Source organism: Jaculus jaculus, chromosome 5 (genome assembly GCF_020740685.1).
Source record: "Jaculus jaculus isolate mJacJac1 chromosome 5, mJacJac1.mat.Y.cur, whole genome shotgun sequence".
Lineage (NCBI taxonomy): Eukaryota > Metazoa > Chordata > Mammalia > Rodentia > Dipodidae > Jaculus > Jaculus jaculus.
In genome coordinates this window covers 122,394,194-122,538,372 of record NC_059106.1, presented here as the reverse complement: position 1 = coordinate 122,538,372, position 144,179 = coordinate 122,394,194, and the positions used below count along the sequence as shown (strand labels likewise).

Sequence of the window (144,179 nt, the reverse complement as noted above, 5' to 3'; positions counted from 1 at the left end):
GGGTGGAATGTGGTGGTTTGATTCAGGTGTCCCCCATAAACTTAGGTGTTCTGAATGCTAGGTTCCCAACTGATGGATATTTGGGAATTAATGCCTCCTGGAGGGAGTGTATTGTTGGGGGAGGGCTTATGGGTGTTATAGCCATTTTCCCCCTGCCAGTGTTTGGCACACCCTCCTGTTGCTGTGGTCCACCTTCTGTTGGCCAGGAGGTGATGTCCACCCTCTGCTCATGCCATCTTTTTCCCCTGCCATCGTGGAGCTTCCCCTCGAGCCTGTAAGCCAAAATAAATCTCTTTTTCCCAGAAGCTGCTCTTAGTTGGGTGATTTCTACCAGCAATGCAAACCGGACTGCAACTATGATAAATAACTCAATTGCTGTCACATTTAAAACAATAGTGGTAAGGTGTTTTAGTGTACACATCAATGTGTATGCCGTACTGTAGGAAAAGGGTGTGCTGATTACTCTATATTTGTAATGAAGACACTGCAAAGAGCCCACAGAGTTTACAAAGCATTTGGCATGCTGGGAAGCTGCTGACCACCCTAAAACCTTGACCATGTCACTTTTCCACTGAACATGGTGTTTCTTGTTTATAATCTGAGAATTACATATACCTTGCAGTGTTAATGTCTGTGTGTACATGTGTGTGTATTCACATAGCCTGAATTTAAATGAAATCAAATTAGTACGTACATATGAAAAGGTCAAGCATCATAGTAACTCCTGACAAGTCAGGTGAATCTTAATGGCTAGCACTCAGCCTTAGTGAGAAAGACAAGAACATCTTGTGTGTAATTGCTTCTGTCTTCTAAGGTAACTGCTGCTCTTTGGTAGCACAGTGGGGACTCCCTTAGAAGCAGCCTTGCTCTCATTGCATCTGCTCCAGAGAAATCAAGAAATAATTACCTTTTTATTTGGAAGCTTGATTGATGCCAGAGACTTCCCTGTGGCTACGGAGAGATAAACAGGGCCATAGAGAATAACCTGGGCTTTATTCAGCCTTGATTACTCCTGTTGCTGGGATAATTTGAGTTCAGGGCACAGAGTACCACAGCTGATTAAAGAGAAGTCCTTGGGCACATCAACTCTCAGACATCTTGATTGCATAAATTGTGGGCTCCTGTTTCATGCTCATGAATATTGTGCAAACATGACACTTGGCATTGCCAAGACAGCTTTGTGCTTTCTGTGAATGCAGGACAAAGAAAAGTTAATAGTCAGGGGCAGTGTCACAGACAAGAATCATGAATAAGACAAATATTGTTCCCCAGGAGTGACAATTATCCCAATTCTTATTGATCAAAATTTAATATTTTCAAATAGCTTGTATTGTAGGAAAGTATTTTTTTTCACTCCATGTCAATGGTAGATACATGAATATTTCAAATTACATTACTAATTGAGAATTAAGAGTAATTTTTCATCCATATAATTTTGAAAAGAAAATGAATGCCTTGGGCTGGAGAAATGGCTTAGTGGTTAAGTGTTTGCCTGTGAAGCCTAAGGACCCTGGTTCGAGGCTCCATTACCCAGGACCCATGTAAGCCAGATGCACAAGGTGGGGGATGCATCTGGAGTTCATTTGCAGTGGCTGGAAGCCCTGGTGCACCCATTCTCTCTATCTGCCTCTTTCTCTCTCTGTGTGTTGCTCTCAAATAAATAAATAAAAATAAACAAAAAAATTTAAAAGAATGAATGTCTTTGCGATTATATACATTTTTTATCATAGGTTCTTGTTAACTTGGCTAACTTTTATGTTTAAGAATACTTAAACATAAGCTAAAAAGTACCTGTTGTTTTAAAAAACCTTAACCACATAAATAGAGTACTTAAGAAAATAAATGGAAGACTCGAGGCAGAGAAATGATATGTTTAATAAATCAATATCAGTGAACTGTAATGAGAAAAGGGTATTGTTACAATTATGAAACCCAAATCAAGTTAACCATTATGCACTTTCTGAAATCACACAAACCATTTTATTTTGCAAAATTTCAGGTTCTTACTCAAAAGTTGGCATGACAAGTAGATCTTGCCTTTCAAATCATGCATAGTTTTGTACATTTGTACATGTGACATGCTACCAGAACTACTTTAAAGCATTGTCAAAGAGTGTGTCTTGGTTAGCATTGCCTACAATGAAAGTATTTAATCATAGCCTGTGGTCCTATAGTAGTTATTTTTCATTGCTGTGACAAAATATCTCATGGAAACAGCTTAAAGGAGAAAAGATGTATTTGGATCAAAGATTCATAGGGTTTTTTCAGTTCACCATGGTGGTGAAGATAGAGCAGAATTGATAACAGCAGGGGTGTGTGGGGACAGCTGGATGAGCAAGCACAGACTGAGGGCGGAACTAGAGATTGGGTATAACCTTCCAAAGTCCACTCCTAGTTACCTACTTGAACTGGAGAATTCCCACCTAACCATTTCATACTGTGTAGAGCATCTCAGATCCAAATTATACCAGGTCTCTAGCATGGGCAATGTTCCCATAAGAGTATAAGAAGAATGTCTTGAAGTAGAATATGGAGAGTTATATTGAAGTTATTCTTTTTATTTGCCAGTGTCCTGTCTCTGTTTGTTGAACAAAGGTTAATAGTGCAGTATGTGCAAATACCTTTATTTCATTAAACAACCACTCACATGTGAGTTGGCACTGATGCCATTAGCATTTGTTTAACATAGTGGTTATAATACAAACAGTAAAAATACAAGTATTTTTGAAATAGTTTATCAAATGAATGTGTGCTTATATTAACTCAACTCACTGATTAAGAGAACTATAATTGGAAGAAATCTGGAATTATAGCTGTCATGCTATATCACATATTCTTTAAGGTATGTGTGTGTGTGTTCACATTAAGTACTTCTAGGACATATATACTTATATTGAATTGTGTATGTTTGTACATATATTATTTTTACACATATAAGACTAAGACAAAATAAATTTTGATTTTGTTCTCTATGATTTCTTCTGTTTCAAAGATAACATGAGATGTGGATTTTATGTGCACATGTTGCTATGAATTGATCATAATATATAATGTATAAATTTTATAGTAAAGTTAAGCTGAAAGATTAATATAATTTCAAAGTTTTATATGCTTTCAATATTATATATAGTGTGCATATTTATATAAAAGTTTTATTGTATAAAATCTTACAAGTCCAAAGTATTATGAATAATATATATATATATATATATATATATATATATATATATATATATATTTCTTGTTACTATATATATATATATATATATATATATATATATATATATATATACATATTTAGGTTAAAATATAGTTTCAATTATAATTTATATTTTACCTTACCTTGAAAGTTGTAACCTATTAATTATTAATCATCTACCTCCTATAGGAGAGTCTATTTGATACAAGGGTAGATTATGTTCCCTCTTTTCATTACTTTGAGAGCCACCTATTCAAGACACAAGGAGAAGTTGAGAATGTAAATGAACACATACTTTTAGAAAAAGGATATAACCATCCCTCAAAAGTAAAAATGATTGTACCTCATAAACCAGCAATCCCATTATACTGTTTATATCAAAAGGAAAGAGAATCAGTATGACACAAAGACATCTGCACACTTATGCTATTTATTGTAGTACTATTTACAATAGCCAGGACATAGAATCAACACATTTATTCATTGACAGAATAATGCATGAAGAAAATGCGGTGTATTCACACAGTAGTATTTCATTTAGCCCAAGAATGAATGGAGTTGTGTCAGTTGTAGGAACATAGGTGGAATAGGGTGATAATATGATAAATAAGATATGCAGAGAAGAACAAGAAATATATGGTATCACATATATATGGAAACTAAAATGTGGATCTCACTAAGTAGAGAGTACAGTAACATTAGTGGGCTACAAATGGTTTGAGAGTGAGAGCAAAGAAGGAAAAGCATTAGTGAGTACTACCATTCAACAGGACAAAAACTTCTAATATTCCATAGTGTAGATATATAGCTTTGATTGACCACAGTCAATAGTATATTTCAAAATAGCTAGTGGAGAGCATTGTGACTCTTCCTAACATCAGATATGGGGCTCATGATGCTCTGGTCATTAAATAACCAGTACAAATATAGAGATGCTCCACACTCTACTCAAAGCAAATGGATAAAGGAGTTTGCCTGTGTCTGGTATATAATTCAGATTGAGAATGTAGGAGTAAAGTTAAAGTAGGCCAACACAAGTCCAGTGGAAGTTTTGCATGCTGCCTGGGTTCAAATGCATGCATTGTCACTAACTCTCTCCTTGATTCCTGGGTTCACTGCTTCAAGATACAAGGACTGGTTGGGCATGAATATTACTGAGTGATTTGGAAAATAGTAATAATTGCCAATGATTTGTGAGATTCAAAAGAAATTATATATGGATAATGTTCAGTATTTTTCTTAGACTGGCCCAAAGTGAGGTGGGCTAGGTATCATAATAGGAACAATTACAAAAATGTAAACATTGTTTTACCTACATTAGCTTAAGGAAGGTTTTCATTGTCTAAGTTTATAGTTTATAAGAAGTAGCATGAAACAACAGTTGCACATTTGCCCACAATTCTTAGAAATGACAGAGGAGGAGATTAAGAATCTTTCTTCTACAATCTCCAGAAAATGGAATCAGTAATAAGCATATCCTAAAGAAAAGAGTACTATTTGAAAGTGAAACTTTATTGGGAAACAATATTGACTCATCAGTGGATCACAAAGTAGGTGACGGGTAGGTGGCTCTTAAGTGATAGTTACAGGATGCAACAATTGCTAAGAAGGGCGATTTAAAATTCACTTTCAAATTAATTTTTCCATAATCAAGTTATACACAAAGCATGCTGTATAATGATTCAAAAAGAATATATGGATATTAGTGTAACCAGATTTGATAATTTCTCTACTGTTATTTCAATTTTATGCCAGTGTTGCAGTCCAATTTGCATTACTGGTAGAAATCACCCAACCAAGAGCAGCTTCTGGGAAAAAGAGATTTATTTTGGCTTACAGGCTCAAGGGGAAGCTCCACGATGGCAGGGGAAAATGATGGCATGAACAGAGGGTGGACATTACCCTCTGGCCAACATAAGGTGGACCACAACAACAGGAGGTTATGCCAAACACTGGCATTGGGAAACTGGCTATAAAGCCCATAAGCCCGCCCCCACCAATACATTCCCTTCAGGAGGCATTCATTCCCCAATATCCATCAGCTGGGGAGCTAGCATTCACAACACCTAAGTTTATGGGGGACACCTGAATCAAACCACCACAGCCAGATATCAGATTACTCTTACATTTTACTATTAATAAAAATATTTTTTTTTATTTTCCTTGGGGTTACAACTCTACTACAAAAATTATTCTTTACTCTTTATTATTTTGAGTAATTTTGCATTTATGGCTTGACATATGAAACAAATATAATTCATCCCAGGTAATATGACTTTCTGATTTGTTTCTCTCCTTGACTCTCTTTTTTAAAATACCTTCATGCATTGTAGTATTACAACCAAATAGTCAAGAATCCAAAGTTCTAACTTAGGTATGAGATTGCAGAAAATAACAATGATATAGTAAACTACCATTCATGCTATAAGAAAAATGTGGAGGGCTGGAGAGATGGCTTAGCAGTTAAGGCGCTTTTCCGTGAAGCCTAAGGACCCATGTTTGACTCCCCAGATCACATGAAAGCCAGATGCACAAATATGAGGCAAGAGCAAGGTCGTGCATGCCCAAAAGGCTTTCTCTGTCTCAGCCTTGCTCTTCCTAAAAAATAAATCGAAAAATCAAAACAAGAAAAATAAAAAAAGAAAAACATGTAAATACTTTTACAGAATTAGCTAAAATAAAGCAAAAGTTCATAACATTCTAGGCTTAAAATTTGTTTTACAGTCTATTGTTTCTGTGTTTTATGTTTTAAAAATAAATGGATAAATGTGTTGGTTTTTATTTTTGTTTATTTATTTGACAGAGAGAAAGGGAAGGGAGAGAGAGATAGAGAAAGAGAGAAAGATTGGGAATGCCAGGGCCTCTAGCCACTGCGAATGAACTCCAGGTGCATGTGCCACCTTGTGCATCTGGCTAACATGGGTCCTGGGGAATCTAACCTGGGTCCTTTGGCTTTGCAGGCAAGCGTCTTAACTGGTAAGCCATCCCTTCAGCCCTGTATTGGCTTTTATATCTAAGATGTTTATTAGTTATTGAGCAAGCAATAGTTTTATGTCTTCTAATACCATGTATTTTCCTTCTATCTGAGGCAACTTTGTAGAATCAATCTGTATTAGACTGCTGATTTAAGCAAGTGCTTCATCAATGACCTTTTTATGACCTCTATAAGAGTTTTTAATTAGAATAACCTTTCATAGCATTTTTAGTTTGAGAACTGCAAACCTAATATCATATTCATTCCACATAAATATACTTGTCAATATAACCTACAGAGTGATTTAACATGCTATTCACACCTACTGTCCTTCACAATGATATGCATATAATACATTCAGACCTATCTCTACATTACTTCCAAAAAGCCAGATTTATCACTTACAAAAGAAAAGAAAAAAAAAAAAAGCATGGCTTTGCCATCTTGATTTTCAAGTGGAAAATACATTTTTGGCATAGATCTTTATCCTACTTTTTTCAGTTTGTCTATCCAATTTATAACAGCTATATATTTAAAATGGAATTATTGATGTTTTAGCTCCATCTCTAAATGTCACTGATGATGATAAATGAAGTCTTGAGATTTTTATTGTGCTTTCACTTGACTTTACTTATCTAACTAGCATATAAACCTCTGCTTATTTTGTAAAAAAATATTCTCTATTCATTATTGATAATACTCTAAATGGTTATTGTGGTATATATATAATGTCTGTGTAGCCATTTTAAAGTACATACTTAAGCCATACTATGTAACTACCTTTCCAGAATTTTCCCATCACTTCTAATACAAATTATTCACCCACCACACAATAATTTCTCAGCTCCTGCTCATGGCTAAATGGATTCTAAATATTTTATCAAAATCCTACAATATTTCTTCTTTTATGGCAAGTGCCACTCACTTGTCATAACATATTCAAGGAACCTCCATTTTGTAGCATGTAGATATACTTGTTTTTCGTGGATGGGTAGCATTCATTTTTATGAACATAACACATTTTGTTAACCTGATGTCAGATACTAGAGTGACTTCAAATGCCTATATTGTTTAAAATTAGTTATGTATATAGTGTGTATACAGCCATGATGGTACCATCCTTAGCCTTCTGGTACTGGACACGTTAAATGTCTGGGGATTGGCTCTCTTTCAGTTTCTAGCCAGGTTGCTTCTCTTGTGACACCATTTCCTCTAGATGAAAAATTATGATAAATTTGGGCTGGAGAGATGGCTTAGTGGTTAAGCGCTTGCCTGTGAAGCCTAAAGACCCCGGTTCGAGGCTCGGTTCCCCAGGTCCCATGTTAGCCAGATGCACAAGGGGGCGCACGCATCTGGAGTTCGTTTGCAGAGGCTGGAAGCCTCTGTGTCTGTCGCTCATAAATAAAAAAAATTAAATTTTTTTTTTAAATTATGATAAATGATATCTAGAAGGGAAGATAGCCCTTTTGCAGAGTGTGAAAACAGGGATGGTACTGTCATCCTTTGGAGGTTAAGGAGTGGACATTCACCAAAGCTCCTGCAAACTATTCATCATATCTCACTGGTCTGACATAGGTTGCATGCTTGGTTCAAATATAAAATTGAAGTTACTGTTTTTGGTTTTCCACACTATTCTCTGGAGCTATGAATAGGCCTGTAGCTCTATGATTCAGCAATTTGAGTGCTGGAACAAGGAATATTAGGATGATGTGCATAGAAAACTAACAATATCCAGCATACACAATGCAATATGTATGACTGAGAACATATGCATAAAATGGTTTAAAATGTCATTTCTATTTGAAATGTTGATAGCATTGAAAAAATACCCTTATGTGCCAATTTAGACATTAAATTGCTTTGAAGAGCAGAGGATTTCCTAAATTTTCCCCATGAAACAGAAAAGATTTTGTTCTTTCATTTTCCATGGCAAAACATAACCCTTTTGAGATGTTTGAAATATTTCCTTGAGAGGCACTCCAAACAGAAGTGCTTTGTGTTTGGCTTCATGGTGGTTATGGATAAGATTTAGTAGTTAGCCACACAAATAAATCCTGCAGGTAGTAAGCAATGGTCCGTGCATGAAGCTAGCATCCCAGATTTCAAAGGCTATCAATTAAATGAGAAGGACTGTCAAGCTGATCTGCTGTTCACCAAATGTTAATTAAAATTGCAATTTTGCCACAGGGCAGCCACACTTACTGCAGCTCATGGACAGTTGTGGTGCAACCTTGCAGAATCCTGAACTCACAGTGATAGATTACAGTGATATCATGATCTGGAAGCATTGTGTTATTCCATTGTATTTCATATTACTCAAACTATGAATTATATACTTATTTCAAAACACATTTATTACTTTTTAATTTGCATGCAGATACTTAAGTTTTATTAGTCCCAGAATTTTCAACTACAATCTGTTTTTATTGACTTCTGTCTCTACCTCCTATCCCCAACCATCCTACCCCCTTACCCAATACTGCTCATCAATATTCTCCCCCTTCTGTTTATGTGGCACACATGTTCTTTTTCCCTTTACTCATCCATCTTCCTGCTCGTCTCATTACAGTAACTTTTGGTGACATGTCCACTTTTATAGATTTTATCCACATTTCCTCCTTTCATGTAAAGCTTATTGATATTACAAGCTAGGATCAGCATATCAGAAATAATATGTGATGGTTTTGCTCTTCTTGACCTTGTGTAACTTCACCTAATATAATTCTTTCCAGGCCCAGCCATTTTCATGTTAAGTTTCATAATTTAATTCTATCTATACTGTTGAATAGAATTTCATTGTATATATGCACCACATTTTCATTATGCACTCATCAATTGATGGGAATCGAGGTTCATACCATTTCTTAGCTCTTGTAAATGGCAACAATAAACATAGATGTGCAAGTGTCTCTGTAGTAGAGTTCATGTAGTGCTTAGTAACACATTTAGGAGTGGTATAAGCTGGGTTGTATGAGAGTTCTATTTCTTTCTCAGATAGGTCCATACTAATTTCTACATTGGTTATTTTTTCAAATTATGCATATATTACTTTCTCTTAATTCATTTGCATTGTACCTGATACATGACTGATATTTTATACTAGATTATTGACAAATATTCTTCCAATATTTGCTTTATGAAAATATATGTGATGTCGCTGGATAGCTGAAAGAGGCCTCCAAACTTGAATCAGCAACATTAGTCTTCTTTTCTTTTGCAGATAGCAGACACTGCTTAGATTTAATTTTATAACTCTTCTTTATACTTTAATTTCAAATGTTTTTTCCTTTTTTCATATGATAGGTATAAATCTTTATATTTCTAATTTTTATTTATTTATTTAAGAGGGGAGAATGAGGCAGATAGATAGAGAAAAGAATGGGACACTAGGTCTTCTATCCATTGCAAATGAGCTTCAGATGCAGGTGTCACCTTGAACATCTGGTTTTAGATGGATACTGGGGAATCAAACCTGTGTCCTTAGGCTTTGAAGGCAAGTGCCTTAGACACTAATCCATATTTTCAACCCAGTTTCAAACTATTTTGTCTTTTAGTTCATTGTTATTAATGTTTTCTAACAGCCTATATGAGCTTGGAAAGAACCTCCATCTCTGACATCATCAGTACCCTCATTTAGAAAATAAAATTCTTGAAGTTATCAGAGGCTTAGAACAGACGTTCTCCTAAATTTGAGTATAGCAGTGCCAGGCACCACGCTCACATTCTGCCTGTCTATCTGTCTGTCTCTTTCTATTCACTTACATTGCCCTCAAAACATTTTGTCTATTCTTAAGGAGGATGATCAGAAGCCCAGCAGGCTTGTCTCAGCCATTGGAGAAAGAACCAAAATTTAAATAAGTAGGACTCTTGCACTAGGGTTCATCTTTGGCAGATCCATCATAATAGCCAGTCTTATCCAATAATCATCACACTTCTTAAGTCAGCTAACACACAAACACAAAACTAAATGACTGTTACCTGGCTCAGGACAGGCTGGTTCACCAAGTGATGACATGCAATAGCAAGTTTTCTCATTATATTAGTGGGCTAAGAATTTTGGTGGAAATGCATACTCATAAAATCAAGTTGTCATGGAAAGTCGACAATATTTTATTCTCATATTTTAAAGATGAAAGAATATAAAGTATATAATCTAAATGAGAGAGCAAGACTGAGGTATTCAATAAAATGAGTTTGGCTCTTGCATGGTAGGAAGTCTAACTGGGTACAATAAGCCATGGAAGTTCAGATAGGAAAAAGATGTTTGTCAATATGATATTTCATTTGAAAAACATTGATTGGCACAATCTCTCTGCTTCCACATTGCCGCCACAGTAACATGCCACTGTGGAATGTCAGATACATCATGTGTATTCAAGGATGCGATGTGTTGCTGATTGTTTGATTTGTCTTTTGATGCAGGTTCTGCCCACTTTTCCCACTCATGTGCTAGGATTTCAGGCTTGGGCCACCATAACCAGATTCAGGTACTTTTTCTTTTTTTTTTTGGGGGGGGGGCTTTTATTTGTCTTTTTGAGGTAGTGTCTCTTGTGTCCAGGCTGACCTAGAATTCACTCTGTATTCTCAAGGTGGTCCTGAACTCACAGCGATCCTCCTACCTCGGCCTCCCAGAGTGCTGGGATTAAAGGCATGTGCTACCGGGGCTGCAGAGATGGCTTAGCAGTTAAGCGCTTGCCTGTGAAGCCTAATGACCCGGGTTCGAGGCTTGGTTCCCCAGGTCCCATGTTAGCCAGATGCACAAGGGGGCGCATGCGTCTGGAGTTCGTTTGCAGAGGCTGGAAGCCCTGGCGCACCCATTCTCTCTCTTTCCCTCTATCTGTCTTTCTCTCTGTGTCTGTCGCTCTCAAGTAAATAAATAAAAATTAAAAGGCATGTGCTACCATATCCATCACTACTTTTTGAATTATACATTTCAGGCTCTATTGAAATGAGTTTAAGTAAGTTAAAATCAATAGACTGAGCTAGTTTCTATGTAGTATCTGAAGATATGACATTAAAGAAATGCTTTAATCTCTATATGTGCACTGTATAACATTTGCAGAACAAAATCTATGTGTACATTGGAATAAATTTTACAACTTAAATCAACTTTAATACTAAAATTAGTATATCTTGATCAAACAAGGTGAATATTTTAGCTTATTGTTGTAAGGCACTACAAAAATTTATTTTCTGAAGTATGATGAAATATGAGTGACAGTGTGGCAATCAGGACCCTTAATCTACACTAATCATTGACACGTAATGTCTGGTAAGGTTGAATACATCTATTAAAATGACTCAGTTTACAATTATCTCTCTTTAATTTGATGGTTTCTTAGATTACTTAAGTTTGGTATTAACTAAATCAAATTTCGAAGGAATGATATACACAAAGTTAATTATTATTCATATTCATCAATTGAGGAGAATAAGGCAAATAATTAAAATATTTTATTAAACAACTCTGAATTCTAATGCCAGACCGTTGATCTTCATCCCATTTTCAGGTTCATTACAGTGTCTTACTTCTAATGGACTTTTCTTTTAATATTAGCTGACCACTAACATCAGGATCTATATTTGAAACAATAACAAGATGGTTATTAAGTCCCTTAAAGTTTAGACCCTCTTGATTAGTTGATTACTGTTAATTAAAGCCTTTCAGTATATGGGTGTAACTCTGCAGGCATTCTGGATCATGATCACAAGGGGATTCGTGAGATATATTTATTTAGCACATCATGTACTATAAACAACTTTTTTCAATATCTCTTAAAGTGAAGCAGTTGAAAACCTGCCTTATATAACATGTTCTTGCTAAACTTTAGGTTTCCCAGAGTCCATGACTCCCTGGAAGGTAGACTAAGGACTATGCACTCATCCATCTCTCTAGAATACTCTAACTCATGCTTAATGTCAAGAAAAAATTCTGTACAGTTAGTAAATTTAGGGAGCAAAAGCTCACAATACAAACACAAGACTGGTTATGGAGATGGCAGGGTTAATAGTATATTAATTCTTTTCATATTCAACCTATAAATGAATGTTGAGTTGAAAAGTAGATTTATGATTTCAATTTCAGTATGAGTGTGTAGTCAAGATGTAAATTTCATGTTTTTTTAAATTAATTTATTAATTCACTTTGGTGGGTCATCAAGTACTCTGACAGAAGTCTGTCATTGTTTTGGGAAACCTTGTAGGTTTCTCTGATCAAAAGCTCATTGTGGATGGTAGGCCCAAGCTGGAAGTAGGGGTTACAGGTCAGTGTCCACTAAGAAATTGAGGAAAAACATAACTAATATACAAGAGTTAGAGAGGAGAGAGATAGAGGGGAGAGGGGGAGAGGGAGGGAGGGAAGATGTAGAAGATTTAGTTTAGTCTTGATCCTACACTCTCCAGTGTCTTGTGGTTCAGGTGTTTCCTGTAAGGGTCTAGTGAAGGTTCAGACATTTGGTCTGTCTTTTAGGAAGTAGAATTTTATGGTACCATTGCTGTTTGGGTCCAGATTACTGTTTTCCACCCTTCGATGCCCTCCCCGCCCTCCTCATCCATCCTATTGTCTAGTCCATGAGGTGCTTGCTGGGTATGTAAGGTATCTTGGGTAGATTCAGGTTAGGTGTTGTAGATAAGTGAGACTATGTGTCGATATTTTTTCTGTGATTGGGTAAGTTCACTGAGAATGATCTGTTCCAGGTTCAACCACTTTTCCTCAAATTTCTTTGTGTTGCTTTTTCTTACTGCTGTATAGAATTCCATTGTGTAGATATACCACATCTTTGTTATCCATTCTTCTAATGATGGACATCTGGGTTGATTCCAGCTTTTAGCTATTAGGAATTGAGCTGCTACAAACATGGTTGAGCAAATCTCTCTGGCCTTTGGTTTGAAGGTTTTAGGGTAGATGCCCAGTAAGGCTATAACTGGGTCTGTTGGTATTTCTATAGTCAGCTTTTTCAGGAGTCTCCATATTGCTTTCCAAAGTGGTTGTACCATCCTGCATTCCCACCAACAGTGAATGAGTGTTCCTGCTTCTCGACATCCTCGCCAGCATTTATTTTCATTTGACTTTTTGATGTTGGCTATCCTTATTGGGTAAGGTGGAATCTCATAGTTGTTTTAACTTGCATTTCTCTGATGATTAGGGATGATGAAGATTTTCTTAAGTGTGTGTTTGCCATTTGTATATCTTCCTCTGTGAATTGCCTGTTAAACTCTGTGCCCCATTTTGTGAGTGGGGTATTTGTCTTCTTATTGTTTAGACTTTTGAGTTCTTTGTAAATTCTAGAGATTTGGCCTCTATCAGTTGGATAACCTGCAAATATTTTCTCCCATTCTGTGGGTATTCTATTGGCTTTGCTTATTATATGCTTGTCTGTAAAGAAACTCTTCAGCTTCATATGATCCCATTGGTTGAGTGACTGTTTAAGAACTTGAGCCACAGGGGTTTTGTTCAGGAAGTCTTTTTCCATTCCTATATCATGGAAAGTACTTCCTAAATTTTCTTCCAGTAGTATTCAAGTTTCTGGTCTTATGTTGAGATCTTTGATCCATTTGGATTTGAGTGTAGTGCATGGTGAAATGTGTGGATCAAGTTTTAGTTTCCTGCATGTGGTTATCCAGTTTGTCCAGCACCATTTGTTGAAGATGCTATCTTTTTTCCCGTCTATATTGTTTGGGCCTTTGTCGAATATCAAGTAGCTATAGTTGCTTGACCCAAAATCCGGGTCCTCAAGTCTATTCCATTGGTCTATACTCCTGTTTTTATGCCAGTAGCATGCTGTTTTTATTACAATGGCTCTGTAATATAGCTTTAGATCAGGTATGGTGATGCCACCAGAGGTATTTCTTTTGCTGAGGATGAGAGAAATGGTGCAGAGGCAGGGAGAGAGACACAGAGAAAAAAAGGAGACAGAAAATATGGGTGGGTCAGAGTCTCCTACCACTGCAAACAAACTCCAGGCAAATGCATCACTTTGTGCATCACATATGGCTTTACATGAGAATTGCAGGATTGAACTTGGGCCATCAGGCTTTTGCTAGCAAGTACCTTTGACACTGAACAATTTCTCCATCCCATGATTTATTTTCTGTGTTGATATAATTTTGGAAGACCTGTAAAATTTTACAGTTCTCTAAAGATGTTCACCAGCTTCCAAATTGTACAATTATCAACCTTAAGAAATTAACATTAGGGCTGGAGTAATGGCTTAGCAGTTAAGGTTCTTGCCTATGAAGCCTAAGGGCCCAGGTTCGATTCCCCAGTACCCATGTAAGACAGATGCATAAGGTGGTCCATGTTTCTAGAGCTAATTTGCAGTGGCTGGGGACCCTGGTTCTCCCATTCTCTCTATCTTCTCCCCTTCCCTCTCAAAGAAATAAATAAAAATAAAGTATTAAAATATAAATTAAGGGATAGATAGTTGTCTCAGTGGTTAAGATCTTTGCCTTTAAGGCCAAAGGACCTTGATTTAGTTCCCCAGAACCCACATAAGCTAGATACACAAGGTGGTGCATGTACCTGACATTTTTGCAGTGGCTGGGGGCCCTGGCATACCCATTCTCTCTTGTCTCTCTATCTGTCTGCCTCTCCTTCTCTATCTCTCTCAAATAAATAAATAAAATATTAAAAATGTATCAATTAATACTGCTTTAGTACAAAACAGTTAGCAAAACAATCAGATTTCGGCAATATTTCCCATAATTATTTTCTGATCTCTGACACCTTGCAGTTAGTAATACTACTTCCTTGTGTCTGCTCCTCTATGGCTTATCATGATTCACCATAATTTATAAGCATTGGTTGGTTACATTGTGAGCGTTCCTTAACTGAATTTGTATGATATTTCCATTAGGTTGAGGCTATGAGTCAATGGGAAAATTGCCACAAATGCAATATTCCTATCTCAGGACATAGAATCAAATTACATGTGAAAAATTTTATTAGTCATTATGTTAATCTTAATCATTTCATTTTACAAGGGTTTTCCAAGTTTCTCAGGTATAAAAATGTATTTGTCTTTGCTAATTAAAGCATATTTTCTAGGAGAAAAATTTTGAGACCGTGTAAATATCCTCTTCTACAACTTGGCCATAAATTTTAGCCCTGGTGGTGAATCTTGTTTCCAACAATTTATACTGGGAAACTCAAATGGTATTTGTCCTTCCCTCCTTCACTTATTAACATACTTAGCAAGTGGAAATTTTCCTCTTTACAAAGACTCCTCTCTCTCTCTCTCTCTCTCACTGTGTGTGTGTGTGTGTGTGTGTGTGTGTGTGTGTGTGTGTGTGTTATGGTCCATTTCTGAAGGTCAAAGGATGATCTTGTCTGTTGATCTTCACCTTCTACTTTGTTGGAGACAGGATCTATCGTTCACTGATGAATATGCCAGGCTAGCTGGATTTCAACTTTCTGGTATTTTCCTGTCTCTGCCACCCACCTAGACATAGGTACCCTGGGATTAGAGAGGTAAGTAGCTTTACATGAGACTGGGGATCTAAACTCAAGCCTTCATCTTCCACAGTTTACACATGCTTACACTTTACCCACTAAGCCATCTACCCAAGCCCTATTTTATTTACACATTTTATTTATTTATTTATTATGTATTTATATTTACATGTACTCAAATATTAAGTTCATTCTTTAGATTATTTCCCAGTAATTTTATCATTTGTTGTTGTTCAAAATTTCATAAAATTTAAGAGGATAAAAGTATTATTTAGATGAAAAAGTATATTTGATAATGACTTTGCTTTCATTAATTTATGTTTCTTGGATATATATATATATGTATATCTATCTATCTATCTATCTATCTATCTATCTATCTATCTATCTATCTATCTATCTATCTATCTGCCTCACAATCACTACTCAACAACCTTCATGATTAAAGTAAGTCCTATATATGTCAAGAGAAGCAGGTTGTTCACTTAGAAAAGTTATTGCTTTACAAGAAACTGTGGTCACCTCCCAGGCAAACAAAGAAACAAATGAAGACATAATAAATATATGTAAATGCATATACATGAATATGTAAATATATATATTTACATATATTTATTTATAATTATACACCTGAAAATTTTTATATGCCTGTTATTGTATTTTATATTATATATGTTTGTGTATAGATTAATGCACCCATAAGCTCAGTTTATGAGCCTCCAGACTTCAAGGCCATCAACAAGCAATGAGATATATCTTATCAATCCTGTGTATCTCTAATGTAATCACATTATGTACAGCTGATAGAAATACAAATCATATGTGAGACAGTTGTTACAGAAACACATGAAAATGGGTGGGGAATGAAAATACAGCATGGAATCTGGGGTACCTAATAGATGCAGCAAACATATATTCCAGCCTTACTCTAGCTAGACTTCCAAAGCCCTCACACAAAAGCTATTGACCTCAGTTCTGATTACCTGATGTATTGCATTTGGTCTTAATGACTATATACATATATATATATATGTACATATATATATATACATATATATATATATGTGTGTGTGTGTGTGTGTGTGTGTGTGTGTGTGTGTGTGTCAAAGATAAGGTTGTGGAAAGAAAGAGACTAATAGGAAACAAAAGAGAAAGGAGAGGAATGTGGTCAAAGTATATGCATGCAATGAAAGACATTATATAAAATCCTATATTAATTCAAAGAAAAAGAAAACAAAATGAGACAATGGAAACTTTCAAATCTGATATAAAATAAGGAAGGCATTGGAAGAAAATTGAAATGAAATACCTACAACCACCAGAAGAGAAAAAGAGCTTATCATTGAAGTAGACTTAAAAGTCACTCAAGATGGTTCAGGGAATTTTGGGGAAAAGGGGGCAAAAAGATTGTAAGAGCCACAGATTGAGACATCATGCCCAGAGGCATTCCTTCCCCACAAGAATATCTGGATGCTGCTCCCACAACACATAACCTACAACCCCATAGGGAATACTTCCAAACCCACTAAGGAGGATCCCTAGAGGAATGGGGACAAGGACAAGGGAAAAGAAGGTATCAACATATGATTTATCCATACAAAATATGTTGTTAAAATAATAATAATTTAAAAAGAAAAGAATAAGTACCAATAACTGAGAAACTTATAAAATAAAAAATACCAAGAAGTAGATACAAAAAGCTGAGAGAATATTAAGTACCAAAATAACTAAAATAATTAATACCTGTGCATGTCATACTCAAACTGTAAAAAAGCAATGATAAAATTTTATAAGAAGCCAGAGAGAAAATACTTTATTTTCATAGAACTAAAGATAAGAGCCACCTTGGACTTCTCATCAGAAACCATTCATGCAAGAAGATAATAGCTAGAGACACTAAAATTGTAACAGAAAAAAAAAAATCATCCCAGCATTCTGTATTGGTGAAACAATCCTCCAGAAGTGAAGGAGTAATAAACACGAATAAGACCTAGGGGAATTCTCTGTCACCGAAGTGCCCTGCTAAAGAATTGCTATTAGAAGTTCTCCCGAGAGAGAAAATGATATAGAGTGGAAAAGTCAATCCTCATTATAAAAAAGAGTTTTAGAGAATGAATAAAGGAAGGTAAAATTCTTTTTCTTGTTTTTATTTGCTAAAATAGATAACTCTATTCACAGTAAAAGAGTAATTGCATTATTGTGTGTCTACAAAATGTAGAAATATTTCACAAATATCATCCAATCACTTTGAATCAAAGTATATGAAGAAAGGAACAATGAACCTGAAAAGAAATGTAAATAAACTGACAATGAGTTTATACTTAGCAGGAAAAGCACAGTTATGACAGAAAGTGGTGTTAAATTGGACTTCATTGACAAAGTATAATTAGCCAAAAATAACATGTATTGTGCTAGATTTTTTTAAAAAAGAATAATCTAAAAATGAACTACAGGCTGGGACAATGGATTTGTATGATACAAAGTTGATAAAGGACCTGTATCAAACAGGTGAAGGGGAACATTTAAAAATCAACATAGGAAAACAAATAATCCAATTAAAAATGAGCAACAGATATGAATAGATACATACTAAAGATAATATTAAAATGACACTATGTATGTAGGAAAATCACTGAATCCAGAAATCTGATAACTGTCCTGAGCTTGTGAAAACTCCAAATCATTTTTTATGAGACCAGGCAATAGATACACCCATTTTAGGGGACAGTTAGTTTCTTAAAAATCATAAAACAGTCTTTCTACTTCATCTAGCATTGAACTCTCAAGTATTTATACAGTTTTAAAATACGTATGTCTACTTCAAATGCTGTACACATTTATTACAGCTTTATTCATAACCACTCTTAACTAGGAATAACCAAAATGGTTTTAGGCAGAATGAATAGTGAGTCAGTCATACAATAATACATAATTCATATTTAGTAAGAAATGAAGCATCTGGTTATGAAAATAGAATAAAATTAAATGCATATAATAAGGGATATAGCCAGGATAAAATCCTTAATAGGATATTCCTATACAATAACATGGAAAAGAAATATTCACAGAGATTCAAGATCAGTGGTTGCCATAGATTTTAAAAGGAATGAGGGAAGAATTGATGTAACACAGTTTTAAGGCTGAGAAACTCCTCAGTATGAATATTAGGAGTGGATACATGAGATTATGCAATTTTCTTTACTCATGGAACTTGATAACACAGAACAGAAACCTTAGTGTATGGAAATGTAAAAGAAAATTTTTTTTAAGAATGGGGAAATTCCACAAAGTACTCCCAATCAAGATGAGGAACCTGAGCTGTAATATTGAGGTATGAGAGAATCTCAGTTAAGGAGATGTGGTACACAGTGAGGGAGCTAATATTTAAAATAATTTCTTGTGTTAAGTTGTGTGAGTTTCTACTATGAACATATACATTGATTTTTCTGTAGGGTTTTAGTGCAAAATTTTTAATATCAAAGAGGAAAGCAAAATCCTGGTATCTTTCTTCAGCTATGAATTTGATAAGAAATAAATATGTTCCTATTGCAGCACTGTAACATTTATTAGAATAAAGGGCAAATATTCTTCGTCTTCAATTTTCATTATCAAAAGGTCTTAGTAATAAGTTTTGAACTCAAATTCTCAAATGATGAGGACTTTACCAAGCAACTCTGTAAACTCAAGAATTCAAAATGCAAGTTACAACCACCATCCAAAGGGAGATCACTGTGTTACAAAGGAGGCATTGTTGTATGCACAAAGTGTGCATGTATTAGAATATAGATGGGAAAAATTAGATGTGATGCACAGAATAGATACTGTTTCTCTGTGAGTTTACTGTGTACAAGATGACATATGTGTTCATGTGAGTGTAGGCAGATGACTTGATGCTTTTGCTTTTACTGATATGGGTACACTAGAAATAAGCAACAAGTTAGTAAACTTTCTCTGAAACAATTGCTCATGAGGTATTAATGAGCAACAAAAGGACAATAAATGGCTGGAGAGATTGCTTGGTGGTTAAGGTACTTGCTTGCAAAGCATAAGGACCCAGGTTCCATTCCCCAGTACCCATGTAAGTCCGATGCATAATGTGGTACATGCTTCTGCAGTTCGTTTGCAGTAGTTGGAGGCCCTGGTATGCCCATTCTCTCTCTCTCAAATAAATCAAATATTGAAAAGAACAATAGTATGAAAGGGTGCAGAAGTTAGCAGAACGTTTCTGATGGGTTTGCAGAAGGAGATAAGATAAAAGTTAAAACATCTGTAAAAGTCAGATTCTGGAAATCCTTTAGTCTTTCTTATGCTCAGTAAAGAGTTAATATCAACCACCAGCTGCAAATTGTTTATATGGAATGATAGTAAGTTAAACTAAACATTTCTATCTAGCAGTAGGCATGCTCAAAATCCTAAGGAAACTGAGTATTCATTTTGTATTACATTTGAAACACTTCCCTACCTCTGTTCTAGTTAATACAATTTTGATATTTTATATTTGCGAGTCTCTGTCACTCAGTATTCGCTAACATCCTGTAGACTGTAACAGTGTCTCTTTTTATATACTGCATTGCCATAGTTCTGGCCAATATAGCATGTATGGAAAATCCTGGACAATTTATATTGGAGTATATTTGAAAAGAATATACAGTGTCCTGCTGAAACATGACAAAAAAGAAAACATTGAACCCACACATCTGGTATTGGTGATATAATTTTACTCTCATCATTTAAGGAAACATACAGGGGTAACAACAGATGCCCCTTAGGATTTTGAATTCTGTATAGACAAAAAAAAAAAAAAGGCAGTAAAGAATTGTAATGAGCTTCATTCAGTACTTTTGTTTCAAATAGATAAATGCTTGTAATGTAGTCTACCAGGATGATAAAATATCATGTAAAATTACTGACTGAACTTCTTTTGCATTTTTACTGGAATGAGTCAGCTCTTGGTTTCTATTTGATGATAATTACATCAACAAGAAGTTGATGTTCCTTCTCCATCTTTAAATAAATCTATTTATAATCAACCTGGCTGTCCTAGACCTTAACATAGAAATTTCTTATCATTTAAGTTCTGTTAATACACCTGTCCTATAGATTTTGTTTCCAGAATTAATATTTGTAGCACACTCTCATATTCCCATTAAAATTTTGGTCATATCCTGAATAAATAAATCATGTCTATATTTCATTGCAACATATTCATGTCTGAATTAGTTGATTATCTATTCCCTTGTTTTGTGAAATAAGAGACAGAATATACTCTATCCTATATCAAGAGTTTTAAAAGAGCACAATATTGGATTTCATGAAATTACAATGTCCATCAAATCCCCATTTAAATGATACAATTGAATGATGCTCACAAACCAGGCTAATAGATTTTAGACAAAGTAACTATAGGTTGCAGGGATGTGGGAAGATTTTTAAAAAGTCCAGTCAAATGTAGCTACAGCAAGGTCAATACTCATCTTATAAACAATGAATATTAAGGGGATAATATGAGATTCCTGAATCCAAATATGCATGATGTTTCTAACATACTTAGACTTGCAAATGTGTGCACTCATGTTTCCCCTGAAATGGGACCTGCAAACCAAATCTCAACCTCACTCTATGCCATCCATCCTACCAGGCACTGGACTCTCCAATCTAGGAAGTCAGTGTCTTTCCTACATATGGCTAACATCTTGTTGAAATGAAAAGACAAATAGGCCCACACACCCACACATTGGTTATGGTACATACTGTTTTTCTTTTTCCAGCCCAACTCAGATATCACCTCATGTCTGCCCCTATTTATCTTTGTGAGTCTACCCACACCACACACACACACATTTACATACCACTTCATGTAAAAATAAATGCAAAGCAAATATTACATATCCACTTTTCTCCGTAGCTACTTCCTCATTAAAAAAAAATCATTTATAAAACTTTGGGGGAAAATGGGCAAAAATAGTAACTTTTGCACTTTCTTTTAAAAAATTTTAAAATATTTATTTATTTAATACAGATAGAAGAAGAAGGGAGGCATATTGTTTAACTTATTGATTTTTTTAATGAAAAGATTACATACATAGGAGCTAGGCATGGTAGCATATAATCCCAGCACTTGGGAGGCAGAGGTAAGAGGAGGATCGCCCTCTTTGAGGTCACCCTGAGACTACATAGTGAATTCAAGGTCAGGCTGGGCTAGAGTAAAACCCTATCTTGAAAAAACGAAAAATAAAAGGGTTACACACATAGACCCCTCCCCCTGCTGCCCCATTTCTGCTAAGGGTCTTTAGTGGAATGATTGGTATTCATTATGGAGACCAAGGGGCCTTGGTCAGTCGACCAAGAAGCACTATTGGCAAGCCAGAGCCTCTTGCTGCTGCAAATGAACTACAAATGAATGTGCCACATTGAGCATGTGACTTTGTGTGGGTACTGGGTAATTGAACCTCAACCCAGCAGTTTTTGACACCAACCACGTTTAACCACTGAGTCAGCTTCCCAGTCCCATATTTTCCTTTTGATCTTTACTTTTCCAAGAGAAAACTTGACGTGAGCTATTAACAGACCATTTATTATATTAAATCATAGTTTCTTTTAAAGAAAAAGATTCATTTGGAAAAGTTTGGAGACGACTTTCTGTATTTCCCCCAGGACTATTCCTAAGCTTCATAGTCTGTGGAATTTACATCTTGACCCTAGAATCTTGATTAAACTTACTTCTTCATGGCTTGGCTAGCACAGGCCTTATCAGTCACCATCAGGTATAGCCTGTGAAAATTATAGCTTTAAATGAGCCAGAACAAACCAAAGTCATCAAATATAATTTCAATAATGAACCTCCATGTTTTACATTTGAATACTTCCACAAATGGTTGTCATTTATTAATGTCAGATTAAAGGAATGCTTTCATTTTTCCTACTCAGTAAGGAGGCAGTTAATGGATGGTGCTAACATGGCCAGGCTTCTAATGAGTGATTCAAATAATGTACAGACTTCCATGTGAAGTGACTCAACTGTTGCCAGCAGACTGCTTTATCTCCATGCAGAATATATGTCTTTATGCAACTTCTGCCTAATGACATAACAATTTTGTCATCAAGATTTAAAATGTCAGAGCCACACGTTGGGTCATGGTACACAGAGACATTTCCTCCTACCCATAACAGAGGGCTACTCCACAATGCGTGACCCATATACCTTAACAAGGAGGGGCTGGGGGAGCGAGGACAGGGAGGAGGCTAACAATGGTACCAACTTGACTGTATTCACTGAGTACAAAATTAATAAACTAAAAAATATAGAAAAGATTTGAATACCAAACACAGAGCTTTATGAAAATCTTCTCTAAGTACTATTCCATGCATTGATATGTGACCTCCTACTTTCCTTCTTGGCTGCTATGTTTCAGGGTGATTGCTGTATTATATGAAAAAAAAAAGGATGCTAAGGGCTAGAGCTTATGAAATATTTTCAAATGAAGAATAGTAGAAAAACAGTTTTTACCACTCATGGTATTACCACAAATACCAGCAAATGCTTTAGTTAGTATATATTTTTGAATTGGATTTATATTAATGTGCATGAACTAATTTCAAAAAGCTGAAATGTGAAGAACTACTAATGTTTTAAACATGAAGGAGTGTTATTTATTTTATGAATGTGAGGTTTGAAAGCTTTTCAGGCAGGGAATATAGTAACATCCAACTGATCCACTGGAATGATCCAGGTATATATTAAAGAGTATAAGAGAGTAACGGTGTCTACAGATTTATTGTTTTAAATACAGATAAAAGTTAAAGATAGTCAATTCAATTTGGTTTACTTTATTGAAAATGTACCCATTACCAAGTGTCATTCTGCTTGAATTTGGAAATTTTGGGTGCTAAACTACTCTCTCAGAGCAATAACAAACAGATCAGACTGATTTTTTAAAATGTATTTCCCTTCCTTTGTAAATGTAATTAATCATTGTTAGCAATGTTATACCTGTAAAACAGGAAACAAATTCTACTTCAATGCTGATAATGAAAATAGAAATAAACAGACCCACCTCTTCCTGGCATTTCTTGCTTTTAGTGATTTTAGCTATTTATCCTGGTATTTACTCTATGTTATAAATAATATTTATATAAATTTATCCTGCTTATTGGACAGAGGATTAAACTAAAACAAACGTTTTCATAGAAATATGAATTCATTTTAATTTTTTTCCTTTTCTCATTCTGGTAGATTTGGTTTTAATTTTTTTCTTGTTACCAAATGCTATTATAATAAAGGTAATAATATTTAATATTTATTAATATAGAATAATTAATATTTCTGAAGTGATTATTCTTTAATTGGGCATTTAACTACATACTTTGTTTACTTTCTCCCTTTACCAAGTTATGTAATTCATAAAATTTATGTCATTGTTTTTGTTGTACAAATGAGGCAAATAGTATCAGAAATAATAACATTGACTGGGTGTAGTAGCACATGCCTTAATCTCAGCACATAGAAGGCATAGGTAGAAGGATTGCTGTGAGTTTGAGGCCAGCCTGAGAATACATGGTAAATTCTAGGTCAGCCTTGGCTAGAAGGCAATCCTACCTAATAAATAAATAAATAAAAATAGAGAAAAAGAAATATTAACTTCCCTCATAATTATTTTACTAGAAACTAGGTAAATTGAGATTCAAAACTATAATTTCCCTCTTCTACAACTACTCTATAAGAATTTGGCATACTCAATTTTCAGTGGACTTTTATATTTGGATCAGTAGTATTTATTAATGTCATTATTAGTTCTCATAACATTGTGTTCTATGCAAAATACTCCCAAAAGAAAATGCTTCAGAGCTTGCTGAGAGAATTTTGTCTTGGTTCCAATTTAATTACTATTATAGATGTGGCTCAGATATATATCTTTGTCTGAAATTTGACATGATATTCTATATTGACTCTGCCTATCCTTTTATAAAAATAACATTCTATTACTGAATGTGCATTTAAAAAAATAAGTCAGGCATACTGGCAAACACCTTTAATCCCAGCACTTGGGAGGCACAGGTAGGAGGATCACTGTGAGTTCAAGGCCACCCTGAAACAACATAGGGAATTCCAGGTCAGCCTGGACTAAAGCAAGACCCTCCCTTGGGGGGAAAAAAAAAAAAAACCTACAGAGACTGGGGAGATGGCTGAGGTGTTATTGTTTCTTTCCTCAATCATGACAGCCTAAGAGGTCCCAAAACACCTGAGTTCAATTCCACAGCACTCACACAAATGGCTGGGTGTGGCCATATACATCTATTACCCAGTATGTGAGGTGCAGAGACTAGAGAAGCTAGTCTAGGGATCAAACAATCCACAACTCTTTGTTGAGAGAGAGACTCCATCTCAAGGAACTATGCATATGAATCATAGAGGAAGTATATTTGACATTGTTCTCTTATGTCCTATGCAGATGTATAAGTACATATGCACATATACATGCAAATAGCACACACACACACACTCAACATATAAAGAAGCTAAGGAAAACATGAGTAATGACCAATAACATTGATACACTGATCCATATTACATAGAAGCAAAACTAAGGTCATAGGTTCTACTGTATACAGATTGCATGAAAAGTGGAAAATAGTTTATCATCAGGAACTATTAATATTAGAGATAGCTGTCGTTAAGCTTCTTATTTGGAGAAGGTAACAAAGGATTTTCCATGCTACAGGAATATTAACTTTGTTATCATAAATTGATTTTAGAAGAACATATAGGGTGTGAGAAAATTCTTATAAGCATTGGATTATGTAATTGCATATTTAATATAGGCAAAACACTATACTACATAGTGTTAGATAGCTTCTTTAATGAATGATATCTGCTAACAGAAGACGGAGGAGTTAATTAGGTCTTTTGAGTCATTTTTTACTGTTCTTTCCACTATTCTAGTTCTGATGAACTATTAGATTCATCACCTTGAGTTTCAAGAAAGAGTGGTTAGTCTTCTGTGCTACAAAATAATGGAAGAGGAGATAAACTGATTAGAATTCTTGTGAAATGCAAAATAGTATATATATATATATACTTCACTGCATCAAAGAATGTTCTGGTCATTGGTCATTTCAGTAATTTTCCCAATAGCTAAGACATGAAAATAATCAGAATAAAGACAAGATAAAGAATGAGATTCTGTCACTTATAAAAACAAAAGATAAATCCCAACTAGAAATGGTACATCAACTGAAGTTAGATAGGTACAAAAAGATTAATAGAAAACTTCATATTAAATCCAAAAGAATGAATTTCATAGTATTTGAGAGGACAGTAGTCAATAACAGAAGCCAGAGAGATTGGTGGAGTGGGGGAAATAGAAAAAAATTGATAAATAGTTGTAAGTTACCATTAGGAGTGAGGAGTTCAAGGGTCCTATGGCACTGTAGGGTCCCTGTACATTTAAATATTGTATTGTACATTTTAAAGGTCAGGAAAAAAATATTTTCAATGTTTTTCTATAAAGAAATCAGTTAGATAAGTTTAACCTGATTTAAACATTTTATAATATATACTTTTACCAAAATATCACATAGTATCACATTAATATGTAGATTTTATATTTTATATGGCAATTAAGTTAAATTTTAACATGTAATTACAACAATGTGATTTAGGATTTCTACTTTTGGTTGTATGCCCCAAATGACTGATAAAGTTTCAAAGACTTAATTACGCATGTACAGAGCCACTTCATAGTAATAGAAAAAAACATCAATGTAAACCAATGTCCATCAACAGATGAATGGATAATTAAAAAGTGTTCTTATTTGCACAATTAAATATCACACCCCCAAGAAATTGTATTTAGTGTAGTTTTAAATTTTAGCTAATAATATCTGCTTTTATATCCTGACATAGTATTTTACAAGTAAAAATAACCACTGCCTTGTTCCAATTTTAGTATATGTGCTCAAATATAATTTTCACATGTTCAGTGTTTTCCATATATATGAGGAAAGTGAACACTAATGACTAGTTAATGAGGTTCTAAGGTCATGATCCCATGATGAGTTTTCCATGTTACAACTAAGGAACTCACAAGGTGTTCATAAAAACTCTACAGTAGAGGTATCTGACCTGAAGCTTCTCATTGGGAGTCACTTATACTTTTCAAGGTTATATTGCATTAAAACATACAGTTTTGGAGTACTTTATAAGTGCACGTTTTAGTACTTAATCAGTACTTAAAATGATAGTAGCTTGTGAAATGTTTTCCACATATGTGATAGAAATGGCAAAAAGGAAAGAATGCATGCTGAATCACAGGTATTTTCATAAAAATAATGGTAAGTTTCTGCAACCCTTCTTTTAAAGACAACCTCATTGTTATACCAGTTGCTTTATTCCCCTGTGAAATATCATAGAACTAGTTTAAAATGTGAGCAATCCCCTGCCCCTTAATTAATTCCATAATATTCTTCCATGACAGGAAAACCATGTTTTCTCCCTTAGCAGTTACTTATATTTTTCTGTAGTTGACCCTAATCTCTGTTGAGGTGTTAGGCCCCTTTATTTGCATAGAGCTATTTGTTTCCTATGTTGACTGTAGTAGACACACACAGGTTATTGACAATTGTCACTCAGAGAAAAGTGAGTCATCAGTTCATTCGTATTAGTATGAAAACAGAGTCTTGTTACCCTGCCTTGCTAGTATGACATAGTAAAGCAACATAAAAAGTGCAGCAATGAAGAAAGGTCAGTGTTTAGTTCTGAAATGTGGTGCTGTGGGTCTATGGATATCCTTTTTTTTTTTTAATTTTTTAAATTTTTTTAATTAGTTTTCTATTCAGCAAATACAGGCAGTTTGGTACCATTAATAGGCTCATCCGTGACCTATCCCCTCCCCAATGGCCCTCCTTGTTGATGTATATGGGTCGTGCATTGTGGAGTTAGCCCAGAGTTATTGGTATGATAAATGTCAATAGAGAAACTTTTTTTAAAATTTAATTTATTAGTTTTCTTTTCAGTAAATACACGCAGTTTGGTACCATTATTTAGGCTCATCTGTGATCTACCCCCTCCCATTAGACCCTCCTTGTTAATGAAAATGGGTCGTGCATTGTGGAGTTAGCCCCCAGTTATTGGTATGATAACTGTCTCTGCAAATCATGACCCAACATGTGACTCTGACATTCTTTCCGCCCCCTCTTCTGCAAAATTTCCCTGAGCCATGTTGGGTTCATTTTTGGTCTGCTTCAGTGCTGAGGTGTTGGGGGTCTCTGAGGCTCTGGCTCTCTGATTTGGTAGGAGTTGATTTTTCTCTGCGTTGATCTCCTTCCCCTTTGTGCTGGTATCTGGTTCACAGGAAAACATCACCCTTGCTTATTTTGCCAGTTGTCCTTAGTTTCAGTTGGGCCCCTTTTGAGGTATGTTGGGGCAGCTCTCTTCTTAGGATCTGCATCTATCTGGAAAAGAGAAGCAGATTCTCCAACGGAGAGTAAGTTAGCACCCGGAAAATTGAGATAACACTTACTTTTTTGATAGACAGTTTGATAGGTGTAGGTCCTCTTATACCCCGTGATTGATGGTAGCTTGATATTGTAGAGTGGGCTTGTGTTTGGGTATGGTTCTGACTTGTTTCCCAGCTCCAGCTATGGGTCTAGTACCACTGAGGGGATCAGTTAACCAAATCAAGAGCAATTGATTCCTCACCATGGCTGTGTACCACTATTGCACTTGTGTGGGCATCACATCCGGTTATTTGTTGCTAATTAGGTTAAACAATGTGTTGCTTGGACAGATCTTGGTCATTTCCCCCAGTCGCCTATGTAGCACCTTCTGGCACTAGACACGCTGACTGTCTGGGGACTGACTCTCTCCTGGCTTCCAGCCATGTCATTCCATTTTGCGTGTCAGCTGGGTATGGAGTCTTCAGCAACAGGGTCTTACCACTGGCCTTTGGTGGGTCATCAAGTACTCTGACAGAAGTCTGTCATTGTTTTGGGAAACCTTGTAGGTTTCTGTGATCAAAAGCTCATTGTGGATGGTAGGCCCAAGCTGGAAGTGGGGGTTACAGGTCAGTGTCCACTAAGAAATTGAGGAAAAAGATAACTAATATACAAGAGTTAGAGAGGAGAGAGATAGAGGGGAGAGGGGGAGAGGGAGGGAGGGAAGATGTAGGAGATTTAGGTCAGTTTTGATCCTACCCTCTCCAGTGCCTTGTGGTTCAGGTATTTCCTGTAAGGGTCTAGTGAAGGTTCAACCTTTTGGTCTGTCTTTTAGGAAGTAGAATTTTATGGTACCATTGCCGTCAGAAACTCGAAAACTACTGGAAGAAAATTTAGGAAGTACTTTCCATGATATAGGTATGGAAAAAGACTTCCTGAATAAAACCCCAGTGGCTCAAGTTCTTGAACAGTCACTCAACCATTGGGATCATATGAAGCTGAAGAGTTTCTTTACAGACAAGCATATAATAAGCAAAGCCAATAGAATACCCACAGAATGGGAGAAAATATTTGCAGATTATCCAACTGATAGAGGCCTTATCTCTAGAATTTACAAAGAACTCAAAAGTCTAAACAATAAGAAGACAAATGCCCCACTCACAAAATGGGGCACAGAGTTAAACAGGCAATTCACAGAGGAAGAGATACAAATGGCAAACACACACCTAAGAAAATGTTCATCATCCCTATGAATATCCTTGAAGCCCAAATCCTAGGCTCATTTCTAGTTCTAATCAAAGAATTGAATAAAAAGACTGAGAAGGAAAATTAAATTATTATATTTATTGAGGGAAGTACAGAGACAAGGAAATGCACCCAAGTAGCTGGAGGTCCCATATTAAGGGCCTAGAAAAACCTTGGAAATAAAAGAGAGAAAAAAAGTTCAAGGAACTCCTACCATGTGGGAAGCTAGAGGGGGTAAAGGAGCCCATGTAGAAAGTTAGGACTAGGGGTTGCCCTCGTCTCAACCCGGCTGGACCGGGGCTGGGCACAGCAAAGGGAAAAACTCACCCATAGGTGGACATTCCCAAGTGTTCAGAGAGCTTGCCCACCCCTTACAAGGGCATTTATAATCTTATTAGTGGTGGGCTGTTTTCCAGCTCAGGTGAACTAGAAAGACAGTTGGTTTGTTAGGGCTAAAGGCTGTCTCAGGAAAAGGCTAGCTCTGACACCAAATCCCAGGGACAAAACTTGACCAACCACAATGTTTAAATCCTATGAAAGACTCCCTCTCATGAAAGATCCTGGCTGTTTGTGGAAAAACAGGTCTAGGAAACTAGGCAAGAGATAATAAATCAGATCATCTTTGATTTATAGCTAGTACAGACATTCCTTTTTTTCTGTGAGTCAGTAAGAGTGAGAGAGACAAAGAGAATAGGTGCCCCAAGCCTCAGCCACTGAAATCCAGCTCCAAATACATGTGCTCTTTTGTGTGCATCAGTGACCTTGAGTGATTGTGTCACTTTGTGTGCCTCCCTTACGTGGGAGTTGAAGAGTCAAACATGAGTCCTTAGGCTTCATAGGCAAGCACCTTAACCATTAAGCCAGTTCTCTAGCCCTTTTCTGTCTTTTTTACATCCAGATGTCCAGTCACCCTAACTTTATTCCCTCTTAGTTCAGTCTACAATTTATGTGAATTTGGAAGCACAGATTATTGTAAAACAAATGCCATTGCCCAGAAATGTAATAGCACAGTTTTGTTCCATTTGCCTCATTTAAGGCACAGTTTCAAGAATGCTGGCAGGATACATGATGCTTTTGGCTGTGACAACACCTTTTATTCCTTGTGGCAGCAGAACAAGCCTCATGTTTCCAATCATAACTTTCAACCGAGCTATAAGACTGGTGCTGAGGTTGAAGGTACAGTGGGTTTGTTATATAGATGAGTAACCCTAACAGGCTACTTGAGAATCTATTGAAATTAAGCTCCCTGATACAGTTAGGTGGGACTCCTTTTATAATTTTTACCTGTACACATATAGCTAAATATCCACATTCTCAGGAAGGTATCCAAAGACAGTTAAATGGTCTGAAGGAGAGCAAAACTAATAATAATTTTAAAAAAATAATAAAAAAATCTCAATAACCAGATGGCTAAGCCCAATGAAGACATTAATCAATGAAAAGATGAATTACAAGTATTAAGAAAATGAGGAAATAACTTGAAAGGGGAACTCAACAAAGGGTTGAAAACTATATAAAAAAGTGGTTGAAAATGCAAACCAAATTGAATAAGCCCAAAACGCTATATAAGCTCTATAGAATAGAGTCAGCCATGTGAAAGATGGAAACTCAGAGCTGGAAGACAAAACAGAAGAAACAGTATATGAGTCCAAAAGATTCAATAAGTTCAAAAACTTTTGTGAACAGAAAATGAATGTCCCAACATTCAAATAATGGGAATCTCAGAATGGGAAGAAATTCAGACCAAGGGCATGAAGAACTTATGCAACAAAATTATAAAAGAAATTTTTTCTCATGCTCTCAAAAGAAAGTCCCATCAAGTTATGAGAAGCTAACAGAACTCCAAACAGACTGGATCAAAGGAGAAATCCTCCAAAACATATTATAATTAATACTCTAAATATCAATAACAGAGAGAAAGTTCTAAAAGCACGTATAAAGGTAATTCCATCACAATCATTAATCTTTATACACAAAACACAGGTGCACCACAATTTATAAAACAAAAGTTACTTGACAACAAAACAGAAACAATGACCAATACCATTATAGTCAGGGAACTTCAAAACTCCACTATCAGCAGTAGATACCTCACCAAACAGAAAATTAACGAGGAAGTAAAAGAGCCCAACAACATCATATATCAATTAGACCTAATGGACATCTAAAGAATATTCTATACAAAATCCACAGATTATACATTCTTCTCAGCAGCCCAGTGAACTTTCTCTAAAATAGATCATAAAGCCAGCCTCCATATATTTAGGAAGATCAAAATAGGTTCCTGCATGATATCAAATCACAATGCTATATTGCTAGAAATTAACAATACAATATGTGCCAAGAATCCCACCAGCTTCTGGAAACTGAACAACACACTTTTAAACAATAAATGGGTAATGGACAAAATAAAAAAAAATTCAAAATTTCTAGAATTTAATGACAATGAGAATAAATCAAACCAAAACTTACAGGATACAATGTAGGAAGTCCTTAGGGGAAAATATGTAGCATTAAATGCCTTCATAACAATAACAGAGAGATGCCAAATCAATAACCTAATCATCCATTTAAAGGCATTGGAAAAACAAGAAAAATCCAACCCAAAAATCTCCATAGAAAAAGAAATAATTAAGATCAGAGCAGAAATCAATGAATTGGAAACTAAGAACACAATTAAGAAAACTAATGAAACAAAGGGCTGGTTCTTTGGAAAAGTAAATAAGATTGAAAATCCCCAGACAATCTGATCAAGCATTAGAAAGAGGTTCTTCAAATTAACAAAATCAGAAATGAATATGGAGAGTTCACAACAGCCATAACTGAAACTTGGAGACTCATTAGGACTTATTTCAGAAACCTTTACTCCATGAAACTGGATAATTTGGAGGAAATGGATGACGTCCTGGACACATCCTACCAAAGCTAAACTCAAAGCAGATTAATCTCCTAAACAAACCTATCACACCCATGGATATTGAAAAGGTAATCAAAAACCTCCTCCAAAAGAAGAGCCCATGACCAGATGCAGCTCAGCTAAATTCTATCAAACCTTCCTGGAAGAACTGAAACCAATTTTTCTCAAACTGTGCCATATAATCAGAGAAGAGGGAAATATAGCCAACACTTTTTATGAAGCCAGTATCACCCTAATATCAAAATCAGGAAGAGATACCACAAGAAAAGAAAATTAGAAGGAGGCCTATTTCCCTGATGAACTTTTACACAAAGATCCTAAACAAAATCTTTGCAAACTAAATTCAACAACACATCACATGCATTATCCACCTTAAAAAGTAAGCTTCAGAAGACACTGAATAGAGCAAAGATGCAAACTACAGACTGGGAGAAAATCATTGCTAGCTATACATCTGATAGAGTATTAATATCTAGGATATACAAAGAACTCAAAAAATTAAATAATAAGAAATCAAACAACCCAATTAAAAAATGGACTATGGAACTATATGGAGAGTTCTCAAATGAAGAAATATAGAGGGCATATAATCATCTAAAAAAATGTTCTACAGCCCTAGTAATCAGGGAAATGCAGATTAAAGATACATTGAAGCTGGGTGTGGTGGTGATACCTTTAATCCCAGCACTCAGGAGACAGAGGTAGGAGGATTACCATGAGTTCAAGGCCACCCTGAGACTCCATAGTGAATTCCAGGTCATCCTGGGCTAGAGTGAGACCCTACCTGAATAAAAACCAAAAAACAACAACAACAACAAAAATACATTGAGATTCCATCTCCCTCCTGTCAGATTGGCTACCATCATGAAAATAAATGACCATAAATGCTGGCGAGGATGTGAAAAAAGAGGAAAACTTCTATACTGTTGGTGGTAATGCAATCTGGTCCAGCCATTGTAGAAATCAGTGTGGAGGTTCCTGAGACAGCTGAAAATAGATCTACCATATGACCCAGCTATACCACTCCTAGGCATATATCCTAAGGACAAGTCTCACTACCTTAGAGATACTTGATCAACCATGTTTATTGCTGCTTTACTCATAATATTTAGGAAATGGAACCAGTTGAAATGTCCTTCAACTGATGAGTGCATAATGAAGATGTGGCACATTTACACAATGGAGTTATACTCAGTGGTAAAGAAAAATGAAGTTATGAAATTTGCAGGAAAATGGATGGATTTGTAATGGATTATAATAAGTGAGGCAACCCAGGTCCAGAAAGCCAAACATCATGTATTCTCTCTCATATGTGGATTCCAGCTACAAATAATTGGACTTCTCTGTGAGTAGGAAGAAAACTCAATGGTAGAGGCCAGCAACCTAGAAAGGAGATCTAAAGGGGATAGAAATGGAGGAGGGGGGACTTAATAGGATGGTATTATATATATGTAAGTAGAAGAGCAGAATAATGGGGGTGAAAAGACCTAAGTGGGATCAGGGAAAGAGGTCTAATAAAGGAAAGGTGGAAGTAGGGCTAAACAAAATCTAAAAGGATATAAATAATTCATATGGAAACCTACTTTTTTGGGCAATATAACATATAGGAGCCATATATTGTTACTAGAAAAATTTCAGTACCAGGAATGGGGTACCTTCCAGTGAGTTGTTGGCCAGGGTGGTCCCTGATGCCCCCAAAACATTACAGGCCATTGCTGAGGCCATTGGTTTCCCACAAGGAATAGATGGTAATACCATATTGCTGAAAACTCCACATACTTGGGCTGTAAGGTCAAAGTAATCCTGCTGGAGTTTAGCTGAAAACCTCTTCCATGTAGACCAGCTGACAGAAAGCTGGAGAAAGCCACAGTCCATACAATTTGATGGGAGAGAGAAAAATCACCATTGAAGATACTCGACAGTGGGCAGTGCAATCCTTATATTTGATCAGTCAGGCCAAATGAGCCAATGGGTGCAATAGTGGCATGTCTGTTATGGGAGAAACTGTCCACCCTCTAATTTGACTAGAGGACTGCTGCATGAAAAGAAATAAATACCTAATACTGAAAAACTACAAAAGGGGTAGTCATGAGCATTAGGGCTATAATGCCTGCTGCTGTCTGGCTAAAGGTATCTACTAGGATCACCAAACTGCCCAGTAAGCACTTTCCTTAATGCCCATATGCATATATTAAGCTACTCTAATTTTTGGTTTGAGAACCTTCTCTTTTCAGAAGGCAGTGACCTTGGGATGACTCAGAAGGCACCGTGGTGCTAAGAAGGTGTGACAGAGGAGTGTTCAACACTGAAATATCTGTATCACACCTTCCATGGCTCAGGGTCCATTCAGCAAGAGGTGGCAGAAAGAATGCAAGAGCCAAAAGAAGGGTAGGACTCCTTACAACATGCTCCTCTAGACACAAAATGGCCTGGATATTCATGACCTCACAGTGCCTTATACTACCTATACAAGACCATCATAATAGGAGGAAAAGATGATGACATCAAACTACAAAGAGAGACTGATTGAGAAGGGGTGGGGATATGATGGAGAGTGTAGTTTCAAATGGGAAAGTAGGGGTGAGTGAGGGAATTACTGTGGGGTATGTTTTTACAATCTTGGAAGTTTTCAATTAAAAACACATTTTTAAGTAGGCTTCATTTCAGAAATGCAAAGTTGGTTTAACATATGGAAATCTGTCAATGAAATGCTGTTGGGCCTTGAAATGCCTGGACACGAGACCTAGTGGAACTTCCTGAGCCTAGCTAAAGTTTGGCAATCTGCCTCTGGCCAGCTATGATTCAGCTAGATGCCTAATGGCCTCTGGCCTGTTACTTCCACATAGGAGTTGGAATTCCTGTGCGCACACTAAGAACCAATCATTTCAAAAGTCACAGTATACTATCAGCTCTTACCTCTCCCCCCATGCTAGAATCCCCACCCTCGTTCTCAACACTATATAGGCAACCACCTTTAACAATAAAGTGAGTTCTTGCTTCAACAATAATCCCTGCTTGGTGGTGTGTTCCTGGCCATTGACACTCATCCTCCTCCTCAACCCCTTGGGAGGAATCAGTGGGCCTGGTCCTTCCTCAGCACTACCTGCTGGGGGAGCCCAGCAAAATGTACCACATAAGTAAGCTTAAATTCAAAAAAAGCATGATCATTTTAATAGATGCAAAAAAGGCCTTTGAAAAAATGCAACATCACTTCATGATCAAAACATTGAAGATAATAGGCAGGGATGGCTTATGTCTCAACATAATAAAGGCTACATATAAAGCTCCTGAAGCCTAAATAATAATTAATGGGGAGAGACTGAAGGAATTCCCACTGAGACCAGTAACAAGACAGGGGTATTTACTCTCACCTCTGCTCTTCAACATAGTACTGTAAGTCCTAGTTCAAGCAATATGACAGGAGAAAGAAATAAAAGAGATACAAATTGGAAAGTTAAGATAGCCTTATTTTCAGATGGCATGACTCTATGCATAAGTGACCTGATGACCCAAGAACCTCCATCTCAAAACTCTTAATGGTGATTAACTTCTTCAGCAAAGTAGCAGGATAGAAAATCCATGCACAAAAATTATCACATTTTCAATAGCAACTAAAACAAAATACCTTGGAATAATACTAATCAAGCATCTGAAATACTTATATAATAAAAACATATTCCAGAAAGAAATTGGGAAGGATTTGAGAAGATGGAAAGATCACCCATGCTCCTGGATAGGAAGAATTAACATTGTGAAAATAGCAATTTTACCAAAAGCAATATACCGATTTAATGCAATACCAATAAAAATCCCAACATTTTTCTTCACAGGGAAAGAATAAATGATCTCAAAATTCATATGGAATGATAGAAGGCCACAGGTATCTGAGCACATCCTCAGCAAAAGAAACACCTCTGGATGCATCACCATAGCTGATCTAAGCTATGTTACAAAGCCATACTAACAAAAACAACATGGTACTGGTGAAAAAACAGGATTATAGTCCAATAGAACAGAATCAAAGACCCTGACTTTGGATCAGACATTAGTTACTTGATATTTGAAAAGGCCCTAACAATATACACTGGATAAAAGATATCATCTTCAACAAATGGTGCTAAACAAACTAGATAGCCATATGCAGGGAAATGAAACTAGATCCATTCATCTCACTGTGCACAAAAATAAGTCCAAATGGCTCAAAGACCTCAATTTAAGACTAGAAACTCTGCTGCTACTGGAAGAAAAAATAGGAGGAACTTTTCATAATATATGAGTGGGAAAGGACTTCATGAACAAAACCACAGTAGCTCAGGAAATTAAACAATCACTCAAACATTGAATTTTATGAAGCTGAAATGTTTTATCACAGAAAAACATACAAAAAGAGAGCCAATAGAATGAATGGGAAAAAATTTCTGTTGGCTATACAATTCACAGAGGGCTATTTTCTAGAATCTACAAAGAACTTAAAAGCCTAAGCAATACAAAATCAAACAACCCACTCACAAAATGGGGCAGAGAACTGAACAGGGAGTTCTCAGAGTAAGAAATACAAATGGTAAACACACTTAAGAAATTTTTCATCTTCCCTAATCATCAGGGGAATGCAAATTAAGACCACTACGAGATTCCATATTACCCCTGTAGAGATAGAAAACATTAAAAAATCTAATAAAAACAAATGATAGTGAGGATATGGAGAAACAGGAACAATCATTCTCTGTTGGTGGGAATATAAGATGGTTCAACCACTATGGAAAGCAATGAGGAGACTTCTAAAAAGGTTTGCTATAGAGTTAACAACAGACCCAGTTATTCCTTTACTGTGCATTTAACCCTAATTCTCCATGTCACAGTTCAGAGAGATTTGCTCAACCATGTTTATAGCTTCTCAACTCATCATAGCTAAGAACTGGAATCAACCCAGATGTCCATTATTAGATGAAGGATAACCAAGATGTAGTATATCTGCATGATTGAATTTTACACAGCAGTAAAGAAAAATGACACAATGAAATTTGAAGAAAACTTCTCAAACTTGGAACAGATCATTCTCAGCAAACTCGCCCAATCACAGAATTGTAGCATGGTCTCACTCATCTGTGGCTCCTAATTTAAATATGCCTGAGATGCTGACATACCTTAATAGGCATCTAGAGGACTTGTCAAGGGGGGTGGAGAGGAGGACAAGGGAGGGGGGAACTAAACTGGACCCAAATGAAAAGGTAGAGACCACCTGTAAAAAAAGTCCCTGGACATGGTATGATGAAGAGTAATGTTTATCTTCTGTTTCTCCCTCTCCGTCCCCCCCCCCTCTCTCTCTGTCTCTCTCTGTCTTTCTTCTTCTTCCTTTTCCTTTCCCTTTTATATTACCTATTTTTTTCTTCCTTCTTTTCCCTTGGCACTGGCCTGTAACTCCTAGTACCAGGATGTGGGTAACATCCACAATGAGCTGTTGACAAGAGATAACTGAAAAGTTTCCCAAAACAAGACAACATGATGCTCACCCAAGTGAAATAGTGGTGCACAGCCATGGTGGGTAACCATCTGCTCTTGAATTGGTGAATGGATCCTTTTAGTGTAATGGAACTCATAGCTGCAACTGAGAAACAAGTCAGAACCATATCCCAAAATCAAAGCTGCTCTCCAATATCAAGGTCCCATAAATCTTGGGATTCGAGAGGGCCTACACCTATTAAATTCCCTCTAATACCACAATGGTTATCCCATTTATCTGCTGCTGACTTCACTATCCATTGGATAATCCGCTTCTTTTTCAGATACATGCAGATCATGAGGAGAGATTCAGCCCATTGCACCTCACCAGGGCCCCAATTGAAACAGTAGAGAAATTAGGGAAATGAACAAGTGTGCTGCTTTATTGGTGAACCTGGTACCCACACAAGGTTGAAGAAGACAGACACAGAGAACACTCAACTCCTGCCAAACCAGATATCCAGAGACACAGAGGTTCCCAAGACCTCACGTTTGAAGTAGACCTAAAACACCCAACATGGCTCAGGAAAATTCATGGAAGAGGGGGCAGAAAGATTGTTAGAGCTACATGTTAGGACATTATGTGCAGAGCCATTACCTCTTCCCCATAACTGACGACTACCCCCATAATGTATGACTCACAATCCCCAACAAGGATGGTCCTTTCAGAGGAGAAAGGACAGGGAAGAGGTTAAGGATAGTACCAACATAGCTGTTTACACACTGAATATGTACATGACTAAAAACATAAATAAATAGAATAAAACAAAGTTGGTTGTTAACCTAGAGATTTCTCTTAGTATACTTATACAAGCATTGTTTATTTTCTTCTGTATTAAGCATATAACTTTGCTGACACTCATGGGCACACAGACAATGAACCACATGACACACAAACATCCCAGGACTGTCCAGAAAATACTACTATAGTAGGCTTTTAAACATAAGGGCTATCAAGTCACATCAATCTTGGGCTGAAGTCTTAAAGACAAAACAATTTAAAACCTAACTCAAAGGAACTGTATGGATGTCCACTATCATTAAGCACAAGTAGACACAATAAACATGAAACAGGAGAAGGGGAAGGAAAGCAGTGTTCTTTGAGTACATGTAAGAATCTGTACATATACTTCTGGATATTAAGTATGCAGTGCTGGCTATGTGGTGTGAAGGATAACAATAGAAACAAAGATTTCAATATACATTATCATGATGCTCAAAGGGATGTCCAGTGATACTGAAAGTCTCATTTTTTTAAAATCTGAAATAGAGAGGTGGTAATTAATTTTTCATTACTTTTATATTTATGTATCTATCCTATCTGGGTGACTATTTTTCTGCCAGATAATGTCATTGCTGCCTATCAACAGGAGGAGTCAAGTACCTCTGCCTTCTGTGTTTTGGTATCAATCTTGCCATGAGAATCATTCAAACACCAACTAAACAGGATCTTAGGATGTGTTCAAAACCATCTAATTAAATCCCCACTGCCAGTGCTGGTTTCTGGTACCTGATGCAGGGCCACTGACTTATAGGCACTTATGCCTTTTTTGGCACAGAACAATTAAACTCACCTCTTCCAGGGTGCGTTTTGACAAAAGGGTGGGCCAGGTGCTCCCCAAAATGAAGAAATGCACAAGGAATAGAAACAAAGGAAGGCAATCCCAGGCATGATGGAAATTTCAGCATATAGTGATCACTCTGTCTCTCAGCAAGGTGTTTTCCAGGCCCATGTCCTAGTCCTGTACATCTAGGAGAAAGGGGAAGCTCATATTCAGGAGAGTGCCTTCCAGCTCCATCCACCCACCATTCATATTGTATCACATTGTACCACTACTCGCCATGCCTACTACTTGCCTCTGTCTTACACAATTTGAGCGGAATATATGGTTGTCATCAATACGAATTGCTTGAATGAATATATAATTAGATAAAATGAACTATATCAGCAAAACTTCACCAGCAGTAACATTTTATTTTCCCTTCTAATATACCTATCTCTTTCTATTGCTGACATAACCTTCATGTGTCCTCACGTGGCCATGCTTCTAATATATTCATACCTTGATTAAATGTGAGTGAGAGAAATTATTCAACAAGCCATAGAAATCTTTATCTGAATTATTCAGGTCCATGTGTCATGGAAGCAAATATTTTTCCTCTGTAAAATTATTGGTGTTTTTGGTTAAGAACTTCATGACTGTTGCAGTCAGGTTCAGCATTGCTGTTAAAAATCACCCAACCAAGACCAGCTTTGGAATAAAAGAGGTTTATTTTGACTTACAGGCTTGAGGGGGAAGCTCCATAATGGCAGGGGAAAACGATGGCATGAACATCAACCCCTGGCCCACATAGATGGACCATAGCAACAGGAGACTGTGCCAAACACTGCCATGGGGAAACTGGCTATAACACCGATGATTCCACCCCCAACAATACACTCCCTCCAGGAAGCATTAATTCCAAAATTTCCATCAGCTGGGAACATAGCACTGAGAATACCTAAATTTATATAGGACACATGAATCAACCACCACATTCCACCCCTGGGGCCCATAAACTGAATCCATACATGATGTAAAATACAATGCATTCACTTCAACTTTAAAAGTCCCCATAGTTCTTTTTCTTCTATATTTTCTTCTATATTAAGCATATAATGATGTTCAAACAACCCCATAATCCAAGATCTCTTAACCGAGCCATAATACCAAAAATTGACCTCATAAAACCCATAATGGCACAGAATAAACAATCACACTGCAGAAGATTGCATTGGTCATAGCAAAGAAACCTTCATCCAATACAAGATTTAAAACAACCAGGGCAAGCGTCAATCTCTGTAGCTTCAAGTCCAACAACTCTAGCCAGTGACAAATCTCTAAGTCTGATAATTCTAACCAGGAACAAGTCTCTGGCACTCCAATTACACCCCTCCAACTAGGCTACTTACAGTCCTGGAAAACTTCTTCGGGGCCAGCAGCTCCTTTGCAGCCATCTTATGGTCCCAGCATCTCCACTGGGTCTCCACTGCAATCCATGGTTCATCCTCATGGCCCCATGGGGTCTCCATGCAGGCATCCAACAAACCTGGTTCACACTGCCCATGGCCAATTCCAAAACACAAGACTGTGTTGCAAACTCAGTGACCCTCTCTTTCCTGCATTTATCATACTCCACAATACCAAGTAGGGTGCCAGTTTGTTAGTCCAGGAGGAAACATAGCAGGCTTTGAAGAATAAGACATTTCTTGAACACTCAGTCCCCTTCAAAAGAGTCTATATTATTTCTGTTGCCCCAGTGCAAAACAGCTGGCCCAAACTCAAAGGCTGTAATTTTGCAATTAATTGCAGCTGAATGGGCAGCAATTCACCCTAAGAGTTTTTTTTTTTTTTCTTTTGTTTTCATATCCCTCTGCTCACACCAGTTCATTTCTATGCAAAGCAACCGTGCACAACTTCTCAGGTCCCAGGCATAACAGCAAGCTTCCCACAAACTGCTAGGCCAGTCCAAGCAAAGCTCTTTCTGACCCTCATAAGCCAAACCTCACAGCCCATAGATAGATAGTTCTTACTGCATTCAGGTATTTCAACTCTGACCAGAATAGCATATCAAGCTGTACTTACAGCACTTCAAAGCATTTCTTAGGCCAAGGTTTCAAATCCTTCCACATTCCTCTTGAAAATCAAAAAGCCAAAGTTTCAAATCTTTGCACATTCCTCTTGAAAATCAGCTCCAAAAGGCCAAAGCAACACAGTCAGGTGTCTAGCAGAAATCCCACTCCTCGGTACCACTTTACTGTTGCAGTCTGGTTTGCATTGCTGGTAGAAATCACCCAACCAAGAGCAGCTTCTGGGAAAAAAAAAAAAAAAAAAAAAAAAAAAAAAAAAAAAAAAAAGTTTATTTTGGCTTACAGGCTCAAGGGGAAGCTCCATGATGGCAGGGAAAATGATTGCATGAACAGAAGGTGGGCATCACCTCCTGGCCCACATAAGTGGACCATACCAACAGGAGAGTGTGCCAAACACTGGCATGGGGAAACTGGCCATAATACTGATAAGCCCACCCCCAACAATACACTCCCTTCAGAAAGCATTAATTCCTAATCTCCATTAGCTTGGAACCTAGCATTCAGAACACCTAAGTTTATGGGGGACACCTGAATCAAACCATTACAATGCACTTCAATGCAAACCCTGTATGACTGTTCCTTTCTGTCACCACTAGTTCTTTCTGAAAGAGATCACACGATTTTCATCCTCCTAGACCCAAGCCAAACACAGTTCAGGCTTGAGTGATTCCAATAACATTACAGTGATGTGTGGAAACCAATGTCCCTTGCTTTGGTAAAATTAGTAAAAACAGGATCAGTGAAAAGACTATTGTCCTCAGTCAATGACTAGTTCAGGTGCCTATAAATTATGTTTAAAATTAATTCTCACAAGATTACAGTGTATTTTGGATGTGTGCACTCAAAAAGGAAATAATTATTGAATAGAAATTGCATGGGATGAATTGAATGACATCATTGCTTTGTTGTGTTACCTTTTGGTACATTATAATTTCTATTTCACTTCATTATTATTACTGCATGGTTGATATTTCTGGGTTCCGAGTGGGCTAAGAACTCTCCACACCACTTTCTCTCTCAAACTCTAGTTCTTTTTTATGATTTGAAAAGAATTTAAAAGTGCAGGCATGAAGAAGGGTAAATGTGGTAGTTTGAATAGATGGTCTTCAATATATTCAGTGTTTTATTAGTTTGTAGTTTGGATCTGCAGCCACTGGGTTGGAGGAGGTGTCACTGGCTGCTTCTTAAGGTGTGGTGTGTGATGTGAAATTCCAATCTGAAGATTTATCAAGTACCTAGTTCCACCTGGAGTTCCTGAAGTGTGCTGTGTGGCTTTTGGTTTGTGGCTTCTTTCTCTCTGCTTGGACCTACAAAAGCAGGCTAGCTTCTTCTGCCATTATGGAACTTCCCTTAGATTTGGAAGCTTTAATAAATCCTCTTCTCCATAACTGTGCCTTGTCTGGAAGTTCATCTCAGCAAACCTGAAGCTGTCTGCTACAATACATTATAAATGATTTATTTTAAGAGAAAGTAAAAATAGCAAAGAAGACATGCAGAAAACTGCCCAAGCTAAGGACAGAATGGTTCTTCTAGCTGGTGAGGTGGTCTCCAGAGGGAAAGGGAAAACAAAACAAAACAAAAAGACCCAGGAAATACACACATCAACCTAGATCAAAGCTTTTTATAATTTAGGCATCCAATTAGGATGAACCTCACTGCCATGTTTAAGTGATTATGAAGAAACTTTATTGCCTGGTTGGCCCAAGATGAGAGTGATAACTCAGGAAGGTGCTACCAGTGGGGGTGCAAGCCCAGAAAATGTTAAAAGGAAAGAAGCAAGAAAAGCTTTTCTTTATTGCCATGCCATCTTGGATGCCAGGGGAGTGTCATCCATATTCTTTTCTGCCTGTGACCCTTGCTGACTATGTACATAAGAAAGTCACTGTGATAGTTTGAATAAATGCCCCCCCACCATAGGAAGTACCACTGAGTCCATGTTACAGTCCAGTCCTAATGTGTGATGATGGACTTTGAATTCCTATCTAAAGATGAACAAAGTGCCCGGAGTTTGCTTATGGCATGTTTTTTAGGCTTTTACCTTGTGGATTTTCAATCTCTCTCTCTCTCTCTCTCTCTCTCTCTCTCTCTCTCTCTCTCTCTCTCTCTTCTTGGGTCTGTGAAGGCAGGCCACTTTCTTCTGTCATTATGGAACTTCCCCTGGATCTGTAAGCTTCAAAAATATCCCTTCTTCCATAACTACCTGGTTTGGAAGTTCATCTCAGTGACCTGAAACTGTTTACTACAGTTACTTTGTTCCTAATCTGTATCAGTATTTTATTTTTTAAGTACCTCATCAGATGAGTAATAAAGGTGTGACTTAAACATGGACAGTGACACAAAATATCATTTAAGAGAACAGAGAGGCTACTCTGGAAATCACTCAAGAACAATCAAGTCATTGTGACATACTGAAAACCTGGGATAACACATTATGTGTGAAAAGAAACAATCCTGTATGATTCTCACCAAACACATTTATTTTTCATTTTTACTTTAGTTTATGTGTGGTCATATGTGCATGTGTGTATGCATGTTTGTGTGTATGAATGTTATTTCATTCCGTGTGTGTGTGGTCAGAGGATACCTTTCGGGCCAGTCTTTACCCGTCTACCTCCTTTGAAGCAGTGTTTCCTCCTCATCTCACTCTGCTGTTGAGATTTTACCATGGTGTGTTTTTTGTAGTTCTCACTGCAAGCTTCTGGGGAGTGTCCTTGAAGCCTCCTATTTCATAGTCAGCATGCTGGAATTAAAAAAATCCTGCTGCTAGCTTCTGTTTTTTGTTAAAAAATATTTTATTTATTTACTTTATTTTAAGAGAGAGAGAGAAGGAAAGAGAGACAGAAATGGTGCACCAGGGATTCTAGAGACTGCAAACTCCAGATGCATGTGCCACCTTTTGCATCTGGCTGACATGGGTACTGGGGAGTCGAACCTGGGTCCTTAGGTTTCAAAGGCAAGTATCTTAACCACTAAGCCACCTCTCCAACCTGTTATGGGAGGTCTATGGATCAAATTCAGGTATCAAGCATGAGAAGTGAGTGTTTTATTCACTAACCCATTGACCTAGACCCCACGTGTATTATCCCACTGATTTCTAATGCATAACCAAAGAAATATGGAGATCATAGGTACTTTTCCATTTGGGGCCCAACATAAGTAGTTGGAATTAAGAATACTAAACAGTCAAATACAGCATTAAAGTACTGGGGAATTTTCAAGATCTTGTTTTTATCCCATTGGTTGCCAGAGAGAGAAAGAGATGTCCTGTAGCATAGCATGGCTCTTTAAAACTAATGGTTATGGGGCTGGAGAGATGGCTTACCGGTTAAGCGCTTGCCTGTGAAGCCTAAGGACCCCGGTTCGAGGCTCGGTTCCCCAGGTCCCACGTTAGCCAGATGCCCAAGGGGGCACACGTGTCTGGAGTTCATTTGCAGTGGCTGGAGGCCCTGGCGCGCCCATTCTCTCTCTCTCCCTCTATCTGTCTTTCTCTCTGTGTCTGTCGCTCTCAAATAAATAAATAAATAAAATTAAAAAAAAAAACTAATGGTTATGATAAACACAGTGACTGTATCTGCTATGGAAAAATAGACCCCCAGGAGATTTCCACAATATACACCCCTTCAGCTAGAAAACTGATGCATAGTATGCACTATTTTCTCTAATTTTGCAGAAGGTAGGACTTAAATTGTTCATAAGGGAAAATCAGGAGTCAAGTGCAATCTCTCCTATTTAATTTATAAAGAATTGGAGGAGTAAGAATGCTAAATATTTTATAGCCCGGCAGAAAATAGTTTCCCGACAGTGGGAAATGACTGAGCCCTGATACCACCACTTTAATTGTGCTCTGCAAAATGAGCTCTGGATATGTGGCCTTTGAAGATACTGGTCAAGTCTATGCATTGTCTGCGAAGTCTTTTCATTCCCACTCTCCTTAAAATACATTGTATGCAATGTGCTTGAGGGCTGCAGCACACAGAACAAGCTACCTTATGCTTACAACACATTCCCAGCTGTGGGATGTGGTGCAAACCTTAGACCTTGTTCTTCATGGGAGATAAAAGATGGGGTTTTCTATTGTAGCATCAACAATTTGCAGTATTCATTAAGAAGGATTCCATTATTAACAAAATTTTAAGACTTCTGACCTTGAAAATATTAAACTTTGTTTCACGGATGGTAGAGACAAATATTTCCTGCAAATGTTACAGTACACTGAATGTCAATGTCCATGGCACCTTGGAGAGTATGGCACAGAATATATTAATTTCAAATATAAAGAGGGCAGAGATTAAAGGGGTGGCATGGCTTGTTCACATTACTACACCTAGCTGGAAAAAAAAAAAAAATAGTCCTTGATTCACTCACACCCTTGTGAGTTCCTCCAATAAGTATTTACTGAGTAGGTCTCACGTACCTGGAAAGTGCTGTGCACTTTAGAGACTGAAAACAATGGAAGAGAACACAGGGTTAGATAGGCTATAAAATTGTCATTGGTTTAAAAGGAAAATTCCACTGGGCATGATGGTGCATACTAGCACTTGGGAAGCTAAGCCAAGGGAATCTCAAGCTTGATGTTAGTCTGAGATACATGGTTAGTACTATTTAAAAAATGTTAAATTTAATAAAATGCAAATTGCAAGTTCTAGACACATTAATATATAATGAAGCCTGGTTTACAAATATGCTACTTGGGCTCTATTGCAGTCAGCTTCACATTGATGGACAAACAGCTGACCATAAACAGCATATGGGAAGAAAAGGGTTTCATTCAGGCTTGCAGAGTTTAGGAAAACAGCATTAATAGAAAAATAATCTGGCTTACCTTCCTAAATCCAAGCAGAGAGACACCATTAAAGAGGCACCAAAATGTCCAGCATGAGCTCCAACTACTTTCCACACACCTTAGTTATGGACTTAGGATTTGCCCCCCAAACATGGCTTAGAGTTGAACTCCAGTATCTACCCCAGTGACATACCTCTTCCCCACTAGGGCTACGCCCACTGGAGACTCAAGATTCAAGCCTGAGTGTATAAGCCACTATAGGCTCTCTGATGAGGTAAACTGTCATCCTACTGCATGATTGACTGCTCATAATCTTTACTATTGTGGAATATATTTACAAAGTAAATTACTCTGTCATCAATTTTCTGAGGGACATGCATTGTGATATGTATTATATGTTAGCATTACAGTAGATGCTACAGTGATTAAAAAACATACTAATATATCAAATATAAAAACAGAAAACAAAAACTTATAAACCCAGTATGTTTTTGTCAAGACAAAGACTATTATTATACCATTAAATCTCTGTTTCTTCCTAACCACTCTTCCTACGTCCAGACTACCTGATCAGGCTGAACTTGTAAAATCAACTCTGTGACTTTATTTTATTTTTTAACATTGGATATTTTATTTTGTTTATTGCTGAAATAGTATGTGAAAAAACAAAATCAGCACCAAAAAATACTTATAAAATATCATTCACAACATATTTATCAAACTTATGCCACTCTCTGCATGCTAATGTAGGGAGTGAAAAATTATGCCAAACTTTCAGTATTGGTTTACATACACACAGTATGAAACAGAAAAAAGTATTGTTACATTTTCCATAAATTTACTTGAGAAAAAAGGTTAAATTATTTAACCAAATAAGCTGTGAAAACAAACTTGAAAGAATCTGGCTAAGTTCAAACACGATGAGAATTATTCAGTGTCTTAACATTTAGCTTTCTTCACCAATTGTGTTGTCCACTCAGACCACCCAAAGGGACAACTCTGGTGAAGGCTGATAAAGAAAGGTCTCAAGGCTGGAAGGATAGCATAGCAGTTAGGGCAATTGCCCACAAAGCCAAGGGACCCAGGGTTGATTCCTCAGGACCCACATGAGCTAGATGCAGCAGGTGGCACTGGAGTTTGTAGTGGCTGGAGGTCCTGGCACACCATTCTCTCTCTTTCTCTGTCTCTCTCTAACTCTATCATTCTCCATTAAATAAATAAATTAATTAAATAAAACAAAAGAAGAAAGACCCAAAGGTTTCCACCTCTAGGACAACCCTGCAATTTTAGTTGCAGATTGACTAAGCCTGCATGTGGCACTAAAATGCTTATGTTTATGTACATAGTTTACATGGTTTACTCTTCAGAAAGAGAACAGATACAATCTGTCAGTTCTACTGCAATGTATTTATTTGCTTTGAGCTATATCTATGTCTTCCTACATTGATATAATCAATGATCCTCAATGGGCACACATTTATGTTAGCTTCAGGATTTATACATTACAAAATATATACTTATAAGCTTCTTAAAAATTTATGTGTGTATATGTGCACATATTACTTAGGAATACACTTAGTAATAAAGAGGTAGCCCTCATAGGAATGTTATATAAATGTAATTTTCAACACATATAAGCATGCATGTCTTCATATTTCTGTGTATATTTCTCTCTCTCACTCTCTGCTTCTCAGTGTCATATATATATATATTCTCCAGGCATATTCAACCCAATAATATAGGGATTTATTCTTACTCTAAAAATGAGAACAACAGTCTTAGTAATTAGAAGGGTTTCATAGGTAACAAATAAGTAATCAGGCCTTGTGCTCAAGCCTCTTCATGCATATCCCTGCCCTTTACTCCCAAGGATGTATGACACAGGCATAGACAGACATTTCATGGGTGTGTACACTTATAAGGCTTGTTAAAAGAGATTTGGTATCCTTTAATTTTTTTATTTATTTATTTGAGAAATGGTGAGAGAAATAGGCAGGTGGAGACACACAGAGAGAAAATGGGCACACCAGGGCCTCCAGCAATGGAAAATGAATGCCAGATTCTTGCACCCACTTGTGAATCTGGCTTACATGGGTCCTGTGAAATCAAACCTGGGTCCTTCGGCTTTGCAGGCAAGCACCCTAACTGCTAAGCCATCTCTCTAGCCCCAAGATTTGGTATCTTTTATATATCATTTCCCCATCCAAAATGCCATGTTTTCCCAACATCTTATATATCTCATTTACTTCTTTGTTTTTAAAATATTCTAGTAAATTAAGAGGATTTTTTCTCAAGGTTTATGTGGAAACTATATTTCTAGTCAATATGATTGCTAATTATAACAATCTGTATTAAACACTCATTTGTACATGGGTTTGGGTGAATGTGCGCAATAGTAATACCATAAGCATTGAAGAACCACTGACTCAGAGTACACAGTGACTATTAGGTTTTGTGATTATCTAAAAATAGCTGACATTGTATTGTATGTATTTGGATAACTTTATGAAATGTATGTTTAAATTCCAAAAACTAATGAAATTAGTCAAGTTTACAAAGTATAAAGATATGCCTTCATACTGATATTGTAAATCTAGGAAAATTAACCTCCATATGACTGTCTAATTGTGTACAATATTCTCTGTAAAACTGGAAATATGAATATTAAGAACATAAGTCAAATTTATGGCAGTAATTTATAGAAAAAAGAATTTATTCACATAGTTAAATGTGTTGACTAGCTTAGAATCTGCCTAACAATTGGTTGGTAGTTTAAAAATGCTGGCCAGAGACTTCTGGTTAAGATGGCAGCATAGGTACCATGACAAAGCAGCACTGGGGGGAAAAGCCCCACCCTCCAATAAAAACAGCAAAATAAACACTTTTACTGAAAAGTGAGGTGAATAGGAAATTGAAATGACAGTGGATATGTAAGAGAGATCCAGAGCATCCAGAGCCACACAGACCAGCAAAAATGGCCCTAGCAGGTCCACGGTACCGCAGCGGCAACGTACGAGCCATCTTCCAGGTTCTGCTTGAGCCACAGTAAAAGCCAGATGATGGGATTTTCCACTCACATCAGAGTTCTCTGCAAAGAATTCAAGAAATGTGAAGGGAGGACGGCAGTGAGCAACAAAGGAGCAGGTCACAAGGTTGAAGAATATGTGGAACAGCGAGAGAACTAGAGCAGTATCGTCAGCCTCCTCTCCCCCAACACACTTGCCTAGCTCTAGCAAAGAGAGCAGTGGTCAAGGTAACTGGCCATGCCTACATGAACCAACAGTGGACCTCAAGCAGGAACAGCATAAACGAGACCAAAATTATCCCAAAAGATAACTGGCATTACACCAGGTCAGTACCTGCCTAATAAACCTGCTATATAGGCCTGAAACAGAAGTGCTAATTGCACCTTCCATATCAGGATAAATTATATGTTAAATCTGATGGATGGTCAGATTTGCCATTCTTAAATAAGCTGTATTTTGGGCTTGTTTTTTGTTGTTCTTTGAATTATAGTTGCTTAGTTTGCTATTCTGTTATACATTATGAAAGGGTCTCCCACCTGCACACAAGCTGACTTGGAACCCTCTACAGACCAGAAATCTTAACCACCTTGTTGTCAGGATTAAGGGAGTGGGTGAGGCACCACACAGCCTAAGGGACAGACAGAGGATCTGGTTGTCATAATACCTAATCTTGGATAAATACTCTTTTCTATTTTTCATTAAAAGTGTCCATTGTTTAGTTAAGTTTTAGAAACTATGTGTATTTGGTTCCACTCAGCATATTGAATATTCTCAGAGCAGACAAACCCAACACATAGAGTCACTTTTGTAGATACTCTGAAAGTCTTGAGAGCCACACCTAGCACCTTAAGCTCCTAACCTGAAGATATATAACAAAAGATTGATTTATATATCTAATAATACTCAGCTAACTAGAAAATCCAATCATTAAATATTCCACTATGCAAAAAAATACACATAATAACACAAGAAACACCAAAAATCAGGACAATATAAATCCACCAAAAAGTATTAATGCATCAGAAATGACCTCATGAGAACGAGTTGGAGGAAATGCCTGAGAAAGATTTCAAAAGAGTGATTATAAATATGTTCGAAGAAATCAAAGGAAGCAAAGAAGAAACAGGACATCAATTTCATAAAATAAAGAGGTCAATTCTACACATAAATAAGGAAATAAAAGTAATAAAGAAAAGCCAGTTAGATTTACTAGCAATAAAGAACACAGTTAATGAAATTAAAAAAAAAAAAAACTCTGTAGAAAATCTCATCAGTAGAATGGATGAAGGAGAGGATAGAATATCTAAGCTAGAAGACCAGGTGGCAGATCTAACACAGCCCAACAAAGAGAAAGGCAAACTAATAGAAAATTATGAGTGGGAATTTCAGATATTTGGGACACTATGAAAAGATCAAACCTAAGAATTCAGGGCATAGTACAAGGAGAAGAATTTCACTGCAAAGTCATAGATGGCATCTTCAACAAAATCATAGAAGAAAACTTCCCCAAATTGGGAAAGAGTTTCCAATGCAGATACAGGAATCCTTTAGAACACCAGCCAGAGAAAACCTGGAAAAAACCTCTCCTTGCCATATTATAATAAAGCTATCAAACACACAAACCAAAGAAAAAAATATTGAAAACAGTCAGAGAAAAGTCAAGTTACCTACAAAGGCAAGCCTATCAGGATTACAGCAGATTACTCAACACAAACTTTAAAAGCCAGAAGGTCATGGAGTGATGTATTACAAGTTCTGAAAGATAACAACTGTCAACCAAGGCTACTTTATCCTGCAAAGCTATTCATTCAAGTAGACAGAGAAATAAGGACATTCTATGACAAAAACAAAACAAAGGAGTATTTGAAGACAAAACCAGCTCTACAGAAAATACTTGAAAGAATCATCCATGCTGAAGAAAAGGAAAAGCACACTTATAAGGAACTGGGAAAAAATAAACAATACTCAAATACTAGTTAACACAAGAGAGCAAAGATAAAACCAGAAGAACTACCAAAAAAATGGCAAAAATGAGCACACACCTTTCAATAATACCTCTTAAATATCAATGACCTCAATGTCCCAACCAAAAGACATAGGTTTGCAGACTGGGTTAAAGGCAGGATCCTTCAATTTGTTTCCTCCAAGAAATCCACCTTTCTACAAAGGTTGGATACTATCTTAGGGTGAAAGGTGGGAAAACAGTGTTTCAAGCAAATGGACCTAGAAAACAAAAAGGGGTTGCTATCCTAATATCTGACAAGGTAGATTTCAGTCCAACATTAGTTAAGAAAGATAAGGAAGGCCACTTTATAATGATTGAAGGCACAACAGGAGGATATTACAATCCTAAACATATATGCACCTAACATGGGGGCTCCCAAATTCATCAAACAAACACTATTAGAACTAAGGTCACAGATAACACCAAACAAAGTGGTAGTGAGTGACTTCAACACCACACTCTCAACAATTGACAGGTCATCCCAGGAAAAAAATAAACAGAGAGGCATGTGGACTAAATGAGGTCATAGAAGGAATGAATCTAATAGATATATACTGGTCATTTCATCCAAATGCTGCAGAATATACATTCTTGTCAGCAGCACATGTAACATTCTCTAAAATAGACCATATATTAGGACACAAAGCAAATCTTCACAAATACAGAAAAATTGAAATAATTCCTTGCATTCTATCTGACCACAATGGAATCAAACTACAAGTCAATAGCAAGAAAGGCTATAGAGCATACCCAATATCATGGAAATTAAACAACACATTACTAAATGATGAATGGGTCAATGAAGAAATCAAGAAGGAAATCAAAAACCTTATAGAATCAAATGATAATGAGAGCACAACTTATCAAAATCTCTGGGATACAATGAAGGCAGTCCTAAGAGGTAAATTTATAGCTTTAAGTGCCTATATTAAGAAATTAGAAAGGTTGCAAGTAAACCACCTAATAATTCACTTTAAAGCCTTGGAAAAAGAAGACCAAGGCAAACCAAAAATCAGTAGATGGCAAGAAATAATAAAGAATAGTGCAGAAGTTAAGGAAATAGAAACAAACAACAACAACAAAATCCAAAGGATCAGTGAAACAATGAGTTGGTTCTTTGAAAGGATAAACAAGATTGATAAACCCTCAGCAAAGGTGACCAAAAGAAAGAGACAAGAGACACAAGTTAATAAAATTAGAGATGAAAAAGGTAACATCACAACAGATGCCAGAGAAATTCAAAAAATTATAGGGACATACTATAAAAGTATATATTCCACAAAGTATGAAAATCTGAAAGAAATGGAGAATTTCATTGATTTATATGACCTACCTATATAAAATGAAGAGAAATGAAGGGAGCAGGTTACTTAATAGGTTGGTATTTTATATACGTAAATAGAAGAATAGATTAATGGAAGTGAAAAGGCCCAAAGTGAGATCAGGGGAAGAGATTGTGTAAAGGAAACTTGGAGGGAAGGCCAATCAAAATCTAAGAGGATATAAATAAATCATATGGAATTCTCTGGTTTTGGACAATGGAACACTCAGGATCTGTAGATCATTGCTAGGCAATTTTCAGTGCCAGGAATGTGATACCTTCTAGTGAGTTGTTGGCCAGGGAGGTCCCTGATGCCCCCAAAACATTACAGGCCATTGCCGAGGTCCTTGGTTTTCCACCAGGAATAGATGGTAAGACCCTATTGCTGAAGACTCAATGTACTTTGGCTGCAAGGCCACTGAAAAATCCTGCTGGAACTGAACTGATAACCTCCTCCATATAGACTAGCTGACAGAAAGCTGGAAGAAGCCATTCTATATGCAGTTCAATGGGAGAAAGAGATACCACCACCGAAGATACTCAACAGTGGACACTGCAAGCCTTATAATTGGCCAGCCAGGCCAAATGAGCCAACGTATGCAATAGTGACACATCCATCATGGTGGAAACTAACTGCCCTTCAATTGGATTGGTGGCCTGCTACATGGGAGGGAATACATCCCTAATACTGAAAACTTAAAACAGGGGTACTCATGAGTCCTAGGAGGTGTAACATTTGCTGATGTGTGTATAAATGTATATACTATGTTTATCAAACTACCCAGTAAGCACTTCTCTTAATGTTCATAGCATTATATTAGTGCTACACTTACTTTGGTTAGAGAATCTTCTCTTTTCAGATGTCAGTGACCTTGGGGAGACTCATAAGGTGTCATAGTGCTGGAAGGAAGTGACTGGAATACTGAGTAACATCTCGATCACACCTTCTAAGGCTCGGTGTCTAATGCAGAAGAGGTGGCAGTAAGAATGTAAGAGCCAAAGGAAGGATAGGACTCCTTACAATGTGCTCCCTCCTGGATAAAATGGCCTGGATATCCATGACCTCATAGTGCCTGACACTACCTACACAAGACCTTCGTAATAGGAGGGAGAGATCATGACATCAAAATAAGAGAGACTGATTGAGATTGTGAGGGGATATGATGGAGAATGGAATTTCAAAGGGGAAAGTTCAGGCGGGAATGTATTACCATAGGATATTTTTTATAATAATGGAAAATGTTAATAAAAATTAAGAAAAAAAATGCTGGCCAATTATATTCTCTAAAATGGCTAACATGGGAAATAAAAACAAAAAAAATAAAAACTAACAGAATACATTTAAAAGGGTTGAATTGATTCTTCACTAAACAGAAAAAAAGTAATCAAAAGTAAAAGAGATGTGTCAGAGTTATTAATATATTTAATTCTACCTTTATGTAGAAAAGCACATGCACACAAATGCAGAAACAACAACAACAAAAAAAAAAATGGCTCACCTGGTTTACAGCAAATAAGTGGTAAGTGACCTTACAACTTTGCTCCTGCCTCTGGGAAAGTTGCTGGCTCCTACCATCCATTGTCTTGCTGCTGACATATCCCTTATCCTACATTGCACATTACGTTGGCTACTTGCAGACTCTCCAAGGAAAGAACAAATTGCCTTCTGTTTATATCCCCCATCAATCAGACAGAGTAATAGGCTATTTCCTCAAGCCCTAGAAATATGTCCAGCTCAATTTAGGCCTTAGTGGTTGGACCTTGTCCAAAGTCAGAATAAAGGAAGTATAAGATTTGAGGAGTTTATAAAAAGTTATGTGCCTGTGTGAAAATTTTAATGCTGGTCTGTCATTCTGATTCTTTGGCATAACTTAATATTCTTGTATGGAACAGTGAGGAATCTATCTGTATGTAGATCGATAAAAGGTCTTGGTTGTATTTCATTTCTGAAATAACTGTGTAATATTTAAAATCCCCATCCCTTTTGTACTTTCACATATTCATGTATGAAAGAAATAACAACAAAAATCTTTACATACCACTGAGTGCCTTCTAAAACTGCTACTCACCTGACCCTCTATATTTAGCCCTTACCTCTTCCTCTTTCTATGTCCTAATAAACATCCTTGAATTCTGTATATCTGGGCATTTATAAAAGTATTAAAGTAATATCTTCTAAGGAAAATAGTTTTGCCATAAAATTTGTCTTTTTACTAATTTCTAATCATGTCTTAGTACCTAGCAATATTTTAATTTAGTATGTATGAGTTTTTCAACAATTGTAATTTCAATTCTGGTCATTATATAAACAATAGAATATGAAAATTGTTCATCAGAATTAGAATTAAAAAGAATTTTGTAACACTTTATTATAAATTAGCTTATTTTTTCTTTCTTGTCCTCTAAATAAAAGTCTTCATGGTATCATCAAAGTCAACTTATGGAAATCTTTTATTTTCCTTACAAAATGGTATGACCATATTTGACCATCTATCTTGTCACATTGAATAACTCAATTTATTATTAGAAATATGTATTAAAAGACAAAATTGAAACAGATTTAGTTGAGGGACTTATTTGACTTTTGTTAGTGATTGTAGAATGAGGTAGATGTAGACAAGGTCTCTCTCAAAATCAGGAGGAGCCTGGGCAGAAGACTTGGTTTTTGAAAGGTTAGAAGGCAAAGGAGCAACAACAAAAAAGGTGAGGGGACAATTGGAGGGACTTCACACAAACTGAGGACACATGGAAAAGGTTCTTGAGAATCTGTTTTCAAAATAAGCCACTATGTTTGGTTATTAAAGTTTCAATTTGATTATGCAATGTTTAACAAGAAGGACTTCACTTACCAACAGAATCTTGGTTTTGTTTTCATGGTAAACTTCTTGGTTATTGAGTTTTAAAAGTATTCCTATGGTCAATGAGTAGTTGGATATAAATTCTGAAAGCTAGAGATATTTCTGACTTTAATATTTTTTAAATTATTTAATGCATGCACACACACATGCACACATGTGCCACAGCTCAAGCCACTGCAAAACCAGGTGTTTATACCCCCTTATATAACTAACTTGTAGTCTTAAGAGTTGAATATGGTCCAGAAAGCTTGTAAGTAAGTAATTTCCTTTTTAATAGCTAAGCCATATTTCTAGCATCCCTCCAACTTTCCTATTTCTCTTCTTCCTCTTCTTCTTCTTTAGAAAATGTATATGGATACATCATATGTTGGTGCCATCATTTCCCTCCACCTCACACCCACTCCACTGAGGGCCCTCCTTAGCAGGACTGCTGAAATTCACTAAGGATCTGAGGGATGAGATTTGTGGGAACTGCAGTCAGTCATTGTTAGGGCAAGTAATGTCTCTGGATGCTCCCTCATACCCTGCAGGCTTTACATTCTTTCCTCCACCTCTTCTACAAAATTCCCTGAGCCTTGGTGGCTGTAGTTTTAACTTTACTTTAGTTTTGAGCTTTCAGAAGCTTCTGGATTTCTGCTTTGGTGCATTGTTATTATCCTCAGTGTCTGTGTCCATCATCCTGGACCAGATTGGCAGGCTTATAATGGAAGCAGGACTCTTGCTCACCTCACCAGTTTCTTTGTGGTTTCACCAGTGGCTTTGTTGCTGTGTAAGGGGTGGTTCATTTGCCAAGGAGTCAATTATCTATTACCTTCTTGACAGAATTTTTAAAATTTCTTGAATATTTTATTTATTGAATACATTCCACAGAGAAATTCTCAGGGCTTCTAAGGAAAGCCAAATGTGTAACAAGACATTGTCCTAACACATCTAGTCAAGGGAAACTAAAGGAGTCAGGGAGCTCCTTGTACAAGTAGCTCCCATGGAGCTTTAACTGACTTTGATAGTAAAACAAAAATTAGTCAATTTTGGACCACTTACATAGATTCAACGATCCAGCAGGAAAGCATAGCCAAAGAATAAATGACTGGTTATAATGCAGAGCAGAAAAACAACAATAACAACAACAACAACAAAAAAAAAAAAACTAGCCTATAAGAGGGAATAACAATGATTCAGAACTTTCCATCAAGCCCTGAGCATGGACTACCAACATGGCAGACAGGACAATCACAGCCACTTGAGCCATCATGCAAAGACATGCTGTATTTATTTTTATATATTTATATATTTGAGAGAGACACAGAGAGTGAATGAGTATGGGAATGCCAGTACCTCTTGACACTGCAAACAAACTTTAGATATTTTCTGTACTTTGTGTGTGTGACTTTATCTGTGTACTGGGGAATTGAACCTGGGCCTGCAGGATTACAAACAAGTGACTTTAACTGCTGAGCCATCTCCCCAACCTAACAAACTCTATTTATAAACCCATCAGTGGTTATACCCTTATTTTATGTTTGGTTTTCTCTATTTTTTAAATTTTATATTATTATTATTACTTTTATCATGAACAAGAGGTTTCATATGGATATATCATATGTTGGTACGCTCTTTCTCTCATTCCTGATCCCATTTCATTGGGGATGCTCCTCAGTAGGGTTGCAGGTATCTCCCATGGTGTAGTAGTTTATGTGTTGTGGGAGCAGTAATCAGTTATTTTTTGGGGGAAGGGAATAACTCTGGGCATGATGTTTCAACTGTGATTCTTACAATCTTTCTGTCCTATTTCTCCCAAAATTCCTTGAGCCATGGTGGGTGATGAGCTCTTAGGAGCCTCAAGATCTCTATTTTGGTAGGTGTCGAGTATCCTCAGGGTCTGTCTCCTACACGCTGGCACAGATCAGGAACAGCATAGAAGAAACCCTCCTGCTTATCTCCCCATTTCTCTGTGGTTTTGGCTGTAACTTGCTGCAGTGAGAGTGGTAGTTTGTCTCCTCCAGTCTTGCTGTCAGCATAGTTTAAATGGGATAAGTATTATTAGAGAGACTTTGATATACATAACACCTCTTCTAGCCAAAGACTAGTGAAAGCTTGACATTGGAGGATATAATCTGTCTCCATAGGGTTCTGATCTGGTTCCCAATTCCAGATATTGGTTCCTTTACACTAACCAGATTGCTTAGATAATCAGGAAGCTATTGGTTACCCACTGAGGCTATGTGCCACTATTGCACTGGAGTTTACATCATGTCAGGGTGTTTGTTTCTGAGTAGCTCAGACCTCTGGTTGCTCAGACATTTGTTGGCCATTTTCCCCCATTAGCTCATATAGCACTTACCAGCACTAAACAGACTAACTTTCTGGGGAATGGCTTTCTTTTGAATTCCAAACAGGTCTGTCTGTGCTCTGTGCTAGCTGAATATGGGGTCTTCAGTAATAGGTTCTTAGCTTTCGCCTCAGGCAGACAATCAAGTGCTTTGACAAAAGCTGTCTTGATTAGGCTAGCTCCTAGGTCTCTCTGATCAACAGCTCAACATGGGTAGCAATGAATCTCTGGTACTGGGAGTAATAGATTAGAGACAGAAAAAAAAATCTTTCTAGTTTAGGCTTCATCCACCCTCACCAGAGCATTGCTTTTCAGGTGCTGCCTCCTTACTCCTTTTGAGGATTACATCTTTTAGGTTATCTCAAAGGATAAAGGTTTCTATGGTATCAGATCATTTTGAATTTAATTTAGTATTTGTTTTCCTCCCTTCCCCTTTGCCTCTCCTCCCCCAATTCCTTCCATCCTGATTGTCTGGGCCTTGAGTTCCTGAAAGGTATAATAGCAACTCAAGCAGATGTAAGTTAGGAAGCTCACATAAGTGATATCATGCAGTGTGTGTCTTTCTGTGATTTTGTGTTTGCTGAGTATGATCTATTCCAAGTCTGTCCAGTTTTCCACAAATATAATTGTATCATTTTTTTTTTCTTACTGCTGAGTGGGATTCCATTGTGTAAATGTACAACTTTGTTATCTATTCATCCAAGGATGAGCATCTGGGTTGATTCCAGTTCTTAGGTATAATGAATTGAGCAGCTACAAACATGGTTGAGCAAATGTCTCTGTATTTATGCATGGAGTGTTTAGGATAAATGCCCAGTAAGGGAATAGCCGAGTCTGTTCATAGCTCTATGTTCATTCTTTTCAGTAATCTCCAAATTGATTTCCATAGTGATTGTACAGGTTTATATTCCCACCAAGAGTGGATGAGGGTTCCCGTTTCCCCATATCCTTGCCAACATTTGCCATTGTTAGAAATTTTAATGATTGCCATCATTACTTGAGTAAGGTGGAAGCTAATAGTTTTTTAATTTGTATTTCTCTAATAGCTAAGGTTGTTGAACATTTTCTAAAGTGTGTATTAGCCATTTCTAATTCTTCCTCTGAGAACCCACTACTCAGTTTGCTGCTCCATTTTTGCAGTGGGTTGTTTGATTTTTTTGATTTTTTTTTCACTTCTTTTTGAGTTCTAGATATTAGACTTCTGTCCTCAGTATAGCTGGCAAAGATTTTCTCCCACTCAGTGAATAATCTATTGGCTCTGCTTATGGTGCGTTTGTCTGTGGAAAAGCCTGCTTGATCAAGGTGGTGATGCTTCTGATGTGTTTTAGAATTCAGTTTGTGAGGATTTTGTTTATCAGGGATATAGACCTGTAGTTTTATTGTTGCATCTCTGACTGATTTGGTATTAGGATGATGCTAGCTTCATAAAAGGAGTTAGAGTGGATTCCTTGGTCTCCACTTAGGCAGAGCAGTTTGAGAAAAATTGGTTTCAGGTTTTCAATGATTCTTGTAATTTCATTGATGTTTGTTGTGACCTCTCTTTTTATGTTTCTGATTTTGTTAAGTTGAGACTTTTTTTTTTTTTCTTGATTAAATTGTCCAGGAGTTTATCAATCTTGTTTATTTCCTCAAAGAACCAGCTCTTTGTTTCATTAATTTTTTAATTTGTTTTTTATTTCTCTTTCATTAATTTCTACTATGATCTTGAGTATTTCTTTCCATTTGGAACTCATAATGTTGGATTCTTCTTGTTTTTCGAGTTCCTTTAGGTGAAAAGTTAGATTATTAATTTGTGACCTCTTGGTCTTTGTTATAAAGGCATTCATCACTATGAATTGTCCCCTTATAACTGCCCTCATTTTGTAGTATAAGTGTTGGTAGGTTGTGTTTTAATTACCATGCAATTCTAGGAATTTTACATTTCATCTTTTATTTCGTCTACAATCCATTCATCATTTAAAAGTATGTAGTTTAGTTTTCAGCAGCTGATGGAGTTCTTCATGAGTGTCTTGTTCATTTCTAGCTTTAAAAGTTTGTGATCTGATATGATGCAGGAAGTTACTTCAATTTTCCTGAATTTACAGATTCATGTTTTATGGCCTAATATGTGGTCCATTTTGGATAAGGTTACATAGGCTGCTGAGAAGAACATGTAGAGTTGGCGTGGAACGTTCTGTAGATTCCTGTTAACTCTAGTTGATCTATGGTGTTGCTGAGCTCTATTATTTCCTTGTTAATTTTCTGCTTTGATAACCTATCTCTTGCTGATAATAGAGTACTGTAGTCTCCAACTATGATTGTATTAGTGTTTATTTCTGTTTTGATTTCAAGTATATTTTGTTTTATAAAATGTGCTGCACCTGTGTTTGCACATGTAGATTTTTGATTGTTATGTTCTCATATTGGATCATTTCCTTCATGAGTAGGAGGTGGCCTTTTTTATCCTTTCTGATAACTTTTGGTTTGTAGTCTATTTTATCAGATATTGATATGGAAACCCCTGCTTGTTTTGTTTTTCCATTTACTTAGAATATCATTTTTCATTCTTTCACACTGAGGAGGTGTTTATCTTTAGTGGCAAGGTGGGTTTCTTACAGACAGCAGATAGAAGGATCAATTTTGTTGATGCACCCTGATAACTTATATCTTTTGATGGGTGAGTGACGACCAATAATATTTAAGGTTATTACTGTGAGGTTCGAATTAATCCCTGCTATGATGAGGGGCTTTATGTGGTTTGATGATTCCTTGTGTTTTGTACTTTTTTGAACCTTGTGTATTTTTGGTAATTGTGATCTTCTTATTGTTGGCTCTTGAGATTGGTTGTTTGATCTTTTTGGATTCAAGAGATCCCACTGTTTATGTGATTGTTTAATTTTCTGGGCTCCTGGGGTATTATTCAGGATGTCTTTCCATACTTCTATATCACTGAGAGTTCCTCCTACTTTTTTTTTTCTTCCACGTAATTAAGAGTTTCAGGTCTTATGTTGAGGTCTTTAATCCATTTGAAGTTGATATTTGAGCATGTTGAGAGGAGTTGGTCAACTATAATTTTTTTAACATGTGGTTATACAATTTTTCCAGCACCATTTGTTGAGGATGCTGTCATTTTGTCAGTGTGCATTGTTGGGACCTATGTTAAAGATCAAGTAGCTGTAGTTACTTGAACTAAGGGTTGTGTCTTCAATTCTGTTCCACTGATTTATTTTTGTTTTAATCCAGTACCATGCTGTTTTTGTTATTATGGTTTCGTAGTACAGCTTAGATAGATTATGGTGATACTTACAGTGTTGTCTCTTTTGCTGATGATGTTTTTGGATATCCAAGGCCTTCTATCATTCAATATGAATTTTGAGATTATGTTTTCTATCTTTGTGAAAAATGATTCTGAGATTTTTATTGGTATACACTGAATCTGTATATTGCTTTTGGTAGACTTGTCATTTTTACAATATTAATTTGACCTATTCAGAAGAAATGCAGGCCTTTCTATTTTCTTATGTCCTCCTCTTCAGTATTCTATATTTTCATATATAGTTCTTTCATATCCTTGGTTAGTGTTATTCCAAGGTATTTGACTTTTTGTGGCTATTGAAAATGGGATAGTCTTGCTGATTTCTTTCTCTATGTATTTGTCTTTTGCATATAGTAAGCCTACTGATTGTTGCGTGTTGACTTTGTATCCTGACACTTTGCTGAAGGAATATTTTACTATTCAAAATTTTATGGTAGAGTCTTTTGGGCCACTTATGTATAGGATCATGTTGTCTGCAAATTAGACTTGTTTGACTCCTTACTTTCTAATTTGTATCTTATTTATATCTTCTCTTGTCTTATTGCTATGGTCTAGAAATTCTGGCACTATGTTCAAGAGCAGTGGTGAGAGCAAGCACCCTGTCTTGTTCCTGATAGCAATGGGAACATGTTGAATCTTTTCCCATTAAGTATTACTTAGACTTTAGGTGCATTGTGTGCTGCCTTTATTATGTTGAGATATAAACCTACCATTCCTATAATCTCTAGTGTTTTATCATGAAATGATATTGTATTTTGTAAACCAGAAGCAACTTATGGGTGAAAAGGATTGATTTCAGCTTACAGATTTGAGGGGAAGCTTTATCATGCTGGGATGAAAAGCATATCAGCTGGTTTACGTGTGATATAACCAAAGCAGAGAGAAGAAAAAGAAAAAAATTCTACTTTTATCAACCAGAAGGCTTGAATAAACAACACCTATGTGTGCTTCCAGGAGCATAACTTCTCCAGCAAGGCTGTACCTTCCAGAGGCTCCACCAGGTGGGGACTAAGTAAGAAGCTTAATAACAAATAGTTGGACCTATGGGTGACATTTTAAATTCAAGCCCCCATATCTAGTGGCACAGAATTCCTTGTCTACCTTACTCAGTCTTAAGTTAATACCTATATAACAGAGCCCTAGAGTTTTATTTCATCTCTGAATTGATCTTCTGACTTCTAACCTCATGTCATTGCTTTTTTTTTTTTTTTTATCTCAAGGTTGAGTCTCATTCTAGCTCAGGCTGACCTGGATCTCACTATGTAGTTTCAGGGTGGCCTCAAACTCACAGTGATCCTCCTACTTCTGCTTCCTGAGTACTGGGATTAAAAGCATGCGCTACCACACCCAGCTCGATTGCTTTCAGTGTTCCTTTGTATGTCTAGCATTTTTGAGATCCAACACTCAAAATCAAACCTCTATCTTTAAAACAACAACAAAAAAACTCTTTTATTCTCATCATTATAAATAGCTCATAGCTTGGTAGACCTCTAATTCTTTATTCTCCTGCTGCCCCTATTTATTATAAGCAGTTGAGTATATTTAGAAACCCCTATTCTACTACTCATTTGCACTTATTATTAGTCATTTTTCCCAATATTCAGCAATGATTCCCTTCATCAAAACTATTGAAAAGCTTTGCCTACATTGAAGCCATCCCCTAAGTCATTATCCTCATGGCTCACAGGTTCTCTCAACCAGTTCTTCATACTGCAGCCAGGATTCTCTTAAGACAGAGTTTTCAGCTTTTGTGATTTAATCCTCCTGTAACTTATTCTTAAAGTGGGAGTTAAATTTTAAATTTATTCTTGTCTACATAACTTCACATGATCTGGTCCTACCTTTCTCTCAACCTATCCCTTACATTCTTCCTCATAATTCCCCTAGTATCATTTGGACTAAATGTTTCTTCTCAAAGTCAGTTGAACCTGATAGAATTTACACTTGTTCTTCTTACATGGCCCTTAGCAGTTTTATAGGAAACTGGATTCTTTTTGTCTGCTTTAGAACTGCTCAAAGGTTCCAGGAATTTTCTATGTCACATTACTTGAAATACTTTCTATTCATATATATTCCTCCATAGGGTTAAAACCTAATTCATATGATATCTTAATTATTTTTTCTATTGATGGCTAATAACATATTTTAATTTATTTATTAATTTATTTAATTTACTAGAGAGAGAGAGAGAAAGAGAGAAACAGGCAGATAGAGACAGAGAGAATTGGCATGCCAGGGCCTTCAGCTGCTGCAAACAAATTCCAGACACATGCACCACCTTCTGCTTCTGGCTTATGCAGGTCCTGGGTCCTTTGGCTTTTTAGGGAAGCATCTTAACTAAGCCATCTCTCCAGTCCTAGATAGTACTATGTATTAGGTGCCAGAGATTGACTTTAATATTGACTGATCTGTCTGGCACATGGTAGATGGTAAATATTTATCAATTGAGCAAAAGACTGTGTGTAATATTTATCATACAGTTTATTTTATAAATATTGTAAGTAACTTTTGGTGGGTGATTATATCCTTATACATTATTGTTATGTTGCTGTGTTAGGTAGAAATTAAGTATCTCTGGTCTAAAGATTATTCTTTTTTCTGTCAGAAATATGTAAACCTCTTTGTAAGGTCAACAAGTATGATAACATCTAGTGTTCTTAGATATCATGTATGACAAACACTATGCTTTACATGTACCATTTAAATTCATTAATAGTTTATTTATATGGTGCATGATTTTTCTTCACTTACAGAAACAGTAAATAAGACCTAATTAAGTAAATTATTTTTAACAATCACTCAGATGAGTGGATACACAAAGTGAATCTCAGATCTATTTGACTAAAAAAACCATGTTATTTAAATTGACTACCTTAACAGTCCTAATTTAATTTATCTTTTAATAACTGCATAAATCATTTCTACATATAAAATTTTTGCTTCATTTTGGTTCCACTCTGATATCCAAGCACATTTTTCCTTGAGTTTAATTGGTCTGCAATTGACATATACTTTAGGTGATTTATTTAAAAATTAATTTAATTTTGAGAATCTGCACTTACCATCTTAAGTTTCAATAAATTTTTATTATAGTCTGACATCTTTGCTGAAGAGCATTGGACAGAGCCCTGTGAATGATCTCACAAACACTATGGCAGTTGGGTTTTATCTTTCCTACAGAGAATTAACCCTTACTAGATTCCCACAACTTTTGAGGAACAAAAGGGCATAAAACAGAAACAGATGTCACTCAGAACACAGTTACCTACCATTGAACCAGATGGCATTCTGGTTACATGAAAGACAGTCTTTTTGCTCTCCAGAGAAGGGCCTCGGCTTCAGGTTCTGGTGTTGGTTAGAAGCAATACTTCACATTTACTAATACTGCTGTGGTTTGGACATAAAAATCACTGGAATGCTTGTCCAGTACAATGTTTAGTGGTGGTGCTTTGGGAAAGTGATGAGAACATAGGGAGTTTGATCTAATCAATGAGTGAATAATAAGTATATTCATAATTGAATAGATCATTGTGATCTGAAGGAAATTGTGGAAGGTGGAGCCAAACTAGAGAAAGTGGTTTGTTAAGGCATTCTGTCTTGTGCCTAGCCTCTTTCCTTCTGCCTCCAATTGTTTCATAGGTGTCATGTGATAAGACTCCATTCTCTGCCATGACATTTGACCATGATGAGCAGTAATGGCCCCTGTTATTTATAGAATGAAACTTATGAGATTGTGGGCCAAAACAAGTCTTTCCTCCTTTAAACAGTTTTTGTTTTTTTTTTTTTGTATATTTTGTTACTGCAATGGGAACTGACTAAAACACGTGCACACTATGTTGTTGTGCAAAAACATGAAATGAAATGGCCTTTTGTAATGTGTTGTATAATGCTGTCCTGATTGCAATCTTTTGAGCTTGAGATTGTCTGAGAAGTACTAATGGATAAAATAAGCTTACTCTCTGTGGTTTTTCTATTAAAACAATGATAGATTAATCTGTTTGAGGCCATCTATTATAGTACTGAAATGGCTATAACAAACCAGCCGATAGTACCACCACCAATTTACCAACCAACAACAATAACACTCAGATGCTAACAATAGCACTTAAGTGTTTTGATTACATCCTATATGTATTTCTATTCCCTTCCTACTAAATTAACTACTTATACAATACTTTAAACACATAAACTTATACACAGGCACCCAACCCCCTTCAATTATCTTACATAACATGTTATCTCTCAGTGTAGTATGATATTTACCTTGTGTTAATTATTACTGGGATATTTTCACTGATACCCAAAGAAGACTTAATAGTATGTTTGTATATCTAGCTAGCTCTCCAAGTACAGAATGAGCCCCAGCAAGACAAGGTATATATTACTAGAAATAAATGTTATTTCTCCTTATTTTATTTTCAAGCAAAAGGGATAGTTATAGATTGTGATAGTTGATGAATGAATAAGTGAAGGCATGAATGAATGTATGCATAAATAAATAATCATCAAGTATTTAAGCTTCAAAATTCAAATTTACATTGATAAGAAATATTAAGATCAGGAATACCAGACACGCTATGCTACTGATTATGCAACTATTGCAACTAGTTAAGACAAATCTATCCGGAGAATTGTCTTTTTGTATAATTTATGAATGGGGATTATAATTTCTAACTTCTTGAGTTGCAACCTTTTCTTAAAAGTTTCTTGCTCATTGTTATTGGACAGTTGATAAACTTTTATGAGTTCTCATCTATTTAGATAAAAATAAAGTCAAATGAATACACAAATGAGGACACTGCAAGTTTCTATAATCAATTGAAATCAGGCTTAAGTGAGATGGAATACATAGAATATGTAGTCTTTTAAAATCATTGTGTGTATGATCTATGTGCATGTGACTGTGTGTGAGTGTGGCACGTCACACTTGTGGAGGTCAAAAACAGCTTCAAGAATTAAACTTTTCTGTCATATTTGAGGCAAGGACTCTTGTTTTTCACCATTGCATACTTCAGGCTAGCTAGTTTGCAAGACTTTGAGTGTTCTCTTGTCTGCTTCCTCAGTCATCACTGGAAGGACGAGATTACTGACACTTGCTACTGATCTGGTTTTCATCCATGTTTGGTGTATCTTAACTCAGGTCCTCCTTCTTGGGCAACAAACACTTTACACACAAGAGCCATGTCCCCAGTCCAAATACAAAAGATATTGTTAGAATATGATTAATTACCAAATGGGTGAACCAGAAATGTGAATAGATACAAAAATACTTCAACATTGTCTTGATATCTTATAGCAGTTATTTTTTAAGAAGATTGTATATGGCTAGAATTGTACAAAGATCTATAATCTTATATAATGAAAGACCTGATCTTCTTTTGCCAATCTGTGAGTTGAAGTACGTGATAAGTCATTGTCTGCTGCATATGTGGCATAAATATCAACCTGAAGTTCATGTAGTTTAATAGAAATTTTCTGTATGCACTGACCCTGTCTCACACAATATGCTGTGTGTTATAAATTCAAAGCACATTGCCTATAAAAAATTATTTTATCATGGATAGATGAGAAGGACTATTTAAAACAGCCTACAAAATCCTTCTGTATTCTAAGAGGAAAGCCCAGCTTATATAAATTGAGGTCTTTTGTCTAAATTCACTTGCTAGTACCCTGGTTATGCATATATAATGGATTTCTACCAAAGAAATCTAGCCAGGGAACAATAAAAATGCACTCTTAGGCAAGCATGATTTTTAATATGCATAACAAGAATAATCTTATCTATGACAGATCTGATATTTTTCCAGAAAGTCTGAATGTGTGACTCTTCTTTTTTATGTGCAATTTGTTTGCTTTCCTATAATTGAGATTGATCACCATTGATTATCATCACTGCATATTTTGGTTATTAATTGTAGTGAAATTATTAAAACTGCACTAATTAAACATGGCACATATGATGACAAGTCTTCATTTCCAACTCAACTGTGTATGGAATCACTTAGGAAACACACCTTTGAGTATGTCTGTGAATGTGTTTCCAGAGAGGGTTACCTGAACACCGAAGATTCACAATGAATGTGGGCAAATGCATTCCATGTGCAGGTGTCCAGACTAAGTGAAAATGTTAAAAAAGAAAGCAATCTTAACACTAGTATCCAACTTTGATTCCTGACTGGGGATGCAGTGTGATCAGCTACTTTACAGCCAAGCTGCCTCTGCCATGAATGATTGTAACCCTCAAACATTCAGGTAAAGTAAATCCTTCCTTCCTGTATCCGTTACTTTCTCACTGCTGTGAGCAAATAGTTAACAAGAAGCAACTTAAGGAACAAAGGGCTTATTTTGGCTTAAAGTTCATGGTTATATATAGTCCAATATGGTACAAAATTCATGGCAGCAGGAGCTTGAGAAAGTTGGTCATGTTGCAACCATAGTCAGGAAGCAGTGAGTGATACATGTTTGTGCTAAGCTCATATGCTGTCTTCCTTTGATTCAGTTTCAGTTAGAGGTGTTACCACTTCCAATGACCTAATCTAGTAAAATCAAAGGCATTTTCAGAGATTTGAATCCATGGTGATTCAAAATCTTGACAAGTCAACAATTACCCATCATATTTCCTGAAGTTTTGTTGTTGGGTATTGGGTCACAGCAACAAATAAAATAACGAATACAAAAGACACACAAGAAGGGATAAATATATACATGAGCTCTCACTGATATGAGTGTATGTGTATGTGCTTGCTTATCTTTGTTGTAGCTTGTTTATTTTTATTTATTTGAGAGAGAGAAAATGGGCACACTAGGGCTTCCAGCCACTCCAAATGAACTCCAGAGGTGTGTGCCCCCTGTGCATCTGGCTAATGTGGGTTCTGGGGAATCTAGCCTTGAACCTGGGTCCTTAGGTTTCACAGGCAAGTGCTTAACTGCTAAGCCATCTCTCTAGCTCACTTTCTTTGTATTGAAGAAGATTATAGTTGTAACTATGCAATGATAGAAGGAATAATTTCACATATAAACAGATAAAGTATCACACAATAGATGAAAACTAAGCAAAATATAGTGAACATGACATATTATTTGTCTTTGCCTACAATATGCACTAAAAGATTGTCAGACATACTCAGAAAAAGACACAAAGCATTAGTATTGCTGTATCACATATGCTTAAGAGTTATTGTCCTTGGAGACAATACAAAGCTAACATAAGATCTGAAATAAACAGCTTCATTATGGGGGGAGAAAACTAATTTATCACATAGAAAGCATATGTATGTGTGCACATGTGTTGGGTTTTAAGCATCTGTGCTTTTTTTCCATCAAATGTTCAATATCACTTCCATGGTGAGCAAGAAAGTGTATTTTCTCTCAGTGATCAAATACTTTCATACATCAATTCCTATATAAGAGCTGCCTCCTAAATCCTTGTTTTTGACTCTAAAACACTAATTTTTCAGGAGCAATGTAAAAACAAAGCAACTCTCAACTACTGACAAAGTAGAGAGAAGAGAGCTTAACATCAAGAACTCAATAGTAATATTGATGAATTAAGCAGCCATTCGTGGATTTAGTCAGACTTGAATACACATGCTTTTAATTTAAAACTTCTTTGAGCAAACCATTAAACTGTGTATCCCCTTTTATTATCTTGGATGAAATGGTTCTAGTGAGTATTAAATAATTCATATAAATTATTTTTAAAGCTTTACAATGACATGGAAATGTGACTTACTATTATTATTTTAATGTTAATTATAGACATACTTAGTAAGTATACATTATTTGTTCATATCTTTCTCTCATCCTTGCCTCCATTCCATTGGGAGACCTCCTCAGTGTGGTTGCAGATTTTCCTCATGGGGTGGTGGGTTTTGTGTTGTGAGGCAGCAGTTGTTTTGAGGAGGCAATGCCACTGGGTATGATGTCCCAACTTGTGGCTCTGACAATCTTTCCACCCCTCTTCCACAAAATTCTCTGAGCTATGTTGGGTGTGTTTTGAGGCTACTTGAGTGATAGGCTCTTGGGAGATTCTATATCTCTGCTTTGGTAGATGTTGAGGGTCTTCAGTGTCTGTCTCCTTCACCCTAGTGCTGATTGTCAGGCTCACCATGGAAGCTTCATTGTTGCTCATCTCCTCAGCTACTCTGTCGTTTCAGCTGAGGCTCAGCTGAAGTGCTAGGGGTAGTTGATCTCCTTGGGCCTCACTACCATCTGAAAAAGAAAAACAGATTCTCCAATGAAGAGTGAAATCAGTACAGGTTAATTGGGATAAGTGTAATTAATTTAAGAACAATTTGATGTATCTAGTTCCTCTTTCAGCCCAAGATTATAGGAACTTGACATTGAAGAGCATAATCTTTGTCTCCATGGGATTCTGACCTGGTTCCAAGTCCAGATATGGATTTTTGTCCACTGAGTGGATCTCTTAGCCAATCAGAAAGATATTGGTTACCCACCAAGGCTGTGTACTTCTATTGCACTGTGTGTACATCTTGTCAGGGTGTTTACTTCTGATTAGCTTAGACACCTGGTTTTGCTAGGATAGATGTTGGTCACTTTGGCATAGTCACTCATGTAGTACTTTCTGAAGCAGATGGGCTAGTTGTCTGGATTATGGCTCTCATCCAGACTCCAGCCAGGGGTCTTCATATTCTGTGAAAGAAGCATATGATGTCTTCAGCAGTAGAGTCTTACTATTTACCTCAGGCTGGTAATCAAGTGCTTTGATGGAAGCCTGCCTTGTTATGGGGACCTTAGAGGTCTCTCTGAGCGTCAGCTCATTGTAGGTGATAACCACATTCTGGTACTGGGAATTACAAGCCAGAGCCATATGTATGTGTCTATATATATAAATTTATGGTTAGGCTTCATTCCACCCTCTACAGATCATAGTCAGTTACTCAGCAAACTCACACAATCACAGAAAGAAATCACCACATGGTCTCATTCATCTGATGTTCTTAATCTTTATCAGCTCAAGCTGCTGACATATGTAATAGGAAACTCCACACTCAGACAATGGTGATGGAAGGGCTTGGGGGAATGGGAAGGGTAGGGGAGGAAAACACAAAACTTAAAACAAAATGAGCTGGTAGGATAGAAACCTTTATCCTTGAAAATAGATTAAAAGGTTGAACCCTATTTTAACTAGTAACTTTTTCTCAGTATGACAATCCTAACTTTTAAATATATACAAAATAGCCATGTATGCTATCTCCTAATAAAAGATGCACAACATTAAAGATTTATCAAAACATATGTAAAATTAGATTTTCTGAACTTTCAAATAACATACAAGTGTTTTAACATTTATTCAAGAAATTCCCATAAATCTTGAGAAGAACATTAATCCTCAGCCTAAAAAAATGTTTAGAAGAGAAGTTTCTTTTGGAGAAATTTCACCTTCTCTTATAACAAAGACCTATGACTTATGGTGAAAGAAAGACAGTCAACATCATAGCCAATAACTTTCTGGTAGATGCACAGGAGCTCACCCGACGAGGGCACATAGTTTTTCCCAGACCTTGGGACTGTGGGCACTTCTTTTCTGCTTGGAAATGCACTGTGTTTCGATTCTATCTCTTTCTGGTTAGAATAAGTCCCTACTTCATGGGGACTCCTTTGTCTCTGTACTATCTACAGCCATTCCTGAGAGAAATCAAATGACATTTTTCTGTTTTTTTCGTTTTGTAACAGGCAATTATCAGAGGTATCTGGGGCACAGAAAATGTTAGTGGACTGCTGGTCCTCCGGCAGGTAGGGCTGTAGGAGAGCTGGTCCTGCCGTTTTCTCCTTGGGGCTAAGTGGGATAGTGAGTGTCGATGACCCAGACCCCCCCCCCCCAGTCACTGGAGAGAAACACACTGAGTCTGGACACTTGTCAAAGCAGGATCTCACTTTATTGTAACAGGAAGGTGTTTATATAGCATTGAGAATGAAGGCAGAGATCTCAGGAAAGGATGAGGTGTAAGGGCCAATAGCATATCACGACTTTTGAAATGATTGGTTCTAAGCGCACACAAGAACTCTAACTTTTTTTGCAGAAGTAGCAGACCAGAGGCAATTTGGCACCTTGCTGAGTCATAGCTGGCCAGAGACAGGTCATCAAACTTTAGCTAGGCTCAGGAAGTTCCACTAGGCCTCACATCTGGGCCTCTAAAGGCCCAACAATGGACCCAGTTCCAGACTTCTACAAACAGGATATGGGGAACAACCTGTGACCTGTGCAACAGGCAGGAAAAAAACACCAGCATCAATTGAAGACCCTTGTGTATCAAAAACCAGCAGCTCCTCAGGAAGCCTCCAGGCCTTCAATGCTGGATTAGGACTGCTAAGGTGTCTGGCCATGTGGAATGAGCAGCTACTGGGTTCCTTGGTTCTCTAGCCTGCAACTGCTATTGGACTAACTTAAGCTAATCCAATAAATTCCCTTTTTCATATAATTCATTCTAGCAGTTCTGTTCCTCAACAGAAACCTGGCTAATACATTTTTTGGTACCAAAAGTGGGTGTAGAGAAAAAGAATTGCAAGGATGGACTTTTCTAGGGGACTTGGTGCTATCTAGGGTTGGCTTTCAAACTTCATTGCTGCTAAAGGCCCTACTGGTAATAAAGACAGTGCTTTTAGTAGAAATAAGGAAGACACTAATGTCTGTGGTGTGAATTATTTTAAAGAACTATGTGAGATAGATGTATTTGGTGATCCTGACTCATATCTTGTAAAGAGCAAGGGATTTAGTGACTCTGTATTTAAACCATTTGACTATTTGTGGAAAAGTAACACAAATCATGAGCCTGGTTGTTGCTTCTAGCATCTCTAGACAAACTATTGAGGGAAGAGCAGATGCTCAGAAAAGAAATTTCCAAGCTTAAGACCCATATACATTATCTGAAAGTTTCTAATGGTTCCCTGGAGGAGAGTCTCCTCTCTAGCCAATACAAGGTTCAAATTGCAGACACCAAACACAAGCTGTCATTGTGAGATTGGCTAACTTGCAACATTAACTCAAATTCCAGCATCATTGGCTATCAGAAGTTAAAGTGAGGGCACTGATTGGAAATCAATGATTAGGCATTGATTCTGTGACTTGGTAAATAGATATGTAGGAAGACCCTGAAGAATCTTGGGACATTGAACTTTCTGATTCTGAAGAAGTTGTTTTGCATGAAAATATGATCTCCTCTCCCTTAGCAGCAGTTGTATCCCCATCTCCACACTCTGAAGTATTACCCTCCCCACTCTAGCCTGAGGGAATTAATCCTTCTTTGTGTGAGAAAACAGAAGGAGGTGATGATGCTCCTCAGTGCCCACCCATCTTTGGCACTAGGCAAATAACCAGGCATAAAGCTAGGCATGCCCCTAAAGGTGAGATAGAAAGTGTGACACAAGCGGAGGTGAGGTACACCACTAAAAAACACCAAAAGTTTTCTAACTTGCATAGGCATAAGCATGAGGAATATGTGCAGGAATGGATTTTAAGGATGTGGAATGATGGAGGACAGAAAATAAGACTTAATTTACTGCAATGGACCCATTGAACAAAGATTTTAAATTTAACACAGCAGCTTCTGCAGTTTGAAGAAGTGCCAAGAGTTTATTTGATCAGTTGGCTGAGAGGGAACACCATCATACTTAAAGTGTGGAATCATTGGTCTTTGATGTAAAGAAGAAATCACAGTGGGAGCTGCAGTTGCTGCATTAGGTGAATTAGATACAATGGGTCTAACAGGATCTCAGAGCAACAAAGAGTCAAGTGGCTGAATTGCCAAAGGTAAGGTGAGCATGTTTTTCATAGTAGCATAGGCAAAATTATGCACATAAAGGTATGATTCATATGGACTTTTGGCACTGGCTGATTAATCATGGTATTCCCAGAAGTCTAATAAATAAGAAGCATACTGAGTTCCTGCTTGATCTGTATATGCAGCAAAATTCCAGAGTAAAGGAATGTAAAGCCACTTTGAATTATAGCAACAGAGAATTCAGGCCTCTTATTCAGTTTACGTACTTGAGCCAGTTTACAGATCCTGAGTCCCTTGATTGAAAGGGTAGTGGGGGCCCCTCAAGGAAGGACCCTCCTACAACCCCATAAGTTTTATTATTAATCTTATACCTATCCTTCTTTGTAGGGACCTGAGGCCTTCTGCTAGGGTAAGTGTACACTGAAGGGAAATAATCAAACCTTTTGGTGCCTATTGGACACTGGCTCTGATTTGACATTGATTCCAGGAGACCCCAAAAAGCATCGTGGCCCTCTAATTAAAGTAGGTGTTATGGAAGTGTGGTGATCAATGGAGTTTTGGCAAATGTTAGACTGACAGAGGGTCCAGTGTGTCCCTGAACTCATCTTGTGGTACTTTTCCCAGTCTCAGAATGCATAATTGGGATAGATATATTTGGAATATGCTGAACCCCCACATTGGTTCCATGACTTGTGGAGTGAGGCCTATTATGATTGGAAAGACCAAATGAAAGCCATTGAGCCTCCCACAGCCAGGGAAAATAGTGACAAAAACAGTATCACATCCCTGGAGGTATTGCAGAGACTAATGGCACTATAAAGGACTTGAAAGATGAGGGGTTGGTGGTTCCCACCACATTGCCCTTCAACTCTCCTATTTGGCCAACTTAGAAAACAGATAGATCCCGGAGAATAAGAATGTATTATTGGAAACTTAATCAGGTGGTGACTCCAACTGAAGCTGCTGTACCATGTGTGGTGTCTTCACTTGGGCAGATTAACATATCTCCTCATGCCTTGTATGAAGCTATTGATCTTGTGAATGCTTTCTTCTCCATACCTGTCCATAAGGACCACCAGAAGCAATTTGCCTTCATCTGGCATGGTCAGCAGTACACCTTTACTCTTTTACCTCAAGGTTCTATTAACTGTTCAGCTCTATGTCATAGCTTAGCTTACAAGGATCTTTTTCACCTGTACCTTCCACAAGGTGTCACACTGGTCCATTATGTTGATAACATTATGCTGATTGGATCAAATGAGCAGGAAGTGGCAACCTCTCTGGAGTTGGTTGTACAGAATATGTGCATAGGGGATGGGAAATAAATCCATCCAAAATTAGAGGACCTTCCACCTCAGTGAAATTTCTAGGAGTTGAGTGGAGTGGGGCATGCAGGGATATTCTTTCTAAGGTGAAAGGTAAGTTGTTGCATCTGGCCCCTCCTAACACTAAGAAAGAAGCACAATGTCTAGTGGGCCTATTTGGATTTGGGAAACAGCACATTTCTCATTTGGGTGTCTTACTCCATCCCATATGCCAAGTGAGTTGGAAACCAGCTATTTTTCAGTTGGGCCCAGAATAACAGAAGGCTCAACAGGACTAGGCTACTGTCCAGGCTGCTATGCCATATGATCCAGCAGATCCAATGGTACTTGAGGTGTAGGTGGCAGATAGAGATTCCTTTTGTCCCCAAGCATGCATATACTGAATCATGGGGTGTGACCTATGATCAGCTGACTGAGGAGGTGAGGACAAGGGCATGGTTTACATATGGTTCAGCATGTTATGTGGGCACTTCCCAGAAGTGGACAGCTGCAACATTACAGCCCCTTTCTGAGACAATGCTGAAGGACTGTGGTAAAGGCAAGTCTTTACAATGGGCAGAACTTTGTGCAGTTCACATGGTTAAACATTTTGCTTGGAAAGAAAAATGACCAGATGTGTGGTTATACACTGATACAATTGGTTATAGAAAATGGTTTGGCTGAATGGTCTAGGACTTGGAAGAAGCACAATTGGAAAATTGGTGAAAAGGTCATTGGGGGAAGGTGTATGTGGATAGAGCTCTCTGAAAAGGACAAAGGATATAAATATACTTGTGCCCCATGTTAATGCTCATCAGAAGGTTACTTCATCAGAGGATGACCTTAATAATAAAGTAGATAAGCTGACCCATTTTGTGGATAGTGGTCAATCTTTTTCCTCAGCCATCCCTGTCATTGCCCAATGGGCCCAAGAACAAAGTGGTCATGGTGACAGGTATGTATGTTATGCATGGGCCCCAAAACATGGACTTCCACTAACTAAGGCTGACCTGACTACAGCTGCTGCTGGCTGCCAAATTTGCCAGCAGCAAAGATCAACTCTGAGCCCCTAATATGGTAGTATTCCTAGGGGTGACCAGCCAGCAACTTGGTGGCAGGATGACTAAATTGGATCTCTTCCACCATGGAAAAGGCAGCATTCTGTTCTTACTGGAATAGACACTTAATCTGAAAATACATTTGCCTTTCCTGCATGTAGTGCTTCTGCCAAAACTACCACCAATGGGCTTGCAGAATGCTTTATCCACCATCATGGTATTTGACGCAGCATTTCTTCTAACTAAGGAACTCACTTCAGAGCCAAAGAAGTACAGCAGTGGGCTCTTGAATACGTAATCCACTGTATTACCATGTGCAACACCACCCTAAAGCAGCTGGCTTGATAGAATGGTGGAATGGCCTTTTAAAAAAATAGCTGCAGTGCCAACTAGGTGGCAATAGCTTGGAAGTCTGGGGCAGTGTCCTCCAGCAGGCTGTATATGCTCTGAATCAGCGTCCTTTATATAGTGCTATTTCGCCTATACCTGGATCCATGGGTCCAGGAACCAAGGGGTGGAAATGGGAATGTCCCCACTTACCATCACCCAAGTGGCCCATTAGCTAAATTTTTGCTTCCTGTTCTCACAACCTTACATTCTATTGGCCTAGAGTTCTTGGTTCCAGAGGGGCAGTGCTTTTTCCAGGAGGCACAAAGAAAATTCCATTGAACTAGAAGCTAAGACTTCCCCCTGGTCACTTTGGGCTTCTGATGTCCTCCAGTCAATAGGCTAAGAAATAAGTTACAGTGTTAGCAGGTGTGATTGATCCAGACTACCAGGAGGAAATTTGACTGCTGCTCCACAATGGAGGTAAGGAAGAGGGTCTGGAGTGCAGCAGATCCTTTAGAGCATCTCTTAGTGTTACCATGCCCTGTTATCAAAGTCAATGGACAACTGCAAGAACCCAATCGAGGTAGTGTGATAAATGGCCCAGATCCTTCATGAATTAAGGTATGGGTCATCCTTCCAGGTAAGGAACCAAGACCTGCTGAGGTGCTTGCTGAAGGTGGATGGAAAACAGAATGGGTAGTAGAACAATGTAGTTACAAATACCAGCTAAGGCCACATGACCAATTGCATAAATGAGGACTATAATTGCAATGTTTCTGTCCTACCTTGATATGGAGTGTTTGTACATAATCTACACCAATATTAAGATTATATCACTAGCTAATTATTGTTGAATTTTTACTAGACATATTATATTAGAGACTAAGTATTCCTTAAGGAACTTGCTTAGTGTTGGGGGAAGATTTTGCATGTCTGGTCATACATGGAATAGTTATACCATGTTAGGCAGAATTTTGAACTTATTACTGTTTTTATTTGGAAATTAAGTATGATGTAAGGAGATATGGTTTGGTATCAAACTGACAAAAGGTGGACTTTGTGATTGTTAAGGTGTTGTCAACTTGATCTGTTTAGTAATCCACAGAAATTCTTTTCAGATGTATCCCTGAGGTTGCTTCCAGGAAGGATTAAGGGAAGGAGGAAGTCTTTTCCCAGAATAAGCCCATTGTGGGTGGGCCCTCTCAAAAGGGGACTTTATATAAGGGAGTTCTGCATAAAAGGAGCCCCTTCCTTCTATTTGGCTGCCAGAGCTGCTTGCTGCCTTCCAGCGTGGATCAAAGACCAGTGAGGACTGAACGCCAGCATCGACTGATGACCCATATGGATTGAAAACCAGCATCTCCTCAAGAAACCTCCAGGCCTTCAGTGCCAGATTGGGACTGCTGAAGCATCTAGCCATGTGGACTGACCAGCTAAAGGGCTCCTTGATCCTCTGGCCTGAAACTGCTATTGGAGCATTGCAAGCTAATCCAATAAATTTCCTTTTTAATATAATTAATTCCAGGAGCTCTGTTACTCTAGAAAACCCTGACTAATACAACCAGCCTGAATTGTCTGCCAGCTACCATCTAGGCCTAATCGTTCTGGCTGCCACTTTTGGCTCAATGTCTCTTAGCCCACCAGCCCTAGCCACTAATTAAAAGTTTTTCCTTCTGATTCCTCTACCTTGATTAAAGAACTTCCTAGGGTGATATGTTCAAGGTGTCTCCTTTAAGCCTTCTGGGCCTTGCCCTCCTTACCCTGAAAAATCTAATCCCTAGGGATTTTGAGTATTTTTTTTTTTTTTCCAAAAACACCTCCTCTTAGCCTGTAACCTTTACAGGAGACCTCTGGAGCATTTGGTTCCTGCTGTGTCTACTGCACATTCTCCTTAACTGAGCTAAGATGCAGTCTCATTGACTAACCTCAGTGAGTATCAGTAGTGCTTACAGAGAGCATGGGGTCATAGATACTTTATCTATTGCATACTTGCAGTTAACCAAAAGGGCAGAATAAAACTCCTAAGCTGTGCCCAGCTGGCTACTTATCCAGGGAGAACAGGGACCTCCCATTTCCTTCAGAGACCAAAAAGGCAATTAGGAAGTATACTAAGATAAATAGAGACACCACAAAGAAAGAAATCCTCCTTAAAAAACAAATTCTTAAGCAATTAGCACCTGATATTCATAGAATGTTACACAAACTTATAGTCAATCCAGGCAAGAGTTTATACCAGTTGGTTCATATTGCAATGCTGGTCTATTACAGTCAGAGAACGAAAGGAAAGATGAAGAGAGAGACCCCCCCCCCCATAGGATAGATGACAACAGGTAATGAAGATCATCCAAGGAGGGTCTCTCCTGACTGACACCTATGGGGCCTTTTTCCTCTGTGGAAAAACTGAGCATTTTTGAAAAGATTGCACTGAGGAAAGCAAGACCACATGGTCTTAGTCTCAGCCCCCATCAGGACCCTGCCTTGATCGCCAAAAGATCTACTGAAGAGGTGCCCCCTGGGTACAAGACCCTAGAAGGATGTTGATGGATCCCAAAGTCATTCCTGTTGGCTCCCATTCTACCAACCCAATCTCATAAACACTGGGTGACTTATCAGGTGGTACAACACCATCTCAAATTTCTGGTTGACATGCTACCCTTTCCTCCAGGCCTCCTTCTACCTGAGCAGTCTTTTCTCAGGTTATATTGTGGCAACTCCAGAGAAAGTTTTTTACACTGTCTGTTCTTCTGGAGAATACCTCTTCTATCACTTGTTCCTCATAGTTCCAGGAACCCCAGTCCCCCAGTTGGAGAGGGTATTCTCTCTAAATTAATAATCTTTTCCTTTCCAAAGTAACTATGTCTTTCCCTAACTGAAGATAATGTAGATCCCTTAATCTGGACTGATGGAAAGATTTTTGGTTGAGACATCATCCAACTCCAATCTCGGTACATCTTAAGGACCATAATTATTTCCTTTACCAAAATTGCTTCAAATTAACAAAACTCAAAATGAAAAGGAGAGATCACAACAGACATAAGTAAAATTGGGAGAATCATTGGGACTTATTTCAAGAAACTCTAATCCACAAAACTGGATAATATGTAAGAAATGTATAAATTCCTGGACACATACTATATACCAAAGCTAGATTTATCTCCTAAACAAACCTGTCATACTCAGAGAGATTGAAAAATTAATAAAAATTCCCCCACAAAAGAAGACTACAGGACCAGATGGCTTCTCAGCTGAATTGTATCAAATCTTCATGGAAGAAATCAAACCAATCTTTCTCAAAATGTGCCACATAATTGGAGAACAGGGAAAGCTCCCCAATTCCTTCTATGAAGCTAGTATCACCCTAATTCCAAAACCAGGCAGAAATGCCACAAGGAAAGAAAACTATAGGCCCATTTCCCTGATGAACTTAGACGCAAAGATCCTGAATAAAATCCTTGCAAACCGAATCCAACAACACATCAAAAGTATTATCCACCTTGATCAAGTGGGACTCACCCCATGAATGCAGGGGTGATTCAACATACAGAAATATGTCAATACAATACACCACATAAACAAGGTTATACACAAAAACCACATGATCATATGAATAGATGCAGAAAAGGCCTTTGACAAAGTACAACATCACTTCATGATCAAATCATTGTGGAGAATTGGCAAGGTCGGTTTATATCTTAACATAATAAAGGCAATATACAAAGCTCCTAAGGCCAAATGATACTTAATGGAGAGAGACTAGAGGAAATCCCATTGAGATCAGGAACAAGGTGAAGGTGTCCACTCTCATCTCTGCTCTTCAAGATGTTACTGGCAGTCCTAGCTCAAGCAATAAGATAGGAGAAAAAAATAAAAGGGATACAATTTGAAAAGGAAGAAGTTAAGTTAGCTCTATTCACTGATTACATGATTGTGTACATAAGAGACCCCAGAGACTTCATCCCAAAACTCTTGAAGGTGATTAACTCCTATAGCAAGGTAGGAGGATACAAAATCAATGCACAAAAATCAGTAGCCTTTCTATATGCAAATGACAAAGATACAAAGAAATAAGGGATATGGTCCCATTTTCAATAGCAACAACAACAAAAACCTCGAAATAACATTAACCAAGGAAGTGAAAGATCTATACAATGAAAACATAAAAACACTCAAAAAAGAAATTGAGGAGGACTCCAGAAAATGGAAACACCTTGCAAGCTCCTGGATAGGCAGAATTAGCATTTTGAAAATGGCAATCCTACAAAAGGCAATATAAGGTCTAATGCAATTCCAATTCAAATCCCAACATTGTTCTTCACAGAAATAGACAAAATGATAAAGTTCATATGGAAAGGCAGAAGGCCTTGGATATCCAAGCATATCTTCAGAAAAAGAGATAGCTCTGCCTTGAACTTGCTATGTAGCTCAGGGCATCCTTGAATTACTGATCATCCTGCTTCCATCTCCCAGATACTAAGATTACAGGTGTGTGCCACTATGTCCTGTGTACATCTCTTTGTTTTGATTTAATTTAATACAGTAATGGTAGCACTTGGTGTATATTTGTAAATATAAATATTGTTTTCCCAATGTTTTCGATAAACTTAAAACATTTAGTAATATGTTGTTTAAATTTATATGTTAACCTAAAATATATTCCTTCTGATCCCTTATAATTTTTCAGTGCAGTCTTCCCCTCAAATTAATCCTCTTTCATAGAAAGTAGTTTGCAGCTACAGAGACAGATTAGCAGTTAAGGCACTTGCCTGCAGAGCCAAAGGACCCAAGTTGAATTCCCCAGGACCCATGTAAGCTAGATGCACAAGGTGGTTCATGCAGCTGAAGTTCGTTTGCATTGGCTAGAGGCTCTGGCACACCTATTCATTCTCTATTGCTCTCTCTGCCTCTTTCCCTTTCATGGAAATAAATAAACAAATAAAATATTTTTAAAAAGAAAAAAAAAAGAGATATCTCTGGAGGCATCACCATACCTGATATAAAGCTACATTACAGAGCCATAGCAATAAAAACAGCATGGTACTGGCATAAAAACAGGAGTATAGACCAATGGAATAGAATTGAGGACCCAGACTTTGGGTCAAGCAACTACAGCTACTTGATATTTGACAAAGGTCCTAACAACATAGGCTGGAAAAAAGATACCATCTTCAACAAATGGTGCTGGACAAACTGGATAACCATATGCAGGAAACCAAAACTTGTTCCGTACATCTCACCATGCATTACACTCAAGTCCAAATGGATCAAAGACCTCAATATAAGACCAGAAACCTGGCTACTAATGGAAGAAAATATAGGAAGAACTTTCCATGATATAGGAATGGAAAAAGACTTTCTGAACAAAGCTCCAATAGCACAGGATCTTAAACAATCACTCAACCAATGGGATCACATGAAGCTAGAATTTCTTCACAGACAAACATACAATAAGCAAAGCCAATAGATTAACCACAGAATGGGAGAAAATATTTTCTGATTATCCAACTGACAGAGGCCTAATCTCTAGAATCTACAAAGAACTCAAAAACCTAAACAATAAAAAGTCAAACAACCCACTCACAAAATGGGGCAAACAGCTGGAAAAGTCAGTTCACAGAGGTAAAAATACAAATGGCAAACACACACTTAAGAAAATGTTCATCATCCCTAATCATCAGGGAAATGCAAATTAAAACAACTATGAGATTGTACATTTCCCCAGTAAGGATAGCAAACATTATCAACTCCTACCAAATCAGAGAGCCAGAGCCTCAGAGGCCCCCAACACCTCAGCACTGAAGCAGACCAAAAATGAACCCAACATGGCTCAGGGAAATTTTGTGGAAGAGGGGGCGGAAAGGATGTCAGAGTCACATGTTGGGTCATGATTTGCAGAGACATTTATCATACCAATAACTGGGGGCTAACTCCACAATGCACGACCCATTTTCATTAACAAGGAGGGTCTAATGGGAGGGGGTAGATCACAGATGAGCCTAAATAATGGTACCAAACTGCCTGTATTTACTGAAAAGAAAACTAATAAATTAAATTTAAAAAAAATCAAATGAAAGAAATGCTGGTAAGGATGTGGATAAATAGGAGCCCTCCACTGTTGGTGGGAATGTAGGATGGTACAACCACTTTGGAAAGCAATATGGAGACTCCTAAAAAAGCTGACTATAGAGTTACCAACAGACCCAGTTATTCCTTTACTGGGCAGGTAACTTAAAACCATCAAACCTCAGTCCAGAGAGATTTGGTCAATGCTATTTATAGTTGCTCAATTCATAATAGTTAAGAACTGGAATCAACCCAGATGTCCATCACTAGAAAAAATGGATAAATAAGATGTAGTATATCTATACAATGGAATTCTACAGAGCATTAAGAAAAAAAAAATGACACAATTAAATTTGAAGTAAAATGGTTGAACCTGGAACAGATCATCATCATTGAACTTACCCAATCACAGAAAGGTAATCACTGCAAAGTCTCACTCACCTCCAGCACCTAAGCTGAATCTACCCAAGATGCTAACATACCCAGCAAGCATCTTGAGGACTAGACAGTAAGGGTGGGTGGGGAGGGAGGGGACGGCAAGGGAGGAGGTGGTAGACACAAATCTAGACCCAAATGGCAATGGTACCTTAAAATTCTACATCATAAAAGGCAGACCAAATGGTTGAATCTTCACCAGGCCCTTAGAGGGAACACTGGACCTCAAGGTACAGGACAGGGTACAGTGAAGACTGACCTTAATCTTCTACAGCTTTTCTTTCTCAATGTCTCTTTCTATCTCTCTTCTCTGTAACTGTTTTATATTAGTTATCTTTTTCTTCCTTCTCTTAGTGGGAACTGACCTATAACTCCCAGTACCAGCATGTGGCTTCATCCACAACGAGCTTTTGATCAGAGAGACCTACAAGGTTTCCTAAAAGAAAGACAGATTTCTGTCCAAGTACTTGATGACCCACCAAAGGTTAGTGGTAAGACTCTACTGCTAAAGACACCATATGTGCTCGACATGTAACATGGAGTGGCATGGCTAGAAGTTAGAAGAGAGTCTGTCCCCAGACAGTCAGTACATCTATTGCCAGAAGGTGCTTCATGGGCAACTGGGGAAAAAGACCAATATCTGTCCAAGCAACTCATGGTCTAACCTACTTAACAGCAAATAACCTGTTGTGATGCTCACACAAGTGCAATAGTGGTGCACAGCCATGTTGGGAAACCAACTGCTCTTTATTTGGCTGACTGATCCTCTCAGTGGTACAGGACCCATAGATGGAGTTAGGAAAGAACCAAGTCAGAACCATATCCAAACATAAGCCCACCATTATCAAGCTACCACTAATTGTGGGCTACAAGAGGGCCTACCTACATATTAAATTCTCTATTAAAAAAAATAATAAGGGTTATCCCATTTATCTGGTGCTAACTTTACTCTCCATTGGAGAATCTGCTTCTCTTTTTCAGATAGACACAGATCCTAAGGAGCAAACGACCCCATCATACCTCCAAAGGGTCCCAGCAGAAACTAAGAATAATTGGTGAAACAAGCAGAGGTGCTGTTTTCATGGTTACCCTGGTACCAGCACAAGGGTGAAGGAGATGGACAAAGAGAAAAATCAAGTCCTACCAAATCAGATATCCACAGACACAGAAGGTCCCAACACTTCATCACTGAAACTGACCTAAAAGGAACCCAACATGGCTCAGGGAAATTTTGCAGAAGAGAGAGTGGAAAGAATGTCATAGCCACATGTTCATGATACACAGAGACATTTCCTTCTACCTATAACTGTGGGCTAACTCCTCAATGCATGACCCATATACCTCAACAAGGAGGGATCAGAGGGAGGGGGTAGGACATGGAGGAGGCTAGCAATGGTACCAACTTGACTTTATTAACTGAGTACAAAAATAATTAATAAAAAAAGAAACAAAATAAATAAATAAATATTTTTTAAAAAAAATCATTATACACTAAAAAATGAGACTTTAAAAAAGAACATTTATTTATTTGTTTGTTTGTTTATGAGAGTGTGGGGGGGAGGGAGAGAATGGGTGCACTAGGACCTCCAGCCATTACAAAAGAACTCCAGAGGTATGCACCATTTTGTGTACCTGGCTTATGTGGGTCCTAGGAAATTGAACGTGGGTCTTTTGGCTTGGCTTTGTAGACAAGTGTCTTAACTGATAAATCACCTCTCCAGCCCTATAATCAGAGACATATGAAGGACTTAAGCTCTTGAATGAGTGCTCAAGTCCATAGGTCTCTCCTATTTTTGGACTCTGGAAAGGGCCCAATAGGTGGAGGCTACTGGAAATCCTCCTCTTAATAAATGAGGCAGTGGTCCCTGTTCATCCTGTAGTAGATGATTCCTATACTCTTGTAGCTCAAATTCCCTATAGAACTACTCATTATGCAGGCCTGGATTTGAAAGATGCTTTCTTTCTTACCTTATGTCTAAACATTCAGCCCTTGTTTGCCTTTCAGGACCCAGAGAACAAGTCTTGCCCACTGGATAGTTTTGCTCCAAGTCTTTTGACATAGTCAAGTCTGTTTCACTTAGCTCTAGCTCAGGGCCTCATAGACTGTAATGGTCTGGAGACCATCCTTTTATATTATGTATATGATCTTTTTCCCTTGTGGGATTCTGAAGAAAAGATCATTTCAGAAAATGAGGCCCTTCTCAATTTCTATGCTAAGTAGGATTGCAAGGTATAAAATACAGCTTGATGATTCAACCTAGTCTAGCATACCCTTTTCCTCAGGGAGTAAATTGAGAGCTTACTTGGGAGTCATGGGCTTTTCTACAACTTGAATTCTTGGATTTTCAGAGCTAGCAAGAGCCCTTCACCAACTTCCTAAGTAGGCACAGAAATAGCTTTCAGCTTCTCTGTCATAGAAGCTTGAGGTACTTAGCTTTTTTCAACAACTTAAGGACATGCTAACAGAATCCATGATCATTGCCAAGGGAAAGTGGTAAAAATTTACCCAAATATGCTGACTTGATATTATGTGCCTACATTTTTTTTTTTTTTTTGAGGCAGGGTCTCCTCTAGCTCAGGCTGACCTGACATTCATTATGTAGTCTCAGGGTAGCTTCAAACTCATGACAATCCTCCTACTTCTGCTTCCCAAGTGCTGGGATTAAAGGCATGCACCATCACTCCTGCATGCCTTTGCAGAAGAAATTCAACAGAGAAAAGAGGTCCACATGATAGTCTTAAACAACAGTTTCTATAGTACAAGCCTTTATTTGGGTGACACCTTTATTTCTACACAGCTTTATCCTGCTTGTATGTTATCTGGTTAGTGAAGCCATAGGCAAAAATCTCCTAAACATCTGTGTTTTCTGCTTATAGTCTCCATCAGGTAGCCCAGAAATTTAACTCACCAATAGTATAAAGGATTCAAGGCGATGTCAATCTGCCTGTTATACTATCTTAATAGTATGGGATAGCAGAACAAGACACTCAGGTTTTGGAAGTTATTCCCCTGAATTCATGACAATAAGAATAAATGTTCTGATTCTCTGTTGGTGACGCCAGCTCTGTGCAACTCAGTTTCCTGTAAGACATGCAACTACATAGAAAGAAAGAGGGTAAATAATTACCTCAGGAACTCCAATCAGGCACTCTCAGGAAATTCTAAACCCTCTAGAGGCAGTCCTGCCCACTCAAGTTGTACCAGTCATGCACTACCTGGGGCAGCAGAAGGGAGAAAGCCCAGCGGTCCTAGCCAACACACTGACTCAGGTCCTTGCTTTCAGATAAGAGCTCTGACTATTGCCAAGTGGAAAGGGTGTGAACATTCACGTAGCTCTAAATATGGGGGAGGGGGACTAAATTGGTATTAAGATTGGATTTGATTCATGTATTAAAATAACTATATTTTAAATGAAATCCCCATAATACCTTCCTTCTTCTTCCTAGCAGGATCCATCTTTCAGAAACTATACGTTGGTGTTCAGCTACAGGGTAACAGCTATAGCAAATTCCTCTGAATTAAAATATTCCCTTAGATCAAAACATCTGGAAGAACTTAAACTTGAAAGGTTATACTACAACTTCCCATCACAGCAGCAGTAAACAACTGTTGAATGACAGACTGACCAGTTTTGTGTATCAATTTTCTTTTTTAAAAATCATTTTATTTTATTTTTTATTATTCATTTTTGTGTGTGTGTGAGAGAGAGAAAAAGAGACAGAATGGGTATGCCAGGGCCTTTCAGCCACTGTGAACAAACTCCAGATACATCCGTCCCCTTGTGGTGCTTCTGTGACATTGCACATTTGTGTCACTTAATCTGGTTTATGTGGGACCTGGGGATTTGAACATACATTCTTAGGCTTCACAGGTAAGGGCCTTCACCAGTAAACCATCTCTCCAACCCAACCACTTTCTTTGAATTGACATGTTTTCTCCTGGGGGTGGGAGGGGGAGGGATGCTCAAGAGGTGTTAGAAGTCAATAAGTCTGGAGAAAAGGTATCAAGACCCTTACCTAAGGGTAAAATCAACTGTTTTGGGAGATACTTTCTGGCCAGCCCAGCTGCCCACAAATGGGCACTGTACTCCACAGATTTGGCTTCCAGGAGATATTACCTTTGATGGTATAGGCCTTTTGGAAGTTGCAGCTACTTTTAAGTCACTGATTGCTCCTGTAAGCAACCCCTCACCCTGCTCTGTAAGTAACTCTAGCAAAGTCACTGGTTCAATAAGACTGGTAATTAGGGTAGTCATGTGTTGCTTTGTCAGCTGTGGCCCATATGGGGTAAATAGATATGTGTTTGTGTGTCCCCAGGGAAAACATTTTTGCCACAATGGGGCATCTGTCTCTTCTGAGCTCTCAGTCTGGAAGAGCTATGCTTCACTTTGCCCAAGATAGGCCATTAGCATTTATCATGGGTTGTAGCAGACAGCTTCAGGTTTCCTGAGATGAACTTCCTGACCAGGCATGACTTTGGAAGAATGAATATTTATTGAAGCTTACAAATCCAGGGGAAGTTCCATAATGGCAGAAGAAGTTGGCCTGCTTTCACAGGTCCAAACACAGAGAGAGAATCATAAACCTAAAAGCCACACAGCACAACACACTTCAGGAACACTAGCTAGTCACACACACATATCTTTACATTGAAATCTCAAATCCACCTCAACACCTTAAGATCTGCCCAGTGACACCACCTCCAGCCAGGTGGCTTCAGATGCAAACTACAAACTAATAAAATACTGAATATATTGGGGGCCATCTATTTAAACTATCACATTCCACCCCTGGCCCCCAATAGATTTATAACCATCACACATGGTAAATTGTACTCAGTTTAGTTTCAAAGGTCCCCACAGTCTTGATGAATTTAATATAATAAGTCCTATAAAATTAAACAAGTTAAGTACTTCCAACACATAAAGGCACAGAGTAAAAAATTTCAACCAGTACAATGCATAGCAAGGAGGGACTAAAACAATATAAACTCAACCACCATCATACAAACATCAAATTTCTGCAGGTCAAGTTCAGTATAACTAGAGACGCACAGTCTCCAGATTTTCCAGTTCTGTCCCTCCAGCTGGTCAGAGTAGCCAGGGAAGACTTCCTTCCAAGGCCAACAGCGCACTCTATGGTAGCCTATCACAGTCCTGGTATATCCAAAACATCTTTAGGTCTTCATGCAAACCATGGTTCATCTTCCAAAGGGTCTTTTATCCTATTAGGGCATCAGGCCCTGCCTCATTCCATATCTTAGCAGTGGCTCCTGGAACCATGTGCAATTCATGATCACTCCTGGCATTTTTCATGCTTCTGAAACTAATACCAGGGATAAATTCAGGGACAAAATAAATCATAACCTTGAAAAGTAGTATCCTTCTCCAGCCAAATCTTCCCAAAAGAGTTTGCAATTCTATGATAGTCTTTCCTCAGGCATAATTTCTATTGTTCTAATGTAAAACAGGTGAGCCATCTTCCTTAAGATTGCTAATTTGTTTGACAATAGCAAGTTCAGTAACCTAAAACCAGCCTCAGTGCCTGTAATTTTAACTTGCTTGAGGTTTTCCAGCTTAAAAATCTCAAATCTCTCAGCCAATTTACTTTAGCCAAGGACATCAATTCATTAAAAATTTAACCTTGATCAAACTCTCTGGGCCTGGGAAGCAGGATGCAGCCAGCCCTTATGCCAATATCCCAGTTCCAATAAAGTCCTCTGCAGTCTTTTCTTCCCCTTAGAAAGCCCGTAAGACAAGCCTCAGAGTTAAATATGGTCTTCACTTAGCATTCTCAAACTCTCATCAGAATAGTCCATAAAATTTGGTTTACCACTCCAGAAGGCATCTTCAGTTGCAAGCACTGTGTTCATGTCTATTCCTCTAAAACAAATGTTCCAAAACACCAACATCCACATGGTCAGGATCATCTCACTTCACTTCTGGTACCAACTTCTGTAGCAGACAGCTTCAGGTTCACTGAGATGAACTTCCAGACCAGGCATGGTTATAGAGGAAGGGATAATTATTGATGCTTACAGATCCAGGGGAAGTTCCACGATGGAAGAAGAAGCTGGCTTGCCTTCAAAGGTCCAAACACAGAGAAAGAAGCACAAGCCTAAAAGCCATATAGTATAGCACAATTCAGGAACTCCAGCTAGTCACACAAACATATCTTTACATTGAAATTTCAAACCTAGCACCACACCTTAAGATCCGCTCAGTGACATTGCTTCCAGCCAGGTGGTTGCAGATGCATACTACAAACTAATAAAACACTGAACATATTGGAGGCCATCAATTTAAACTATCACATGGGTCTATCCTAATGTTTCAAACTTTCCATTACAGGTTTTGCTGAGAGGATGTAAACAAGTTATCTTTCCTCCAACCAGGCCCTTGCCCAGCACCTGATCCTTATCAGAGGCTCTAGTTCATGCCTGGCAGACTGTGAATACTGTACTCTTTCACTTTCCTCTTTGGAGCAGAAGTACTGTAATTTAACCCAGCTCCTCTTATGTATAGCTGAACTTCTGTCCAGAGGCAGAGATTTGTGTAGAGCTTCATGGAATTTCCTGTGAGTGCTGAGCTTATCTTCAATAGATCCCTAGTTCTGAGTGTGTTTCCGTAAACAACGGAGATTCTCAGAGCCTGGCAACCAATCAAAAAGCAGAGGAGTCTAAGGAAAGAGAATGCCAACTCTCAACGCCACTTTTTGATATCATCGTCCACTCCATAGGTTGCCATGGCTCTGCCCATGCCCTTGGCTGTTCCCACAAAACAGATAAACTTTGAAGACATTCCCACACATAGACTCTTTAACAAGAGACAGGAGATCCTAGCAATGGAGAATTAAGTAGAAAATTCAGCCCAATATTTGTAGAACATGAATTTCTCAATGGCTGGAGCAATGCCAAAAAATCCCTCCTGGACAATAAAATTACATAATTCATAGCCAGTCAGGAAGAGGCTGTACATGCCAAGAGCATACCTATTATATGAAAATGTATGTTTCAGAATGTGTTTCGTAATATTTCAGGAAGAATAAAATAAAAATTAAAAAAATATATGCATAGGGGCTGGAGAGATGCTTAAGTGGTTAAAGGTGCTTGCTTCTAAAGCCTCACAGCCCAGTTTGACTTGCGAATACCCACAGGAAGCCAGATACACAAAGTAGCTGGCACATATGTCTGGAGTTCATTTGTAGTGACAGGAGGCCCAGGTGAATCCATATTCTCACTACTCTCTCTTTCTGCAAATTCATAATAAAAATATTAAAAAACATAAACAGCTAATCTTAATTACCAAAAGAAAATTTCTGCATGAAAAAGTAATGTTTTATTTCTTCACAGAGATTGGTCCACTAGATAAAATAAAAAATTTCAAAGCACAAAATAGTACACTTAAATGTCTGTATCTAGTTTTATAAAATTTTACTACAAATTTGGAAAGTAAATAATCGCTTTTATTTATTTAAACAAAGGCCTCAGATAGAGTGTTTCAACATATGCATTACTATTTGCTATAATTTACATTAAAAGCACACAAAAATTTGTTCAATTAATTGTGGGTTGTGGGTTAAGAAGAAGAAATATGATTAAAAATTACCGGCACAACCTAAATGATAGAATACAGGTAAATTATAAATTGTACAAGCTACTTTACTCTTCCCACATTAAACTGGCTAGCAGTTTTGGATTATATGGAACAAATTGGATTCATATATGGACACAATGGTAATGGAACTATAAGATGATTCTAATGGTTGGTAAAATAGATCTTAATTTGCTATTCAGTCTATACATATTTTCTACATCTAACAATCCCATCTTACTTTTCTCATTTCTGTGTCCAAATGTCTGACGAGAAACAACCTAAGGAAGAAAAAGTCTTATTGCGGCTTACGGTTCAAGGAACTATATACCACCGTAGAGAGAAAGGCTTGGCAGTAGAGGTGTGCAGCCAGTTGTCACAATGTGTCCACTCTCAGGAAGGGAAAGAAGAACAAGGAAGGTCTTTCTGATAAATTCTCAAAGTCTGCTACTTCCTAAAGGTAGCACCTCCAGTTGGGGACCAAATATTCAAATACATAACCCTACAAGAGACAGTTTATGTTCAAACAACAAAATATTTCTATGGATTTGTGCAAAACAATTGTAAACCTATGTCCAAACCCCAGTGTCTTAGTCGTTTTAGTGTGTTACCACAGACGAGATGGCATAAATAACAGACACTCAATTTTTACAGACCTGGAGGTAGGGGAGTCCAAGAGCAGAATCCTCACCTAGTACAATTATTGTGGGAGCTTTACCTTTACTTTTTCTTTCATTTGTACATGGCTATCTCCTCACTGTGTCCTTGTACGGTTGAGAGAGTAAGACAAACTGAAAAGAAAAAAAGCAAAAAACATTTTTATGTTACTTGTAAGGTTTCTAATCAGATCATGAGGACCCAGCCTCATGTAACCTAGTTCACTTTTCTTTGATAATGAGTAATTTTCTCCATTAAACATAAAATTTGATATCCATGTTGGGTCTAGTGATTTTTAACTGGATGTCAGCCATTTGTGATTCATATCCTATTGGACATTGGAAAATGTATTTTCCCTGTAAATGTACTTTGTTTTGGAATGCATTTAAGTACTTAAGAAACAGTTGTCCTATTTCTGTTTTGAATTTAAGATTTTAATTAATCACTTTTATTGGTAAAGTACAACCTTTACTTGCACTCTACACAACCACATGATCAAGAGATTTTCCACTGTCAGAACACTATGGCTGGTTTTCTGAGAGAGTTTGGCATTATTACCACTAACCTGTGTGGTTCCTGTTTTCCATCTGAGCAGTTTCCTCACAAGCAAACAATCATGTCATGGGCTGGTCGGAACTCAAATAAATACTGGGGATTTTTTTCACTATGTTTCTCTCTCTATCTTTTCTTCTTCATGTCTCTCTCTTCTCTTCTTTCCCTTATCTTTTTATTCATTCTATTCCTCTCCTCTTTCTCCCTGCCCATCCCTTTCCTCAGTTCTTCCTGCAACCCACCCTCTTCCTTTCTTTTCTCTCTGTTCTCTTTCCTCCATCTCTCTCTTACACTCTCATTCTTCTTTGGCTCACGCACTCTTTCTAGCATATCTTTCCTCACTGCTTTCCTCCTCTTCCTCGGGCTCTCTCCTCCATCTCTTCTGCTCTGATTTATCTGAAAAGGTTTCTCTTTTTGGCAGGAGCCAAGAGCTCTCCTGATAAAATAAATTACTGACAGTATATAGATCAATCCATTCACTCTACACCTTGCGTTTTAACTTACAAAAGTGGTGATTTAATTTGCTTCCAATTTTGTCTAATGTCACTGTTTGTGTCTTTCATATGCAGCTCCTATGATGTTTCATAGGAAGCAATCTACTGGTCCTGCTGGTGGATTGGGGGTAGGGGATGTTTGTAAGATAGTCTCAAGTTTTCAGACAAGAGAAAAGGGTCATCCTCACAATTTTCTGTGCAGATTTTACTTAGCTTTGTGAACAAGGTGTCTCCTAGTTTTCCTTTATGGGTGTTTTCGATCCCAGAACACAAATTTGCTTTAAAAATATAAAGGTACAGTTATAAATATTTTCTTTAATGTGAGTTCTTTGCCTACAGGACTAAGATTCAGCCCTCATCAGTGGCATCATTAAATAAAATCACACACAAAAAGTCCAGTATATCTTATAATTTTGAAAATACCCTTCAAATTGCTAATTATTTTCACCCCCTACCTTTGTGTCTCCTTTGAAGTTATTTTTTTATTCTTTTGTTGTCTACCTCACAGAGATACAACTGAATGCCTCTTCATATCTACCATGTGAACTGGGTTGAACTATTATAATAATATTGATTACCATAGTGACATTGTTTAAAACATCATAGTGTCCAATATAAAAATAACATAGTAGGGGTGGAGAGACAGCTTAGTGGCTAAGGGGCTTACCTGCAAAGCCTAGGGACTAATGTTCTACATTCCAGATCCCATATAAACCAGATGCACAGTGATGCAAGCACACAAGGTTACACATATGCACAAGGGGCACACATGTCTTAAGTTCTATTGTAGTGGCTGAAGGACCTGGTGCACCAATTCATTTCCCTACACTCATTAAAAAAATGCCAGTCTGTTGGGCTTGCCTCAACAATACCAACAAAAATAGCATAGTAAATTACAGAAAGGCTGCTTATTGGAACAACATGCTACAGCTAACAGAATTTTCAGACTACATATTTGAATCAAAACGCAGACCAAAATGAACCCAACATGAACTGGGGGCTAACTCCACAATGCACGACCCATTTTCATTAACAAGGAGGGTCTAATGGGAGGGGGTAGATCACAGAGGAGCCTAAACAATGGTACCAAACTGCCTGTATTTACTGAAAAGAAAACTAATAAATTAAATTTTAAAAAATGCTCAGGGTGAGTAAGAGCTAATAATTCACTGTAAATAAGATGATCTTTTAAAAATACCTATTGATATTAGTATAAAAGTAAAAGTTAGATGGTCTATTTTAACATATGACAATTTATAAGAATATGATAAAGTAAGGTATTATGATGCTTTAAATTATTTCAACATGTTCATTCTTTGTGTGCTCTCTGTTTACTTCAGTTAATAAATATCATTTTTAAAGAAATAAGAAATAGAATACATGTGTTAAAATATCCTTTTCACACAGTAGCTTCATTTCCAGTTCTGATATAAAAACCAGCAGTGCCCTGTCCATGCATTGCTAGGTGCTCATTTGTTTCCACCAGCTGGATGCATGGGCTATTCATCAAGAAATGGAAATCAACCAAACAAAAAAAAAAAAAAAGAAAAAAAGAAAAAGAAAAAGAAAAAAAAATAAGAAAACATAGCAATGGATATCACATCTAATTTCCATGATGATGGAAATTGTTTAGCGGCTGCTATTTTTTTCTGGTTATCCTGGTTAACCTTTCTATAAGAAGTATTTATTCTGGAAAGGGATTTGAGAATAAGGACTAGTCTATCTTTGTGCATCAAAATAGACAGTGTGGATGAGAGCAATCTACCATTACTGAGCTAGGCAACCACAAGAAAAACAAATATATACATTTTCTAAGTAAATATAATTCTATTGACTAGGTGAAAGCTTGATTCCAAGATAAATTTAATAAACAATGCATTCCCCATATTATAGACATTACTAATGAAATAAGCCAGGCTACAGTAATCCACAGTATTCTTTGATATATATAAAACAGGCCACTGCTCAGATTAAAAAAAAATTCCAAACAGCTCCATGAATTTATTAAAAAATTAAAACATATAACCACTTGAATACAGACTTGAAAATGTATATTAAGTGACAGAAAATATACTTTACTTCATTCTTAAATAATCCAGTTATTACCTATATTAAGATGCCTTTGGGGCATTGGAGTACTTCTTAAACCTTACGATCAGATTAGATACAACCAACTTCACTTTCTGTTTTTCACTGATTATATTGTTTTATTTCGTTGTCCACCTTAAAAATGATTATTTAACTAATGAGGTCTGAAGAGATGTTTCAATGGTCAGAAGTTCTTGGTTGGAAAGCCAGTTGACCAGCTTTCAATTTTTTAGCGTCATTGAACATCCAGACACAAAAAGTAGTATATAAGTCTGACATTCATTTGCAGTATCAAGTGACCCAGCACATCCAGACATGTACATATATACATATGCATGCTCATGTGATCATACACATGCAAACAAGCACACACACAAACAAACCAGTATATTAAGAAAACAAAAGCAGGACTAGAGAGATTGCTTAGTAGTTAATGCATTTGCCTGTAATGCCTAATGACCCTAATGACTGGGGTTCCACTTCCCAGTAAAGCCAGATGTACAAAGTGATGCATGCATCTGGAGTTCATTTACAGTGGCTAGAGGTCCTGGAATACCCATTCTCTCCCGTTTTCTTTCTCTCTCTCTTATTTTTTAATTTTTATTTTTATTTAATTTATTGATTTTTATTTTTGTAGTCAGAAAATACAGTCAAATTGGTACCATTGTTAGCCTACTCTCTGTCCTCTCCCTTCCATAGGGATCCTCCTTTTTGGGATATATGGGTCATAAATTTTGGGGTTAGCCTTTAGTTTCAGGCAGGGGGAAATGTCTCTGTGTGTCATGACCCAACGTGTGGCTCTGACATTCTTTCTGCCCCCTCTTCCACAATTTTCCCTGAGCCATGTTGGGTTCATATTAGGTCTGCTTCAGTGTTGAGATCTTGGGTGCCTCTATGTCTGTGGATATCTGGTTTGGTAGGGGTTGATTATTCTCTGTGTCTATCTCCTTCACCATTGTGCTGATTCCCATTTCACCAAGAAAATAGCATTTTTGCATGTTTTGCCAATTATTCTTAGTTTCAGCTGGGGCCCTTTTGAGGTATGATGGGATAGTTCTTTCCTGTGGATCTGTGTCTATCTGAAAAAGAGAAGCAGATTCTCCAACAGAGAGTAAAGTTAGCACCAAGTAAATGTGATAACCATTGTTTTTTAGAGAGAGTTTAGTGGAGAGCAGGTTCATTTTTGGATATGGTTCTGACTTTTTATTTTTTTTCCCAGCTCTAGCTATGGGTTCTGTTCCCCTGAGCAGATCAGTTAGCCAAATTGAGAGCAGTTGTGTTCATCATCCATAATCATCAGGGAAATGCAAATTAAAACTACTAAGAGATTCCACCTTACCCCAGTAAGGATAGCAAACATCAAAAAATCAAATGAAAATAAATGCTGGCAAGGATGTGGCAAAATAGGAACCCTTGGGCTGGAGAGATGGCTTAGCAGTTAAGCGCTTGCCTATGAAGCCTAAGGACGCCGGTTCGAGGTTCAGTTCCCCAGGTCTCACATTAGCCAGATGCACAAGGGGGTGCACACATCTGGAGTTCGTTTGCAGAGGCTGGAAGCCCTGGCACGCCCATTCTCTCTCTCTCCCTCTATCTGTCTTTCTCTCTGTGTCTGTCGCTCTCAAATAAATAAATAAAATTTTTTTTAAAATAAAAACATTAAAAAAATAAAAAAAATAAATAGGAACCCTCATCCACTGTTGGTGGGAATGTAAGATGGTACAACCACTTTGGAAAGCAATATCGAGACTACTAAAAAAAACTGACTATAAAGTTACCAACAGACCTAGTTATTCCCTTACTGGGCATGTACCCTAAAAGTTCCATACCTCAGCTCAGAGAGATTTGTTCAACCTTTTTTATAGCTGCTCAATTCATAATAGCCAAGAGCTGGAATCAACCCAGATGTCCATCAATAGAAGAATGGATAACTAAGACATGGTATATCTACATGATGGAATTCTACACAGCAGTAAGAAAAAAAATGACATAATGAAACTTGAAGAGCCTGAAACAGCTTATTCTCAGTGAACTTACCCAATCACAGGAAGATAATTGCTTCATAGTCTCACTCATCTACAGTTCTTAACCTGAACCAAGTTTCCCGCATATCTACCAAGCATCTCGATGACCGGAAAACAGGGAAGGTGGGGAGGGGAGGGAGGATAAGGAATGGAGGAAGGGGACACAAAATTGGACCCAAAAGGCAATGGTTCCATAAAATTCTACATCCTAAAAGACAGTCCAAATGGCTGAGCCTCCACCAGTCCCTTAGGGAGAACAATAGATTCACAGACCCTGAAGAAGGTACAAGAAAAACTGTCCATTATCTTCTCCTAGTTCTGATTGCCTCTCTCTCTCTCTCTCTCTCTCTTTCTCTTTCTCTCTCTCTCCCTCCCTCCCTCCCTTTCTCCTTCCCTCTTCTCTCTCATCTCTCTATCTCATTAATATCACTTATCTAGTTCTTCCTTCTCTTCTTGGCTGCTGACCTGTAACTCCTGGTACCAACAGGTGGTAATCATCCACAATGAGCTTTTGATCACAGAGACCTACAAGGTTTTCCAAAAGAAGACAGATTTATGTCAGAGTGCTTGAGGACCCACCATAGGTTACCGGTAAGACCCTACTGCTGAAGATACCACACCCTGTTGGTATATATCAAGGAGTGACATGGCTGGAAGCTAGAAGAGAGTCAGTCCCCAAACAGCGTGCCTACTGTCAGAAGGTGCTACATGAGAGACTGTGGGATAAAGACCAATATCTGCCCAAGCAACGCATGGTCTAACTTACTTAGCAGCAAACAACCTGACATGATGCTCTTCTCGCAAATAAATAAATAAAATAAAGAAAGAGAAAACGTGGTGATTGTTAATTTTTCATTGATAAGAAAGAAATTTGAGAAAAATTCCTGTGGTCAATTATAAAACAAAATTCAAATTTTAATTTGTTTTCAAGTTTAATAGAACCTGGACCACAGGGATGCAGATAGACACCGAGGATAGTCCAAACACACCAAAGCAGATATCAGAGGCTGCTGAGAGCTCAACACTAAAGTAGAATTGAATACCCACTAAGACTCAGGGAAGTTTATGAAAGGGGGTAGGGCAGAAAGAATGTAAGAGTGGTGGGAAGGAATATCCAGAGATATAGTCATCCCCACAATAACAATCTGCAGCTCTCACAATTTATAACCTTCAACAACATGCTGAGGAGGGCCCTCAGTGGAGTGGGGCAAGGAGAAAGGAAATAGTGGTACTAACGTATGATGTGTCCATACAAAGTTTCCACTCAATTAAAAAAAAGCTAAAAAAAACCTGAGAATTTTTTCAGGGTTTTACCCCTCCTAGGAATAGATCTTAGTTTGTTAGTCTTTGTATTATTTTAAAACCCCAAAATGTGATAACAAATAAAATTAGTTAAAAATAATTGACTATTAACTGTGTTCAATTAAATTTATATTTGTATAGGTTTTGTTGGTGTGCTCCTTTATTCAGTCTATAGATTGTATTAAAGATTTTTTATTGCCATATCACTGTAGCTTCTGTGAATTAAAAGTGTACCAAATACTGTTGTCAGTTGTTCAAAGTCTCATAAAATGCACAGAAATGTAAGCATTCAGCGCAGATGAAACACCATGGAATCTGTTGCTAGAGGCTGAATACAAATGATTCTCTCCATGTGGTTCTGATGAATCTCCATAGGGAGGGTAAAAGGACATAAAGGAAAATTCTGACCAACATCAGTGAAGGAGAGGGTGTCAGTATCAACAATAAGAACCATTCAGGAGCTCTTGAGAGAGGATACAGATTAGGTAAAACAACATTTAGAAATCAGGAGAAAGGTAGTGTTCTGGAAAGGTAATTTTGAAGGTAATAAATCACAGAGAAATAAAGAACTTAATTACTCCAAAAGAACTTAGTGCCCATTTCTGTTAACATCTAGTAGTACACTTGCAATGCTTCCATGAACAGTGAATTGGGCTTCAAATGTAGGTTTTCTGGATACGTTGTAGTAAGAGGACCATCCATATTTGAATTCTTTTCACTACTGGATCCAGGGTATTACTTCTTCAGATCTTATATTTCCATTCAAAATGTGTATTGTATATGTTGAAATTAATCAGTGGATATATTTATGTTGCCTAGAATAATGGTTAGTCCACTGAATATTTATTTATTTATTTTGCTTCTCAAAGGTAGGGTCTCACTATAGCCCAGGCTGACCTGAATTTCACTACATAGTCTCAGGGTGATCTTGAATGCATGGCGATCCTCCTACCTCTGCCTCCCAAGTACTGGAATTAAAGGCATGTGCCACCACACCCAGCCCAAAATTTATTTCTTACAGAGAGAGTGGGTGGAGGAGAGAGAAAAGAGAGGGAGAGAATGGTCATGCCAGGGCCTCCAGTCACTGCAGAAGAACTTCTGATGCATACTCTAACATGTGCATCTGGTTGATGTGGGTTCTGTGGAGTTGAACCTGGGTCCTTAGGCTTTGGAGGCAAATGTCTTAGTACTAAGCCATATCTCCAACCCTGATATTTTTAAGAAAGAAAATGGTTTTGGGCTAGAGGGCTGGCTCAGTGGGTAAAGTGCTGGCTGTGCCAGCATGAGTACCAGAGTTGGGATCTTCAATAACCACATAAAATGCTGAGGGTGGTAGCATGAACCTGCAACCCTAGAGTTAGTACTAAGGTCCCATTTTCCTTTTCAGTCAGTAGGGGATGCTAGTCCAGGAGATAGTGCCACTCACATTCATGGTGTGTATTCTCAGTTAAGTTTCTCATGAAGCCCCTCACAGACTTACAAATAGATGTGTCTCCCAGCTCATTCTAAAATCCAGTCATCAACAGTGATCATTATCATCACACCCAGTCATGTCAAATATGTCAGTTTTGATAAAAGAAGCAAACATTGAATATCAAATCAATTTCTCAGAAAGTTTATTTTATCATCAATTGTGTGTCTTGTGCAACTGTGCCTCAACAGGACTTCAAAAGTTTATTGACTGACCCAGTACTAGAGGAGTTAATTGTTATGATATCTGTAAGTTTTCATAATTCCATTAATTGTTACATGGTTCATGGGCATATACATGATCTACCTTACAATGCACCTGCCAGTTAGCTATAATATACTGGCATTGGGCACTCCCTGGCCATGCATGTTACTTATGCATATTAGAAGGAAAAGAACTGATCTGGTGAATGTTGGGGTTTATGTTTTCTGTGCCCTTCTCTCTCTTATTTGCTGGAGCTGCTCAGATCAGGAGATAGAATAGAATTTGTTTATCATGTAATAACCTGGATTGAAGCAGAATAACAATTTAGAAATTATTCTACTCCTCTCGATTCATAATGAGTGAAAGAGTATATTATGCAGAAAATTATCATCTTGCTGAGTAACTGATGAAGTTAACTCATTTTCTGCATTTTGACATTATAAATTTTCTAAAGTCCAGACTTGAGTTCCCTGCTTGGCAGGGACCATAGCATAGAGTGTAGAAGGGCAGTGAATGAGGCAGGAATTAAGCTTTCTCAAGAGACAGATTTCTATGGGGAAAAAAACTCCAAGGTTCCTAGGAAACAATTTAATTCTACATGTGGGACAGCACAGCTTCCTCAAGAGCCTGGCACTAGACACAAACCAATTTTAGCAAAACTTGGCATGTGAGGTCATTTTTTCCCATGGCACTGACTTCTGACCTCCTTTCCTCATGGTTTTCTGATTCTTCTACATACCTTTACTGTAAGTGTAGACCACTAGATATAGTAAGCATTTCATTCAATTGTCTCTTTAGAAAAATACCATTGTGGAATAGTACTAAGTATTACTAGAGAGGAAATTATAGCACTGTAGTTTTGGACATTGTTTCCTGTGCCACTCTTCTTATTGCCTGTGAAGGCAATAAGCTTTAATGAGCACTGAGAGGTCTGAGTTGGATCAGAGTAACAAACTGATATCAGAAAAGTATTTAGCTTTTCTGAAGGATTGCTTCTTCATATTTAAAATAGTTTTTTAGTACCTATTTGATAGAGATTGGGAGAATGAATAGGCAAGCCAGGTCCTTGTATCAATGCAAATGAACTCTAGATGAATATTTCACTTTGTGCTGGCATTACCAGGTTGTGGGGAATACAAGTTAGACTGGAAAGTTTTGCAAGCAAGCAACTTTAACTGTTGGGCCATCTCTCTAGATCTCTAAAATCTTAACTTCATTGTTGTTACACTTCTCTGAGGATTAAAATAGATAATTTATATAAAATCACCTGAAAACATTAAAAAGGTACATCTCTATTGTTCTTTTATCTAGGATTATTATTTTTTTTTGCTATTTATTTATTTGAGAGGCAAAGAGAGGAAGAAAGAAAGAATGGGTATGCCAGATCATTGAGCCACTTGGTGTTGTTTTATATGAGCTTTTTACTTATAGATATAGATAAACATACATATAACACACACAAACACACATAATATGTGTGTATATGTGATTAATGAAAGTAAACAACAGTGGTCTGCATAAAAACTAAACAAGGGCTTAAAATATAGGTCAAAGACATAGTTTATATAATAAGCTTTCAGGATTTTCAGATAATCATAAATATAATCATGTGTTAATCATAAATGAATCTACCTAGATATTAAAGTTGTTAAATTTTGCTCTGAATTTTCTAAGATGCAGAATTTAAAAAAATTGATCATCACAAAACTTAATCCTTTGAAACACCATTTTTTATACAGGCAAAACCTAAAATTTTGCTTTGATTTTGTTCTAAATTAAGCATCCTCTGTGGATGCCCTGAGGTACTTTACAACATCTAGGTGTGTAACACATTTTAAAAATAAATTCTAGTGGAATATATCAAATTAATCATTACCACATGCATATTTTCACAGTATTTATCTATTGTAGATTTAAGGCTGAGCATTGCTTGGAGATGATCTTATGTCCTATCACATCAAGCTGTTTCCACATGAAAATTTCTAAAATAAGTGAATGTTTTACATTTGAGACATGTTAGATGACATTACAAAATAGATAAAGGCATCCCAACTAGTCTTCCTGCTTTGATGTGTAGTTAATGATAGTAACTTTGTCATTTCATAAGTATATAAACTGTTCTGATCATAACTGCCAATATTCATTGTGCAGAAATATTCTCTTTCATGTGCAATTGAGATATACTAAGACAATCTGCCTCATATTCACAACCCACAATTGCATATTATGTACCTTTTTGAATTTGAACTTAGATCAATAAAGAAGAATTTCATTAAATATTTCAGAGAAGAAGACAAAATTTTTTTTAAAAGATGGATAGAGTACATTTAGACCAAAATACAACATGGTTACTGAGGCATTTTTTTGTGGCTTATTACACCTACATTCACTGTTGTTCTGTCTTTCAGAAGAGCACAAGCCTGGTGCACAATTGAAGCAAGGAAAGAGAAAGGGAGACAAATAGCATTTACTTGTTCTGCCTTCATAGTCAGTAAAAGGGGGGGGAAAAGGCACAAAGGACTTCATTCTGAATGCCAAATTCCATGTAAGTGAGTTATTCTTGACAGTGGGAATGAAAAATAAATTCTATTATAGGAATAAATATTCAGCAGGAGGACTCCAATATCATCAGCAAATCTAGGGATACCTCTCTCATACCAGTGGGAACAGGTTAGGGGAGTTATCTTTCAATGTCCTGTAATAATGGAAACCAATTTTTATGAAGTGAAATTAAAAATGAAATACCATCTCTTTGCATTTGATACTGGCAGTTTTAAAGCTATAATATTCTGCTTAAAATGCCAGTTAAAACTTACACCCTTGTTTATGTAAAGTACTTTGCTTTTCAAGGAAAAGTAATTGCTGTAGGCATAGTAATCTTACCTTGGTTTCTGCCAAATGATGTAGTTTCTAAAGGCATGAAACAATATTTACATGTTGAATATTTGTAATTATGAAATAAGCATTTATTTTATGCATAAGAAATCACTTTTGGGGGGCTGGAGAGATGGCTTAGCATTTAAGGTGCTTTCTATGAAACCCAAGGATTTGGGTTTGACTCCCCAGAACAAACATAAGCCACATGCACAAGTTTGCACACATGCATCTGGACTTCATTTATAGTGGCTAGAGGCTCTGACACACCCATTCTCTGCCTCTCAAACCAATGAAATAAATATTTTAAAAACGTGTGATAAAAAAGAAAAGAAATCACTTCCTTTTGCAGAGAATATAATAAACAACACTCCTCACTCTCTGGGTCTCCAAAGGAAATAGAAAATCAGAGTATGTGTTGTTCATAGTCATTTACTATCACCATATTGTAGTGAGACTTTCCATCATTCATACTACATTATCAGATGGAATGATATCTCTCTTCAAAACTTCACAGATTTCTATGTGCTGTTTAACAAACAGCTTCTCAATAACTATTTTTTAGGTTCTATAAGGGGAAGTCTTAGCACTGGGGAAGTGAGTCTCCTGATTACAGGGATGAGAGGTACCCATTTCCAAGAGATGACCTGGGCAGTCTACACCCCACAAAAGAGAAACTTTCCAGAGATCACCACTTTTCTTGCCCATGACTTCTTTTTTTTTTTTTAATTTCTTTTTACTTTAAAATGGTAGTCAGAATCTCTCTCTGATTCCAATGGCATCTAAGTTGTTAGGGTGCCTACTCTGATATAATTAATGCCAACATTAGAACAGCCCTAACTTCCACAAAATACCTAGGTTTCTATGTCTTTTTAATGCTTCTACAAATGACACCCCAACACCCACTTTTCCCAGTTAATGGTTTTCTTTGCCTCAATGACATGTTGAATTAGTCCATTGCTAACACTGTTGCCACTAGCTGTCTCTTAAAGGATTTCTATGTAGTTAAAAAGATGTCTCATGGGCTGGAGAGATGGCTTAGTGGTTAAGCGCTTGCCTGTGAAGCCTAAGGACCCCGGTTCGAGGCTCGATTCCCCAGGTCCCACGTTAGCCAGATGCACAAGGGGTGCATGCGTCTGGAGTTCGTATGCAGAGGCTGGAAGCCCTGGAGTGCCCATTCTCTCCCTCCCTCTATCTGTCTTTCTCTCTGTGTCTGTCGCTCTCAAATAAATAAATAAAAAATATTTAAAAAAAGATGTCTCATTTCAGTAACATTTTTCACTAAAAATTCTTCTCAGGTATTTTGTGTTTTCACCATGTGGGACCCAAACTCCCAGGCCTTTGACTCTAGTTTTCCCTGCCATCTTCTTCTGACACTGCTCCAGGTCAGGCTTCATTAGACTTTAGCCTATCCTGCCATCTTTTGTCATTTTCTCTTAATGAATTTTGTAGCTTGTTTTCTTGTTTTCCTAGACACATCTTATCTTTCTGCTCCCTGAGGATCAATTACAGGATCATCCTATTAATAAAAACAGTTTTCTGACTCTTGGACTCTCAGGGCAGCATTATAGAAATCTTTATTCCTTCCTGAAAGTCCCTATGTTAGTGAAGGAAATTGGTCCATTTCACAGTGCACATTTATCTCAGATGTAGAGGATTTGGCAGCATTCTCTACAAAATCAGTTATACCCTTCAATAAAAGCAATTATATCTATTCAAAATTTGTTTACAAAGTTCTAAATGAGTCCCCTCGTAATAATCACAACCATATGCTTCAAAGTGATTGCTGCTTTCAACTTGTGTATGGAGAAACAAGAAGCATAATTATTACCCCCAATCACACATTATAGTATCAGAGATGCATCCTCCAAAATGCATAGCATTCAAAAGCAGAAAGAACATCAGACTTCAAGTTAAAAAATAAAAAAGCAAAATGACATGCAAGAGGTAACATAATTTCATCCCCATTAATACAAGGCATAAACCTGTTTTGACATCCCTGTGTGGTTAAAGATGGATAGCTCCTTTGAGGTATGAGTTTCCAATTATTACATGCAGGAAACCCCAACATAACATAACTATATATATAATTTGGGGTGTCATTTATAAAAACACTATATATATATATATATATATATATATATACATATTCAGTAACAAATTTTATTTTTTAAATCTATACATTGTGTTAGAAAGATAATCATGTATATATCTGAATATCAAGAAAATAAAAAAAAATCATATTAAAACAGAATTTTAGGCAAAGGGCAATGAAAATACTCTGAAGTCAGAGCTTAGCTGGAGGCATCAACATTCTGACCAAATTATGGTTCTGGGGAGTCAGTGGGTCTGGCATTTTTGTTCAGTGCTCTCTGGATCCAAGCCTAGATGTTCCAACTCCAGCTTGGCAATTCACAATAAGATCAAATGGGATATCACAAGATATGACAAGAGTTTTCAATGTAGAAATTGATTCTAGCACTTCATGTATAAATGTTCCTAATTATAATAATTTTTATTTACTCACTGTCAGACATAGCTCTATTATGTACTCTGATATGCATGTTGCTTAGAGGAAAAGTGTATTAATTCTTTCCAATGGAGTGGAAAAGCAAGGGCTATGGCATTACTTGATCTCAGTTCTATAAACAGATTTACTCCCAACTTTAAAACTTTGCAGGATTCAGAAAGAAACTGAGTAAGACAGCAAATACAGAATGCATAGCATCCTATCTGCAAAAACTTATCACTTGGGAAATGTCACCCCCATCTCCATGAATTAATACAAAATGTTCCTTTAAGTCAGTTTTGTAGAATAGTAATACTGATTAGAATGCTGGTGATGGCTCATAGAATTCTATGATTGTCCATAGGTAAATGAGGAAGTCTACAGAGTTGACATGGTTTTTCAAGGGTTAAACAGATAGTTGGCAAAAGTTCTAACATATGTAAGAATTTTCTCTGGGCCCAGAGTTAGGTTAAAATTTTCAATGACTTCCCTAGTTCCCTAGCCTACAGTTTAGAGGATATATTCAAAACTATAGCAAGGTGAAGAATGTCACAAGATGCCAGTGATATCAGTTCCACTGTTGGCTTTATAAATGGTACTGTTTTTTGTCTATTCTTGCTGAAAGACTCTGATAATTATGCTTAGTTTGAAAAGTAGTATAAAGCAGGAGTATATTTTATGAACTAAATAATTTTTGCAAAGTTATATTTATAATTATGAAATTAATACTTCATCTTCATACATGTAATTTTAAAAACTGTTTGGAATACTTCTTATTTTCTCATTGTTTACTATTTTTATCATATTGCTACAAAAGTTAGCTTTAATCAAATTAGGCTAAATTTATAGTGTTTTTTTTGAGTTAAGCTATAAAGTTCTGTTATTCTTCTCCAGAGCTACAGAGCACAACACACAGAGATAAGGACTTATCTGCATCAAAACTGAATGAGAAAAGGTGATTTATTTTGATCATCAAGCTTGCAAGTCATTAAATTTACCTTGTATGGGTTTATGACACTTTATATAGAAATATATAATTTTTTGTAAAATCCTCAGAATTATTATTTTTTTTTTGGTTTATAGTATACAAAACAAACAGGAATAAAACTAATGTTAAGAAAGTTGTAGTTGACCAGAAAGTCTTTCTTCTAAAGTTCCAATTGTAGGTTAGAAAATCAATGATGAAATTGTATCAACTAATAGTAGTTTATTAAATGGGATCAGAAATCCACAAGGTGGGAAATTATTGTGGTCTCCAGAAGGTTGGGTGGGTCTAAAATTTTATGACTTTCACCCATTAAGACATGTAATGATTAATGTGATACTAGCAAAGTCTCAGGAATGGAATAGACACTCAGAATAATTTTGTTTCCTGTCGCGGACTGACTCTTGGGGAGATCAGGACCGAGGGAGAACAAGGGCAAAGGCTCAAGGAGAACTCGGGATTCGGCGAGGAAATGACAGACAGACACACTCAAGTTGAATATGCTGCTGCAATTTACTGAAGGTTTCATGAAGGTTTTATACAGATTGAACAGAGAAACTTAGCAAGCCAACAAGTGATCTCAGAAATCATTAATCTAAACAGTCTTAAGTATTGTTCTATTGTAAGCATACATGTAATATTTATCAGGCAGGAATGTACCCATTTTCTGAGAAGCAGGTCTCGCACCATTGACCACAGCTTTACATGAATAGAAGTTTGGGGTAAGGGATGTAAGGTGAACAATAGGTTATTTATTTTTTATAAACCGAGCAAAGAGCCATCTCTTTTTACTTATTAGATTATTTATATAATCCTCATATTCATTATAAAAGTGTTTTTATCCAAAAGACCACCAATCTTTTAAGGCTGGTTTAATGTTTTCCAGGAATTCTTTTCTTTCTTGTCTAGAGTATAAGCACCAAGGCTTACGTGTCTTTGTTAAGCATTTCATAAATGGAAGAGAATGCCATAGCCTCCTTATTCCTTCATAATTCATTCATCTATTACCGAATTCATCATATCCTCCCTCATAGGGGAGTGGGACTAAGTAGATTCCAGCTCTAGGAGTCCACCATCTGCCCTTGATCAAGTACTGAACATATCCCCCAGGAAGTTTCCTGGTGGGAATGCCTAAGTTTTACAACTCCTTATCTGTAGAACTGTCATGCTTCTTATGAACACTACCGATCAACATTTCTACTTTCATATTCTCAGGCTCAGTATCGTTCTCAAACATCATAAGCTGTTTTTACTTTACACCATCTAAAAACTGTTCTAGAGTTAATTTTTTATTCCTAGTAGAGTTATACATTCTCTCCATTGCCCTAATCATAGGAGGGGCACATTCAATGCTTAGATTGTTTCTTGTACTCTGATTGCGTGCATGATTACTAATAAGTGTTGAATTAGCTGTTCTTAGACAAACAGCTAGAAGAAAGCAGGAAAGAAACAGCATTGGCGCCAGCAATTAGGTCGTCGTGACTTCATGGGCAGCAGGAACCTTTACAGTAACTGACTGCCAAGGGGTCACCGGGGGCATCCCTCTGAGGAGTGCTGGCCCTCTGTCCTCAGCTCTCTTCCAGTGCAGAAGCATTTCTGCTTGCTACACAGGCGAGGTCGCCGTGGACGTAGCAGTTTCCTCATCAGAATTTTATTTTTCCACGACATCCTATTCTGCCCATCTTCATTCAGATCTTCATGAAGCTAATTTGAAAGCTTTAGTATATGGTTTTGGATTTTAGTAATTCAGCTTCGTAATAAGTTCTCTGCTAAGAACGAGCTTTTGCCTATTCCCTTTAAATCTTTCTTCTGTGTTCTGGATGAAATCACCATATTATACATCCCCAAACTGGAACTTTCTATACTTCATTGTGATACTGACCTTGTCAAATGAGAAAAATACTAGCAACTCAGCACTGAGAATATACCACCTTTATGTGGAGGTTTCTTTCCCTTTTCCTTATCTTTTTTAATTTTACTTTTGTTGGGGGGCCAAAGTGTGGGGGGGAGATGGAGAGAGAGAGAGATTGAGAGAGACAGAGAGAGAGAGAGAGAGAGAGAGAGAGAGAGAGAGAGAATCAGCCCACTAGGGCCTTAGCTACTGTAATGGAACTCCAGACACTTGCTCTACCTAGTGGTCATATGAGCATTGGTTGTCTCACCTTTGTGTATCTGGCTTGCATGGACTCTGGAGAGAGATCAAATGTGGGTCCTTTGGCTTCACAGAGAAGTGCCTTAACTGCTAAGCCATCTTTCCAACCCTCCTTTTCTTTTTTAATGTCTTCTTATAATGACATAGAAATCAACAAAAATTAATACTAAAATATCTTATAATATCAGCTTTCACTTGTTTCAACTGATACTGTAGAGTAGCTTTTGTTTGTTGTTTGTTTTGGTTTAATTAATTAATTAATTAATTTTGCTTTTTCAAGATAGGATTTCACTCTAGCTCAGGCTGACTTGGAATTCACTATGTAGTCTCAGGTTGGCCTTGCACTGGTGGTGATCCTTCTACCTCTGCCTCCCAAGTGCTGGGATTAAAAGCGTGTGCTACCACATATGACTGTAGAATAGTTTTGATCATTTCTATCTTATATGTAAATATATATATAGCAGATAAGTGATTCATCCAATAAATGTTTTATGCAAAGAAACTGTTAGCAAAACTATGAGTCACAAATTTAAATAATTCTACATAGTGACAATGTTTAATTAAATGATGCAGGAGAGACTTTATTTATTTTCAGAAAATGTCTTAGGCAACATAGCCCAAGTTTATAGATTAGGTACTTTACTGAAACGTAAGTCCTCAAACTTCTGGAAACTACCCTCCTAAGATAAACGTAGCAGCATGAGTGAGTTCTAACGGACACTATGCTTGGCTTGTCAATGGCCATCTTCTCACTATATGTCCATGATGGATAAAATGAGTACATTTCTGGTGTCTCAATAAGAGCATTAGTGCTCTTATGATCTCATCTATCAAAGTCCCCATCTCCCAACGTCATCACATTAGGGGTTAGAGCTTTAGCACATGAATGTTTATTAGACATAGGTCAGCCATTGAAGAATGGAATGCAGAAACTAACACAGAAAAAATAATTTGTCACATTGGAAAAACTAGAATTACTTTATCATGTGCATTAAGTAGACACATTGTAATGTACAGCACATTATAATTAAGAATTGTTCACGCTCAAGGTACAATTGTATATAACCCTAAAAGTAGAACAACAACAGCAAAAACAGTTTAGATGAATCATGAACTAGCAGCAATCCAGAATTTGGATGCAATCTTCCACATCCCACCTGCTTTTCTAACCTCTTTTCTAATAAGCCAAATGACATGTAGATTCCTGTGTAAATATATGCACCATCCCTCACTGCATCAGCACTATGTTGCCATTTCAGGTAGTTTCAATTTAATTCAAATGTAAGCAACACTCACGAAGTATAAAGATAACCTCTTCAATTTTATTATTTTGCTCCATATTCTATATTTAAGACACCGTGATAAAGGGAATTCGAACATGCTTCAGCTGCACTGAAGTATCAATAAAAAAAAAGAGAAAAAAGAAAGAGAAAGTAAAGATTGAAGGCAAATAAATGTCATATAACACTTAAGAAGTACTTTTGTAGATAATGTTATATTTATGGCTCTGTTCTCATGGAATTTATAGATTCTGTTTCCTTGAAAACAGTCCATGCAGACAAATGCTGCAGATAAAAGCTATTCATTGCTTAATCACCATTGGCAGTTACTAGGTGTACTAGAGACATATTGACATAGCAAATCAATTAGTAGTGATATTATTATGGAAATCCTTTGGCATTAATTACTTCAGCAGCAAATAAAACCAGAATTTATTTTCTCCCAGTGGATAGCATGAGCATTTGTAATGACTTCCCACTTACTTTTATGTGCTTGCCTGGCTTCTAATGAAGTCATTCAGACAGCCACAGAAAAGAGAATATTGAAGATTATTTATTCTTTAATGCCAAGTGGAAAAAAGGAGCATAAAAAACTCATCAACATAGTGGATGTTGACCAGATTATAATTCAGTGTGAGTGTAGTGCACTGGAAATTCTGGTTGCATATTTTTCCATCTATAAAAGTACGTTCTTTATGTTGTGATTTTGCCACATCCTTAAAGAGAAAATGTGTATGTGTGTGAGTGAGTGAGAGAGAGAGAGAGAGAGAGAGAGAGAGAGAGAGAGAGAGAGGTAGACAATCTCTGTTCTGTGAATCTGAGCATATTATTTTGATCAGTAAGATATTAGCAAATAAGAAGCATGGTCTACATAAGTTATAAATGAGGTTTCCCCTCCCATGCTAATAAGAATCCAGGTCATGTTATTCATGAGGTTTGGGCTGTCCTGAAGACTGATGCAGGCAGCCAAGGAACCATGGGCAACAGACTGCTAGATTTGAGATAGCTGTCCAGTGCTTAACTAGAACATCTAGGCTTTCAGAAACACAGCTGACATCTGACTACAGCTCCAAGCAAATAGACTATTTACTTGAGTGTGTATATTATACACACACACACACACATTTACACATAGATGATTTAGACTTGTATAATATATATTTAAAGAAAATGTACAATCAAAAACAGATCTTTTCAAATATATGAATAATTTATATTTGAATGATGTCAAAGAAAATTCCATTAAATCTGATAGGCATGTCAACAAAGATACTAATAGAATACATACAGGAAAGAATGGTCTTTTCTCTGTTCTGCAAAAAAGGTACTCAAATCTAAGTAGAAAATATTTTTGGGTATGGTGGTGCATGCCTTTAATTTTAGCATTCAGAGGCTGAGGTTGGAGTATCACTATGAATTCAGTGTCGGCCTGTGATCTCAAAGTGAGTTCCAGGTCAACTTGCTGTAGAGTGAGACCCTACGTTGAAAAAAGTCAAAAAATAAATAAAAGAGAAAATTGAAAATTTCATAATTTCTGGAAGGAAAAATAGAATTGCCAATGAAAATGATATAGACATTATTATTATGAGAAACATTTTTACTGATAAATAATAAATTGAATAAAACTTTTATTCAGGTTCAGCAGTTAAAGGTATTACATTCACAGCCTGCCAGGCCAGGGTTCAATTCCCTAGTACCCACTTAAAGCCAGGGCAGAAATTGGTACATGCATCAGGAGTTCAAAGAGGCCCTTGCACACTCAGCTGCACCTCTCTCTCAATAAATAAATAATATTTTAAAAACCTTTATTCAAATTCCACTATAAGTACTATAGCAATATATTATACATGTAAATAATTATTATATTTCACAAAGATCTTATACTTACAACATATGTTTATATGTAACTAATACTGAATAATAATAATAACTCAATTTTTAGGTTAGCTACATGTTTAAACATATTTAAGCAAATAAGGAAAACCAAAGGTGAGTAATCCTATGAATAGGTTATGAATAGGAAGAATTAAACAAATTGTGCTTAAATCCTAATCAACTTTCTAGCTATTTATTCACCTTTAAATAATAACTACACTAGAATGATTCTCTGTTAAGATCAGTTGGGATTCAACACCAAAATCTTCTGACAGCTTTATGAAGTAGGACAACCACTTTGGGGTACAGTTTGTCAATTACTTAAAATTTTGAATACATTCCTACTATATGACCTAGAAATCCCCTTCATTAAATTGAAATCTATCTCTAAACAGAGAAATATTCTTGAATGCTTACATGATTTTGTAAATTTTCATAATTATAACTATACACAATCTAAGTGTCCTTCAACAAATAACTTTATAAGCTAAATGTGACACTTACTACTCAACAATAAATAGGAACCTATAAATAGAAAAAAGGAAGGTCTAACAAAAATCATTTTGTACTATACTATGTGTAGAATTCTAAACAATGAATCTACACTGACAAAATATAAGCCAGGGGAAGTTCCTGGGGAAACTAACATAGAATACGTAATTGGTAGCTGCTTTACAAAGCAACATAAAAAAACCATTCAAGGATAACTTTATGTGTTCATTATGATAATTTGGGTGATGAATTTTAGGTTTAGTACATGGAAAATCTCATCAAATTGCATATTCTATCATGTATACACACATACTTGTTTATGCATGTATAGGCATAAATAAATGTCTACTACTGTTAAGATGCAAAAATTGAAATATGATTTGATACCTGCCTAATATGTGAAATCTATTGGAAATACAAAATTGAGTTAGTAATAGGAAATATCTGGCAAAGTAGCTAGTACAGAAATGTCTACACTGTGAAGCCTTTTCCTGACTGGTGGAAACTGGACCACGAAGAGAGTAACAGAAAAGGACATAAATAAATAGATAAATAAATAAATAAATGACACCAGTGGACCTAGGTTTCATTTCAACTTTTCCTACATACATTTTAAAATAAAGTTATAGTAACTAGTTGGAAAAATATATTGAAATTTATAGGGCAGCCACAAAACTAAGATAAAATCAATCAGAATATTTTAACTAAAACATCACTAGGGGGATGTAGAGATAGCTCAGTGGTTAAGGAACTTGCCTGAAAAGTAAAGGACATGGGTTTGATTCCCCAGTACCCACGTAAACTAGATGCACAAGGGGGTGCATGTGTCTGGACTTCATTGGCAGTAGCTAGAGGCTCTGGCATGCCCATTCTCTATCTGCCTCTCTTTCTCCCTTTCTCATAAATAAATAAATTAAATAAATACTAAAACATAAGTGAATGAATATAACTATAGATATAAAAGGACAAGATTGTTTAAAGGGCATTTATAACACTAGAAAATAAGCGGAAAGGTGATAGACTTTAGATTACAGCATAACTGAATGAGTTGGGCATGGTGGCACAAGCCTTTAACCCAACAGCAGACCAATTATGGATCATGCCACATAGTAGGGTTTATAAAAATATTTAATTTTTTTTCTTTATGTCAAATGTGAACGATTTAAAAATATGAATTTTTTGTCTTTTTACCTCCAAGAAAGTTTTCTTACACAAAGATGCAATAGAAGTCTTTCTCATACACACACACACATAGAGTTAAGCAAACAATAAGTTGACAATGGATGTTAAAAAAATGTAAAATATTAAAAATTAGTCATTAGGGCTGGAGAGATGGCTCAACAGCTCATGTAAATCCTGATGCACAAAGTAGACCATGTGTCTAGAGTTTGTTTTCAGTAGCAGGAGGCTCTAGATTTCTTCTCTTTCTCCCACTCTTTCATTGCAGTTAAATAAATAAAAAATATTTTTAAATTAATTAATTAATTTTTAAAATTAAGTTTTTAGAAAATGAAAGACAAGTGGTAATGTGGATTAACATACTTAAAAACATAACTAATAAAAAGCAGTATTTAGAATGTTCAGGTAAATTCCAAAAAGAATGATAAATAATTTAATGGGCAAAATTTTTAATTAATTTTTATTTTAATGTACTCACTATGCATATATATGTATGTATATAAATGCAAACATAAAGAATATTAAATATAGTATTTTAGTGAAATGTGAATTCTAGCCCTTTATATATTATTTCACAGTCTGGAGGCCAGAATCAACCTCAAGGCATTAACAGTTCATTTTATTCTAGAGAACCTCAGGGAAAATTTCCTTCTTTACATGTCCTAACTGAGTACATATCCAGGGCCCTTGGGATCCTTGGGGTTCCTTGACATTTAAAGACATCACTTGAGTTGGGATGTAGCTCAGTGGTACATGCACAAGTCACTGGATTCAATTCCTAGTTGAACACACAAAAACAGAAAGCAAGTTAAGACACAACTCATAGTTACTGCTTCCATCTTTTCAAAGCCCTCCGCCCTGCCTGTTTGCTGTTCCTTTCTCTTCTTCTATAAGGCCTTGTTGTATGTGAAGAAGCATTGCATTTCAAGTCATTGTGTCTTGAGGTGCTTATCTAATTATACTCTCCAGTCTAAATAAAGCCTATGTTTCAGGTCTTGAATAAACATTTACAAATTAAAACTGAACTCACTTGAAATAGTTGAATACTTCATTTCTTTAAAAATGGCACCATTCAGTTCTGGTGATGATGGATTGATAGTGATCATATTTCCAACTCTAATAAATGACAAAAGATTACAACTACTTCAAGATGTATTCATCAGCTTGGTAGAATGTTAAGTAGGCAGTTACATTTAGATGCAGCAGCACTATTATTAAATTATTTACCCAAAGAGGGATAACATTTAAATTCAGGAATATAAGCTAATTAATATTTGCATAAAAACTTTATATTAAATTTTATGGTATAACTCTGATTAGAATTGTCCTAAACTAAAAATAAAGTGTCTATCAACTTATACTAATGTATGCAGGGTTCCATGTACTTTCAATATTTCTAAATAAAACAGAAGAACTAGTCATATCTGTAGTATTGTGATAAATGAAAATGCTAGACTCAAAAGGCTACACAGCCAGTGAGTAATTGCAGATGCAGATAACCTCAACTGCCAAGGGCTTCCATCCTGAGCTCTAAAATTCAAAAGTATGGTGAGTCAGAAATGAATTTAAGGACTGGAGAGATGGCCCAGCAGTTAAGACACTTGCTTGCAAAACCTAAAAACAAGGATTTAATTCCCTGATAGCCACATAAAGCCCGTTTCACAAAGTGGCACATGCATCTGGAGTTCCTTAGCAACAGAAATAAATTTAATATAGCAACCCTGTCAAAACAGCATAGCTTAGCAACACAGCACATAGCCTAGAACTGATTGTTGACTTTCCTAAAGCTGTTCCTGACTTTCACTGTCTCATTGAAGCTGCCCACAAATCGTAAGCATATGCTACTGTGAGCTAAGGGAAAGATTCATTTTCTTTTTATTTATTTATTTTTACTTTAGAGATAGAAAGAGATACAGAGAGAAAGGGAGAGATAGAATTGGCTCACCAGGGCCTCAGTCACTACAATAGCACTACAGATGCTTCTGCCACCTAGTGGGCATATGTGACCTTGAGCTTAACTCAATTTTGTGTGTCTGACTTATGTGGAGAGTTGAACATGGGTGCTTGGGCTTCACAGTCAAGTGCCTTAACCTTTAAGCCATCTCTCCGGCCCAAGATCCATTTTCAAACATCCAACTGCAGTTGGTAGAGTGTGGGTATTGCTTTAATGCCACAGTGGTGAAATGTCATAAACAAAAACCTTGAAAGTCCAGGGCCAAATATATTAAAATTCTGTAAAAGTTAATACAAGAATTAAAAACACTTTAGTGTGTATGCATGTATGTATATCTGTGTGGATATATACTAATACATATGTACGTACATGCATACATATATACTCAAATGTATACATACATATAAAATGTGTGTGCTTGCATGACTATATGTGTATGTGTGCGCGTGTGTGTATATATGTATATGTATATATATATATATATTTATGTAAAAATATATATTCATATTATTAATAAAGCTAATGAATGTATGAATGCATGGTCTCATTCACTTTGATAATTGTACCAGTCTTTAAAATAAAAATGTCTAGATTTATGCCTAGTATATTCATATATATATTTAACTTAGCATACAATGTAAGGAACCCATTTTATTGTATACTAATATGTGTTCATATATATGCACACACTCATATTCTATTTGTGTGATTATACATTTATATATTAATTTATGTACAAACATATACTCATGTTCTTAATAAGTTAATGAATATGTGAATGCATGGATGTTCTCATTTACTTCGATGATTATGTTAAAGTGTAAAGTAAAAATGTCTAGGTTTATGTTTAGTATCTTTTGATAAATGTTTCAGTTAGTATGCAGTAAAATTCGTTTCACCAAGTACATTTCATATACATAAATCATTATACTTTGCTCTCATTCATTCCTCTACTCTATTGTCTCCAGCCAGGCTCCCTACTCTCTCCATTTGCTTTTTATTCTCCACCTCATGGTCCCCTTTCTGCTTTCTTTTGGCAAGAATTCCATTTCGTTTTCATTTATCCTTCCTTTTATATCTTAAGATCTCTTTCCCCTCCTCATGATTTCTCTTCTAGCATCATGCCCTCACATAGATTTTACATATCTTCACACACATATATGAACACATTTATACATTTAAATCTAGACTATATACTCAGAGGTCACTAGACAAACATATCATGGATATACTTGAACATCTGTAATTATTGTTATCCTATTCAAAGCAACCAAGAAATTTAAGCCACTTAGACATCATCAACTGATAAATTGATAAAGAAAATAGGTTATATGCATATAAGGTAATCTTAACAACATAAGTTAAAAATGATATTGTGGCATTTACAGAAAAATGAATGGAACTTGTGCAAGATAAGTGCAAGATAAGCCAGACTCACAAAACCAAAGAACACATTCTTTCTTTCATATGTGGAAGCTAGATTAAAACTATCACTAATATTTTTAGAATAAGGAATCATTTGTGCTTGGGATTATCTCATTACTAAGCCCATAGGCTACTGTGATTCCATGTGGATCCTATTATGCCACCTACATTATATAATACATTAATGGTTAGACACAGAAGGGCAAGAAACCACTGAATCACATAATAATAATAAATATTGCTGGGTACTCCACATCTGTATAAGAGGATACTGAGATTAATCATAGAGTTGTTGCAATTACTCCTAGTTATATAAAGTTGTTTTCTTTTTCTCCATATTCGTATATGATGTTCCCACTGTGCATGTGACCTCTCATCCTGACTCCATGCCATCAAGTCAATAAAATGTGGATTCCAAACTCAGTACAAACTACTTCAGAGCAAGTTATTCAATCATCTAAGCTGTTGGGCACCATAGGAGAGAATCCTTTGAATGCTTTGTAACTGAAATTTTTTAGTTAGTAGAGCTTTCTAATAAGAGAAAAGTTGATTGAGAAGTAGAAGAGAGTTAGTCTTCATTAATTTATTCATCCATTTTCTCAGCCTATAAAGAGCAAACATACATTATAGTTAATATGTCTATGTCCTCTGAATAAGGCATATAGATTCTACCTGTCTACCATAATTTGCATCACTCTTCTGCAGGAAAAAGGGCACTAGACATGCTGTATATAATTTCTGAATTTCTCATTCCTAGACCAACATATTTCATTTTTATTCATTTTATTTTTATTTTATGAAAGGGAGAGCAGGTGAGGAGAAAAAGAAAGAGAGAGAGAAAGAGGTAATTGGATCACCAGATGCATGCATCACATTGTGTACATGCATCACCTGTATGTCTGGCTTATGTGGGTTCTGGGGAGTTGAACCTGGGTCCTTAGACTTTGCGTGTAAGAGACTTAAGCACTCAGCCATCCCCCCAGCACTCAACATACTTTCTTGACTTGTGCCCCTAAATAGACATTTAACAAACAACACCCAGGAACAAAATCATATGTGGAAGCAAAGCTGACTTTCTAGCCATGTTCTTTCAGATACATCCTGCCATGATTTTCTTCATGATTTTCTTTCTTTTCCATATGGCAAGTCCAGTGTGACATAGCACCTCTGCCCTGCTAATGTCCAGTCCACACTGGAGGGAAACTCCATACTGGCTTTAAGGATGTATCCCATTTTTCAGTTGGATTCATCCAGAAGAAAATTTATTTTGTGAAGGCAGTTATTATATTATCACACATTATTTAAATTCCATGTACAAGATAAAACTGTCAATTTCCTAAAGGGATAGTACTAGCCATGCTTTACATAGCCAACTATCTCCTGCGATGACATGAATCGGTGCAGAAAATGTATCTGAGTGGCTACTGCAGTATTAGAATAATTGACTCTGTGGACATTTCATCTTTATTCTAACTACAATAAGAAAGATACTTAAAAAGATGAAATTGGATATTTTGACCAGAGTACATTCAAATTCACAAAGTTATTGATTGCTTTATAACACTCTACTTTTTAATGCTCTACTTTGATGAACAGGTACAGGTACTTAGAATGTGGGAGATAGAAATGACACTTTGGAAGAATCTCTTGGTTTCTCTCAATCATACATAAATGATTTTAAACACACAGCATAATATGTGAGACAAAGGAAAGGAACATGCATTGTGGAATAATCCATTGGTTGTGTCAATAATATACCTAATTCCTACATTCTTCCATGTATCTATACTTTACAGAATGTAGAAACGTATATTGTATAAGACCAGTTAATTTGTACATTAAGATAATGTCATACTAAATTCTTCACTTGTAATAGGGGACTGTAGTACACAAAGCACTCCTGGGTAATGCCAATGGAATGTGAGCATAACACTTAATCCAAGTGAATACTATGTACATTATACAATCTGGTTTGTATTTACTTATTTATTTAGTAAATTCAAAGGGTTCATTAGATAATAGATAGAACTTTGAAGAAGGAGCAAAAAGGATGAACCTAGGGAGAATGAACAGAATCCCTGAAATGGAGAAGGCCAGAACTTAAGAGAAGAAAGAAATGTACAGTTCTTGCACAAAAAGGCTAGAGGGTATTTAAAAAGCCCAGCACCTAATATAGGAGGAGACAATGCAGGAAGCTCCTACACATGAGAAGTCAGGAGTAAGGTAAAGTCCAGTGAAGGGAAAGCTCCTGCCCATGAGAAAGCAGCGGTGGGGTTGAATCCCCAATTTGGCATTAGATAGAGGATATTGGCTCAGAATAAATAAGGCCATTGATATACTTTTTTTTCATTTTTATTAACAGCTTCCATACTTTCAGACAATAAACCATGTAAATTCCCTCCCTTCACCCACTTTCCCCTTTATTATTTTTAATGGAATGATTCAGCAAAATGAATATTTGTTGGAGTCAGGTTCACGTTGTGGGCAGAAATTACCTGACCAAGAGCAGTTTGTGGGTAAAAGGGTTTATTTTGGCTTACAGACTCACAGGGAAGTTTTATCATAACAGAGGAATCAATGGCACAAACATAAGGTAGACATCACTTTCTGGGCAATGTCAGATTGACAACAGCAACAAGAGAGTGAGCCAAAGGGAAAATGGATATAATAGTCATAAGCCCTCCCCCAATAATACAGTGCCTCCAAGAAGCATTAATTCCAAATTGCCATCATCTGGGGACCTAGTATTCAGAACATCTAAGTTTATGGGGACACACCTAAATCAAACCACCACATTCTGCCCCTGACCCCTGACAACCATACATGTTGTAAAATGTAATGCATTCATCCAACTTTAAAAGTTGCTATAGATTTTAATCAATCTCAATGAAATTCAAACATTCCCATAGTCCATAGTTGTTTGTTTTTTTTTTTTTTTTTTCAACGTAGGGTCTCACTATAGACCATGCTGACCTGGAATTCACTCGGTAGTCTCAGGGTGGCCTTGAACTCATGGTGATCCTCCTACCTCTGCTGCACAAGTTCGAGGATTAAAGCAGTACACAATTGTGCCCAACCATGATATCAAAAAACAAACATACAAACAAAACAATGCAAAAAGAAAAAAAGAAAGAAAGAAAGAAAGAAACCACATAATGGCACAGAATAAACATTCACACAGCAAAAGATGGCATTGGGTACAGCAAAGAAATATTAACTAATATGAGATTTAAAACAACTTCGGGAGATTTCCTGGTCCAGGTTCTCTGTGCCAGAGGGTGTATGGATAGTCACACTCAGAGTGAGTAGCCCAGATCCCTATTCCCTGATTCCTTCCTGTTGCCTGGTTCTTATAGGTTGCATTGTGCCTGGCTCTGGGTGGAGTGGTCCCTGTTTGGGCTGTGGAATCAGGCCTTTGTCTCTGGTAACCTGACTTGCCACAGGGTACCAGCATCCTTGTTTACCTGAGTCAGAGGGAGCACAGGCCAAAGGGCAAAAACTTGCTTCCTCCTAAAGAAAATAAATAGTCTCCTTAAAATGGGTAAGCAACAGTGCAAAAAAGGCAACGAAAGACAGAAAACAGAGATTTCCACCAAGGATGCCTAGTCCTGCAATGGACTACTATAATAAAATCACAGAGAAATCAACAGAAATTTAATCCCAAAATGAAAACAAAACAACCAATGAGACACTGATCTAAAGAATCACTGAACTGGAAGCAAACCATCAAATAACCAACAATAGTATCAATGAAATTGTACAGAATTGTTTCTTTGAGCATTCATCTTTTGACATTAGGCTTAACTTGATTAAAGAAAATGTTAGAACCCTCAAAAGAGATATGAATAAATTGAAAATGAGTGAAGAAATGGAAGATCTCAACAGTTGATTAAGCTTAATGAACACGTGATCAAATGCAAGAATGAATTCCAGGAAGCATCAAGAAAATGAGAACTGAAACTGAAATTGTACTGCAAAAGAAGGGATGGAGACTTCCGGCCAAGATGGTGACTGCCTAGCTGCCCTGCAAATCCCAGGAAAGAAAAGGCAAGAAATTAAGGGTTTTCTGGGTCTTCTTGTCAGTGGGGGACTCAGAATGGGATAAATCAGGGAATCGTGGATCCCCTCGTGGGCAGGTAGACCACCCATTTCACCAAATAGCTGTTGTGCCTTCCCACAGCCAGCGCCCTATCCCGTGCCTCATCACTGTCCTGTGCACCATCCCACGGCACCCCACCGCCATCCCACACCCCTCTCCCATGCCCTAGTGCTGTCCCGCGTCCTGTCCTGCACACGTCGCCATTCCACGTACTGTCCCACGGTGCCCCTCTACCGTCCCACATCCTGTCATGAGCCCTGCAGCCATCCCGTGCATGGCTCTGCGCCCCTTCCTGCACCCCACTGCAGTCCCTCACACCACTGCCATGCCCTGTCCTGCACCCTGCTGCTGCTCTCCCCTGCTGCGCCTGGCCGCAGGCCCGATGACACTGCGGAAGCTTAAACTGCTCTACACATTTGCCCACATTACTGCTCCTGCAGCTCCACATTCAGTGAGTCCAGTCTCACAGCAACTGCCACACAAACCCAGACTGTGTCTTTGGCTTGTGCCAGTGCAGGTACCTTCCCAGCCAGCCCCCACTCTCCTGAGACGGGGGAGCACAGAATGTTTCCAGGTCCCAGTGTTCCCAACCAGAGTTTGTGCTGCTTCAGGGCTTGGTACCTCAGTCCCCCTCCAAGCTCAAACACAGGCAGCTTTGACATATTACTACTTGAGAATTCAGGCAACTTTGGCGCCCCTGTCAGGCAGTAGATAGGCGGCTCTGGCAAGTGGGAGCCAAAGTCCAGGCTGCTTAGCAACTGCCCCAGGCTGCCTCAGATTCCCATTGCACTAGAACCCATGCTGATCCACCCTCCTATATGCCCATACACTGTCATGGACAGACCGCAGCACAAAAGAAATACCATGAAAAATCAAATGCAAGAAATTCCAGTTAGATCACCTAGTCCTACAATGAATATTACATCTAACCAAAACATAGAAGAATTATCAGGATCAGAACATCACGTTGAAGCTATGACCAATGCAACCCTGACCAACCTACTGATAGAACTTGCAGGAAAGTAACAAAGGACCGACAATTGTGTGGATACTGCCATCACTAAGCTAGAACAAATTGATAAGACATTAGAAGGAGATAAAAGAGAATTAAGGGGACTTCCGGCCAAGATGGCAACTGCCTAGCTGTGCTGCAGATACTGGGAAAAGAAAGGCAAGAAATTAAGGGTTACCAGGGTCTTCTTGCCAGTGGGAGGGCACAGAGTGGGTAAAACAGGGAAGCACGCATCCCATGTAGGGTGTGTAGTCTACCCCCACACATACAGCCGCCGAGCCCCCCACCCTGAGCCCCGCGCCCTGAACCCTACACAGCGCAGCTGTACTCTGATCATGCACCTGCCAGCCCATCGCATGCCCGCCAGCCCACTGCGCTAATGCGGGGACCTCCGCCTTTGTGCTCTGATTGTGTGCATTGGCCAGCCACGCTGCACTTGGTTCGCATGCCCGAGGGGCCCACCTCTGCCATGATTAGGCAGCTGCCAGATGCCCTGCTGCTGTGCTCCGATCACTTGCCCGCTGGCCAGCCTCTGCTGTGTCCTGATCCCGTGCCCACATCAGCTGCCTCTGCACTACAATTGCATGTGCAGTGGGCCCAGTTCCACAGCAAGGGCCACACAAGTCCACACTGAGTCACGAGCACCAGCTCAGGTGCCATCCCCTACCTGTCTGTTGCCACCCATCCCCCACTCCCCTGAGGCGGGAGAGCGCAGACTGTTTGCAGGTCCCAGTGTTCCCAGCCAGAGTTTGGGCAGCTTCAGGGCTTGCTAACTCAGTCCCCTTTTAAACTCAAAGACAGGCAGCTTTGGTGCATTACTGGGTGAGAATTCAGGCAACTTTGGCACCCCTGTCAGGCAACAGATAGGCGGCTTTGGCAAGAGAGAGCAAAAACCCAGGTTGCTTGCAACTGCTCCAGGCTGCCTTGGATTCTCATTAAGCGAGATCCCAGGCTGCTCCACCCACCTACCTGCCCATAAACTGACATGGGTAGACCACAGCGCAAAAGAAATAACATGAAAAATAAAATGCAAGAAAATCCAGAGAGATCACCCAGTCCAACATGGATTACATCTAACCAAAACATATAAGAGTGTTTAGGATCAGAACATCAAGTGGAAGCTATGAGCAATGCAACCCTGACCAACCTACTGCTAGAATTTGCAGGAAAGCTACAAAGGACAGATAATCATGTGGATGCTACCATCACTAAGCTAGAGCAATATGATAAGACAGTTGAAGGAAGTCAAAGAGAGCAAAGAGAGTTGAGGGAGAGTGAAAAAAAAAAGAGGACCTTAAAAATCAGCGGGCCACACTAAATGAAAACATAAAGAAATGCAGGGATGATTTCCAAGAATCATCAAGAAAATCAGAAAATGAGGTGAAAAGGGTGCTGGACAGAGCAATGGAAGTGATACATAGGAAAGTAGTAGAAAATGCAAACTTAATTGAACAAGTCCAAAACTTGCTAGAGGCTCTCAAGAATAGAGTCAGCGAAGTGGAAGATAGAAACTCTGATCTGGAAGTCAGGATGGAAGAAACAGTTCAAGAGTCCAAAAATTTCAGTAAGTTCAAAAGTTCCTGTGAGGGCTGGAGAGATGGCTTAGTGGTTAAGCACTTGCCTGTGAAGCCTAACGACCCCAGTTCGAGGCTCGGTTCCCCAGGTCCCACGTTAGCCAGATGCACACAGGGGCGCACGCATCTGGAGTTCGTTTGCAGAGGCTGGAAGCCCTGGTGCGCCCGTTCTCTCTCTCTCCCTCTATCTGTCTTTCTCTCTGTGTCTGTCGCTCTCAAATAAATAAATTAATTAATTAATTAAAAAAAAAAGTTCCTGTGAACAGAACATACGGGAATTGTGGGATACACTTAAATGTCCTAATATCAGAATCATTTGAATACCAGAGGAGAAGAATTTCAGACCAAAGGCATGGAGAACTTAACACAATAATAGAAGAAAACTTCACCCATCTCTTTTTTTTTAAATATTTTGTTCATTTTTTATTTATTTGAGAGTGACAGACACAGGAAGAAAGGCAGATAGAGGGAGAGAGAGAGAGGAGGGGCGTGCCAGGGCTTCCAGCCACTGCAAACGAACTCCAGATGTGTGTGCCCCCTTGTGCATCTGGCTAACGTGGAACATGGGGAACCGAGCTTCGAACCGGGATCCTTAGGCTTCACAGGCAAGTGCTTAACCACTAAGCCATCTCTCCTGCCACCCCCCCGTCTCTTAAAAGAAAGGCCCATCAAGATACAAGAATCAAACAGAACTCTTAACTGACTAGACCAAAGGAGAAACTCCCCAAGACATATTAACATTAAGACTCTAAACATTGACACCAAAGAGAAAATCCTAAAAGCAGCTAGGGAAAAACAGCACACCAATTTCAAAGCAAACCCCATCAGAATTACTTCAGAATTCTCAATGGTAACCCTGAAATCTAGAAGGGCCTGGAATGAAACTCTCCAAACTCTAAGAAACTATGGCTTCCAATCTAAACTACTCTACCCTGCAAAAGTCTCCCTTATAATAGATGGTGAAAGGAAAACTTTCCATGACAAAACTAAGCTTTACAATTATATGAACACAAAACCAAACCTACAGAAAGTATTCAAAGAAATTCACCACAGAGAAGAAACAAATAACCAAACACAAAAGCCTACAAGAAGCAGATCACAACAACCAAACCCAGAGTAGACAGAAAAAAATTTCAAATTCCATGGAAATGCCAACGCACCTCTACCACCACAACATGGCAGGGATCAAATCAAATCTCACAGTAATCACCCTAAATATTAATGGCCTTAATTCACCCATCAAGAGACACAAGCTAACAGGGTGGATGAACCCATCACACTCATGGAGATGGAAAAGGAATAAAAAACCTCCCAAAAAAGAAGAGTCCAGGACCAGATGGATTCCCAGCCAAATTTTACCAAATCTTCATGGAAAAACTCAAACCAATCTTTCTAAAACTGTGCCACACAATTGAAGAACAGGGAAAGCTACCCAACTCCTTCTATGAAGCTAGTATCACCCTAATCCCAAAACCAGGCAGAGATGCCACAAGAAAAGAAAACTACCGGCCTATTTCCCTAATGAACATAGATGCAAAGATCCTGAACAAAATACTTGCAAACCAAATCCAACAAAACATCAAAAGCATTATCCACCTTGACCAAGTGGGATTTATCCCAGGAACACAAGGGTGGTTCAACATATGAAAATCTGTCAATGTAATATACCACATAAACAAGCTTAAACATAAAAACCACATGATAATTTTGATAGATGCAGAAAAGGCCTTTGAAAAGATACAACATCACTTCATGATCCAAACATTGGAGAGAATTGGCATGGCAGGTTCACATCTTAACATAATAAAGGCAATATACAAAGCTCCAAAGGCCCAAATAATACTTAATGGAGAGAGACTGGAGGAATTCCCATTAAGATCAGGAACAAGACAGGGATGTCCTCTCTCACTTCTGCTTTTCAATATAGTTCTGGAAGTCCTAGCTCAAGCAATAAGACAGGAGAAGGAAATAAAAGGGATACAATTTGGAATGGAAGAAGTTAAGTTAGCTCTATTCGCTGATGACATGATTGTATATGTAGGAGACCCGAGAGACTCCATACAAAACTCCTGAAGGTGATTAAATCCTATAGCAAGTAGCAGGATACAAAAATCAGTAGCATTTCTGTATGCAAATGGCAAAGGAGTGAAACTCTTCAAAATCTAAGAACCTATAGATTCCAACCCAAACTACTCTACCTGGCAAAAGTATCCCTCATAATAGATGGTGAAAGAAAAACTTTCCATGACAAAATTCAGCTTTACAATTATATGAACACAAAACCAAACCTACAGAGAGTATTTCAAGAAACTTTCCATAAAGAAGAAACAAATAACCAAACTCAAATGCCTACAAGAAGCAGATAACAACAACCAAACCCAGAGTTGGCACAAAAAATTTCAAAGCCCATGAAAACACCAAAACACATCTACAACCACAACATGGCAGGGATCAAATCAAATCTCACAGTCATTACCCTAAATATTAAAGACCTTAATTCACCAATCAAGAGACACAGCTAACAGAATCGATCAAACAATCATACCTCTCAATCTGTTGCCTTCAAAATCCACCTCGCCACTAAAGACAGACACCTCCTCAGGGAAAAGGGGTGGAAGACAATATTCCAAGCAAATGGGAATAAGAAACAAGAAGGTGTAGCTATATTATTATCAGATAAAATAGACTTCAAACCAAAAGTAATCAAAAAAGACAAAGAAAGCCACTTTCCACTTATCAAGGGAACAATCCACCAAGAGGATATTACAATCATAAATCTGTATGCACCAAACACAGGGGCACCACACTTCATGAAGCAAAACCTATTTGACAGTAAAACAGAAATAACCACAAACACCATCATAGCTGGGGACTTCAACACACCATTATCAGTAATAGACAGATCATCCAAACAGAAACTCAACAGGGAAGTAAGAGAGCTCAACAAAACCATAGAGCACTTAGACCTAACGGACATCTACAGAACTTTCCACCCCAAATCCACATTCTACACATCATTCTCAGCAGCTCATGAAACATGCTCTAAAATAGACAATATACTGGGTCACAAAGACTGCCTCCACATATTTAAGAAAATTGACATAATTACCTGCATGATATCTGATCACAGTGCTATATTGCTAGAAATCAACAACAAAAGACTCACCAAAAATCCCAATGGTAACTAGAAACTGAAAAACACACTATTAAAAAATAAATGGCCGGGCGTGGTGGCGCACGCCTTTAATCCCAGCGCTTAGGAGGCAGAGGTAGGAGGATTGCTGTGAGTTCGAGGCCACCCTGAGACTCCATAGTGAATTCCAGGTCAGCCTGGGCTAGACTGAGACCCTATCTCGAAAAACCAAAAAAAATAAAAAAATAAAAAATAAATAAAAAAAATAAATAAATGGATAGTGGATGAAATAAAAATGGAAATTGCAAAATTCCTGAAATCGAATGACAATGAGAACACATCATACCAAAACTTATGGGACACAATGAAGGCAGTCCTCAGGGGAAAATTCATAGCACTCGAAGCCTTCATAAAAAAGACAGAAAGATCCCAAATAAATAACCTAACCATCCACCTACAGGCACTGGAAAAACAAGAAAAATCCAACCCAAAGAGCTCCAGAAGGAAAGAAATAATAAAAATCAGAGCAGATTAATGAGTTGGAAACCAGGGTAACAACACAATTAACAAAACAAAGAGCTGGTTCTTTGGTTCTTTGAAAAAAAAAAAAAAAAAAGATTGACAAACTCCTGGCCAATTTGATCAAGCAAAAAAGGAGAGGCCCCAAATTAACAAAATTCAAAATGAAGAAGGAGAGATCACAACAGACATAAATGAAATCAGGAGAATCATCAGGACATATATCAAAACCTCTACTCCACAAAACTGGATAATGTGGAGGAGATCGATACATTCCTGGACACATAACATGTATCAAAACTAAACTAAGAGCACATTAGTCACCTCAATGAACACATCACACTCATGGAGATTGAAAAAGTAATTAAAAAAAAAAAAACAAAAAAACCCCAAAATGAAGAGTCCAGGACCAGAGTACTTCTCAGCTGAATGCTATCAAAACTTCACGGAAGAATTTAAACAATCCTTCATAAACTGTGCCACACAACTGAAGAACACAGAAAGCTACCCAACTCCTTTTATGAAGCTAGTATCACCATAATTCCAAAACTAGGCAGAGATGCCACAAGAAAAGAAAACTACCTGCCTATTTCCCTGATGAACTTAGATGCAAAGATCCTGAACAAAACCCTCACAAACAAATCCAACAACACATCAAAAGCATCATCAACCTGGACCAAGTGGGATTCATCCCAGGAACACAAGGGTGGTTCATCATACAGAAATCTGTCAATGTAATACACCACATAAACAAGGTTAAACAAAGAAACCACATGATCATTTCAATAGATGCAGAAAAGGCCTTTGACAAGATATAACATCACTTCATGATCAAAGCATTGGAGAGAATTGGCATGGCTGGTTCATATTTTAACATAATAAAGGCAATATACATAGCTCCAAAGGCCCAAATAATACTTAATGGAGAGAGACTGGAGGAATTCCCATTAAGATCAGGAACAAGACAGGGTTGTCCTCTCTCACATCTGCTTTTCAATATAGTACTGGAAGTCCTAGCTCAAGCTATAAGACAGGAGAAGGAAAAAAAAAAGGGATACAATTTGGAATGGAAGAAGTTAAATTAGCTCTATTTGCTAATGACATGATTTTATATGTAAGAGACCTGAGAGACTCCATCCCAAAACTCCTGAAGCTGATTAACTGCTATAGCAAAGTAGCAGGATACAAAATCAATGCACAAAAATCAGTAGCATTTCTATATGCAAATGATAAAGATACAGAGAAAGAAATAAGGGACAGAGTCCCATTTTCAATAGCAAAAAAGAAAATAAAATACCTTGGAATAACGTTAACCAAGGAAGTGCAAGATCTATAAAATGAAAACATAAAAACACTCTAAAAAGAAATTGAAGGGGACTTGAGAAAATGGGAAGACCTCCCATGATCCTGGATAAGCAGAATTAACACTGTGAAGATGACAATCCTACCAAAGGCAATATATTGATTTAATGCAATTCCAATTAAAATCCCTAGTGTTCTTCACAGACATAGAAAAAAATGATCTCAAATTTTGTATGGAAAGGCAGAATGCCTTGCATATCCAAACATATCCTCAGCAAAAGAAATATCTCTGGTGGCATCACCATACCTGAACTAAAGCTATATTACAAAGCCATAGTAATAAAAACAGCATGGTACTGGCATAAAATAGGAGTAGAGACCAATGGAAAAGACTTGAGGACCTGGACTTTGGGTCAAGCAACTATAGCTACTTGATATTTGACAAAGGCCCAAACAATATAGGCTGGAAAAAAGATAGCATCTTCAACAAATGGTGCTGGACAAACTGGATAACCACATGCAGGAAACTAAAACTTGATCCACACATTTCACCATGCACTACACTCAAATCCAAATGGATCAAAGACCTCAACATAAGACCAGAAACTCGAATACTACTGGAAGAAAATTTAGGAAGTACTTTCCATGATATAGGAATGGAAAAAGACTTCTTGAACAAAACCCCAGTAGCTCACAATGTTAAACAGTCACTCAACCAATGGGATCATATGAAATTGAAGAGTTTCTTTACAGACAAGCATACAATAAGCAAAGCCAATAGATTACCCACAGAGGAAGAAAATATTTGTGGGTTATCCAATTGTTAATCTCTAGAATCTACAAAGAACTCAAAAATCTAAACAGTAAGAAGTCAAACACCCCACTCACAAAATGGGGCAAAGAGCTGAACAGGCAGTTCACAGAGGAAGAAACACAAATGGCGAACACACACTTAAGAAAATGTTCATCATCCCTAATCATCAGAGAAATGCAAATTAAAACAACTATGAGATTCCACCTTACCCCAATAAGAAGAACAAACATCAAAAAAATCAAATGAAAATAAATGCTGGCAAGGACGTGGAGAAGCAGGGATACTCATCCACTGTTGGTGGGAATGTAGGATGGTACAACCACTTTGGAAAGCAATATGGAGACTCCTGAAAAAGCTGACTATAGAGATACCAACAGACCCAGTTATTCCCTTACCTTAAAACCTTCAAACCACAGGCCAGAGAGATTGGCTCCACCAAGTTTTAGCGGCTCAATTCCTAATAGCTAAGAGCTGGAATCAACCCAAACATCCATCACTAGAAGAATGGATAACTAAGATATGGTATATCTACACAATGGAATTCTATACAGCAGTAAGAAAAAATGACAGAAAGAAATATGAGGAAAAATGGTTGAACCTGAAACAGATCATTCTCAGTGAACTTACCCAATTCCAGAAAAAAAATTGCCACATAGTCTCACTCATCTACAGCACCTAACCTGAATCTACCCATGATACCTTATATACCCAGCAAGCATTTCATGGACTAGGCAGTAGATGGGGTGGGAGGAGAGGGAATCGAAGGTGTGGAAAACACTAATCTAGACCCAAATGGCAATCCATAAAATTCTACTTCCTAAAAGGTACACCAAATGTCTGAACCTTCACCAGGTCCTTACAGGAAACACCTGAACCACAAGACACTGGAGAGTGTAGGATCGAGTCTAACCTAAATCCTCTATATCTTCTCTCCCTCCCTCTCCCTCTCCCTCCTTCTATCCCTCTCTCTCTCTCTCTCTCTCTCTCTTTCTCTCGCCTCTCTAACTCATATATATTAGTTACCTTTTTCCCTCATTTTCTTAGGGGGCACTGACCTATAACTGCCACTACCAGCATGGGGCTATCACCCACAATGAGCTATTGATCAGAGAAACCTACAAGGTTTCCTAAAAGATTGACAGATTTCTGTCAGAGTACTTGATGACCTACCAAAGGTTAGTGGTAAGACCCTATTACTGAAGACACCATATGCAGATGACACATAAAATGGAACAGCATGGCTGGAAGCCAGGAGAGAGTCAGTCCCCAGACAGTCAGCATGTCTAGTGCCCAGAAGGTGCTACATGGGCGACTGGGAGAAATGACCAATATTTGTCCAAGCAACTCATGGTCCAACCTACATAGTAGCAAATAACCCATTGTGATGCCCACACAAGTGCAATAGTGGCACACAGCCATGGTGGGGAACCAACTGCTCTTGATTTGGCTAACTGATCCCCTCAGTGGTACCAGACCCATAGCTGGATCTGGGAAACAAGTCAGAACCATATCCAAACATAAGCCCACTCTCCAATATTAAGTTGCCATCAATCATGGGGTACAAGAGGGACTATCCCTATTAAACTCTCTATAAAAAAAGTAAGGGTTATCTCATTTGACCTGGGGCTAACTTACTCTCCATTGGAGAATCTGCTTCTCTTTTTCAGATAGATGCAGATCTTAAGGAGACAGCAACCCCATTATACCTCAAAAGGGCCCCGGCTGAAACTAAGGAAAATTGGCGAAACAAGCAAGGGTGCTATTTTCCTGATGAACCGGATACCAGCACAAGGGGGAAGGAGACCAATGCAAAGAAAAATAAACTCCTACCAAATCAGAGAGCCGGAGCCCCAGAGGCCCCCAACACCTCATCACTGAAGCAGACCAAAAATGAACCCAATATGGTGGCTCAGGGAAATTTTGCGGAAGAGGGGGCAGAAAGAATGTCAGAGCCACATGCTGGGTCATGATATACAGAGACATTTATCATACCAATTACTGTGGGCTAACTCCACAATGCACCACCCATATACCTCAACAAGGAGGAGCCAATGGTGGCGGTGGAGGGGGGGTAGGCCATGGATGAGCCTAATAATGGTACCAAACTGCCTGTACTTGCAGAATTGAAAACTAATAATAAAAAATAAAGTATCTGTGGCTCTGAAACCACCACAGACTGTTATAACTTTTAACTTCTGTTTTTTTAAGGTCTCTACATTGGAAATAACTTCTTAGTGGGACTCAATTTATGGTTTATATGACAGTTAATGAAAATAAAAGATATTTCTTCATAATTAAGAAATTAGACATATGATTGTCCAAATATTCAGACTGCTGGAATATGTTGTCCGAAGAATTGAAAATAACAGACTCATAGTCTGTGTTGTTGGTTTTAGATTTGCTATTTGGCCAGCAAATCAATTGGCTTAACCTTGGAAGTTTACTTCTAGAAATAGTAATTTATATTGGAAATTTTCTGAAGGTAATTGCCATATCTAAGTATGAGAAAATGCTCCCTTCAGAAGAAAACTTATATCAGGCTGACTTTCTTAAAGGAAAAATTGAAAGTACAAAATACACTTTAAGAAAAATTTAAAGTTCCTATTTAAACTGATGAAAATGTATATTCAGAATTATTTTATGATGAACTTTTTCTAGTCTTAGTCAAGTAAAAAATATTAATAACTTTTGTAATTATGCTTTATTATTTCAAAGATATTTTGGAAAAATGTCTAAGCAGTAAATATATGTATATTATCTAGACCTAAAAAAAAGGGGGGGGATGGACATGATGCAAAACAACACAATAGAAAACAAGAAGCAGGGCTGGAGAGATGACTTAGTGGTGAAACACTTGCCTGTGAAGAATAAGGACCCCGGTTCGAGGCTTGATTCCCCAGGACCCACGTTAGCCAGATGCACAAGAGGACACACACATCTGGGTTTCTTTTGCAGTGGCTGGAAGCCCTGGTGCACCCATTCTCTCTCTATCTGCCTCTTTCTCTCTCTGTCTGTTGCTCTCAAATAAATAAATAAAAATAACAAAAAAAATTTTTAAAAAGAAAACAAAAAGCAATTAGAAATTATAAAATCCTCACTAGATTCCTTCTCCGACGGAGTTAATCATGTGGAAGACAGAATGAGGAAACTGTGGGACACCTTAAAATGACCAAACAGCCAGATCATGGGTATACCAGAAGGAGAGGAAACAAAGGCCAGAGGCATAGAGAACATATTCAACAAAATTATGGAAAAAAATTTTTCCAAATCTCTCAAAAGAAAAGCCTATTTAGAAACAAGAAGACCATGGGACCCAAAGACAAACTCTCGGTGACAATCATATTAAAACTCTTAACAATGAAAATAAAGACAGAGTGTTAAAAGCAGCAAGAGACAAACAACTCACAACATACAAAGGCAATCCAGTCAGAATTGCGTCAGATTTCTCATTGGAAACACTGAAAGCCAGAAGGGTCTGGAATGGAACACTTCAACATCTATAAATTATGGCTTTTAACACAAGGTACTCTACCCTGAAAAATATCCCTCATTATAGATGGTGAGAGGAAAATGTTCCATGAAAAAAGTTAACTCTATGATTATATGAATACTTAAAGGAATACTCCACACAGACCAGTCAAACAACCAATCTCAAGAGCCAAGAAGAAGAAGAAGAAGAAGATCAAAATAACCAAAAATAGACAATGCTCAACAAAGTACGAAATACAAGAAAGTACCAAGCGGCATAAAATATCTCACTGTGGAAGGGATTAATCCAAACATCACAGTAATAACCTTAAATGTTAATGATCTTAACTCACCCTTTAAAAGACACAAATGCACTGGGACAAATGGGATAACCCTTACTTTTTTCATAGAGAGTTTAATAGGTGTAGGCCCTCTTGTACCCCATGATTGATGGTAGATTGATCTTGGAGAGTGGGCTTATGTTTGGGTATGGTTCTGACTTGTTTCCCAGATCCAAACTGACTGTATTTGCTGAATAGAAAACATAAAAATAAATAAATAAATAAACTCACCTTTCAATGACTTACACTCTTCCATAAAAAAAATAATAAAATAAAATAAGACACAAATGCAAGTCATCAGGGTGGATCAAATAAAAGGACCCTTCTATCTGTTGCCTTCAACAAACCCACCTCACCACTACAGGTAGATACTTCCTCAGGATTAAAGGATAGAAAATGGTATTCCAAACAAATAGAAATAAAAAGCAAGCAGGTTTTACTTTATTAATACCTGATAAAATATACTTTACACCAAAAGTAATCAAAAAGGACAAAGAAGGCCACTTCTTACTCAACAAGGGAATGGTCCAACATGAATACACCACAATCATTAATACATAAGCACAAAACACAGCTATAATACCCATAAGCCTACCCTCAACAATACACTACCTCTAGCAGATATTAATTCCAAATTAGAATCATCTGGGGAGTTAGCATTTAAAACACCTACATTTATGGGGGACGCATGAATCAAACTACCACAAAGCTCTATAAATCCATTTGCACACTTCTGCTTCTAGGAACCTACCATGATAAATATGCTTTTTTTCTTCATTTTTCAGGAATATCTGATCTTCAAACCAAATATGTCTAATGCACCATAAGTCCCTGGCTGTTAGATTTGCAAAATCACTCTAACGATGTTATTCATACTTTATTCATACTCAAATATACTTTCCTGATATAAACACTGCACATGAGATAATTACAGTCTAGGAGGTAAAATAATGAAACCTAGCTACAAGGTAGAAATTTGAAGTTAAGTTTATCTCACTAGAAAAATAACTATGTTACCTTTCCACTATGCTCTTATCAATCACAAAAAATGACTTTTTTGATAACAAACAATCTAAAAACTAACAAGCTTCCCTTTTTTGCTGAGTAGGGTTTATATAGCTTCTTGTATTTAGTGGATCTGCAAGGCAGGCTGTAGTGGAGCAGGCTGAGAACAGCCTGGTGGGTGATCATTGATGAAATGGTGCTCAGCAGCTGCCTGTGGACCATTTCAATCTGTTCCTTCTTTGTTCAAACTCACTAAACTCACATGGTCTCATGAGGAAGACTTTTTGTTGTTGTTGTTCATTTTTATTTATTTATTTGAGAGAGAGAGAGAGAGAGAGAGAGAGAGAGAGAGAGAAAATGGGCATGTCAGGGCCTCCAGCCACTGCAAACGAACTCCAGATGCATGTGCCCCCTTGTGCATCTGGCTAACGTGGGTCCTGGGAAATTGAGCCTCGAACCAGGGTCCTTAGGCTTCAGAGACAAGTACTTAACTGCTAAGCCATCTCTCCAGTCCTCATGAGGAAGACTTTGAGAGAAATGACTGAAAGAGAGCAGGACTCAAAGAAAGGAACAGTGATGTGAGACAATAAGGAACGATGAAGAAAACAGTGAAGGTATAAAAACAGACATGGAGGCAGCCTTTCTGTTCATCAGTTATTGCATATTTCTTGTCATCAACACTTGATAAATGGATGACCTTAGAACATCATTTGAGCCACAGATTCTGCTTATGTAAAATTTATTATAGGACTAGCACTGAAGCAATGGTAAGACAATTATGAGGAAATCAGTTCATAATTTTTATCCCCCCAGGTATGTATAATGCCTTTGTGCATTAGACATAAGGAAAATAAAGGGGTGCTTCATGTCCACGGGAAGAGAAAATAATAAAGAAGACAAGATATTTGTGGTCAGAAAGACCTAGACTTGATTTACAGATTTCATTCCAAGCAGTATTTTATTTACTTATTTGTTTGTTTAAGACACAGAGAGAGGGGGAGGGAGGGAATTACCATGGGATATTTTTTTATAATCATGGAAAATGCTAATAAAAATTTTAAAAAAAGACACAGAGAGAAAATTAATGTGTGTGCCAGGACCTCTTGCTACTACAAATGAACTCCAGACACATGTGCCGCTTTATGCATCTGGCTTTACATGGGAACTGGGGAATCAAACCTGGGTCCTTTGTCTTTGCAGGCAAGCACTTTAACTGCTAAGCTATCTCTCCAGCCCCCAATCAGTATTTTTGCTGAGGGAAGAACCTTACTTTTTCTTCCAGAAAATGATGTCAGTGATGCCTACCTCTCATGGTTGTTATAAGCATTGAAGATATAATTAAGACTTATATTGCTTGAACTAGAATAGTCTATTAGAGTCATCATACCTCTTCCTAAACATCATAATATAAATAATCAAAATAATTCTAAAATAAGTATTCCCTTTTGGGTCCTACTTTTATAAGTTTGCTGGGGATATTCTGTCATTTTTTCCTTATCCATACTCAAATATTCTTTCCTGATACAAACACTACACATGAGATAATTACAGTCTAGGAGGTAAAATAATGAAACCTAGCTACAAGGTAGAAATTTGAAGTCAAGTTTATCTCACTAGAAAAATAACTATGTTACCTTTCCACTATGTTCTTATCAATCACCAAAAATGACTTTTTTGATAACAAACAATCTAAAAGTATGGCTTTGCCTAGGAAGAATGACAGGCCTATTTTTCTAGAACCCAAACATACAAAGTCTGTGACAACTCTTCTTTAGCACTCTGGAAAAGTTTAATGTGTAAAGGAAAGTTTATATTAAATGACTGAAAGACATAACACAGCCATAAAGAAGTGGCCACAATCTGCTTTTGTAGCCAAGCATTTATTATTTTTGGATTAAACCAATGGCACTAAGAAAAATACTGTTTAGGCCAGGTGTGGTGGTGCACACCTTTAATCCCAGCACTCAGGAGGCAGAGGTAGGAGGATTGCCATGAGTTCAAGGCCACCCTGAGACTCCATAGTGACTTCCAGGTCAGCCTGGGCTACAGTGAAACCCTACCTCAAAAAACAAAAAACAAAAAACAAGAAAGAAAGAAAGAAAAAAGAAAAATACTGTTTAGATTGCATCTTTTCTGTGCAGGTTCCTTTATCATTACCCCTTAAATGTTATAACAGCTACTTAAATAGCATCCACATTGTATTAGCACTATAAGGATATGTGTGTGTGTATATATATATATATATATATATATATATATATATATATATATATATATATATGATAGAAAGGATACCAAAACAGTTATGGGAGAGAGGTTAAACAGTTAATTGCTTCCTTGAAAGTATAGACTTGAGTTTAATCCCCAAAACCTCCACAACAAATACATAAAACACAGATACCATTTTGTGTTCTTATGACCCAGCACTTAAGGAAGTAAAAGCAGGTAAACCCTTACAAGCTCACTGTCCAGTCAGGATAGTCTGAGTTGAGCTGTCAGCAAATAAGAGAACCTGTCTCACAAAAATGTGAGGCTAGCCTGAGGCGTGACCCCTAAGGTTGTCATCTGGCTTCTACATAAGCACACATGCTCACTGGCATACATGTGTACCTTCACAAACACACACCCATACACATACACACACTTCTGAAGAGGTACATAAGATTCATTCAAATACCATTTTGCACAAATGACTTGAGCAACTGAGGATTTAGATATACAACGAACTTCTCAGAATTCTTCCGTTATGTATAATGAGGCCAGTTGCAATTACAAAACTTTGGAATGTCTGATGAAAGGAGGACTGAGGAAGCTTGAGTAATCATTTTAAGGTGGAGACACATATGTGGCTAAAAACAAAGAAATTCTGAAAACTGACCTTTCATAATTTTATGGGGACATCAACCATGTTCCTTAGAATCATCTTTGAAACCTTTTTCAAAATTTTTTGGTTCAGACTTAAGTTTTGCTATTTGGTCAGTGGATGCTGGTCATCATGGAAATTAAATGGGATCAAGGTTCTCTGGGCCTGTTTATCATCACAATCTTCCAGAATCTGCCCAGATCAGCAGCAAAAGGCAGTTGTGGAGCCAGGCCCTGCTCACAGGGCAATTTGGACAGTCCTGATGTAAGAAATGGATCCAAAAATTTGTGAGTAGTATACCGCATGCTCTCAGGCAACTCATGCCTGTGATTCTGTCCAGTGGAGATTCAACTCTTCCCAGGGTATGTATCTGAAAATTCTAAAGTGGAATTCATGGAGAAAGAATTTCCTTGGAATAGAAAAATCATATTTTCAAAGTATAAAGTGATTCTGAGTAATTTTACAAAGGAGGGAGATGACAAAGTTCACTGCCTTTTATTTTTCTCAATTAATATGAGAATAATGAAAAAAGCACAAGTTCATATTTTCATGCAACACGCATTTCATTGTTAGCTTATGTTTTTGAATCAGCCTTTTCCATAGATCCTTGTTTGGCCCATAATATTTGTATTTAATGTAAAGAAAATGCCAAGCAGACAAATAAAACCATCTAATTATTTCTTACATTTTATTATATACTGGTACATGATGTTTTTTGTGCTGCTTTGAAGGAGAATTTAAAAGAGTGAATTTGGGGCTGGAGAGATGGCTTAGTGGTTAAGCGCTTGCCTATGAAGCCTAAGGACCCCAGTTTGAGGCTCAATTCCCTAGGACCCACGTTAGCCAGATGTACAAGGGGGTGCCTGGAGTTCGGATGCAGTGGCTGGAAGCCCTAGCGTGCCCATCCTCTCTTTCTTTCTGCCTGTTTCTATCTCCCTCTCTATTGCTCTCAAATAAATAATAAAAAATAAACAAAAAAGAGTGATTTTAAGTTGGGGATAGCCATATATATTTTCTCTATCTTAGAAAGTGAAAAATCTTCATGAAAATACAGGTTATTGTGTGGTGGTGAGTAGTGAACTTGTGTGTGTAGGCTTACCTCAAGCAGGCAGTACTATCACCTGGCACATAGCACTAGGAGGGAAAATACCAATCAGTGGACACAAATACTTTGTAGCCTTTGTAACGTTTTTGAAAATGAGTGGGATACATTAATAAAAGGTAGAGAAACAATGAATCAAGAAACAGGCCCACCAATACAACTACTTAGCTATATGGAAGGGTAGATTCTGTCTACTGAATTTTCCACTCAGTATAGTGCTTGGATATTTCTTGTAGTATTTCCAGCCGTAACCAGAGTGACATACAGTACACAAAGCTCCTCAGAGAGACTTGACTTCCTACCTGGTGTATATGACCAGCTCTCCTGTCTTTGGGAAAGTTTTTACCTCTTTGGACTTTATGCCCTTAACTCTAAAATGACTCTCAGATGGTCTATAGCTGTTAAGTTCATTGCATCTGAAAAATGCCTATGGGAAGATAATATCTGGGAAGGTAGTGTCAACTTCCCAGTACTCTAAAAAATGAAGACAATTGGGATATTTAACAAAACAAATTATACCTCAGCTCATCAAAAGTATTGCTCTAGAATATCTGCTAAGAGTCAATATATTACTGCTACAACAAATGTCAGTAAGTCAGACACATGACATACATGCATAGACACCTTGAAGATAAAGTCAGACAGAGGTATATGGGATTCAATTCAATGTAACATTCTCCATTCAGAATAGATGGATGCTCTACATAACACAATTATAAACTGTTTGTGGAGATATGAGTGAGGAGAATGGAGCTATCCAGAATGGCATGGCTTATTCTCTTGTACTCTACTATGTGGATTTTGAGTGGTTCTAAAATTTTAATCTGTACATAATTTAACAGGGATACAAATATCCATAATATCCATGGGGAAATTCTGCCTTGCAATAAGAAGCAAAAAGAGTGGGCACATTTTATCTGAAACAGTTTCCAAAGCATGTGGCCAGCCATATTAATTGGGTCTGTCACACACTCATCAGGAGGTAGAGATAACAGCATTCTGATCCGTGATGCCTTATGTTATTTTATTTTATTTTTTTAGATTTTTGATGGTGGACTTTGTTTTTCAGAGTAGTGTTAAACTTGAAGGCAAATTAAGGTCAAACGCTCTGTTATCTACTGCCCTCTGCTATCACCCCAAGCTGTTTATCCCCATTACTACTCTCTTGTTTAGTACCATTGTTAAAATTAATTAATTTACATTAATATCCAAATGTTAACTAGAAAGAGATTAGATTTTATTCTGTAAGTTTTAGATGTCTATGAGTTTTACCAATATGTAATATCACATATCCATAATCATAATATAAAAAAATAATTTATGTATTCTAAAAGTCTTTTATTTTCTACTTATTCATTTCACCCCTTCATGCCTCCCACAAACCCCTGAAAAATAAGATGCTTTATTTTTCACTGACTCGTTGTATAATGTCTTTTAAGGAGCAGTAAGGCTGTAATGAGTTATGAGAAGAAAATTCTTTAGACAGAGGTTACTACTTTCATATCGACCCAAATTTAATATAAATTAATTTGAATATACATAATCTAGTATTTATGCCATGTAATAATGTAACACTCAGTTTTAAGTAGAGGCTCATAATTCAGACTGTCTTATTTAATCCACAACTGGATTGTGAAATGCCTCTATAATAATGTGTGCATGTTGTCTTTTCAAGATTGTGAATTTTTTCTTTTCATAAATGTTAATTATTATAATCTCTTACTTTATTGAAAGCTACATAGAAATGAACAGTGTCAGCCATATATCTAGTAAGACAAGAGAAATATATGAAGGATATGAAAGTAGGGCAGAGAAAGAAGTATTTGTTTAAAGGAGAGGAATAAAGAATATTTTTCCAAATAGATATCAAGAGATACAGCACATCATCAAAAAAGTGAGAGAAATAAAATTTCAGAAATTTTTCAAGTAATACTAGCAGGTACAAGCAAAATAATCAGACTCTAAGAGAATATATAGTTCACATGTTGCATATTTCTTTTCTTTACTTGTGTAAATATAATTAGGCTATATATAGTAAAATCTGTATCTTGGAAATTATTTTGTTAGCATAAATTTCTATAAAAATAATGAATTTCCTTATGGCATTTTAATAGATGCATCCAGCACTTCAAACATGCTTATTCCTTTTCTCTTTCCCTTATGCTGGCCATCCCTCTCCCATCAAATAATCTTACTGTTGCATTTATAGAGAATATAATCTTTCATGTCTCTTCTTTTCAATTTAGCTTTCACAACAGTAGAAAACATGTGACACTGTTTTTCTGATACTTTCTTATTTCACTTAATATAATGGTCTTTAATTACATCCATTTTCCTATAAAATTGCAGATTTATCTCTATTGTACATAATCTTCAATTCATATGTGTATATATATCCAAGAATAGCAAAGAACACAGGAGAAAGAAATAAACTTCTAATATGTCTATTAAATCTGTATGTCCTATGGCACATTGGTTTATTCTTTTGTTTATTTTTATTTATTTGAGAGCGACAGAGAAAAGGAGGGAGTGAGAGAGAGGGAGAGAGAATGGGCGTGTCAGGGCTTCCAGCCTCTGCAAATAAACTCCAGACACGTGCGCCCCTTGTGCATCTGGCTAACGTGGGTCCTGGGGAATCCAGCCTTGAACCAGGGTGCTTAGGCTTCACAGGCAGACGCTTAATTGCTAGGTCATCTCTCCAGCCCTCTATAGCACATTTAACTCTTAGGTTTCTTTACTGATTTATTTTTATTTTTATTTATTCATTTGGTCTATATGATCTAACTAAAAATGAAATCAGAGTGTTGAATCTACCACAGTTATTTCTTCTGCACCTATCTGTCCTTTTTTTGTACAGGAGAATATTTTTATTAAATTGGCTAGATTAAAGATAAGTACATATATTCCTAATAGGGTTATTACTAACAAACCCATGATAAAGTAAAATTTTAAGAGATATCCAAACAAATAGATGCTCAAACTGGAACACAGAATCAGAAAATACATGAAAAACTAAGTTTTTTATAGAACTGTTTCACTCTGCATATCACAGTTATCACTGGTTATGCTAAAACAGTTCTATATAGAATGTTTACAGCTCTAAATATTTACATCAAACAATCAGAGATGTCATAAAGAAATACACTAATGATATATGTCAAAACACTTGAAAAACAAGAACTTGCTAAGCATAAAGCAGTATATGGCAATAAATAATAAAGATAAAGGCAAAAATATTGAAATAACTACTGAAAAAACTATTGAGAAACAAAGAGTTGGTTCTTCTAAGAAATAAGCACTAAGTACAGACTTAAATACATTCAAATAAAAGGGAATAAAAACAAATTAATAAAATTAGTGATGAAAAGGAGACTGTTAAAATGACTCTAATGAAATTCATGGGATTGCTAAGATACACTGAAAAGTTACATTTAAAAGGCCTAAAAAGCTATTGGAGAAGTGGATCGACTTCTGTACAAATAAGACCTATCATAATTAAATCAAGAAGTCACAAAAAAATTGAACACATTCACAAAAAGCAAACTCAAAGCAGTAATAATCTCCAAACAAAAAAATGATAGGACCAGATGGATTCATGGCTCAAGTCACCAAACTTTTAAAAAGAACTGACATCAGAGCTCCTCAATCAAATCCATCAAATAAAGAGGAAAGATGCAACACCAATCTCATCCTATGTAGCCAGTCTTTCCTTGATAATAAAATCAGGATAAGAAACTATGAAACACAACAAGACTAGATCAATAGTTCTAATGAAAATTCAGAAAGTTAATATAATACTTACAAATTGTATTCAAGAACATTTTAAGAAGATCATACACAATGACTATCCCATCATTAAATTGGTTTCATACTATAGATGCAAGAATGGTTCCACAAGTGCACATCCATAAATCCAACCTATGAATAGAATGAAATATAGAAATAACATGTTCATATTAAGTGATTCAGGAAAAGTCTATGACAGAGTTCAACATTGCTTTATGAAAAAAGTGGTAAAGGAACTGGAAACAGAAGGAACAAATCCCATTGTGATAATGGGCTATGAATTACAAACCTATGCCAACAATATGCAAAGTGAGGAAAACCTGAAAGCATTTAATCTACAATCAGGAATGAGACAACTGTGCCTACTTTTACCACTGTTAGTATAGTGATTGGCATCTTAATTAGAGGAATAAGACTAATGCCAGAAGTAAAAGGGATAAGAATGCAAAAGGTAGAAGTAAAGTTATCTTTATTTGCAGATGTCATAATTATACATGTAAAGACCATATGAACTCTACCAGAAATTTTTAATCCAATAAACAATTATAAACAAATAACACTAGAAGGTGGATTTGGCAGGAAGACAATGGGCACTGGTTGAAGTGGGAGGGGGATAGGGAAGATAATGGGGTGAATATGATTAAAATATACTATACATAAATATGTGGAAATGTCATAATGAAGTCCATGTTTTAAATTAAAATTTGCTAAATAATATTTAAGGGAAAACAGAAAAGAATAAACCTATAACCATTGTCTCATCATGTTCAAAAATATTTCAAAATGAAGAAACAAAAGTCACTTATAGCCAACCCAAAACTCTAAAACTTGTACAGGGAAAATATTTCAATGTACAGATATAAGTAAGGACTTCCTAGAAATGTCCTCAAAGACTCACTCAGAGATCTGGAAGCATGTCCCTTGGTTCCAAGTAGATGAAATAATCCAAAAATATTACAAATTACTTTGAATGAAATTTAAAAGCTTCCAGTAAATGAAATCATCAAAAGAATAAGAAAATCCTACAGAATGGGGAAAATAAGTTCTTCGTCAACTATAAGTCTAACAGATGTTAATGTCTAGAATCTCTAGAGAATACCAAAAATTAAATACTCCCAAACAAGTCATCTGATCGATAAATTGTGTAATGAATTATATAGATACTTTTTCAGAGGAAGAAACACAAGTGGTCAATAATTATTTGAAATAGTCATAAACATTCTAACCCATGATGACAATGTAGCTGCTCACTCCATCATACCTCTGAAGTCCCAACCTGTCACTGAAAAACTAGAGGATTCCAAGAGAGCTTCTGGGTTTCAATCCACTTTGCAAGACTGAAGAAACTGGGTGCTGATGACAGGGAAAGACAGCAGAAGTACCAGAAACAACAACAACAACAGTAACAAAACAAACAAACAAACAAAAAAACCACAAAAAACAGGACTCAAGGGCAGGGAATAAATCAGCACTGATATTTCCATGGATGTCATTGTATTTAGGCTGCCACATAAAGATGCTGCTCACTACGAGGGGATAACTCACACCCTCAATTAATCCTTCCCAGAAATGTCCTCAAAACCCATACACAGACCTAGAGGCATATCTCTTAGTTGGCTCCAGACTCAATCAATTTTATAATTAAAAATGACCATCACAGGAAGATTCTACAGTAACCATTGTGCATTTTCTTGAGAAAATTTTAAATCAGATGTGTTATATTATACTGCTACACCACTCCTGGATGTATATATGAAAGGGGATCTTAGCATCCCAGAGATATTTACCCATATGTGTTTATTACAACACTTGTGACCAAAGGTATGCAACAGGGATAGAAACCAGCAACATATGAATGCATAAAAATGTGCTGCATAAATAAATAATGAAAATTTACTTAGCTATAAAGGACAATGCTGTGATATTCACAGGAGAATGGATGGTAGAGATGAGTATCTGAGGTAAAATAAGTAGAATTCAGGCCACTACTTTATGACCATATACATACACACACACGTATGTGTTTATGTATATATGTGTGTGTATATATATATATGGTATATGTATGTGTGTGTGTATATATATATATAATAATAAAATAAAATAAAATATAGACATATATATATACATACATACATATATATACCATATATATACACATATATGTGTACACACACGCACACATATATATGGCACATATATGTATATGTATGTGTATGTATATATGTGTATATATATATATATATATAGATATATATATATATATATCATGAAATTTGAAAGGAAACAATGAAATGTAAAAAAGGGAGGATCTTTTGTTGGAAGATTATCAAGATGAGAAAAATGACTGGCCATGGAAGCACACTCCTGCACCAGGGTTATTGCAACAGACACTAAAGATACTCAAAACATCCCAAAGCAGAAATGCAGAAATTTGGGGGGACAGGAAGGAGGGTAATTGTACATTGTACATGAAATTGGAGAGTAATTTTCATTTTACATGTTATGTCCATATAAAGTTTCTACTTAAAAAAAAGCAAGATGAGAAAAATGGGATGAGGGAGATGGCAGAGGGGAGAGGTGAAAACAAGATATAAAAATAAATTATAAAAGCACAATTTCACAAGATGAATAAACAAAATAATTGTATCTTGCTTTTAAATGTGTTTTTTTTTTTAAATTGTGTTATTCCTTTATGTGTGAAAGAGAGAGAGGCAGATAGAGAATGGGCATGCCAGGGCCTTCAGCCATTGCCTACCTTGTACATCTGGCTTATGTGGGTCCTGGGGAATTGAACCTGCATCCTTTGTCTTTGCAGGCAAGAGCCTTGACCACTAAGTCATGTCTTCAGCCAGTATTTTTTTATTATTATTAATCTTTTAATTGTAGATTTTTGGGGGTAATAGCTCAGATTTCTTTTCACTCATTTATTTCTTTTTTTTTTTAATTTTATTTATTTATTTATTCGAGAGCGACACAGAGAGAAAGACAGATAGAGGGAGAGAGAGAATGGGCGCGCCAGGGCTTCCAGCCTCTGCAAACGAACTCCAGACGCGTGCGCCCCCTTGTGCATCTGGCTAACGTGGGACCTGGGGAACCGAGCCTCGAACCGGGGTCCTTAGGCTTCACAGGCAAGTGCTTAACCGCTAAGCCATCTCTCCAGCCCCACTCATTTATTTCTTATGGACATATTTCATATGGACACATCAGGTATTGGTACCATCCTTTCTCTTGTCCCTGCCCATTCCTCTGAGTGCCTTCCTCTGTGGGGTTAGAGGTATTCCCCATGGGGTTGTGGGTTATGTGTTGTGGGAGCAGCAATCAGTTATTGAGGGGAGTCAATGCCTTTGGGCATGATATCCCAATCTGTGGCTCTTACTATCTTATTCCCCCTCTTATGAAAAGTTCCCTGAGCCTTGGTGGGTGTGGTTTAAATCTTCTTCATTAATGAGCTCTTAGGACTCTCTGGGTCTCTGCTTTGGTGGGTGTTGGGTATCCTCAGAATTTATCTCCACACTGGGGCTGATTGTCAGGCTTACCATGGAAGCTCCTTCCTTGCTCTTCTCCCCAATTCCTCTGTGATTTCAGCTGGGCTCAGCTGAAGTTCCAGTGGTAGTTTATCTCCTCAGGCCTCCCTATCTTCTGAAAAAGGAAAACATATTCTCCAATGGAGAGTGACTTCAGCACAGGTTGAATGAAATAAGACTTATTAATTTAGGGAGAATTTGATGTGTGTAGCCTCTCTTTTAGCTCAAGACTAGTGGGAGCTTGACATTGGAGAGTATAGTTTTATCTCCATAAGATCCTGACCTGGTTCCCACTTCCAGATAAGGGGTCCTTTCCACTAAGCAGATCTATTAGCCAATCAGAAAGTCATTGGTTACCCACCAAGGCTGTATGCTACTAGTACACTTGTGTGTACATCTTGTCAGGATATTTGCTTTTGAGTACCTTAGACCCTTGGTTGCTCAAGCTATTGTTGTCCACTGTCCCCCAGTAGCTTATGTAGTGCTTTCCAGAACTAGATTGGTTAACTCTCTGGGTACTGGCTCCCTTCCAGATTCCAGCCAGGTTTCTTCAAGTTCTATGCTGGCAGCATATGGTGTTTTCAGCAATAAGGTCTTACCTTTTACCTCAGGTGGGTAATCAAGTGCTTTGACAG

At 37.2% G+C, this 144,179-nt stretch overlaps 1 pseudogene; it reads left to right on the top strand.

Moving 5' to 3' along the window:
- The first annotated feature begins 49,105 nt into the window (after positions 1–49,105).
- LOC123460699 lies at positions 49,106–119,500 on the top strand (annotated as a pseudogene).
- The last annotated feature ends 24,679 nt before the right edge of the window (positions 119,501–144,179 follow it).